Source organism: Bubalus bubalis, chromosome 5, assembly GCF_019923935.1.
Source record: "Bubalus bubalis isolate 160015118507 breed Murrah chromosome 5, NDDB_SH_1, whole genome shotgun sequence".
NCBI lineage: Eukaryota > Metazoa > Chordata > Mammalia > Artiodactyla > Bovidae > Bubalus > Bubalus bubalis.
In genome coordinates this window covers 131,508,621-131,647,313 of record NC_059161.1, presented here as the reverse complement: position 1 = coordinate 131,647,313, position 138,693 = coordinate 131,508,621, and the positions used below count along the sequence as shown (strand labels likewise).

At 58.6% G+C, this 138,693-nt stretch overlaps 2 protein-coding genes and 2 long non-coding RNA genes across 21 annotated transcripts in view; 1 reads left to right on the top strand and 3 right to left on the bottom strand.

Moving 5' to 3' along the window:
• Window positions 1-14,836, bottom strand: part of LOC102410468 (toll interacting protein) — a 15,788-nt gene extending 952 nt beyond the window's left edge. The window contains exons 1-6 of the mRNA XM_025287016.3: window positions 14,680-14,836; window positions 6,686-6,835; window positions 4,830-5,012; window positions 4,011-4,163; window positions 3,357-3,447; window positions 1-1,049 (exon numbers count right to left, since the gene is read on the bottom strand). The exon at window positions 1-1,049 is cut by the window's left edge and continues 952 nt beyond it. Of these exons, the coding sequence (XP_025142801.1) occupies window positions 838-1,049; window positions 3,357-3,447; window positions 4,011-4,163; window positions 4,830-5,012; window positions 6,686-6,835; window positions 14,680-14,712 (822 nt within the window). The 5' untranslated portion in view covers window positions 14,713-14,836 and the 3' untranslated portion in view covers window positions 1-837. The remainder of the gene's footprint in view (window positions 1,050-3,356; window positions 3,448-4,010; window positions 4,164-4,829; window positions 5,013-6,685; window positions 6,836-14,679) is intronic.
• Window positions 10,871-14,673, bottom strand: LOC123333836. The gene is made up of 2 exons (XR_006641142.1): window positions 14,310-14,673; window positions 10,871-14,277 (listed from the first exon to the last, which is right to left on the bottom strand). It is a non-coding gene; the product is annotated as an uncharacterized LOC123333836 (long non-coding RNA).
• Window positions 14,837-70,610: 55,774 nt separating the features above from the next.
• On the bottom strand, window positions 70,611-87,306 carry LOC102405358. 2 transcript variants are annotated; one of them, XR_006551468.2, is made up of 3 exons: window positions 86,998-87,306; window positions 75,290-75,419; window positions 70,611-70,764 (listed from the first exon to the last, which is right to left on the bottom strand). It is a non-coding gene; the product is annotated as an uncharacterized LOC102405358 (long non-coding RNA). The 2 variants fall into 2 exon arrangements; XR_006551469.2 differs by lacking the exon at window positions 70,611-70,764 and adding an exon at window positions 73,165-73,266.
• On the top strand, window positions 85,882-133,958 carry BRSK2 (BR serine/threonine kinase 2). Of its 17 annotated transcripts, none has more exons than XR_003109730.3 (23): window positions 85,900-86,197; window positions 114,392-114,486; window positions 114,749-114,834; window positions 117,217-117,357; window positions 118,209-118,325; window positions 118,758-118,791; window positions 118,979-119,047; window positions 119,180-119,326; window positions 119,934-119,965; window positions 120,255-120,419; window positions 120,504-120,601; window positions 120,670-120,820; window positions 122,239-122,304; window positions 123,309-123,332; window positions 124,104-124,164; window positions 124,845-125,052; window positions 125,367-125,415; window positions 128,865-128,988; window positions 129,542-129,722; window positions 129,821-129,910; window positions 130,092-130,186; window positions 132,233-132,280; window positions 133,394-133,480. XR_003109730.3 is itself a non-coding variant. In XM_025287002.3 (22 exons), exons 1-22 carry the CDS (start codon window positions 86,104-86,106, stop codon window positions 133,567-133,569), a joined length of 2,304 nt encoding a protein of 767 aa, XP_025142787.1. In that variant the 5' UTR covers window positions 85,882-86,103; the 3' UTR covers window positions 133,570-133,937. The 17 variants fall into 17 exon arrangements, 12 of the variants coding, with proteins under 12 accessions (XP_025142787.1, XP_025142788.1, XP_025142790.1 ...); XR_003109729.3 differs by having other exon boundaries at window positions 133,346-133,433; XR_003109728.3 differs by lacking the exon at window positions 133,394-133,480 and adding an exon at window positions 133,801-133,894 and having other exon boundaries at window positions 85,901-86,197.
• The last annotated feature ends 4,735 nt before the right edge of the window (window positions 133,959-138,693 follow it).

Sequence of the window (138,693 nt, the reverse complement as noted above, 5' to 3'; positions counted from 1 at the left end):
CCACGGCCAGAGGCAGCAGGGTGCCACCCACGCCGCGGGGCGCCTCTTGCCTCTCGGGAAGACCTCCCAGTGCCGGCGGTCACCACGCTGACCCAGCCTGGGGCCCAGCTTCCTACACAAGGTCGGCAGTGAGCTGAGAGTTCCTAGAGACCCTTTGACAGACAAGGACAAGGACGGGGTCTGCTCCCAACACCCCACCTCACTGAGCTCTGCGGTCAGAGCGTGTCTGGGGGCGGCGACCCCTCGGGACAACATGGCACGGAGGGCGAGGCAGCAGTAAAGACTGCGGGGCCGCGGGCTCAGGACGTGGCTGCAGACGCCAGGTTGGGCCCAGGGCTCCGCGCACAGGCTGGGCCCCGAGACGAGGTCCGCCCGGCCCCTGCGAGAGGCCCACGAAGGCCACCGCAGGGAGGAGTTTCTCGCCCTGAAGCCCTCACAAGACCCACAGCAGCTGCTGGTGGGTCCTCTGTGCCTCACGTTAGTGTGTCTACCCAGTCAGGTGGCATCACCAGAGACCACCTGTCCACCCAGAAGGGGCCCAGAACCGAGGCCCTGTGGGGGAGCTGCTCCCGGGAGGATGGCCGGCAGGAAGTGGGCGTGTGCATGGGACCCGCCGCCTCCACCCTCCGACAGGAAGCGGGAAGGGAGCCACCCCACCCGCCCCGACCACGTGGAGAACGGCTCCAAGAACCAAAACCACATGCATCCCAGACAAGGGCGAGGGTGGTGACACGGATGTCCGAGGAAGGGGCTGCGCGGGGCGTGTTCACGGGGATCTGCTGGGGACAGTGCTCGGGGAGCTGGGCGGGCGGGCAGGCGGCGAGACGGTGGGCGTGTCTAGGACTCCTCGCCCATCTGGAGCAGGGAGTTGATGGCCGCGTCCCTGCTGCCCCGCTGGGCCTCCAGCACGGAGCGGATCACCTCCCGGTCCATGTTGGGGAACATGTCCTGGATGGCCTTCAGGTCCTCCTCGCTGCAGCGGGGCTGGGCGCTCACAGCTGGGGGCAGCGCCACGGGCACCACGCCGGGGCTGCACACAGCAGGCATTCCTGCAAGCAGAGGCGGGCTCAGCGGGCAGCACTTCCACCGCGGGGCCAGGTCTCACCTGAGGTCTCCTCCACAACACGACCCCAGGGGTCTCCCCCGACCCCTGACACGACCCCAGGGGTCTCCCCACCCCAACACGACCCCAGGGGTCTCCCCCGACCCCTGACACGACCCCAGGGGTCTCCCCACCCCTGACACGACCCCAGGGGTCTCCCCACCCCTGACACGACCCCAGGGGTCTCCCCCGACCCCTGACACGACCCCAGGGGTCTCCCCCGACCCCTGACATGACCCCAGGGGTCTCCCCCGACCCCTGACACGACCCCAGGGGTCTCCCCCACCCAACACGACCCCAGGGGTCTCCCGACTCCAACATGACCCCAGGGGTCTCCCTTCTCAACATGACCCCAGAGGTCTCCCCACCCCAACATAACCCCAGACATCTCGGCCCCCGACATTACCTCTCAGATAGGCCAGACGCTCAGGAGAAACGGGGGTGAGCAGACCTCGGCCATTTACACCACGGGGGTCAATCCCTCCCACCGTGGCCACCCCCAGCTGCCACCCTCCCCACCCCAAGCACTGAGACTCCCCCGCCGCCCTCTCTGCCAGTGCTCCAGGACAGGCCTTCCCAGTTGGGCACCCAGTCCCAGTCAGACCCCGACGAGGAAGGAGACCCCACCAGGGCCAGCGTCCTAGGGACAGCAGATCCCTCGCTCCACATGGGCAACACGTGGGGCTCCGGTGTCAGCTCGCCACATCAGCCTCACCCCCTCACTCCCTTGTGGACGTTGAACCTCAAGGCATCTCAGCTGCTGAAGATTCAGACCTGGAGCCACCAGACCCCAAGTCAAAGCTCCGACCGTCTCATGAGGAAAACAGACCAGCACAAGGAAAGACGGTGCTATTGAGACCCTACGGCTAACAGAGACAGAACCCTGGTCAAACACCACTCTGAAGAGTAGAAAAGGATTTAAAACCATTTGTCTTTAGAAACTCAGAAGCACAGTCACCCAACCAGGCCCGACAGCTCACATGGTTTCCTTTCCTGTCTGAACTCAGCTCAAAGGCAGCTCAAAACCATCCAAACCAAAACCAGCAGAAGAGCCGACAAGCGCTGAGGCGAAGGGGTGCCGGCCGCAGGGGTGCCGGCCGCAGGGGTGGGACCGAGCATGTGATGGACACAGCCGCCTGTGGGGCCGGACACGCACCCAAGGCAGGAGCGGGGCCCGGCCCCTTCCTCCCGCCGCCCCCCAGCCCCCGGCCCCTTCCTCCCGCCGCCCCCCAGCCCCCAGCCCCCGGCCCCTTCCTCCCACCTCCCCCCAACCCCCAGCCCCTTCCTCCTGCTGCTCCCCAGCCCCCAGCCCCCTCCTGGCCCGGCCCCACTGAGCACCCAGCTGCCTGCGCCCGCCGCCCCTTAGTCCTGACCATCCTGAGAGGCGAGAGGTTGCCGGGTCCCACATGGGCCCTTGAGCCTCGTGAGGCCAAGGGCCCAGGCGTTCCGGAGCTGGGCAGGCACCCGCTCGCCACCCTGAACCAGCGGGGAACAGGAAGGGGACCTGAGACGGGGTGCTGACGGCTTCACCCGCCAGCTCCCACTGTCTGCAGCCCCCACCCCCCTACAGCCTGCATTTCCGGCGGGTCCAGGGCTGTAACTCCAGCCCTCACTCTCCCGTGCGCTCTGCTCGAGAGCTCAGAGGTTTCTCAGGGCACGGCCACCACCGTGCGCACGGCATCCACATGTCCCTGCCCGTCTCCTGGGCGCTGAGCCTCCCAGGCTTGCATCCCACCCTGTCCTACAGAGGTTCACAGGCAGGGGAGCTGAGTCACTTCCAACCAGAGCCAGAGTGGGAACTGACCACAGGCTGACATGAAGGCACAGAAATCCAAGAGAAAAGCCAAACCCAACCTGACTCCGCTGCACGACACGAACCGCTGGCTCATAAAGGTAAACACTGTGAGGTCGACGGCTGTGTACGGGGAACACACGCGATGGACGCAGGAGGGCTCGGGCACGCAGCCCGTCCACCCACCTGACAGGACGTGCCTCACGCTACGGTGACAGAACACTCAGAAATCAAGCTTCCCCGTCTCCATACGTTTCAACTCACCTTTGCACCGACAGAGAAAAAAAAAACTCCTATTCCCTATACGTGCAGAAGCCCACACATGACAGCAGACCACCGGTTAGGGGAGGCTCTCCAGGCACCGCGTGCAGACCAGGCCCAGCCTCTAGCCTGACACCCCACGCACCTCCCTCCTGCTCTGATGCCATCCCAGCAGACGTGCTGCGGGGAGGGCAGACGCACCTGTGATGGGCACGTAGCCCACACCCTGCTGGTACACGGTGGGCATCAGGACCACGGGCTGAGGCGGCATCATCATGGCAGCCGGCAGTGACTGAAACACACCAAAGATGGCCCAGGGTCACGGCAGAACACGCATACCCAGCCTCAACAGAAGCGCCCTGCGAGGCGACAGCACGGGCCTGGAGCCCCGCGGGTCGAGGCAGGGACGCGCCGTCCCCACCATCAGACTCCCGTTCACACCGACTCCCCACAGGCTCCTCTGCGGGCAGAGGACGACGACTTGGGTGGAAGGTGTCTGTCATCAGACCTGCGGAGCCCCGACTGAGAGAAAATCAACAAGAGGACGCTGCTCAAAAATGTAAACTGAAGTGTAAATTTCAGGTTCAAACTCCTGACATCTCGGGACAGCCTCTCTCTGGTTACAGTTAGTTAAGTACAGTAGCAGCGTCCCATCCATGTGGAAGCGTCTGCTGAACAGGCAGGATGTACCCAGGAGTCAACGTGCTAACATGGGAACCCGCAGTAAACTGGTCCAGTGCCAGGAAGGGGTGAGCAGGTTCCAGCGCGGCGGCCCCGAGGCTGGGGGTCAGCCGGCCCGGGCCCCCCTCCCCACCCCCCACGCTGGGAGCACTGGGGCAGGGGCGGCGGCCTCACCGTGTAGGACAGCACCAGGTTGATCATGCCCTCCTTGTCGTCGCCCTGCCGCCCGCTCAGGCTGTACCACTCGTCCACGACCTTGCCCTGCTTCAGTGCCTCAGGGATCGTTACGTGCGTCCAGGCGATGCGGTCATCCATGGAGAAGGCCCGCTGGGGGAGACGGGAGAAGGCACGTGACCCCAGAGCTCCCAGGGCCCTGCCCCCGCAGGGTGTGCCCAGCACAGAGCACCCGCCTCGCTCCCCTCCTGCGGGTCCACACGGACGGAGGGGGGCTCCAGTGAGCCACCGCCATCGCCTGCACCAACCCGCGGGGCCGAAGCCTGCAGACACGCGCCCCCTGGACCACGCCTCCCCCCCACCCCAGGCCCCAGAGGTGAGGCTGTGGGGCGGGAGGAAACACAAGGGAGGGGGCCGAGCCCAGAGGGCCGCAGCCTCTCCCAGCCCTGCCGCCCACCCCACCCTGAGCCGGCTTCAGGAGGGCTGGGGCACGTGGAGGGCCAGGCTGAGAAGGGCCTGGGGCGCCCGACACCCTGGGGACACTCAGGAGGCTCCTGCTGTTCACCCACAAAGAGGCCAGTGCCCACCCTGCCAAGGGCCTGACCGGGTCAGCCCTGAGCCACGTGCGGACAGCGGTGCCTGGCCTGCCTGGTCAGGTGACGCCCACAGTCTAGACACGGTGGTGACGTGTCTGAGTGTAGGTTCCAGAGACTCTGGGGGCACAAAGTGCCTGTCACACCACAGCACCCCGCGTGCACACATGCCCGACGTTCTGGAGCAGCCAGGAGCCTGCACCGCAGTGGCCCGCGTGGTGCCCACCTCGTCGAAGATCTCCAGGTAGAAGGAGTCCACACCCGGGGGCACGGTGCACTGGATGACCTTGTTCCAGCGCGGGTTCTTGGCGCCGTTGTGGGCCGTGGGCGTCTCGTACACGGCGTAGCCCAGGCGCAGGCGGCAGTAGGGGTCCATGCGGGTCATGCCGTAGTTCTTCGCCAGCTTGGCCTGAAACAAAGCCGCCGCGTGAGGCGGGGCGGCAGCCGTCCGCCTGGGGGCCTCCCCGCACCCACGGCTTCCTGGGCGCTCCGGGTGCTGACCCACTGGACACGGCCACCGCTGCGCTGTCGGCCCTCCACAACCACAGGTCCAAAGTGAAAGAAAGGCGCTGGACCAGGAAACAACATTCCAGAAACTTCCAAAAGCAAAACCTGAATGTGCCACGCCAGCAGCTGTGTGTGCAGCCTTGCACCGTGTGACGCTGTGCCCGCGGCGTGTCGGGTCACAAGTAACCAGGCATGGCTCTGAGCACATGGGGGTCTGTGCAGGCCACGTGCAGACCTGCACTGTTTTAGGTAATGGCCTTGAGCGGCCTCAGACTGTGCTGTCCATGGGGTCCCAGAGCCCGTTCCGAGGACAACCGTGCTCTGGGGCCCAGGAACGAGGCGGCAATCTGGGCTGGGCCCAGCATCTCAGGACACAACCGCTGCTGGGCAGGGCTGGGTCCCCACCACCACTCCTGGGGAGGAGGGTGGAAAGGGCAGGCCGTCCTGGGACAGAGTCTGAGCCCTGGAGAAGCAGGGGTCGGGGGCCCCCTGAGAGGCGAGGCCTGGCCAAGGCCTTCTCTGCATCCTCAGACAGCGACCGTGCTGGCTCTCTGACTGGGCAGGACTCTCTTAGCGGTGACTGACCCTGCCCAGTGCCCGGGAGCGCTGGGAATCCGCTTTGAGGGGCCTGATCCCCTGGAGCCCACGCCTCACGGTGACCACGGCTGGCACCCTGCTTCCTGCCAAGCAATGGACAGACTCCAGGAAGCGTCCTGGGGCCTGAGGGCAGGCCCACGACAGGCAGAGGGAAGGGAACTTTCCATGGTGCTGGAGAAATGCTCTTATCACAGGGGTGGACACACGTGTCAAGAGGTCACAGAAACAAATTCAAACCAGTGCATCCTGACACGTAAATCATACTCAACTGGCTGATTTCTTTTAAAAGCCCCTAGAGCCTGCTGCCTGTGCAACATCCTCTCTTCCCTCTGAAGGCTGAGGAAGCCCTGCCCATTGGGAGCCTCCTTGCACCCCTCTCGGGCCAACACCCCCCGGGGCTCTGGCGTGCCTGCCCACAATCGTGCCCCAGAGCCACCCCTCCACGCAGGACCGGCTGGCCCGCCTCGGGACACACGCCTCATGTCGCCGCGGGACCTCCCCCTCAAGTCCTCATCTCTCAGCCTCAAGCACCTCCTTTCAAGCACCCTCGACTGAATGTGTCAGACATTGAAGCGTGGCTCTCCTCCCCGCCTGCTCCTCCTGCAGTCTCCCCATTCTGGTCACTGCCCACCACCCCCGGTGCCGGCAACAGGCCGTGGGGTCACACACCCTCCTCCCACCCCCACTTGAGGGCTCTCAACTGGGCTGGATCTCCCCAGGAGGCCAGATGTGGGGCCTTCCAGCCTTGCCCACCATCTTCCTGACACAGAGCCCAAGGGAGCCCTGGACCCAGCTCAAGACGAGCTACTTACTTGCTCCACGCTGCTCGCTGCCCCCAAACCCCACCCTTGCCCCCACCCCAGGGGTGGGGACTCCAGTTCGAGCTACGCTCTCCACAGTAGCCCTGGGGCCGCCCACCGCTGCCCCCCAGCCCCAGCATCTGCGCTCGGCCCTGTGGGCTCTGGGGGCTGCACCCACCTGCACCACAGTGACGCTGAGGCGGCCCACGGTGCCCAGTGCCCCTCCGTACTGCAGCTGCTGCGCAGCCTGTGCGTCCAGCTGGATCTGCTGCTGTTGCTGCGTGGGCGTGATGCGCAGGAAGTCCTGGGGCAGCTCTCCGATGTATACCTGCAGGACCGCGGCGTCAGTGCGGGGCCACCCGCCCCAGGCCGGCCCCCTGCCTGCACCACGCAGTCCGGGGCTCCAGCCTGCAGGCCCCCTAGGGCCTGTGCTCCCGGGGGCAGGGTGCCCAGCACAAGGGGCTCCGTGGAGGCCTGAGCACGTCCCTGCCTGAAAGCAGGTCTCGCACCCTTGCCGGGGCTGCAAGCTGCTCTCAGGCCTCAGATGCGCTTGTCCGCATGTTGGCGGTCCCAGCCACAGACCAGGACCATGGCAAGCATGGCCTCTCCACCACGAGCTGTTCACTGGGTGAAGCCTGAGGCCCGGATGCCCACAGACTCGGAACAGCCTCTGTGCGGATGCCTCAGGAGAACGGCTCCCACACAGAAGCACCCTGGAGACCAAGAAGCCAACAGACTGACCAGCAGAAGCCCTGGGACCTGGCCCTGTACAGGGAAAGTGACGGGAAGGCGCCGGCTCCTGGGCACACACGCCCACTAGTGGAGAGCGTGCGGTCTGACGGCAAGACAGCGCCGACTCCAAGGAGACCACAGGAGACCAAGGAGACCAAGCTCAGGCTGGCTGGGCTCCGCAGGGCAGTTAGTATGGAGAAATGGGCCCCAGGGCAGGCGGCCCACCCCTGGGTGCTTGGGGACCTGGACCACCCGCCTCTGCTCTCTGCCGGGCGGGGGCGGTGCAGGGCTGGGGGGCACAGTGCAGCCAGAGCCCAGGACCCACGACAGGCCTGGCTGCTGGGGGGAACCAAGGCCAAAGCCCCCTTCGGTGCCTAGAGCGCAGGGCCCACAGACCCCTGTGCAGGGCCCTGAAGGACACGGCGGCTTCAGGGAACACGGGAGAGAAAACCCTGCATGTCACGGTGAGCTCTGGCAATCGCGTTTACGGACAGTGGCCGCCAGGGACCACCAGACGCTGCCAGACGCCAAGGCTCCCATGGGGCTGACCAGGCGGCTTGGGGTGGGCATCTAGACGGCACCCGCCTGCCCCACTCACAGCACCCCTGGGACAGCACGCCTGCCAGCTCTGGAGTGCCCCCACCCCTGCACCCTCAGCCTGGTGCCCTGCTGCTGCTCGCGCAGCGTTGCTGGCTCTCGCCCCAGAACCAGCACCCGTACAATGAAAAGAGGGCCCCCGGGAGTCTGATGCCAACGGCGGGACAGACGGGAACCGTGGAGGGGCAGAAAGGCCTTTCCGACGGGCACTCTCGCCACTGTCCCCCATGGCCTGTTCCCTGGGGACACCGGGATCCGCTCCATGTCCCCCAGCTCCGCTGCCTCGAAGCCCAGCGCAGGGCGGGGCCCAGGCACCCCGGAGCCCGCGTTGCCAGGAAAGGCTCAGCACCTTCCTTCGCTCCCCAAGGCGCTGTGGGGCGCGCCTCCTGGGCGGTGGCGCGGCAGAGTGGGCCCCAGCATGGGCCTCGGGAGGCAGGCCGCTCAGGACACCCTGTGGCCGCACCCCTCGGGAAGGGCTGAGGCACCCGGGACACACCAGTCCCCAGTGCCAAGACCAGAGCCTGTGTGCCCACAACGCACCCGCCCAGAGCCCTCCGGCTGCTTGCTGCCGCGTGCCCACAGCCCCGCCTCGGCCTGCCTGGCGCTTTAGCCCTGACTCCTGGTGACCATGCCCCGGGGTCGAGCACAGCCCACCCCCGCCCGCTGTCCTTCGGAGTGGCCACCTGCCCAGCCCTGAGGACCCTGCGGGGATGGTCAGGAACGGCCGCTCTGCTCCTGCACAGTCCCTGTGTCCCCTGCCGTGAGTTGACTCCCGGGGCTGTGCCCCCACTTCACCATCCTCATGCTGGCTCTGGGTCAGCACAGGTCACATGGGAGCCACTGGACAGTGGGCCAGGCTCAGGCCTGGGTGGGGGGCGGGGGGTCGTCACAGCCAAGAGCTGGTGCAGCAGCACAGGACCCAGAGACTCCCGGTCCAGGCAGCTGCCCTGCCCGCCTGCAGGCGCCGCGGGGGGCGGAGGCCTGAGTCAGCAGCAGGCCAGGGCGGGCCCTGGGGGCTCCCTGCCCGGGGGTGGTTGACAACAGTCCCACCAGCCGGACCGCAGCCTCAGTGGCCTGTGGGGAGGAGCAAGCCACACACACCCCACCCCCGGAGATCACAGGACGTGCCCGCTGAGGCCTGCGACTCCCACCATCACCACCCGGGCCACTGCAGCCATGGGGTGGGTCTCCGCGCCGCTCACCCTCCCTGCCCACCCCATCCTCCTCCTGCCTCAAGGAACGAGAAGGAAAAATCTGGAAGCCACCAGAGGGAAGGAGGGTACCACCAGCGCCTCCGAACCCGGCCGAGGAGGGGGCGGCTCCTGAAGGACTCCATGGAGCCCCCAGCCCTGTCCTCTGCCAGGCGTCACTGCAAACAGCCCCGTCCTTCCCGGAGGCCAGCTCTCCTCCCGTTCCTATCCTGCAGGCCGCCCCAACATCCTAAATGGCCCAGACTCGAACAGACCACTGAAGCCCAAGCGTCTGGCTGTCCCAGCCCTGCGGACAGTCCACGCGAGCCCCAGACGGGGACCGAGAGGAGGCATTAAGTGGGCACAAGGACGCCAGAGGGCGAGAGCAGAGATGGCACCACCGGCCACACACGCACCAGACCATGCCGCGGACAGACAGTGAGCGGCCCCGGGGCCCGGCCAGGAGCTCCTGCGCCTCTCATGCCGTTCAGGGCCTGGCACAACTGACCCGGAACGCCCCGTCCACACTGCAGTCAACTGACCCGGAGCGCCCCGTCCACACTGCACTACACCGGCCGCTGCAGGCTGTGGGGCAGCAGGGCGGGGCGGACAGGCGAGGCACTGCAAGGCCTTAGCTTCACCGCACATGTGCATCTTCACAGCCAGACACTGGGCAATCGCAGTGCCCGCGGGGCTCGGGTCACAGCAGAAGACAGGCAACCGCACAAGGTCCCACTGCTGCCCGAGGGGAGACGGCGTGGCTCGCTGAGGCGGCCTTGGGAGAAGACGCCGCCTCCGCAGGGACCTGAAGGCAGGAAGGGGCAGCACGCAGGGTCTGGGGAGGAGTGGGGCACAGGCCTGGCCAGGAGCCCAGGGGGCTGCTCCAGGGACGGCGGGGAGGTGGCCAGAGCCGGGAAAGCCAGGGAGGGCAGGAGCATGGAGGGCGGACGGGCTCCAGGAGCGCCGGGCTCTGACTCAGAGACGAGGAGGGGGCCGGGGGTGGGGGTGGGCAAGGGGCTGCATGCACAGCGGGCTCTGCCTGGGGCCTGGCCCCAGGGGTGACAGCGGGGACCAGCTGGGCAGGGGAGGCAGGTGTGGAGGTGCCCAGGCTGAGAAGGAACCGACTCTGGGTCTGCTCAGAAGGCAGAGCCACACGAGAACCTGTGGGTGTGCGCGAGTTTCCGGTGGGAGCTGCAAAGGGGTTGGGGCTGCCGCCTGAGGCAACGGGAACATCAGCGAGGGTCCCAGGGAATGAAGGAAATCCCCATGAAGATGGAGACCCCCAGCAGGGAGGGCCATCGCACCTGTGTCCACAGCTGCAGCCATTTTCAGAGGCCCCAGAACAAACCCCAGACAAGTCACCACCTGAGTCCCGTTCCCTACCTGCTCACTCCTGCGCCCCACAGAATGCAGGCAGGTTCTGCCCCAGGGCCTTCCCACTGTGACAGGCAGCGGCCCCTCCCGTGCCCCACTGCCACCGCCCCAGCTCCTGTCTGGCCGGGGCAGCAGCATCGGTGGGGGCGGGGCGAAGGATGCGAAGACTCGGGCGCCTGAGCAGAGGGGGTCTGCTGCAGAGGCCACACGGGCACCTTCACATCCGGAGAGGAGGGGACCGTGAGCTCAGAGTCCCAGATACCACACAGACCTTTCAGTAAACAGAGAAAGCAGGACGAACAATCCATCTGAACAAACACCAGCTCATTAAAATAACACCACTCCTGGGAGGAAAGCAGAGGTCACCGAGGCCACCTGCTGCCCAGGAGGGCCGTTACAGGGACGGACCTGAGAGCCCCCAGGGCCACACGGTGATGTCCCCAGGAGGACTGCAACAAGAGAGAAGGATGACGTGTTTCCAAACCAGCAGAGAACGAAAATGGAACGTACCTGGGTCAATGACTCCAACAGAAGGCAGGAGAGAAAAAGAAGAAAAGCAGGCAAATAAAAGCACAAAAGGAAGTGCTGGGAACAAACAGCGTGTGTGTAACTGTGCACATAACACTAACACGTTCCCGTCAAAGGGTGAAGACCTGACGGTCGAGTGCGCGCTGCTGACGGCAGACCCACCCGACACCCGCACTCAGAAGAGTGAGTCCGAGAACGGAAATCCACCAAGCAGACGCTCCCTGAAAGCAAGCTGGCGTCCCTCATCGCAACAAACCAAACAAGAAAGGCCAGCACAGGCCAGCAGGGCCACCACACGCAACAAGGTCTGACTCACAGGAAGACGGGGCCTTCTCAGCCCGGAAGCGCTCCTAGCTCAGCCGCAGAGAATCCAGAGCAGAGCTCTTGGGGCCTGGGGAATCAGGACACGGGCCAGCCAGGCGGAGAAGCCACCCCTCGCCCAGGACTTGGGCCAGAGGGATGGACTCCCCTGGCGAGAGCGGGCCACTTGAGCAAGAAGGGAGCTCGGGCCAGACTCCAACCAAGAGAGAGACAAAGCCACGCACCAGCCCGAAGAGAAGAACCGCTCCTTCCTTTGAATACTGCCAAGACAGAGCAAGACCTGAGCCTGCGTCTTGCTTTCCATACAGACTGTACTTAAGGACAACTAGAGCGCACTCATCTATACCAACAGGCCCCCCAAAACCAAGCGATAAAACTCAAACACAACTCTCTGCCACCCCTGGTGGGTCACAGGTTCAGCAACAGTGATCACTTTGTGCAAGGCTGACGAGGACCTGGTCATCACAGGCCAAGTGGCATCACCCGACAGCTCGCCCTCAGGCCTCACGAGGCAAACGACAGAAAGGGGCTGCGCTGACCAGCCCACATCTCCAAAAGCTGGACAAGTGGCCCTCATTGCTCCCGTCGGCCTAGAGTCTGTGGGCACACAGCATGGCATGGGGTCTGCAGCGACACGTGCCACAAACCTCCTCCGACCCCCACACAGTTGCTCCCGTGGGTGCCCAGTCATCTTTTCCACGCTCTGTAGACCAGACAGAAGCACAGGGTGCAGAAGGTAGTCAGAAGGGAAATGCCAGCACCGCTGAAAGGGGGCAGACGGCACAGGGCGGGCAGCCCTCAGTGGCCACTCAGGGAAAACTATTCTGAAGACACAAATGCCATGTCTTCTGGAGTTTAAGTCAGTCCCCAGCCCCTCGGGCGCCCTACTCGGGGACAGAGAATCTCCAAGTGGGCGGGCCACTTCTGCCTTCTCGTGCCCGGGGGCCCTGCCCATCCGTCCTTCCCCAGGCACGGGAGGAGACATCAGGCTTCAGAGTTGGCCTGGGTCCCCTGGTCAGTGACCCATCTGCCTTCCCCAGGTGCGGGAGGAGACAGTCAGGCTTCAGAGTCAGCCCGGGTCCCCTGGTCAGTGACCCTGGGCTGAGGCTGAACGCTGCCTGTCCTGTGTGGGCCAGGCTGGGACCCCCGGCAGAGGGCTGGCCCTTGGGCATGCCACCCGGCCGGGACCCAGCACAGGAAGCCCCTGCTGGAGGCCCCGGCTGGTCTCGCAGCTCTGCCACACACTGCGCCATCCGCGGGCCCCACTGCGCCAGGCACACACAGGACAGCAGGCGGAGAGGGGGCAGACAACGCCAAGTCCACGCATCTGGCAAGGGAGGAGGTCTCCGCCAGACTCTAGTAACCACACAAGGAAGGCTCCCCAGCGCCGACAGCAAAGGAAGCCTCTACAAGTGCGGTTCACCCACGGTGGGCAGGCTGGCGGGGACACGTGAACCAGAGGGGAGGTGCCAGGCAAAGGCTCCAGAAACAACAGAAAGCACACGCCAGTGAGCCCCCGCCCCCAGCACAGGCACCCCCCCACAGGACCCCCCAGCCTCCAAGCAGCGGCTCTCCCCGCCCTTTCAGGCTCTGCTTTCCACGCTCCCCCTCCCTCAAGTCTCGGTCAGACATGCTTCCTCCACAACCCTACTCACCCCACGCCCTGGCCCAGGGAGGCCACTGCTCACCACGATTCCAGGTCAGACCTCCAGGCCCAGGCCCGGCTCCCCTGTGAGCCTGGCGGCGGCATCAGAGAGCCATGCTGCACGAGACACCGAGCGCCCCTGCACCGAGGCCAGCGCGCCCAAGGGCCAGAGCCCCCAGCTGCTCTGGCCCAGACCGAACCTCACGGCATGAGCTCGGCTCCTGAGGAGCACCCCTCAAACACCTGCCAGTCCACGTGTGGGGCCCAGGACCCTGACAAGAGAATGTGCCGGTCGTCTGGGTCACTGGGACCTCAACAGCACAGGCCTCATATCTGGACACCCTCTGCGGCCTGGGCCCAGTCACAGCCCTACCTCAGCGCAGGGCCAACATCCCTCTGGACGAGAGGAGGCCCACCTTCACCACGCACTCCCCTCGCCAGGGTCCCAGCAGGCCTGCGTATGTCTGCCTGTGGATCCTGCCTGACGAAGGCCCTGAGCTCCCAGCAGGTCTGAGCCGGGACAGAACGGACACCAGCCCTGCCCCAGGGGAGCGGATGATCTGCGCCCCGAGCTTCTCTGAGGAGCCGCCGTGTAGAATGGAGGAAGCGCCGACGCTCAGCCTGCTCCAAACCACCGTGTGCAGTGAAGATGGAGACGTGGAGTCAGGGGCCAGAATCCACCCGATGGACTCCGGGACCTTTCCACACCCATGTCTGTCACGAAGTCCTGTTACGTCCCATTCAAACGCTCAGAAAGAGCACCTGTGCCCAAAAGGCTTCCAACGAGACCTGCTTTCCTCAAACTCAGAAAGATGTCATGTGGATAGATTCGTCTCCGACTGGGAGAGACACAGACAAGATCTGTGCACCCTGACGGGAGGGTGAAGAGCCCGGGGCTGCGGGGACTTCCCTGCTGAACCCACATCAAAGCATCAACCACAACCTTGTCCCAACTCAAGGCTCTGACTGTGATTTAAACAAACGTCACTGCTCATGGTCAGGCACCCCAACCCAGTCTGAATGGGGGCTGGAGGCGACTCCCCAGGAGCCCGAGCCTTGCTCTTGGACAAGGACACAGTAGCGGCGCGGGAGACAGGGCTCCAGGGCCGGGGGCGGACGAGGACTCCCAGCTCAGGACCCCTCATGCGTTACCGAAGAAACCGAGGGACACAGCGGGGCCTGGACCCTCCTTCATTCAAGCGCTGTCCGGGTGCTCGTCTACAGACGGACACTCGAGGCACAGGGTGCCGCCTCCTCCCGGGGACCCAGCGGGCGCCGACCCTCCTCCTCCCGGGGACCCGGCGGGCGCCGACCCTGCCCCGCCCCGGGGGCTCGCCGGTGGGTGCGGGACCTCCTCTTCCCGGGGAACCAACGGGCGCCGACCTCCTCCTCCCGGGGACCCAGCGGGCGCCGACCCTGCCCCGCCCCGGGGGCTCGCCGGTGGGTGCGGGACCTCCTCTTCCCGGGGAACCAACGGGCGCCGACCCTCCTCCGCCCGGGGACCCAGCGGGCGCCGACCCTCCCCCATCCCGGGGGCTCGCCGGTGGGTGCGGGACCTCCTCTTCCCGGGGAACCAACGGGCGCCGACCTCCTCCTCCCGGGGACCCACCGGGCGCCGACCACCCCCCGCCTCGGGGACCCAGTGAGGGTGAGGCCTCCTCGTCCCCAGGACCCGCACAGTGCGCGGCCTCTCCCTCCCGGGGACTCCCTTCCGCTCGCACGGAGCCCGGCGTCGGGCCCTCCCTGTGCCCGAAGGCCGCGGAGCTCGCCCCCGCCGGAGCCTACCGGCCCGCGCTGCGTGCTGACGGTGGTCGCCATGGTCCGGCCGGCCCCGCGCCTAGCCCACCGACAGCTGACAGAGACGCGAGCAGACGGCGGTCCCGCGAGGCCGCAGCCGCCTCAGTCAGCTGACGGCGGCCCCGCCCCCGCCCGGCCCCGACGCAGGCGCAGTGCGCCCCGCCGCTTCCGGCTTCTCGCGCAGGCGCGCGCGCTCCCGCCGGGCGCCTGCGCAGTTGCACGCCCCGCGCCGCGGCCCAGCGAAATGGCTCCCGAGCCGGCAGTGTGCGCATGCGCGCTGGGGCGCGGCGGGCAGTTGGGCGCGGCTGGCCGGTGCGGTTTGCGACAGGAGCCGCCGCAGGTGCGGCGGCCTCGTGCCTCGGCTGCGCCCAGCGAGTGGCCGGCGTGACCCGGTTCGGCCGCGGCCTTCCGAGTGTTCCGGCGGTGAGGCCGCGCGATGCCCCTGCTGCCCGCCGGCCCTTCGGCACGGTCTGCCCGACGCTGCTGGACGGGCAGTCTCTGGAGTCTCCACGCAGCTTTGCGCTTTTCCATCCGAGGCGGCTTCCCCGGGCCTGGTGTTCTGCTGTCGACACGGGCGGTTTCCAGGCAGCAGCAGGAGACAGCCGCTGGCCACTCCAGTCAGTCGCGTGGACTGTCCCCCCACCCCCCAGTGGCCACCCTCTCCCACCCGAGCTGGAACGCCGCTTCCCCCCTCGCGTCACAGCCTCAGCCGCCCGCCAGTCGCCTCTCCTTCCAGATGGAAAGTATTAAGAAGCTTCCAGATGGCACCCAGTCCACAGCGAGACCCCGCGTCCTTAAACCTTACCCCGAATCACCTACAAAAGCCCCAGTCCTACACGGGGTCCCCCTGTGCGTCCCCAGGGTGTGTGGTCTTACTGGTCTCCAAACCAGTACGACTCCCAGCTTGTCGAGTTGCAGGTGTTCCCGGTGGCCTGCCTTGAGGGCACTGTCACGCCCGAGGCTTGAAGCATCCTTTCCCTGGTGTGTACCTCCCAGAACCTTCAGAAGTAGCCAGCCCACTGCACGGTCTTTGCAATCCCGCATTTGCCCAAGCGACTAGATACCCACTCGCACAGCGTCCCATGCCACCGCTGGTGATAATTTTAGGAATTGGGATGTCTCTGGATGACACAGGCTCCTGGTACTCGATTTCCCTGGGCAAGAATTTTATCCACACACCCATCAAACAGACGTGCACCAAGGCCAGCATCCCATTTAGAGCCTGTTTTCTGTGGTCACTTCTGCTGGCAATTACCGTATCAGTCAGGGTCCCAGCAAGAAACAGTTGGTGTTCTCAGGAAGAACACTGGAGAGACTTCAGCAAATGTCCTGTTTACCAAGAAAGGGCAGAGCGAAGTGAAAAAGCAAAGCATGAGGGACTTTTAGTTTCATGGAGCTGCCACTACTCCTGGCCTGGAAGAGAGGGAGTGAGCAGAGGTCAGGGAAAGAGGCTTCCTCAGCAGACGGTGAAGTCACAACCAACCACAGGGCTGTGGGAGGGGCCTGGGGACAGGAGCCCCTGACCTCTGCCCTCCCATCTCTGATCTGTGCAGTGTCTGCCATCAAGCTAACCAGGAGATCCATTCTGTAGACAAAGACACAAAGAGAGAAAGGTGGAGAGGATCTGGGGAGGCCAGACAGAGACTAGTCTACACGTGTGTCTTAAATATCCTGAATAGTGGGTGGGAAGGAGAAAGTGGGAGGAATGGAGAGAGTAGCTTGGAAAAATATACACTAACATATGCAAAATAGACAGCCAGTGCGAATTTGATGTCTGACTCAAATTGAGGAACTCCAGCTGGGGATGTGTGACCACCTAGAGGGGTGGGAGGTGGGAGGGAGGCTCAAGGAGGGAGAATAGGCATACCAACACAATATTGCAATTACCCTTCAATTAAAAGTAAATATTGTCAATAATCAGGGGACACAGTTTTGTAAAACATCACTGAAAAGAGCAACAACAGAATGGATGAGACAAAACTACAACTTTTATGAGTGTTAAGGAAAAATAATAAAATTTTATTAAAACACATTAAGACCGGAATAAACTGGGAAGCTATATACCATATACATGGATAGAAAGGCTTAATGTCAGAAATATGTCAATTGTCCCCCAAATTGCCCTACGAAAGAAATTGTCATTAAAATCCCTAAAGGGTTTTGTTTCTTTTTAAAGGACTATTTAGCAAGCTGATTCTAGAATCTGTACAGAAGAACAAAGGCTGGATGTTAGCCAAAACATTCTAGGAGAAGGAAGAGAAGCCGGAGACAGGAGGAGACTGTTCCAGGAGATGTCAAATGTATTCTAAAACTATAGTAATTGTGCCTATGACATAGATATGGGGATAGACAAGTTCACCAATGGAACAAAATACAAAAACTTGATTTATGAGGGTGTGGGTCCTGCTGAGCAGTATCTTGTAGTACATGTACTAAAACAGTTGGCTCTACTTGGGGAAAAAACTTGACATTCGGCCCCTACCTTATGCTGAACAAAAAAGCAATTTCTGATGGAATTGATGCAGTGAATATTGGGTGAATTCAGTATCTATGCTATGTTTGTAAAGGATAAAATCAGAAAAGGCTGCCACTTTGCCTCTGATAGACGTGGGAAGGTTTGAACAGGATTTGGGTATCGGGAGAGAACGCACAGGATGAAAGGAGGGACACTCGGTAAGACAAACACGGAGAGGAGGTGTGCATCAGACCAGCACCACCTGGCCACCAGGGCACTGACCTCATATTCCGAGGAAGCCAGAGGGAGCTAATGGGCAGAACAAATGAGAGGTGGGCCAGAAAAGGGGGTTTCAACCTTAAAGTGGGCATGAGAACCAAAGCAGGGTATTATTAATAGTAAGTTGTCATCATGGAGCTTTACAGAGTGAAGTTGCAGGCTATAGAGCTGGGCAGAGAAGATGTCTCTGGCAGGAGAACTGAAGAGGGGGCAGAGCTGGAGGGCAGGGTCCTGCCAAGTGTATTTCTGTAGAAAGTGTCGACTGTGAAGGGAATTCTAAACACCAGCTGTTCCACCTAACTGCCTACATTTGCTCAGAAACCCAACACTTAACATCCAGGGCCAAGACGCTGTATGTCACCCGAGTGATGACATCAGCCTGTGGAATCCTCGCTGTGCCCAGTCCATCCACGTTGTCATGGCAGGTAAGCCCTCCGTGGCCTTCTGTGTCCAGGTTTCACCTCATAATGGCACCCACGGGCCCCAGTATTCATGGGGCGTCCCGATGCACCAAGAGCCCCAGATGGTGCTTTGTACACCTTTGGGTGGATTCTTGAGTAAGACTGAAGGTAAATGACACCTTTGCATGCTTCATAGGCGCCAGGTATTGATCTAAGTGCTCAGCATCTTTTATCTATTGAGTCTACAATACAGTCCCAAGGGGCACATGCATTTATTATCTGCCTGACAAAGGATAACAGGCAAGTGAAGGATGAAAATGTTTACCATTATCTAACACCAACAAATAATTAATATCCACAATATAGAAACACCTCCCATAAATGGCAAAGAGACTAGATGACAAACCTAGACAGCATATTAAAAAGCAAGAGACATCACTTTGCCAACAAAGGTCCCTATAGTCAGAGCTATGATTTTTCCAGTAGTCATGTATGGATGTGAGAGTTGGACCATAAAGAAGGCTGCTGCTGCTAAGTCGCTTCAGTCGTGTCCGACTCTGTGCGACCCCATAGATGGCAGGCTACCAGGCTGCCCCATCCCTGCAATTCTCTAGGCAAGAATACTAGAGTGGGTTGCCATTTCCTTCTCCAGTGCATGAAAGTGAAAAGTCAAAGTGCAGTCGCTCAGTTGTGTCCGACTCTTAGCGACCCCATGGACTGCAGCCTACCAGGCTCCTCCGTCCATGGGGTTTTCCAGGCAAGAGTACTGGGGTGGGGTGCCATTGGCACCAAAGAAATGATGCCTGCAAACTCTGGTGCCAGAGAAGACTCTTGAGAGTCCCTTGGACTGCAAGGAGATCCAACCAGTCCATCCTAAAGGAAATCAACCCTGAATAGTCATTAGAAGGACTGATGATGATGCCCAAGCTCCAATACTTTGGCCACCTGATGCGAAGAGCTGATTCATTCAAAAAGACCCTGATGCTGAGAAAGATTGAGGGCAGGAGGAGAAAGGTGACAGAGGACGAGATGGTTGGATGACATCCCTGACTCAATGAATGTGAGTGTGAGCAAACTCTGGGAGATAGTGAAGGACAGAGAAGCCTGGGACTCCGTAGTCCATGGGGTTGCAAAGAGCTGGACACGACTGAGCGACTGGACAACAAGATGATAAACAGACAGATGTTGTGAATTCAAAGAGGGGAAGCCCGAAGGCTCGACGGGTATGGGAAAGGGCTCTCAGGCTCGCAGCGAGTAAGAGAAATAAACCAGTAATGAGACGCCACCTTATATCCATTGGAAGAGTAGCCTTTAGTGGGAAGGGAGACCAAGTGCTGCTGAAAACTGAGCCGGGGCCTCAGGTAGGAGTCAGCCTGGCAGAGGCGCTCTGGGGCTTCACAAACTAGTCACGCCCAGGCGTGCTCACCCGAGCTTGTGTTCTGGAACCTTCTCAGGCTAGCCCACAAGGGACACACTCAAGGCTCTTTGCTATGTAGTTGTTTGTGCAGCGGAGCTGGCGGCCTAATTGCCCGTCGTCAGGGGAATCTGATGCACGCACGCTCTGGGTGCAGCACAACAGGGAGAAACGATAAGGTAGATGTCTGTAGAACAGCTCGTATGAATGTTTAAAATCCACACAAAATAATTAAGCAGCAGTTGTCAAGACACAGGACATCAGGCAACCTAGGTCAGTGGTCTGTGTGGGATGAGGACCCTAGGATGGCTCTGTTCACTGCCCGGAGAGACAACGCAGGCTGCCACACCAGGAGGGTGACCAAGGGGCAGGGCAGGGTCTCCCTGGGTTGAGGGGACTTGGCCAGGGTCCGAGGAAGTGGGGCAGGCTGGCATTTGCAGAGCGGAGATCCTGCAGAGAAGGGACTGCTGTCTTCAGAGGCTCCCATGGAGCCTTCAGCTGAGTTCAGACCAGAGCAGGCACGGGATGAACAGCCAAGGAGGAAAAGAGCATTGCCTGAAAGAACTACAGAAATCGTACCATTCACCGCGCAGGGCCAGGCACGGTTCCTGTTGCCGCAAGTCAGAGTAAGAAGTCGCATAATCGACGGAACACTGAGCAGAGTACGCGAAAGGTTCTGCCTTGAGCTTGCCAGGGACAATCTGGGTTGTTTGCAGCAGGTAAAGGGATGCATTTATCAAGAGGACATAGAAATCCTGGACGTTTATATATCTAGTTGTAGAGCTTCAGAATGCTTGAAGCAAATCCAGAGAGATCTGTGGGGACAGAGACAAACCCACAACTGCCGAAGGGGATTTCAACACCCTCTGCTCCACGTCCAGTGGGAAGGAGGGAAGCCCGGTAAAGGGATGAGTGATGAGACGGCATCCAGACAGCTGGATGCGCCAGACAGCTGGATCTGACCGACATCTCTAGAAAACTCCATCCAAGAACAGCAGAACACACATCTTTATCAATAAGTGTACACTGAACGGGGCTTCCCTGGCGGCCCCTGCAGGGTTCCACCCCTGGGTCAGGAAGATCCCTTGGATGAGGGCATGGCAGCCCACTCCAGTACTCTTGCCTGGAGGATCCCATGGACAGAGGAGCCTGGCGGGCTATAGTCCCTGGGGTCGCAGAGAGTTGGACACAACTGAGTGACTAACACTTTCACTTTCACACTAAACAGTTTCGAAGATAGACCACATTCTGGACCAGAAAACAGTCTGAAATGACTCAGATCACGCAAAGTGTATTCTCTGACCAAGACATACAAACATCTACAGTGGGTGTTGGCCCTGGTCACCAGGGCTGCCATTTCACTGAAAGGAGGAGACAGGTGGGTTCTGACCTGGGCTCTGCATCACTGGCAGCATCACCCGGTGAAAATAAAAGAACACCTACCTAAGAAACCAGTCAGTCCTGAAGGAAATCAAGCCTGAATAGCCACCAGAGGGACTGATGCTGAAGCTGAAGCTCCAATACTTTGGCCACCTGGTGGGAAAAGCCAACTCTTTGGAAAAGACCCTGATGCTGGGAAAGACTGAAGGCGGGTGGAGAAGGGGAGGACAGAGGATGAGATGGTTGGATGGCATCACCGACTCGATGGACATGAGTTTGAGCAAGCTCCGGGAGATGGTGAAGGACAGGGAGGCGTGGTGTGGTGCAGTCTATGGGGTCGCAAAGAGTCCAGCGTGTCTTAGCGACTGAACGACAGCAACAACATATGGTCCAGCTAGATGCACAATGACTGTTTTTTGTGTGTGTGCCAAGAGTGTGTCCTCAGGATCGTGAACTTGGCGAGCTCGCTGAGAAGCTGTGAGTGTCATGCCGCCACTGTTTCCTTGTTTGGGGCGGGGGTGGGGGGGTTCTGTCGTGTGGTTTTGTGGCTAAGCAAACCTGTTTTCTTGACTGATCATTAACTTGGAGGGGTCTCCTATATTGTCTCTATTTACAGTCCTCTAGTGGAATTTACCATTTAATCACCCACTTCGCCCCCTTGCTCCGGCCCTGTGGAATTCAACGCAAACTCTGCCTGGCAGCCCAGCCGAGGCTGCTCAGGGCGGGGTCTGTGGGGAGAACGACCCCGCTCTTCAGGGTCTCATCCTGCTCCCAATGTCGGGACCTCCCCAGGGTCCAGACGCACAGAGAGGGTCCCTCACCTCCTTCGTGGTCAGAGGCTCGTCTCTGTGTCCCTACTGTGTGCCAACACCTGCATCTTCTATATGGAAAAGGAGTGACCCGGGCCATGTCAGGAACAGGACACAGGGCGGCCGTCCTCGGGAAGCCCTCGGGCCCCTGGCTGCGCCTGGAGGGCCGTGTCCTGAATGGATGCTCAGGAGGCCTAGCCACCCAGCTCGCAGCATCTGCAGGCTGAGGTTTCACAAAAGAAGCCACTTGCACACACCTGCTTGTAGCCTCCGCGAGGGCATGCCTCAGGCATTAGTCACCTAAATTCAGGCCAGGGTAAGAAATTACAAACATGACCTTTAAGATGTGCACAATCCAGACTTTCTGCTGTAACCCGCGCCAAACCCAGGGAGCCTGTATGTCTCTGCAGACTTGGGGGTCTTCCTTGGCCCTGCCAACCCAGTGTGCGGGCCCCGCAGGGTGGAGCAGTGTGTGTGTGTGTGTGGGGGGCGGTGGCTGCTCACCCCCGGGTCAGTCCTGCCAGGCTGGGGAGGAAAAAGAAGCCACCAGACACTTATCCTATCCAGGCTGGAAGCTACTCCTTCATCGGCTCACCACACACTCTCTGGGTTTTTTTTTTTTTGAGCATGACGAGAATTTTAATTCAATATACACAAATATTACACATCATTGAGTTATGTTAGGAACATATCATTACAAGGGAATTTCATTTTTAAGGAAAATAAAAATAGGTTGTATTTTAAAGTTTATAAAATGTTTTTGCACTAAAATATAGAGATAAGTATGTAGGTATCACCACTGTCTTTATCCAGAGAGCAGAGCTCCTGGGGAAGGTCTTTCCTAGTCAGTGAATTAAAGGAAGGGGGAAGGAGAGATTCTGGGAGGCAAGTAGCAATCCTTCAGGACCCCAGCCCGCCCCCCACCACGTGCCCTGCCTCCGCCCACCTTACCTGCACTGGGCCACCCCAGCCCCGAGCGCCCACTGGCCCCGCCCACCAGGCCCTCTGACCCCTGCTTCCCTTCCCTCCCCCAGCTTTGCTGAGGTGTAATTCACCTATTCAGTGGCTTTCAGTGTAACTGCAAAGCGGTGCATCCATCACCACGATCAATTTTATTTTTTTTAATCTTTTGTTTTTAAAGAGCCTCAGAGCCGGCATGAGGTGCTTGAGAGCTATTGATTTCCTTTTGGCTGTGCAGCATGTGGGACCTTGGTTCCCGGATCAGGGATGGACCCCGCGCCTCCTGCACTGCAGGTGTGGAGTCTCAATCACTGGACCACCAGGGAAGTTCCCGCCACTGTCAATTTCAGAGCACACCCCTCCCCCCAGAGAAGCCCGCACCCTCAGCAGTTATCACCCCCACCCCACCACCAGCCCCTCTCATACATTTGTCTCTTCTGGATATTTCACATAAACGGAACCATGTGGTTTGTGATCTTTTGTCTTTGTCTTTCTTCACTGAGCATCATGTCCTCAAGGTTCCTCCACAGATAGCCTGTGTCAGAATCTCCTTCCTTTTTAAGGATGAATAATGTTACATTAAGGATTAATAATAGTACATAGGATGAGTCACTTTCCTCAGTGACTCAGCAGTAAAGAATCTGCCTGCAATGCCAGAGATGCAGGAGATGAGGGTTTGACCGCTGGGTCAGGAAGAGCCCCTGGAGTAGGGCATGGCAACCCACTCCAGTATTTTGTCTAGAGAATCCCATGGACAGAGGAGCCTGATGGGCTGAAGTCCATGGGGTCGCAAAGAGTCAGACGCGACTGACGTGACTAAGCGAAGCACAGTATTACATACAGAGCACCATTTGCTGTCTGTGCGTCTAGTGGCGGATACCTGGCTGGTCTCCACTCGTGGCCGTGGTGAACAAAGCTTCTGCGAGCACCGGCGTGCAGGCTCCTCTCTGAGACCGTGCTTTCATCTCGGCTTCGTTCCTCCTTTTGGCCTGACCGCAGTCCGTTGTGTGGATACAGCATCTTGCTTGTGGATCCGGCACTCGCTGGGCGTTTGGGCTGTTTCCGCTTGTTGCTGCTGGGAGTGACATCGCTGTGACCGCTGCAAGCTTTAGGTGGATGCGTTTTCATTACTCTTGGGTATTCGCATGCGTGGGTTTTTTCCCACGCCCCCAGCGGTTCTCCGACACCAGCTGGGCGTCCCACACATTTGATCCGGTTCCAGCACTGTCTTCCTGGACAGCGTCAGCCCCACAGGTAACAGGCTCAGACCCCCAGGACTGTCCCTGCCTGCACCTTAAGAAGCCAGTCACAGGTCCAGGTTGTCACCTGTGCCTCTGACCGACTGCATGTAGGTTGCAGTTCCTAAGACTTCCTTCCTCTTTGGGTTTGATTAATTTCCCAGAGTGGTGCTCAGAACTCAGAGAAACATCTTACTTACTAGATGACCAGTTTATCATAAAAGGATGTGATTTGGGTGAGGACACTCGGGGCAGGGGGTGGAGAAGCGGGGAGCTCCTGGCGGCTCCAGTCCTTATCCGTGTTCCGGAGGCTTCCTTACCTGATCGATCAGATCATTGGCCACCGATGACTGACCTGGACTGTCTGGGGGGATGGGAGACACAACCCTCTAACTCTGTGACTCTTCCCCTAGTGACCAGCATTTTGTCCAGGGCAGATACAGATCTGAAAACTCTTCTCTACAAATAACAAAAGGCTTAGCGGGGGCTTCCCTGGTGAACCAGTGGCTAAGACTCTGCTCTTCAAGGCAGCGTTCCAGGCTGGATCCCTGGTCAGAGAAGTAGATCCCACACGCCGAAACTAGGGCCCAGCACAGCCAAATAAATACTATTTTTAAAGTAAAAAAAGAGGAGTCAAGGATTAGGAATGCAGGAATATTAAAAAAAAAAAAAAAAAAAAAGACGTTAGCTCTCTGAGTGCCAGGCTTAACTTATTCCAACTGTTATTTATAGCCTAGTGGGTTTTGTAGCGTGCGTGGTTCATGAAGCAAGTGTGGAAATGGAAACTGAGGCCTCTGTCTGCGTCTGTCTGGGTGACTGTGTGTTTCTCTATCAGTGTACTCATCGATATGGCGTGTTTCTACCTCTGGACGGTATTGCCAAAATTAACTTGTAAGAGAGCTCTATATAACTGGCTTAAAGAAAACTAAGTGCTTATATAAGTTTTCAGAAATAGAATAGGAACAAACCCATATGAATTTCAAGTTCATGTGATCTGGGAAATTTTCAACATTAAATTAATATCTGATATTAAAACCAGTGTTGGTTTAATTAATACAGACATTTCTTCAGACTCATCAACAGTAAGTATAATTACTATTATTGTACCTAAGTTTACTAAAATCAAAGAATTCATGTTATGTTTGTTATAAAATTTGTCAAAAAATAGTTGATGATATTTTCATAAGTGAATTAAATGTAAATGAGAGTTGTTAGGTGAATTATTTAAGAATAATTATGTTTTATGATACTTAAAAATAGCTTCTCCAAACTTTTTGGTAACTGGAAACTTCTGAGTTTTGTTAAATGATGGAAGTTTATTAAGTATCTAGATCATTCCCAAATAAAATAAGATGCTGAAACTTTAACGACTGCATATGAAAATGAAAGTGAAGTCGCTCAGTCGTGCCCGACTCTTTGCAGCCCCGTGGACTGTCCCTGGAATCCTCCAGGCCAGAATCCTGGAGTGGGCAGCCTTTCCCTTCTCCAGGGGATCTTCCCAGCCCAAGGATCGAACCTAGGTCTCCTGCATTGCAGGCAGGTTCTTTACCAGCTGAGCCGCCAGGGAAGCCCAGTTACGGGAGAAGTACAATTACTATACGTAGACTTCCTTTTACAGAAAAACTGAAAATATTCAGGACTACTATTAGTAAATAAATGTGATACTACCCTGCATAATTATCTGTGAGAAAGTGAAATTATAAAAGTGTTCAGTCTGTCAGTCTACAGAATACTAACAGCAAAAGACAGCCCATAATTTCTTACTCCTTACTAGAAACAAAAGTTTTTAAGGGTTAAAATTCTAATTAATATATACAATTAAAACTACTAAAATTAATAAGGAAAATATCTCTAAATGGGAAATAAAACAAGGGATAAACAATATGGACCCAGGAAGTTGTAGAAGGTTTGTAAGCAAAACAAAACAAAAAAAAGGAATCTTTAGAAAGGAACTTTATGTGTGGTCAGAACTGGCTAAGATCAGAATGAATTCAATACTTCTAAGTCAGTCATTTTTAATATCATAAAAACAAACTTTCTCTGTTGAAAGGAAAAGTTTCCGTAGATTATTGGTCTGATCCTTTTTTTTTTAATGGAAGCTTTCTAAACTGTTTGTTTATTTCTGCTGGCCGCACTGGGTCCTCTCTGCCGCAGGGCTTCTCTCTGGCTGCGGTGAGTAGGGGCTGCCCCTCACTGCGGTGTGTGGGTTTCTCTTCATGGGGGCCTCTCTCGTGGCCGAGCAGTGTCTCGGGCGTGCAGGCTTCAGTACATGCGGCAGATTATTGGACTGATCTTAATGAGAAATTGTCAACAGGGATTTTCTTTATAATTTTATAATTTTTCTTTATAAACTTTATAATGTAAAGTTTTTCTTTACCTTCTTTCTAATGTACTATGTTTTCAAAAACAAAGATTTTATATTGTGTAACTAAGGATTTTTACAACATATATAACCTTTTTCTTATTTGGCTATGAAGTCTTTGTTACTTTGGTTAAATGAATAACTAAGCATTGCTTCACAGTAACCTATGATCCTATTTGACCAAGTGTTATTTAAAAAAAAATACTTCTGGTATTTTTTTTTTTTTTTTGCAAACTCAAATTCTAAATGATGTTTTTTGATTTAGAACTAACTTTGAGTTATGAGATGTTTCATGAAAGTCGATCAGTCCTGTCTGACTCTTGGCCATCCCAAGGACTGTAGTCCACCTCGCTCCTGTGTCCATGGTATTCTCCAGGCAAGAACACTGGAGTGGATGTCTTAGTTGCTTGCTGCTAAGTCGCGTCAGTCGTGTCTGACTCTGCGCGACCCCACAGACGGCAGCCCACCAGGCTCCCCCGTCCCTGGGATTCTCCAGGCAAGAACACTGGAGCGGGTTGCCATTTCCTTCTCCAGTGCATGAAAGTGAAAAGTCAAAGTGAAGTCGCTTATTCCCGACTCTTAGCAACCCCATGGACTGGAGCCTACCAGGCTCCTCCGTCCATGGGATTTGCCAGGCAAGAGTACTGGAGTGGGGTGCCATTGCCTAGTCGTGTTCAACTCTCTGCGACCCCATGGACTGCAGCTGCCAGGCCCGTCTGTCTATGGGATTCTCCAGGCAAGAGTACTGGAGTGGGTGCCATAGCCAACCTGGATCTACCCAACCCAGGGATCGAACCCAGGGTCTCCCACACCACAGATAGATTCTTTACTCTTTGAGCCACCAGGGAAACCCCAAGTTGTTTCTTAGGGCTCCCAAAATATCTCAAAGATTTGTTCTCTCTTCTAATAAAAAAGATGTTAAACTAAGAAGGCTTAACTGATATATTAAATTACATGAGAAGCATTGTCAAGCAAGAAGTAATACTAAAGCCTTCTTTATGCTGTGTCTGTATAGGTATAACATGTGGTTTCTGAAACTGAAATTTCTGGAAATCTGATACATCCTGGTGTACTGTCATCAGTCATAATTCAAGTTATTATCTTAAAACGTTGTAATGTCCCAGAAATAAACTGATTTCCTTGTCAAGCGCATTGTGCTTAGATCACAATGGTTAATCTTTAACCAGTGATTTCAAGTCTTTGGTCATTTGTACACGTGGTTTTACTCTGATCTTTACAGATACATTTCCTCTTCAGAGAAGTTCATGGAAAGGGCTCTGACGCTTCTCTAGAGGACACGGTTCTGATAAACTTCTACATCATACCATTCAATTGGGTGAGAATTTACAGGAGAAACTGATGGCTCCATAAAACTACTAACAGAAGATCAAGATCAATAGTTAATTCCCTGGGGACTTCCATTGTTGGCCAGTGGTTGGGACTTCGCCTTCCAATGCAGGGAGTGCAGGTTCAGCCTCTGGTCACAGAACTAGGATCCCACACGCCATGCGGCCAAAAACAAAAACCAAAGCATAAGACAGAAGTAATATTGTAACAAATTCAATAAAGATTTTTTAAAAAGAACTAACTCCACAGAACTGATTCAGTTCAGTTCAGTTTAGTCGCTCGGTCGTGTCCAACTCTTTGCAACCCCATGAATCGCAGCACGCCAGGCCTCCCTGTCTATCACCAACTCCCAGAGTTCACTCAAGCTCATGTCCATTGAGTCGGTGATGCCATACAGCCATCTCATCCTCTGTCGTCCCCTTCTCCTTCTGCCCCCAATCCCTCCCAGCATTAGGGTCTTTTCCAATGAGTCAACTCTTCGCATCAGGTGGCCAAAGTATTGGAGTTTCAGCTTCAGCATCAGTCCTTCCAAAGAACACCCAGGACTGATCTCCTTTAGGATGGACTGGCTGGATCTCCTTGCAGTCCAAGGGACTCTCAAGAGTCTTCTCCAACACCACAGTTCAAAAGCATCAATTCTTCGGCGCTCAGCTTTCTTCACAGTCCAACTCTCACATCCATACATGACCACTGGAAAAACCATAGCCTTGACTAGACAGACCTTTGTTGGCAAAGTAATATCTTTGCTTTTTAATATGGTATCTAGGTTGGTCATAACTTTCCTTCCAAGGAGTAAGCATCTTTTAATTTCATGGCTGCAGTCACCATCTGCAGTGATTTTGGAGCCCAAAAAATAAAGTCTGATACTGTTTCCACTGTTTCCCCATCTACTTTCCATGCAGTAATGGGACCAGACGCCATGATCTTCGTTTTCTGAATGTTGAGCTTTAAGCCAACTTTTTCCCTCTCCTCTTTCACTTTCATCAAGAGGCTCTTCAGTTCCTCTTCACTTTCTGCCATAAGGGTGGTGTCATCTGCATATCTGAGGTTATTGATATTTCTCCCGGCAATCTTGATTCCAGCTTGTGCTTCTTCCAGCCCAGCGTTTCTCATGAGGTACTCTGCATAGAAGTTAAATGAGCAGAGTGACAATATACAGCCTTGACGAACTCCTTTTCCTATTTGGAACCAGTCTGTTGTTCCATGTCCAGTTCTAACTGTTGCTTCCTGACCTGCATATAGGTTTCTCAAGAGGCAGATCAGGTGGTCTGGTATTCCCATCTCTTTCAGAATTTTCCACAGTTTATTGTGATCCACACATCTGATTACGGAACTGATTACTCAGCGATTAAAAAGAATGAAATAATGCCATAAGCAGCAACATGGATGGACCTAGAGATTGTCATACTGAGTGGAGTAAGTCAGATAGAGAAGGAGAGATGCCATCTGACGTCCGTTATGTGTGGGATCGGGAAAGAAATGCTACAGGTGAGCTTATTCACAAAACAGAGGGATTCATGGACGTAGAGACAAGCTCACGTTTCCAGCGGGCAGGATGGGAGGGAAGGAGTGGGACGGACATGTACACACGGCTGTAGTTAGAATGTATAACCAGCAAGGACCTACTGCATCACACCACAGACCCTGCTCAGTGTCACGTGGCAGCCTGGGCGGGAGGGGAGCTGGGGGAGAACGGGTGTGTGTGTGTGTGTGTGTGTGGCTGAGCCCCTTAACCGTTCACCTGAACCTACCACAGTGTTGCTAACCAGCTTTATTATACAGAATTATACGTTTTTTTAAAAAATGATCAGTAGAGAGAAGGGAGGGGCAGAGGCAGAATAAAGGTAGGGATTAAGAGGTGTAAACTGCTATGTATAAAATAAATAAGCTACCAGCTCTACAAGGCTGAACTGTACAGCTCAGAGAAATGCAGCCATTGTTTTATATTGAGTTTAAATGAAATATGATCTGTAAACATTTTGAACCACTTTATTGTTTACCTGAAACTCGTATAATACTGTAAATCAGCTATACTTCAATTTAAAACAATAAAATAAAAATTACAAATAAAAAACATCAAATTGTAAAAAAAAAAAAATTAGATGAGCCAGAATTCCAAATTCATTTCTATTCTATTTTTTTATTTGTGAGATTGAATATCTTTATGCCCTATAATGAAAAATATATGTTTTAGTTGTTATTTTTTTAAAAAAAGAACTCATTCCATGGAACTGAATGGACTAATTAGGAGGATTATCATTTTTATGACTTTTTGCTTTAAACATTACAGGTTCTTTTGTGTTTTGCTTTTCCAGATTTGAGAAAACCTTTCCTCTCAAGCTATCTATAACTTACAACAATTAGATAAAGTAAACCTTTGAAGACAAAGATTAAATAGCTCTTTTCTCCCTACCTGATCCCTCCAGAAGCTGGAAACTCTGAGTGAATATTATTTTCAGTATAGTTTCAATACAACTCTGCTCTCCTTATAACAGTACACAGCTAAAAACATCTGTTCTTTTACCAAGGCTTTGACGGGAATGTCGTATTTGAGAGGGACGTGCATAGCCTCAGACCAGAGAGCTTTAAAGAATTAGTGTTAGTTGCTCACTTGTGTCTGACTCTTTGTGACCCCACAGAGTGTAGCCTGTCAGGCTCCCCTGTCCATGGGCTTCTCCAGGCAAGAAGACTGGAGTGGGTAGTCATTCCCTTCTCCAGGGGATCTTCCTGACCCAGGGATTGAATCTGAGGCTTTTGCATTGCAGGCAGATTCTTTGCCATCTGAGCCACCAAGGAATCTCCTTAAGGAACTAAGATGAAATTTATGGAGCCAATAAGCCATTTGGGATCTTGCTTACAGGGCTCCAAGCAGCCTAAATATGTGTGTAAGGAAAGCCACTTCCCGGTAGGTACAGAAACCTCAAGATATTTGGGGGACCTGAAGAAGAGTGGAATTTAACCAGATCTGAAGGTACTGCCAGAGAAGGCAATGGCACCCCACTCCAGTACTCTTGCCTAGAAAATCCCATGGACGGAGGAGCCTGGTAGGCTGCAGTCCATGGGGTCGCTAGGAGTCAGACACGACCGAGCGACTTCATTTCCACTTTTCCTTTTCATGCATTGGAGAAGGAAATGGCAACCCACTCCAGTGTTCTTGCCTGGAGAATCCCAGGGATGGGGGAGCCTGGTGGCCTGCCGTCCCAGGGATGGGGTCGCACAGAGTCGGACACGACTCACGTGACTTAGCAGCAGCAGCAGTAGCAGGAGGTATTGCAGGTGAAATCTGATGCCAAGTTCTTACTTGGCTTTCCTGGCCTCAAGAGTCCTTTAAAAGTTCATTCTGAGATTCTTTATGAAAAGTTCCAGCAAAACCATTTAAAAGATAATAAAAATGTGGTCAATTGCTATTCTTGTTCCACTTATGTAAATAATTATGTTGAGTTAATTGAAGCCTGACTTATTTTGCAAACAAATTAATCTTAATTTGGCTATCTTTGGTGGAAATGAAGGTGATTTTAGAAAAGTTACGCTTCAGTAATATATTTTCTGGATATCAGGTTCTAGTGTTGTTAAAAGAATCTTTGAGATTTTGGTATTTACCTGTAATCTAGACTAGATCCTGAATTCTAGTTTCCGCTAATATCTGGCTATGACTCTCCAGACTAATAGTTCCAGTTTTCCTTGCATCTTTTTGACTTGGAATCATAGGGAACTAAAAACGTCCTTTTCCCAAAGTTATGTAGGCTAACATTGGACAACTTGCTATGAACGTCAGAGAAACCACCATAACAACTCACGTATAGACGATCTTTACGTTTGTTGTTGTATGAGCTACTCAGAAAGTTTACCTAAACCCTGGATGACATAATCAGAGACATTTCACACTGCAAAAGATGCTCGAAACCTGACACTGGGAAATCTTCAGCTGACTCCCTCTGGACATAATGCCTTATTGTGACTTGGAATGTGACTGCTGTACATGATGCCCTCCAGAGGAGTGATGATTGTTTGATGTCGGGATGACCGACCACTCCTGCAAAATTCCTCCTGATGAAGATCCACAGACTTCTCCTATACTGAACACTGCCTGAGACTCACTTTTCAGATGACTTCTTGCTCACATGTGGCCAAAGTCTCTCTGAAAGCAAAGCTGGCTCTCAACCGTCTCTTTCTCTCCTCTGTGGGCGGGACTCTTTGGGAATGAGGCTTCCAAGAACCAAATGAGTTGGTACCAATGCCAAATAACCAAAGAGCTGATCGTCAATGCTTTCTAAGTCTTCCTACGTGGTGCTAGTGGTAAAGAACCCACCTGCCGATGAAGGAGACATAAGAAATGTGGGTTTGATCCCTGGGTCAGGAAGATCCCCTGGAGAAGGAAATGGCAATCCACTCCAGTTTTCTTGCCTGGAGAATCCCATGATAGAGGAGCCTGGCGGGCTACAGTCCACAGGGTTGCAAAGAGCTAGACACAACTGAAGTGCCTTAGCACATTTTCTAAAGAAAAATTTAGGTCAAAAGGGGGAAATGTGAAAGAAAATCAAGCTAGAGTCAGAATTGCTGAGAGAGCTCTCTAAACTGGAGCCTGAGAACTGGGGATGCATTGAAGAAGTATGACTTATGTGCATGGCAGCCTGGGTGGAATCTGACATTGTGACCTGTTGACATCATCCAGATTATCTGCCAAAACTCCAAGATTCTTATCAGATCCCTACCCGAAAATAACTTGTGATTCCTTAAGAACAAAACTTCTCTAACTTACATCAGAGTCAATCCAGTTCTCACCAGACAACTTTTACAGTCTCATGGTTTTTGTCTTTACAAGCCCCCGATTTTCTCTTACATGTTGTTGCTGTTCAGTTGTGAAGTCATGTCCACTCTTTGTGACCCCATGAACTGCAGCACGCCAGGCTTCTCTTGTCTAGAGTTTGCTCAAACTTATGTCCATTGAGCCGGTGATGCCATCGAACTATCCCATCCTCTGTCACCCCCTCTCCTCCTGCCCTCAATCTTTCCTGGCATTAAGGTCTTTTCCAACGAGTTGGCTCTTCACGTTAGGTGGTAAAAATATTGGAACTTCAGCATCAGTCCTTCCAATAAATATTCAGAGTGATTTCCTTTAGGATTGACTGGCTTGATCACCTTGCTCTCCAAGGGACTCTCAAGAGTCTTCTCTAGCACCACAATTTGAAAGCATCAATTCTTGGGCTCTTACTTGGAACATCTCTTGAGATTACTAGTATCTGTGCCTCCCAAATTCTTAAAACCCCAAATGAAGTCTATTTTCTTATTGGCAGCCTCCTGGATTTTTTTTGTCTGACAATGGTACCCCTGTTTAACACTTTGAACAGCTGCTGCACTGATTTCCAAGATGAACACGTTGTACGCCTGCATAAGCAGCGTAAGAGGGCTCTGGCGGCTCCACGTCCTCACCAACCCTCGTCATTCTCCATTTGAAACAGTATGGCTGTCCTTGTCGTACAAGGCCCCTCACTGCAGCCTGCCACGCTCCTCTGTTCATAGGATTTCCCAGGTAAGAACACTGGAATGGGTTGCCATTTCCTTCTACAGGGGATCTTCCTGACCCAGGGATTGAGTCCAAGTCTCCTGCATTGGCAAGTGGATTCTTTTTTTGTTTTTTTTTTCAGTCTTCAAATATTTTTTATTGGAAAGCCATGCATTGCCTTCATTTATTGTATTTCAAATCACTGTACATTTACTTTTATGAAAACACTGCTTCCATTTTCTAGGACAAGAAAACTGTTTCAGGAATGTAGAGAAATATCCAACTTATATAGTGAAAAAGTGCACCATAATTACGACTGCATTGCAGTCGTTTCTGCATTTTCCGTGTTTCTTAAATAACTATCTTGTCTGATAACACACAATATAAAGAGCATTTATGAAAAACAGACACCTACATGTACGTCTGAAGTCTTTCTGAGAATATCCTGTGGGCATCAGATAACCAGTCACAGGTCCAGCTGCAGTAACGGGATACGCATACACCTACTGGCTCATAACATCAGCAAGTGGACTCGCTGCCACTGAGCCACCCACTAAACTGGGCTATTTGTGTGTTCACTGTTGAGTTGTAAGAGTTCTTTATATATTCCTCCTCTATATACTCTGCTGCTACTGCTAAGTCGCTTCAGTCGTGTCCAACTCTGTGTGACCCCATGGATGGCAGCCCACCAGGCCCCGCCGTCCCTGGGATTCTCCAGGCAAGAACACTGGAGTGGGTTGCCATTTCCTTCTCCAGTGCATGAAAGTGAAAAGTGAAAGTGAAGTCGCTCAGTCATGTCCGACTCTTAGCGACCCCATGGACTGCAGCCTACCAGGCTCCTCCATCCATGGGATTTGCCAGGCAAGAGTACTGGAGTGGGGTGCCATAGCTTTCTCCGTCTATATACTCTAGATACGAGTATATAAAGAGAAATGATTTGCAACTCTTTTCTCCAACTCAGTGGATTGTCCCTTCACTTCTTGAAGGTGTCCTTTTCGTGTTCTAATTTTTTTTTTTTTTAATTTGGCTGCAGCCTGGGTCTTAGCCACGTCAGGCAGGATCTTTAGTTGTGACACGTGGGTTTTAGTTCCCTGGTTAGGGATTGAACTCAGGCCTCCTGCACTGGGAGTGAGGAGTCTTAGCCACTGGACTGCCAGGGAAGTCTGACATTTTAATCGTGGTGAAGTCTAACTGACGTGGTTTTCCTTTCGTTTGTGCTTCTGGTGTCATACATAAGACACCATTGCCTAGTCCAGTTTTATGACGATTTACTCCCATGTTTTCTTCCAAGAGTTTTATAGTTTAAGCTCCTGTGTCAAGGTCTTTGATCCTCTTTGAGCTCATTTTTCTGTGTGCTGTGAGGTATCTGTCCTGATTCCTGATTCCTGCTTACAAGTCCCTCCCCACCACCTGTGACCTGGAAAACTCCTGTGTTTACATCAAGACCCTGCCGTGCGTTGCCTCTTGTGTTAAGGCAAGGCTCTTTGCACACGCCTGGGCAGCTTGTACTGCTCCCTGGGATGCGGGCTCACAGCCAGTCCTGCTCTGAGGCTGGTCATCTCTGAGCCAACCCTTTGGTGCACAGGAGCTGTTGCTGAAGGGGTGCTGATCAAGCAGCCAGCACCAACGGCAGCGCCTGCCAGACTTTGCAAACCCTGCCCCCACTCTGAGCGAGGGCCGCACAGATGGGCTCACACACAAATGGGGAGACGGGCTCAGGGAGCAGGAGCACGTCCCCGAGGTCACACAAGCAGTGAGTGACGCATGGACGACCAGATGAACAAGGTTGCAAAGAGATGGTTCCACCTGGAAAGACTGAACTGGAACCAAATCTCTCTCTTCAAGCCCCCGAGAGTATCTTACAGGTGTGCCCTAAGAAACACAAAGATCAGATTCCCAGTGTAGGGAACGTCAACAGATAAAACAGCTACACTGGAGAGCGACCTCTGGATCCCTATAACTAGAAGCTCTTGCAAGACACTGTTAATTTTCCAAGTGTTTAATTCAGAGATGTTTGGAGGGGAAGTTTCAAGCAACACCATGTCTGGGAACAAACTCCTTTGTAGCAAAGCCGGGTCTTGGTTTTTCACACGTGTCCTGATACACCAAGATGGAGCCAGCCTTCTGGCCAGTTTTCTCCAGGGGGCCCTCCCCTGCCTAGCTGTAGGTGAACAGGTCCAATGGCGGGGGGGCGGTCTCATGGGTGCTGGCCTCCCTCCCTCCTGCCCGCTCCCTGTGCCCCCCGGCTTTAGCCCTGCAAGACTGCTGGGGGCCAGAGCTGCGTCAAAACCTCTGCACCATCCCACCACCCCCAATCTCCCGCCCAGCTCACCCCACCACCCCCAGCCCCCACTGCACTCCCCATCCAGCCCCACCCCCAACCCCACTCCATCCCAGTTCCAGGCATCTCACCTCACCTCTCCCCACCCAAACCTAGCTCATCCCACCCCCACACTACCCCACCCCTACTCCACTCCACCCCAGCCCCAGCCCCACCTCCCTTCCCCTCTCCCTATCCACATCGGCACCCGCCCCCTCCCTGCTGCCCCATCCCATTCCTTCCCCCTTGGCCCACTCTGGACCCAGCCCAGAAACACGCCCTTCCGTGACTCCATGCCGCCCACGCGCGGAGTGCGGCAGGGCTTCTGCAGCAGCGGGTCCGCAGGTGAGGAGCGGCCGCTGATGGGCAGGAGCTCAGAAGGTGCTGTCACCGTGGCGCTCCTTAAACGTGACTGTATATAAACTTACAGTCAAATAACCTGCAGCAAAGCCAGAACCCACCACGTCCTAGCGACCTGCCTGCCCGTGGTCCTCCTCCGCACGCCACGAGGGGCGGACCCGTGTGGGGCACAGGGGTGGCCGCACCTCCTCCGGCTGGCACTGGGACCCCACGTGGAGGACTTAGCTCGGAAATTGGCAAGGGCCACCTCAGGCCTAAACTCAGTTTCTACTGGTGAAACCCGGTCAGAGGAGATTTTGTTGTTCAGTTGCTCAGTCGTGTCTGACTCTTTGTGACCTCAAGGACTGGAGCACACCAGGCTTCCCTGTCCTTCACCATCTCCTGGACTTTGCTCAAACTCATGTCCATTGAGTTGGTGATATCAGCCAGCCAGCTCATCCTCTGTCGCCCCCTTCTCCTCAGTGTCCTTAATCTTTCCCAGCATCACGGTCTTTTCCAGTGAGTCAGTTCTTCTCATCAGGTGGCCAAAGTATTGGAGCTTTAGCTTCAGCATTAGTCCTTCCAATGAATATTCAGGACGGATTTCCTTTAGGATTGAGTGGTTGGATCTCCTTGCAGGTGAAGGGATGGACTCTCAAGAGTCTTCTCCAACACCACAGTTCAAAAGCATCAGTTCTTCAGCACTCAACTTTCCTTATATCCATACATGACTACTGGGAAAACCATAGCTTTGACTAGATGGACCTTTGTTAGGAAAGGGATATCTCTGCTTTTCACTATCCTGTCTGGGTTTATCCCATCACTTCATGGGAAATAGATGGGGAAACAGTGGAAACAGTATCAGACTTTATTTTTTGGGGCTCCCAAATCACTGCAGATGGTGACTGCAGCCATGAAATTAAAAGATGCTTACTCCTTGGAAGGAAAGTTATGACCAACCTAGATAGCATATTGAAAAGCAGAGACATTACTTTGCCAACAAAGGTTCGTCCAGTCAAGGCTATGGTTTTTCCAGTGGTCATGTATGGATGTGAGAGTTGGACTGTGAAGAAAGCTGAGCACCGAAGAATTGATGCTTTTGAACTGTGGTGTTGGAGAAGACTCTTGAGAGTCCCTTGGACTTAAGGAGATCCAACCAGTCCATTCTAAAGGAGATCAGCCCTGGGTGTTCTTTGGAAGGAATGATGCTAAAGCTGAAACTCAAGTACTTTGGCCACTTCATGCAAAGAGTTGACTCATTGGAAAAGACTCTGATGCTGGGAGGGATTGGGGGCAAGAGGAGAAGGGGACGACAGAGGATGAGATGGCTGGCTGCCTCATGACTCGATGGACATGAGTCTCAGTGAACTCCAGGAGTTGGTGATGGACAGGGAGGCCTGGCGTGCTGCGGTTCATGGGGTCACAAAGAGTTGGACACGACTGAGCGACTGAACTGATCTGGGTTTATCACAGCTTTTCTTCCAGAGGCAGTAGAGTGTTTATAATGCAGATCAAACCCAAATATGTGCTGTGAGTAGTCCTCACGCTGAGTATTCTTCCAGAAGGTAAGTTCCTCCAGTAGAGGCTGGCCGCGTGGAGGCCGGCAAGGCAGGTCAGGGTTCGGCTCGGTGACCCGCTGCTCCTCTGGGCGAGCCCTGCTGGACAGCCTGTGTCCAGTGCAGGCTCCAAGTCAGGCGGTCCACTAGGACCCTCTGTCTCAGGCTCATCCAGCCAGCTCCGGGCAGGCACCCCTGCAGGCCAGGCCCAGCCCGCCAGCCCGGGGGGACAGTGGTGCCCTTATTGCTGACAGTGATGATGGTAACGCAGGCGCTGTGAGCGGGCGGCTCTGTCCCTCTCTGGTGTGGTGCGAGCGCCTCCCTGGCTCCCTGTCACCCCAGTTTTGATCCTTGTTTGTGCCCCCTGCACGGGAGCCTGTGCTGACCGAGCCCCGACTTCGGGGCCCCAGGGCCCTGACTTCTCCAGCTGTCATCCTCTGCTCTTCTCTCTTCCCGGGGAGGCTTCCTTCTGTCCCCGTCGGCAGGCTCCCCTTCCCCACAGGCGTGGTTTTTATTCCACTTCATCGTTGCTGGTTTAAAGTTCTGGGGAGCCGTTCTGAAATCCCGCGTTCTCTGCTCCCGGGGCCGCGCTGCCCCCTGGCGGCCTCCTCAGAGGCGGAGCCTGCCGGGGGCGGGGAGGCCGCGGGACAGACGGCGGGTCAGTGGGGAGAGAAGTGGGTGTGAGGAGCACCACAGAGCTGGCCCCTCGCCCCGGGCCCTGCTCTCCCCTGTCTGGTCTGGACGCCGGCCTCCATGCCCCCCACGCCAGCCCCCTTCCTCCTGCTGTCTCTCCCTCCGTCTCAGTCCCTCCCCGTCTCTGTGTCTCCGTGTCTCTGTCTCCCCATCTCTGTCTCTGTCTTGCCCCATCTCTGTTTCTCCCTCCATCTCTGTCTCCCTGTCTCTCTGTCTCTCCCTGTCTCTCTGTGTCTCCCCATCTCTGTCTCCCTGTCTCTCTGTCTCTCCCCATCTCTCTGTGTCTCCCTATCTCTGTCTCCCTGTCTCTGTCTCTCCCCATTTCTGTATCTCCCCATCTCTGTCTCTATCTCACCCATCTCTGTCTCTCCCTCCATCTCTGTCTCTCTGTCTCTCCCCTCAGGGTTCTCCCTCCTGGCTTTCCCCCTTTGCTGGACTTGGTCCTCCTGTAGCCCCCAGTCTGATGGTATCGATGTCCCCCCTCCCTGGAGCTCGCTCACCCGAGGCTGTGGGGTCCAGCCCTCCGCCACCCAGGTCCCTGTCCTGCTCTGCCCCTGCACCCCTCCCTCAACCCCTGGGCCCATCCTCACAGTGTGCCCCAGGCTGTCGCTTGTTCTCGTGGCTGAAACCATCCCAGCACTGGGGCCCCCTCGGTGGCCACTGGCTGATGACCCTCTGCAACCCTCGAGGCATCTAGGCTGGCAGCGGCCAGCCATCTGGAAGGCTAGACTCTTGCCAGCTGCTCAGCCACCAACAGGAAATTGTTTTCTCTTCCAAGCATCTATGGAAACTCATGCAACATCCCTGAACGGACAGAACCATGGGTTCTCCTCTGCTCCCGCCAGCTCATGGGTCCTGCCTCCCAGAGCAGTCCCAGGGCAGCGTCGGGCGCCCCCGGCTCCTGGTGTCCGGGGCGCAGAGCAGCAGAAGGGGCTAAGCCCTGCAGCCGTGGGCCCAACGCGATGGTGCGTGTGCACGTATGTGTGTGTAGGTGTGCATGTGTGTGGTCATGCCTATGAATGTGTGGTGTATCTGTGCACACATGTGCATACGCTTGTGCACACACATGTGCACCTGTGGGTTTTATGTGGGTGTTGCAAACTCAGCAGCTTCTCCTCTTGTTTCCAAGAAGGGCAGGGATGCTGGCTGACCGTGCCTGAAGAGGATGATGGACACCCCAGCCCAGGTGCACAGCGGAGTCCAAACACCACGACCAACAGGCGGAGTGTCTGTGCCTGTCATCACCGCACTCTGATCTCCTAGGTCGTGTTGATAAAATGTCTCCCCAGAGGGCCAACTCCTCTGAGATCAACAGGAGACTGATTCCAGGCATCAGCAGAAAAATATCTTATATAGTAACATATATATTAAGATTTAGTAGATAATCAGCAAGGACCTGCTGTGTAACACAGGGAACTTTACTCAATATCCTGCAATAACCTATACAGGGAAAGAGTTTGAAAAAGAGCAGATATAGGTGTCTGTCCTGGAGGAGGAAATGGCAACCCACTCCAGTATCCTTGCCTGGAAAATCTCATGGACAGAGGAACCTGGCGGGCGACAGTCCGTGGGGACCCAAAGACTGAGCTGAGCATGCACGTGCATGGGTATGTGTATACAAGGCCGAACGCTTGAAGCTAACACAACAGTGTAAATCAACTCTAATATAAAATAAAATTTAAAAAAGGCTTTAAAGGCAGCCACCAGGAGAATAGACATAGGATGAAGAGCTTCCAAACTACAATCAAGACAACGGAACAAAGAAAATCCAATCAATATGACGAAAAGGCTGTGGGGGAGGGGTACCGGTAAGAACCACAGCTAATAAGAAATGCAAGACAAGACGGCCAGACCAGTGCAGAGCCACCGCTGACCACAGAAAAGTGGCAAGAGCTTAGGTCCCTGCGAAGAATCGTCCAGATCTGAGGGGGTTGGAGAGGGATTAGTGGACTATTCTGTATGCCGATTATAAGAGACACAGTCAGAAGCTACATGAGAAGGACCTGTGAACACAAAGCGAGGGAGAGAGGCGAAAGCAGCCGTGCAGAGAGTGCAGCTGTGCTGTGGGACTGCGCCCAAACAGGTGTCAGTTCACGCAGAATGAGGGTCGGAAGGCTTCAACCAGGAAAAGAGGAAGATGTTATATTGACTAAAGGTACAGTCCTCCAGAAGGATGGAACAGGTCTGAGTCGTGCAGCTAAACACTCAACTTTTCAGGTGAGATCCACCCTCACGGTGAGAAACCAGACACGCTCACAGATGCCGGTGGAGTGGAAGGTGAGTCGGTCCCCAGGGATGGAGCTACCTGGTTGGAGGGCAGGCCGAGCATGTGGCCAGTTAAAGCAGAGGAGGCTTGGGCAAGGGGTGGGAGTGCCCACGAGCTCCCTTGGTGCCCAACAACAAGTGGCCCTGCTCCCCAGGACCCCTTAAAAAGACTTTTGTAAACAATCTCCTGGTTAAAGCCACCGGAAGTGACCCGTCTGAGCTGCGCAGCAGCAGGGGGCGGGCGTGGAGGGGAGGCTGCTGCAGCCGGAGAGCACGGCAGATGCGCCCAGTGGGAGGGGAGGGCTCACAGAGGGCAAAGGAAGCGGAGAAAACAGGTAACCGCCAAGCAGACACACCCAGGAAAACCACAGCTGGACGTCAGGGGCGGGGAATGAATTTTATTAAAGAAGGATAAAAAGTAACATGAGGACAGAAACCAAAGGTCCATCTAGTCAAGGCTATGGTTTTTCCAGTGGTCATGCATGGATGTGAGAGTTGGACCATAAAGAAGGCTGAGCGCCAAAGAATTGATGCTTCTGAACTGTGGTGTTGGAGAAGACTCTTGAAGGTCCCTTGAACTGCAAGGAGATCCAACCAGTCAATCCTAAAGGAAATCAACCCTGAATATTCATTGGAAGGACTGATGCTGAAGCTGAAGCTCCAATACTTTGGCCACCTGATGCGAAGAGGCAACTCATTGGAAAAGACCCTGATGGTTGGAAAGGTTGAAGGCAGGAGGAGAAGGGAGTGACAGAGGATGAGATAGTTGGATGGCATCACCAGCTCAATGGACATGAGTTTGAGCAAGCTCCAGAGAATAGTGATGGATAGGGAAGCCTGGTGTGCTGCAGTCCATGGGATCACAAAGAGTCAGACACAACTTAGCAACTGAACAGCAACAAAGAGAAAGATAAGTAAAATAAAGACCGAAATCAAAGGGACACACAAAGTTAACGGAGAACTTCACGCACAAGTTTCCACCCAGGAACCTGAAGGTCTGGGTGTGACTGAGGAACTAGGGTATGAGACGGACTCGTTCATTTATCTCCAGGTATTTGGGGGTATGTGCCCTGAGCCGGGGACAGACAGACCGATGGGGACCCCAGTCCTCGGGGCACTGACTCTAAGGAGACCAGACAGTGGCCAGGAGGACGTGAGGCGGTGAGGGAGACCCACAGAGCAGGGCGAGCTGCGGGCAGCCCCTTCTCGTGGAAGCGTGGCCGAAAGATGGACGGGGTCCGGGCCCTCGGCCGGCAGCTGCCCACCCGCGCCAGCCCGCCCGCGTTGGCTCGCTCACAGTCACGCACATACATGCACACCGGGGAGTGCACACAGACACACAAAGGACAAGACACATGAAGGAGAACCCGAGGCGGCGTCACAGGAGACTGAGGCGGCAGGCCCGCCCCTACCCGCTTCAGCGTCTGGAGCCGCACACAGCGCCACGCGCAAGGCAGACGGCGGCTGGATGCGCCAGGCCCTCCCCTCCCGGAGGTAAGCACCGGGCCATCTGCACCTTCTCAGGCATGTCTGCGTGAAAGCAGGTCGTGTTCCGAACTTGCCTACATAAAGCACCAGCAAGCAACCCAGCGAGGCATCAAGCGTAGCTGGTGCCCGTGGGAAGGAGGCCTCTTCTGGGCCTGCGGGGGCTTCCGCCCATCGGAGCAGGTCCGTCCGTACCACGCCCATCCGCGCAGCTCCGTCCCTACGTGAAGAGCTCAAAGGTGGAACTTCTCAGCGAGTCAGGGGCTCCTCCTTCACTTCATGAAACTGCAAACCTAAGCAACTGTCCTGTCTGTTTCTTAGACCTTAGCAGCATCTCGTTAAAATCTGGTGTAAAACATTGACAGCAACTCTGGGGAGAACGGACACCCTGACAGCATCGAGTCTCAAGGTCCATGAATACGGTGTCTGTCTCCATTTTCAGTGATGATCTTTAAATTCCCTCAAAATGTCATGATTCTCACCATAGTGGTCTTATACATCTTCTGTTAGATTCATAGTTATCTGATATTTTTCGATGCTTATTATAAATATCACTTTCCAAATTCTATTGTCAAGTTAGTTGCAGGCACCTAAATAATTGATTTCTGTGTACTGATGTTTTGTACTGTGGTGAAATATATACACGATAAAACTCACCACTGTAACTGTTTTCAAGGGCGCGGCTCAGGGTCACTGAGCACACCTGTGTTGTCCCGCCGCCACCGCCGTCCATCTCCAAAACTTTCTCGCCACCCCGAATAGAAACTGCATACCCTGCGTGCAGATTTTGCATCAGTCAATCAAGACTGTATCAGTTTGCTAGGGCCACCGTAACAACATCCCTCACACCGGGCAGCTTAAATAACAGACGTCATCTCCAGTCCTGGAGGCTGGTGAGGACAGGGCTGGTCCTCCTGAGGCCTCTCTCCTGGGTGTGCAGACAGCTGTCTCCTCCCTGCGTCCTCACAGGGTCATCTTCTGTGTCCTGACCTCTTCTTATAAGGACACGGGTCACCCTGGACTAGACCCACCCTAGTGACCGCATGCCCACTCAACCACTTTCTAAAGGGCCTGGCTCCAAACACAGCCACGTTCTGAAGTCTGGGAGTTCAGACTCCAACATGAGACTCTGCGGATACAGTTTAGCCCGTAGCGTTAGCTCTTTGGGGTTTTCTGTGTATCCAACTATGTCACGTGTGAGAAGGTAGTGTGATTTTTCCCTTTGATGTCTCTTTCTTGCAGCAGTGGTTGGGACCCCAGCACTGAACGCAGGCCCCAGCCTCAGAGGGACCGTCTTCTGTGACTCCCCTCCTGTGCGGGTCACTTTTTCTTTTAATGATCTTTTAGTTTTACTTTGGGTCTGCGTGGCTGCACTCAGGCTTCCTGTTGTGAGCGGGGCGTTGCTGTGCATGGGCCTCCCGTGGCAGGGGCTTCTCCTGTCGCGGCTTTCGGGCTCTGGAGCTCGGGCTTCAGCAGCTGTGGCACACGAGCTTAGTTGCCCTGAAGCTGGTGACACCTTCCTGGACCAGGGAGGGCATCCGTGTGCCCGCCTGCACAGGCGGAGTCTTGTCCTCTGTCCCTCCAGGGAAGTCCAGCTAGTTACTGTTTAAATCTAATGCAGCAGCGCTGGGTTTTCTCAAAAGCGTCCTCAGCATCTGTTGAGATGATCCCAGGGTTTCCTTCTTTAATTTGTGAGCCATGCCGATGTATCCACGGGGCCTTTGCCGGGATGCACTGTATTCTGTAAATTCCTGGGCACCTTTTCTCTCACCATCTAATATCTCTGAAGTCAGGTGCAACGTTTGCACTGAGTGTTGTCTTTTCTCGTTATTGTCACAGTATATGTGATGGATCATATAATGTAAATTACAGGCGTATGATATAATGACGGGCTTCCCAGGTGGTGCTAGTGATCAAGAATCTGCCTGCCAATGCAAGAGACACAAGAGACACTGCTTCGATCCCTGGGTAAGGAAGATTCCCTGGAGTAGGAAATGGAAACCCATGCCAGTACTCTTGCCTGGAAAATTCCATGGACAGAGGAGCCCGGTGGGCTACCACAGTCCACGGGGTTGCAAAGAGTCAGACGCCACTGAGTGCATATACACAAAACAATGATTCACAATTTTTAAGGGTTACACTCCATTTCTGACTATTATACAATATAAGCTATTTTCCCTGTGTTGTACGATATATCCTTGTATGTATCATCTACAGCTATATAACTAGGTAGGTATATAACTGTACCTAATAGTTCGCCCTCTTAACCCCCAACCCTACGCTGCCTTTTCCCCTGTCCCCCGCCACCTCCCCACTGGCGACACCTAGCTAGTTCTGTAGATCAGTGAGTGGCAGTGGACACTGTCTGATAATCACTGTCCCCCGATGGCGGCTGTGATATGGGGACACTTGGTCACCACCCCACCCCCCTGCACACAGGAAAACTCGGCCTCCCCCTGGGGGTCTGGCTGCACAATGACCAGCCCTCCGCAGCTGTCACCCAAGAAGCCCTGTAAGGACCATCTGGAGAAAGAACCTGAGTTCTCTCTTTTGTCTGAAACCCTGCCTAACACCTTCCAGTAAGGTTTTTTTTTTAATGTCAGAACTTACAGAATTGGCATCAGCTGCCTAGAAGGGAGAGACAGTGGACCACTATTTTGGAAAACACTAGGCTGAAACCCACATGGGGGAAACTTTAATACGCTCTGGAATACAATGTTGTAAAGCAAATTATATTCCAATAGAAATTAAATATAAAAATAATAATATAAAAAAACACTCTGGCAAGGGGCGCAAGTCAGTGTGAAGAAGTGGAATGACATCCCACCACCTTGGACCTAACATATAAAATGTCACTTCTTCCCAGTTAATTTTTAAATTTAGTGCAACCCCAACTGAGATACCAAGACACATTTATGTACTTAAATAGTTGGTGATATAGATCTTGTGTGCCTAGTCGCTTAGTTGTGTCCGACTCAGTAGCCTGCCAGGCTCCTCTGTCCGTGGGATTCTCCTGGCAAGAACACTGGAGTGGGTTGCCATTTCCTCCTCCAGGGGACACAGATCTTATGTAGGAAGAACCAGGAACACCCTGAAAACGGAGAAACTGAGGACCCAGTAGATGGGCTTCCCTGGTGGCTCATTTGGTAAAGAATCTGCCTGCAATGCAGGAGACACCAGTTCAACTCCTGGGTCAGGAAGATCTGCTGGAGAAGGGATAGACTACTCACTCCAGTATTCTTGGGCTTCCCTGGCGGATCAGCTGGTAAACATCCACCTGCAGTGCAGGAGACTCCAGTTCGATCCCTGGGTTGGGAAGATCCCCTGGAGAAGGCAAAGGCCACTCCAGTATTCTGGCCTGGAGAGTTCCATGGACTGTATAGTCCATGGGGTCACAGAGTCGGACACAACTGAGCGACTTTCACCTTCATTTTTTCACTTCTCAGCAGACGTGACAACACCCCGAGGTCTCTGTAACCGTTCAGGGCCCTGTGGTGCTGGTCCTGGAGTGGACATGGACCAGGGAGACAGGTGAGCCAGGTGGAAAGTTAATCTATGACAGAGGCGGGTCACAGGTCACAGGTCACGGGTAAACACAGACCCTTCAGTGATGGTGTTGGGAGAACCAGGCAGCCCTTTAGAAAGGAGACTCACGGCCGTCAGGTTGTGAGTGGCCCCTGGAGCGTCTCTGCTCTCCACTGAGCACAGGTGCCGTCTTCCAGGCCAGCGGGGACACGTGGCATCTTTCAAGGTCCTCTCTGGTTTTTCATCCTCAATGTCCACCCAAAATGTCTGTCTGTCTGGTTGGTCTACTGCTTGCCCCAACCACTACGGAGGCCTCAGGGTGGCTGGGGTTCTGGCCTTCTCTGTCAGTGGCCACAGAGTTTATTGTTTGGGGCGATGATCTGAACATGGAACTTTCCACACTAAGCTCCAGAGAAAGCCGGTCTCTGCCTTGGTCCTCCTGCCCTCTGGGGCCTGGCGGGTGGGGAGGGATGGGAGGAGCTTCTGGTTAAAGTGCCACAAACTCTTGAGAGTACCTTGGACTGCAAGGAGATCCAACCAGTCCATCCTAAAGGAAATCAGTCCTGAATATTCATTGGAAGGACGGTTGCTGAAGCTGAAATTCCAATACTTTTGCCACTTGATTTGAAGAGCTGACTCACTGGAAAAGACCCTGATGTTGGGAAAGATTGAAGGCAGGAGGAGAAGGGGATAACAGACGATGGGATGGCTGGATGGCATCACCGACTCAATGGACGTGAGTCTGAGCGAGCTCTGGGAGTTGGTGATGGACAGGGAGGCCTGGTGTGCTGCAGTCCATGGGGTCGCAGAGTCAGACATGACTGAGCGACTGAACTGAACTGATGACTGCATGTGTGAGGGGAGGACCTGCCAAGCTCCTCACTCAGTCATCCAGGCAGCGGCCCATCACTGTTTCACCCTCCAAGTCCCCGATCCCTGTTGGCTGTATTATTACGTCTACGTCGTCACGGTTGACCTGCCTGTGTTCTTTTTTGTTTAGTCACTCCACATTTAAGCTGGCTCAGGGTCGACCTCACCCACTTTACAGCAGCATCTCCTTCTGTTTTTTCACTTGCTTCTGTAGCAGGCGCTGGAGGCCCGCCTGAGGTGCTGGATATAAAGCGCTGCACACGGCAGGTCCTGCCCGGCCCTCGGGCTCTCAGAAAGCGGAGGAAGCACCGCTAGGGTCTCTGAGAGGCTCCGGTTTTTGAGGCGCTTGAAAATATTGTCTGCGGCACTGCAGGAGGGTCATATCTCACAGACATGATAATGAGTGAAAATGGACATGGAGAGAATGTGCCATCTGATTTCCTTGTCACCGAGTCCTAGAGTGGCTCAGGGGTAAAGAACCTGCCTGCGATGCAGGAGACCTGGCTTTGATATGAGGGTTGGGAAGATCCCCTGGAAAAGGAAATGGCAACCCACTCCTGGATTTTTGCCTGAAAAATCCAATGGACAGAGAAGCCTGGCAGGCTACAGTCCAAAAGGGCCTCAAAGAGTTGGCTATGACAGAGCAACTGAACACACAGTGCAGGCAACACCGATCTACTGATAGAAACCTGGTCGCTGGTGGTCTGAGATGTGGCATCAGGGATTCACTCAGTATAGTTCAGTCCCTCAGTCGTGTCTGTGACCCCGTGAGTCTGTCGCAGACTCTGTGACCCCGTGGACTGCAGCACCTCAGGCCTCCCTGTCCATCACCATCTCCCGGAGCTTGCTCAAACTCATATCCATCGAGTCGGTGATGCCATCCAACCGTCTCATCCTCTGTCATCCCCTTCCCCTCCTGCCTTCAATCTTTCCCAGCATCAGGATCTTTTCTAAGGAGTCAGTTCTTCGCATCAGGTGGCTAAATGATTGGAGCTTCAGCATCAGTCCTTCCAATGAATATTCAAGACTGATTTCCTTTAGGATTGACTGGTTGGATCTCCTTGCAGTCCAAGGGTCTTCTCTAACACCACAGTTCAAAAGCATCAATTCTTCAGTGCTCAGCTTTCTTTATGGTCCAACTTTCACATCCATACATGACTACTGGAAAAACCACAGCTTTGACTATACGGACCTTTGTCAGCAAAATGATGTTTTTGATTTTTAATGCTCTGTCTAGGTTTATCATAGCTTTTCTTCCAAGGATCAAGCATCTTTTAATTTCATGGCTGCAGTCATCATCTTCAGTGATTTTGGAGTCCAAGAAAATAAAGTCTCTCACTGTTTCCACTGTTTCCCCATCTATTTGCCATGAAATGATGGGACCGGATGCCATGATCTTAGTTTTATGAATGTTGAGTTTTTTGAATGTTGAGGGATTCACTGCAAAGGAGCAAAAAGAAACTTTCCAGGCAGCTTGAACTGCTGCAGATCTCCCCTGGGAAGGCAGCTTCGAAGGTTGTGTGCATTTCTCTTTTTACAACTCATTGAACTGGATGGTTTATTCTGTATCAGTTATACCACAGCAAAGCTTCAAATTTCATAATTTCAAAAATTTCACATTTTGAAAGCCTATGGCCATTCCTTGCACAAAAACATAGCTGGTTATAGAATTACTAAATTACACTTTCTCTGAGATCCTTATAGAGGCTGCTCCTGGCACTGCATGTTGCCATGGAAAATTCAGGAATGAACCTGGTAATCTTCCTTGTAAGTGAGTTTTGTTTTCATCCACGGTCAGGAGAATCACAGAATGCCCATGAAATTCTCATCTGGTTCCTCAGATTCCAGGAATTCTGGACTTGTTCTGATGGGGTTTGAGTAGGTCCAGTAAACAACACTTCTCCCTGTGAAGTTCTGCGCCAGCCAAGAAATAAGGGTGAGGTTTGGCTTCCCTGGTGGCTCAGCTGGTAAAGAATCTGCCCGCAATTCAGGAGACCTGGGTTCAATCCCTGGGTTGGGAAGATCCCCTGGAGAAGGGCATGGCAACACACTCCAGTATTCTTGCCTGGAGAATTCCATGGACAGGGGAGCCTGGTGGGCTACAGTTCATGGGGTCACAAAGAGTCAGATATGACTGAGCGACTCACTTTGGGGGCCTGTGTTCTGTTCATTACTGATCAAACTGCTGTTGGAGAATATGAGGGAAGTAGTCTTTTTCATCAGTTCAGTTCAGTCACTCAGTTGTGTCCAACTCTTTGCGACCCCAGGGACTGCAGCATGCCAGGCTTCCCTGTCCATCACCAACTCCCAGAGCTTACTCAAATTCCTGTTCATCCAGTCGGTGATGCCATCTAACCATCTCATCCTCTGTTGTCCCCTTCTCCTCCTGCTTTCAATCTTTCCCAGGATGAGGATATTTTTCAATGAGTCAGTTCTTCGCATCAAGTGGCCAAAGTATTGGAGTTTCAGCTTCAGCATCAGTCCCCTCAATGAATATTCAGGACTGATTTCCTTTAGGATGGACTGGTTGGATCTCCTTGAAGTCCAAGGGACTCTCAAGAGTCTTCTCCAACACTACAGTTCAAAAGCATCAGTTCTTCAACAGTCAAATTTCTTTATAGTCCAACTCTCAAATCCATAAGTGACTACTGGTAAATCCATAGCTTTGACTGGATGGGCCTTTGTAGGCAAAGTAATGTCTCTGCTTCTTAGTATGCTGTCTAGGTTGGTCATAGCTTTTCTTCCAAGGAGCAAGAGTCTTTTCATTTCATGGCTGCAGTCACCATCTGCAGTGATTTTGGAGCCCAAGAAGATAAAATCTGTCATAGTTTCCATTGCTTCCACATCTATTTGCCATGAAGTGATGGGACCAGGTATCATGATCTTAGTTTTCTGCATGTTGAGTTTTAAGCCAGGTTTTTCACTCTTCTCTTTCACTTTCATCAAGAGGCTCTAGTTCTTCTTCACTTTCAGCCATAAGGACGGTGTCATCTGCGTACCTGAGGTTATTGATATTTCTCCCAACAATCTTGATTCCAGGGTCTTTTTCATAATGACCCTCAGAAGGTACAGACTTACCCTCCAGGCCCAAGTGTCCCCGGTCCTTCCCCAAGGGTAGAGGCTGACCATGCAAAGCTCAGAGGCTAGAGCAGCAGAGAAGGTGCTTGGACAGGTTGGGTCCCAGGGAGGCATGGGGAGTCCCTGTCCTGCCCTTCCGCTTAGCTGTCCAGTAAGCAAGGCTCCCTCCTCAGTCTACAAGAAGACCCATCAAAGCAGGGGTGGCAGGGGACATGTCCCCACCTCTTGATCCTAACACAAAGCCGGTGGGGGATTAAAGAGCCCCCTCTCTGGGCTGCCCAGTGCTCTCTGGGGCCTCTGCAGGGCAGTGCGGCTGTTTCCTCCAGGAGGCTCTGACCGCTTAGAGGTACTCTGGACTCCAGTGCTGCTCTCCATCCGTGACTGGCTGAGTCGTGTTCCCTCAAAATCCCTGTGCTGCAGACCTCAACCCCGGACGTCAGGGTGTGCTGTGTTTGGAGGCGGGGTCTCTAAAGAGGTCCCTAAGGTGAATGAGCTCATTAAGACGCAGACCCAAGACCCACAGGACTGGGGTCCTTATAAGAAGGGGAGGTCAGGACACAGACACACACAGAGGGACGACCCTGTGAGGACATGGGGAGGAGACGGCCGTCTGCACGCCCAGGAGGGGGCCTCAGGAGGACCAGCCCTGCCCACACCTGGGTCTGGGGTCCGGCCTCCAGGACTGGAGACAGTGGACGTCTGCTGTGTAAGCCCCCAACCTGTGATGCTTGTACAGCAGCCTGAGCAAGCTCATACCCCACCCCAGGTGTCAGTGCATCTCTCTCCTGGTCGCCAGGCTTACTGTGTCTGGCCAGGGTGTCTGGAACAGGCTGTCAGAGGTTCTGTGATGACATCATGAAGATACTCCCAAACTTGGGCCCAGTTATGCTTCATCCATGCAGTAATAAGAGCTAACACGTCCCTATCGTCTAATGAGAATGAGTCCTTGGAAGGGCTTTCACATGAATTGACTCCGTTCTCTCGAGGGCCTCACGAGGCTGACTTGCTGTGATCTTGGTTTATGTGGGAGGAGAGGACAGCAGGTTCCTGTCCTAGACACTGTCCAAAGCCTCGAAGGCAGGGAGAGGCCGGCCTGGCCTGGTGACCCAACAATGGGGCCCAGAACCTGGACTCTTAACTCTGGGGCGATGGCTTCTCCCAGTAGCCAGCCCTCCAGAGATAACCCAAACTCCAGACAGCCATCTGCAGTGGCCCATCCGGGGGAACGTCAGGCCCCAGGTGGTGGTCTTGTCAACTCAGCTGGACCGGGGCCAGCAGCATCTTCAGGACACAGCTGGCCAGAGAGGAACTGGGGACTTGGGAGAGGAACAGAGACCAGCAGCCTCCACATTCTCTTTTAAAATGAGAGACAGAGAGGACAAGATGGTGGAGGAGTCGGTGGGCATGGAGTACTTCTCTCTCCACGGATATATCAGAAATACACCTTCAGAAACAGGGTTGCCTGCAGAACACCAGCTGAGAGTGCACAGGAGGACCTGATGAGCGGAAAAGAATATATAGACCTAGGCAAAACTTGGCAGGATGAAGGAACTAGAGGCAAAAACAGGAGTGTTAGAAGGACTGGACCTGCGCTCGGCGTGTGAGGGAACTGAAGCAGGGGTCCCATCCCCACAGCAGGGCAATTGTCTGAGTCAGAGGAGAAACTTTTAAGGCTGAGAGTGAAACAGCTGATCTGTGGCAGCCTAAATGGAATGAAAATCACAGTCCTTGCCACAGCCGTGCATACCCCAGGCAAGGGCGCAGGTCCCCTGGAAGGCGCAGCAGCTGGGAGCTGGAGTTTAGGGATTATGGAGCAATCCCAGCGTGAGGGCTGCTGTTGACTGCGGAGGGACAGATCGAGGGGATGTGAGGGAGGAGACCGCGGTGGGAAATGTGGGTGGAGGAAAGCCAGGCAGCCATGGAAGCAGGCGATACTGCCGAGCCACACCATGGCGCCATCCCCATAGCCTCTCTCCCCCGACAGGCCAGCATCGGCGGCTGAACAATAGAGAGGCTGCCCATCAAACGCCTGACGTCTGAACTACGGAGTAGAACCCCACCCAGGGTGCCCGTTTAAGTGACCTGTGCACCGATCTACAGAGTAGGACCCCAGCCAGAGGGGCCCCTCTATGTGCCTTACAAGCAGAACAACAGAGAAGGACTCCAGGCAAGGGAGCCCTCTAAGTGCCTGAATGGGTGGAGCTACGGAGAAAGACTGGCCAAAGAGGCCTTCTGATAGCCAGCTACAAAAGGCCTGGAAAAAGACTCTGATTGGGCCATAACTCCTGCGGTGGAGGCAGTCCATGTCCCTGCACACTGGGCACCACCAGGGTCCCTGCAAGCCAAACAGCTGCACCATCTCCACGCTCAACTCTCACTGGGGCTGAGCTGCCAAGGCAAAAAAGTCTTGCGTCTATGCACACAGGGTTGCTTAGGTCGTGTCCAACTCTTTGCGACCCTGTAGACTGTGGTCTGCCAGGCTTCTCTGTCAGGGGGCTCTCCAGGCAAGAACGCTGGAGTGTATTGGCCAATACTGGCTGCCATACCCTTCTAGAGCACTATTTCCTGCTGCCCTAGCCACCAACTCCCCCGAGTACCCGGTGCTGCCAGAACCCCTGCGACCCAAGCAGCTGCAGCCCCTCCACACCTGGCCCTCACAGGGGCAAACCCAAGCCCTCCAGGGCAGCCGCAGGAGCAAACCCCAGTGGACGATCCACATGCAGAGGTGGAAGTTCATTTCAGTCACTCAGTCATGTCCAGTTCCTTTCGACCCCATGGACTGCAGCACGCCAGGCCTCCTGTCCATCACCAAGTCCCAGAATTTACTCAAGCTCCTGTCCATTGAGTCAGTGATGCCATCCAACCATCTCATCCTCTGTTGCCCCCTTCTCCTCCTGCCCTCAATCTTTCCGAGCATCAGGGTCTTTTCCAATGAGTCAGTTTTTCACGTCAGGTAGCCAAAGTATTGGAGTTTCAGCTTTAGCATCAGTCTTTCCAATGAATATTCATGACTGATTTCCTTTAGAATGGACTGGTTTGATCTCCTTGCAGTCCAAGGGACTCTCAAGCATCTTCTCCAACACTACAGTTCAAAAGCATCAGTTCTTCAGTGCTCAGCTTTTTATAGTCCAACTCTCACATCCATGCATGACTACTGGAAAAACCATAGCCTTGACTAGATGGACCTTTGTTGGCAAAGTAATGTCTCTGCTTTTTAATATGCTGTCTAGGTTGGTTATAACTTTTGTTCCAAGGAGCAAGCGTCTTTTAATTTCAAGGCTGCAGTCACCATCTGCAGTGATTTTGGAGGTGGAAATTAAACCACAATTGAAACGCACGGGCAGTGTGGCTAAGGAAGAAGACCCCAAACCTTCCCACCAGCTATACAAGCTGCAGATTAAATCCACAAGATCAACAAGGCAGACTCTATGTCTATGAAATGTATAAAAAGATGTTGAGAGCTCCCACAAAATAAAACACACTAGTTCTGATAGCTGTGGACATTGGAGGCAAGAAGACACAGGCGTAGGGCCAGATTAGAGTCTGAGCTGCCCCCACAGCAGGTCCAGAGACCAGCATAGTGCTGGAGGGCGTCCTAGGGAGGTGGGGGGACTGTGAGTCCAGCGAGGGGAAGGGCTCCGACAGCAGTGACTCAGGAAAAACATTTCTGATTCTTGTGTTTTCATTTGTTTTGCAGATTCTTTTGAATTTTGTTTTGTTTTGTTTTTTTTACCTCCCCCTCCATTGTGGTTGTCCATTTTATTGGCACTATGAAATCTAATTAAGCTTTTGAGCTTTTTTTTTTCCTCAGTCACATTTTTTATTGTTGTTATAAACCTCTGCCTCTCTGTATGTTGGGCTTTTGCAGTTCTGTGGAGCTTTCTTTTCTTTTTTTTTTCTTTTCTCTTTTATTAACTTTAATTTTTTTAAACCTACTATTATTTTTTCTACATTTATTCTTTGTTTGCCTTTCCTACTGTTCTTTCCCCCCTTGCAGTTAATCTTTATTGTACATAAAGCTTCTTTATCTACCTCTATTTAACTTTGCATATCTATTCTTTCCTTTTTCTTTCCTTTCCTCTCAACAAATTTGTTAATTTTATTTTCATCGCCTTATTCCCCAGTTGGCACCTTGCTTTGGTTTGTTTTCCAGTTTGTGCTTCAGTTAGCTTTGTTCTTACCTGGTAGATATAATTTTCGGTTTCCTTTATTTGCCAGGTCAGTCTATCATACTTTATATTTGTTGGACTGTTTTGATTTGCTAATGGGTGTGTACGTAAATGTGTGTATTCACACTTTTTATTGTTGTTATAAACCTCTCCCTCTACGTTGGGCTTTTGCAGTTCCATGGAGTTTTCCTTTTTTTCCTCTCTCTCTTTTTCTTTCTTCTTCCTTTTTTCTTTTCTCTTTTTTATAATTTTAATTTTTTTAAACCTATTATTCCTCTATTCCTTTGTTTCCCTTTCCTACTGTTCTGTCCCTCTTGCAGTTAATCTTTAATATATATAAATCTTCTTCATCTACTTCTATTTAACTTTGCATATCTATTCTTTCTTTTCTTTCTTTCCTTTCCTCTCAACATATTTGCTAGTACCGTTTTCATTGCTCTATTCCCCACTTGGCATTTTGCTTTAGTTTGTTTTCCAGTTTGTGCTTTAGTGAGTTTTGTTCTTACCTGGTAAATATAATTTTTGATTTCCTTTGTTGGCCGGGTCAATCTAGTATACTTTACTTTAGTTGGACTCTTTGACTTTGCTTATGAGTGTACATGTATATGTGTATATTCCATTATTTTAATTATTATTTGCCTGATTTTATAACTACCATTTGTCTGGGATTCATCTTTGGTTTCTTATTTTTGGGTAATTGTTTCAATCTCACATAATGCCATAACAAACCACTTGTGGAATGTTGGTTCCTGACCAGAGATCAAGCCCTGAGCCTTTGGAGTGGGACCACTGACACCAAGACCCTAGACTACCAGGGAAATAACCCTAGGGAGTATCAAATGATGAGAACTCACACAAAGGAAACCACTTGAACACAAGACCCACATGACCCAACCACCAGTAGCCTGGGAAAAGGAGACCTCAAACACAAAAAGTTAAAAAAAGAGAAATTAATGAAAAGACAGAGAAATACTACACAAATGAGGCAACAAATTGGAAACATAGAAGTCAAAATAGATGAAGAGGAATTAGGTAAACTACCTGAAAAAGAATTCAGAATAATGATAGTAAAGATGGTCAAAAACCTTGAAAACAAAATGGAGAAAATGCAAGAATCAATTAGCCAAGCCCTAGAAGAATTAAAGAATAAATATACAGAAACAAAGAACACAATTACTGAAATTAAAAATACCCTGGAAGGAATCAATAGAATATCTGAAGCAGAAGAATTAATCAGTGAGCTGGAAGATAAAATGGTGAAAATAACTTCTGAAGAGAATAATAAAGTAAAAAGAATGAAAAGAATTGAGGACAGTCTCAGAGACCCCTGGGACAATATTCAACGTACCAACATTCGAATTATAGGGATCCCAGAAAAAGAAGAGAAAATAAAGGATATGAGAAAATGTCGAAGAGATTATAGTTGAAAATTTCTCCAACATGGAAAAGGAAATAGTCAATCAAGTCCAAAAGGCACAAACAGTCCCATACATGAAAAACAAAGGATAAACATGCCAGATCAGATCAGATCAGATCAGTGGCTCAGTCGTGTCTGACTCCTTGCGACCCCATGAATCGCAGCATGCCAGGCCTCCCTGTCCATCACCAACTCTGGGAGTTCACTGACACTCACGTCCATCGAGTCAGTGATGCCATCCAGCCATCTCATCCTCTGTCGTCCCCTTCTCCTCTTGCCCCCAATTCCTCTCAGCATCAGAGTCTTTTCCAATGAGTCAACTCTTTGCATGAAGTGGCCAAAGTACTGGAGTTTCAGCTTTAGCATCATTCCTTCCAAAGAAATCCCAGGGCTGATCTCCTTCAGAATGGACTGGTTGGATCTCCTTGCAGTCCAAGGGACTCTCAAGAGTCTCCTCCAACACCACAGTTCAAAAGCATCAATTCTTCGGCACTCAGCCTTCTTCACAGTCCAACTCTCACATCCATACATGACCACAGGAAAAACCATAGCCTTGACTGGACGAGCCTTTGTTGGCAAAGTAATGTCTCTGCTTTTCAATATGCTATCTAGGTTGGTCATAACTTTCCTTCCAAGCAGTAAGCGTCTTTTAATTTCATGGCTGCAGTCACCATCTGCAGTGATTTTGGAGCCCAGAAAAATAAAGTCTGACACCATTTCCACTGTTTCCCCATCTATTTCCCATGAAGTGATGGGACCGGATGCCATGATCTTCATTTTCTGAATGTTGAGCTTTAAGCCAACTTTTTCACTCTCCACTTTCACTTTCATCAAGAGGCTTTTTAGTTCCTCTTCACTTTCTGCCATAAGGGTGATGTCATCTGCATATCTGAGGTTATTGATATTTCTCCTGGCAATCTTGATTCCAGCTTGTGTTTCTTCCAGTCCAGCGTTTCTCATGATATACTCTGCATATAAGTTAAATAAGCAGGGTGACAATATACAGCCTTGACGTACTCCTTTTCCTATTTGGAACCAGTCTGTTGTTCCATGTCCAGTTCTAACTGTTGCTTCCTGACCTGCATACAAATTTCTCAAGAGGCAGATCAGGTGGTCTGGTATTCCCATCTCTTTCAGAATTTTCAACAGTTTATTGTGATCCACACAGTCAAAGGCTTTGGCATAGTCAATACAGCAGAAATAGATATTTTTCTGGAACTCTCTTGCTTTTTCCATGATCCAGTGGATGTTGGCAATTTGATCTCTGGTTCCTCTGCCTTTTCTAAAACCAGCTTGCACATCAGGAAGTTCACGGTTCACATATTGCTGAAGCCTGGCTTGAAAATTTTGAGCACTACTTTACTAGCGTGTGAGATGAGTGCAATTGTATGGTAGTTTGCACATTCTTTGGCATTGCCTTTCTTTGGGATTGGAATGAAAACTGACCTTTTCCAGTCCTGTGGCCACTGCTGAGTTTTCCAAATTTGCTGGCATATTGAGTGCAGCACTTTCACAGCATCATCTTTCAGGATTTGGAGTAGCTCAACTGGAATTCCATCACCTCCACTAGCTTTGTTCGTAGTGATGCTTTCTAAGGCCCACTTGACTTCACATTCCAGGATGTCTGGCTCTAGGTCAGTGATCACACCGTCGTGATTATCTGGGTCATGAAGATCTTTTTTGTATAGTTCTTCTGTGTTTTCTTGCCATCTCTTCTTAATATCTTCTGCTTCTGTTAGGTCCATACCATTTCTGTCCTTTATCGAGCCCATCTTTGCATGATATGTTCCTTTGGTATCTCTGATTTTCTTGAAGAGATCCCTAGTCTTTCCTATTCTGTTGTTTTCCTCTATTTCTTTGCATTGATCGCTGAAGAAGGCTTTCTTATCTCTCCTTGCTATTCTTTGGAACTCTGCATTCAGATGCTTATATCTTTCCTTTTCTCCTTTGCTTTTTGCTTCTTTTCTTTTCACAGCTATTTGTAAGGCCTCCCCAGACAGCCATTTTGCTTTTTTGCATTTCTTTACCATGGGAATGGTCTTGATCCCTGTCTCCTGTACAATGTCACGAACCTCATTCCATAGTTCATCAGGCACTCTATCTATCAGATCTAGGCCCTTAAATCTATTTCTCACTTCTACTGTATAATCATAAGGGATTTGATTTAGGTCATACCTGATTGGTCTAATGGTTTTCCCTACTTTCTTCAATTTAAGTCTGAATTTGGCAATAAGGATTTCATGGTCTGAGCCACAGTCAGCTCCTGGTCTTGTTTTTGCTGACTGTATAGAGCTTCTCCATCTTTGGCTGCAAAGAATATACTCAATCTGATTTCAGTGCTGACCATCTGGTGGTGTCCATGTATAGAGTCTTCTCTTGTGTTGTTGGAAGAGGGTGTTTGTTATGACCAGTGCATTTTCTTGGCAAAACTCTATTAGTCTTTGCCTTGCTTCATTCCGTATTCCAAGGCCAAATTTGCCTGTTACTCCAGGTGTTTCTTGACTTCCTACTTTTGCATTCCAGTCCCCTATAATGAAAAGGACATCTTTTTTGGGTATTAGTTCTAAAAGGTCTTGTAGGTCTTCATAGAACCGTTCAACTTCAGCTTCTTCAGGGTTACTGGTTGGGGCATAGACTTGGATTACTGTGATATTGAATGGTTTGCCTTGGAAACGAACAGAGATCATTCTGTCGTTTTTGAGATTGCATCCAAGTACTGCATTTAGGACTCTTTTGTTGACCATGATGGCCACTCCATTTCTTCTGAGGGATTCCTGCCCGCAGTAGTAGATATAATGGTCATCTGAGTTAAATTCACCCATTCCAGTCCATTTCAGTTCGCTGATTCCTAGAATGTTGACATTCACTCTTGCCATATCTTGTTTGACCACTTCCAATTTGCCTTGATTCATGGACCTGACATTCCAGGTTCCTATGCAATATTGCTCTTTACAGCATCGGACCTTGCTTCTATCACCAGTCACATCCACAGCTGGGTATTGTTTTTGCTTTGGCTCCATCCCTTCATTCTTTCTGGAGTTATTTCTCCACTGATCTCCAGTAGCATATTGGGCACCTACTGACCTGGGGAGTTTCTCTTTCAGTATCCTATCATTTTGCCTTTTCATACTGTTCATGGGGTTCTCAAGGCAAGAATACTGAAGTGGTTTGCCATTCCCTTCTGCAGTGGACCACATTCTGTTAGATCTCTCCACCATGCCAAGACACATACTAATCAAACTAACAAAGACTAAACACAAAGAAAAAATATTAAAAGCAGCAAGGGAAGCAACAAGTAACATACAAGGAAAGCCCCATGTTTAATCGCTGATCTTTCAGCAGAAACTCTGCAGGCCAGAAGGGAATGGCAGGATATATTTAAAGTACTGAAAGGGAAAAATCAACAACCAAGATTACTGTACCTAGCGAGGAGCTCATTCAAAATTGGTGGAGAAATAAAAAGCTTTTCAGACAAGCAAAAGTTAAGAGAATTCAGTACCACCAAACCAGCTTTACCACAAATGTTAAAGGGACTTATGTAGTCAAGAAATAGAAGAGAAGAAACAAGATCTACAAAATCAACCCCAAACAATTAAGAAAATGGTAATAGAAACGTTCAGTTCAGTTCAGTTCAGTCGCTCGGTCGTGTCCGACTCTTTGTGACCCCATGAATTGCAGCATGCCAGGCCTCCCTGTCCATCACCAATAGGAACATATATATCAATAATTACTTTAAATGTAAATGGATTAAATGCTCCAACCAAAAGACACAGACTGGTTAAATGGATACAAAAACAAGACCCATATATATGCTGTCTGCAAGAAACCCACTTCAGACCTAAAGACACATATAGACTGAAAGTGAGAGGATGGAAAAATATATTCCACACAAATGGGAAGCAAAAGAAAGATGGAGGAGCAATCTTCATATTAGACAAAATAGACCTTAAAATAAAGTGTATTATAAGAGGTAAGGAAGGACACTACATAATGATCAAGGGATCAATCCAAGAGGAAGAAGTAACAATTGTAAATATCTATGCACCCAACATGGGAGCACCTCAATACATAAAACAAACACTATCATACATAAAAGGAGAAATGGACAGTAACACAATAACAGTAGGAGACTTTAACACCCCACTCACACCAATGGACAGATCATCAAAACAGAAAATTAATCAGATCAGATCAGATCAGATCAGTTGCTCAGTCATGTCCGACTCTTGCAACCCCAGGCCTCCCTGTCCATCACCAACTCCGGGAGTTCACTGAGACTCACGTCCATTGAGTCAGTGATGCCATCCAGCCATCTCATCCTCTGTCGTCCCCTTCTCCTCCTGCCCCCAATCCCTCCCAGCATCAGAGTCTTTTCCAATGAGTCAACTCTTTGCATGAGGTGGCCTAAGTACTGGAGTTTCAGCTTCAGCATCATTCCCTCCAAAGAAATCCCAGGGCTGATCTCCTTCAGAATGGACTGGTTGGATCCCCTTGCAGTCCAAGGGACTCTCAAGAGTCTTCTCCAACACCACAGTTCAAAAGCATCAATTCTTCGGTGCTCAGCCTTCTTCACAGTCCAACTCTCACATCCATACATGACCACAGGAAAAACCATAGCCTTGACTGGACGAGCCTTTGTTGGCAAAGTAATGTCTCTGCTTTTCAATATGCTATCTAGGTTGGTCATAACTTTCCTTCCAAGGAGTAAGTGTCTTTTAATTTCATGGCTGCAGTCACCATCTGCAGTGATTTTGGAGCCCAGAAAAATAAAGTCTGACACCGTTTCTACTGTTTCCCCCTCTATTTCCCATGAAGTGATGGGACCGGATGCCATGATCTTCGTTTTCTGAATGTTGAGCTTTAAGCCAACTTTTTCACTCTCCACTTTCACTTTCATCAAGAGGCTTTTTAGTTCCTCTTCACTTTCTGCCATAAGGGTGATGTCATCTGCATATCTGAGGTTATTGATATTTCTCCTGGCAATCTTGATTCCAGCTTGTGTTTCTTCCAGTCCAGCGTTTCTCATGATGTAGTCTGCATATAAGTTAAATAAGCAGGGTGACAATATACAGCCTTGACGTACTCCTTTTCCTATTTGGAACCAGTCTGTTGTTCCATGTCCAGTTCTAACTGCTGCTTCCTGACCTGCATACAAATTTCTCAAGAGGCAGATCAGGTGGTCTGGTATTCGCATCTCTTTCAGAATTTTCAACAGTTTATTGTGATCCACACAGTCAAAGGCTTTGGCATAGTCAATACAGCAGAAATAGATATTTTCCTGGAACTCTCTTGTTTTTTCCATGATCCAGTGGATGTTGGCAATTTGATCTCTGGTTCCTCTGCCTTTTCTAAAACCAGCTTGCACATCGGGAAGTTCACAGTTCACATATTGCTGAAGCCTGGGTTGGAGAATTTTGAGCATTATTTTACTAGTGTGTGAGATGAGTTCAATTGTGTGGTAGTTTGCACATTCTTTGGCATTGCCTTTCTTTGGGATTGGAATGAAAACTGACCTTTTCCAGTCCTGTGGGCACTGCTGAGTTTTCCAAATTTGCTGGCATATTGAGTGCAGCACTTTCACAGCATCATCTTTCAGGATTGGAATAGCTCAACTGGAATTCCATCACCTCCACTAGCTTTGTTCGTAGTGATGCTTTCTAAGGCCCACTTGACTTCACATTCCAGGATGTCTGGCTCTAGAAAATTAATAAGAAAACACAAGTCTTAAATGATACATTAGATGAGATGGATCTCACTGGTATCTTCAGGACATTCCATCCAAATGCAGAAGAATATACCTTCTTCTCACGTGCACATGGAACATTCTCCAGGATTGACCATGTCTTGGGTCACAAATCAAACCTTAGTAAATTTAAGAAAATTGAAATTGTATCAAGCATCTTCTCCAACCACACTATGAGACTAGATATCAGTTGCAAGCAAAAAACTGTAAGGAACACAAACACATGGAGATTAAACAGTATGTTTCTAAATAGCCAACAGGTTACTGAGGAAATCAAAAGGGAAGTAAAAAACTTTCTAGAAACAAATGACAATGAAAACACAACAACGCAAACCTATGGGAGAAGCAAAAGCAGTTCTAAGAGGGAAGTTCATAGCAATACAATCCGACCTCAAGAAACAAGAAAAACATTGAATAGGCAACCTAACTTTACACCTAAAACAACTAGAAAAAGAAGAACAACAAAAAAATCCAAAATTAGTAGAAGGAAAGAAATCATAAAAATCTCAGCAGAAATAAATGAAAAAGAAATGAAAGAAACAATAGTGAAGATTAATAAACTAAAAACTGGTTCTTTGAGAAGATAAACAAAATTGACAACCCTTTGGCCTATAATTATTATCAGTTTAATCAAGAAAAAAGAAAGAATCAAATCAAGAGAATTAGAAATGAAAAAGGAGAGGTTACAATAGACAATGCAGAAATACAAAGGATTATAAGAGACCATTATGAACAGCTATATGGCAATAAATGGATAACCTGGAAGAAATGGAAGAGTCTTAGAGAAGCTCAATCTTCCAAGACTGAAGCAGGAAGAAATAGAAATTATGAACAACCCAGTTACAAGCACCGAAATTGAAGCTGTGATCAAAAATCTTCAAAAAAACAAAAGCCCAGGACCAGATGGCTTCACAGGAGAATTCTATCAAACATTTAGAGAAGAGCTAATGCCTATCCTTCTAAAACTCTTTCAAAAAATTTCAGAGGAAGGAACACTTCCAAATTCATTCTGATACCAAAACTAAAGACAACACAAAAAAAGAAAACCACAGGCTATCCCTGATGAACATAGATGCAAAAATTCTCAGCAAAATTTTAGCAAAGAGGATTCAGCAACACATCAAAAAGCTCACACACCATGATCAAGTTGGGTTTATCCCAGGGATGCAAAGATTCTTCAATATATGCAAATCAACCAATGTGATACACCACATAACAAATTGAAAGATAAAAACCATATGATATCTCAATAGATGCAGATAAAGCCTTTGACAAAATTCAGCACCCATTTATGATTAAAACTCTTCCAAAAAATGGGCATAGAAGGAACCTACCTCAACATAGTAAAGGCCATATATGATAAGCCTACAGCAAACATTACTCTCAATGGTGAAAAACCAAAAGCATTTCCGCTAAGATCAGGAACAAGACAAGGGCGTCCACTTTCACCACTGTCACTCAACATGGTTCTGGAAGTCCTAAATACATCAATCAGAGAAGAAAAAGAAATAAAAGGCATCCAGATCGGAAAAGAAGAAGTAAAGCAAGTGAGATCTGATTAAACTTAAAAGCTTTTGCACAGCAAAGGAAACTATAAGTGAGGTGAAAAGACCATCCTCAGAATGGAGAAAATAATAGCAAATGAAACAACTGGTTAGTTTCCAAAATATACAAGCAGCTCATACAGCTCAATACCAGAAAAACAAACAACCCAATCAAAAAGTGGGGAAAAGACCTAAGCAGACATTTCTCCAAAGAAACATACAGACGGCTAACAAGCACATGAAGAGATGCTCAACATCGCTCATTATTAGAGAAACACAAATCAAAACCACAATGAGATATCACCTCACACAGGGCAGAATGGCCCTCATCAAAAAGTCTACAAACAATAAATGCTGGAGAGGGGGTGGAGAAAAGGGAACTCTTGCACTGTTGGTGGGAATGTAAATTGATACAGCCACTATGGAAGACGGTATGGAGATTCCTTAAAAAACTAGGAATAAAACCACCCTATGACCCAGCAGTCCCACTCCTAGGCATATACCCCGAGGAAACCAAACTGAAAAATACACACGCATCCCACTGTTCATTGCAGCACTATTTACAACAGCTAGAACATGGAAGCAACCTAGATGTCCATCGACATGAATGGATAAAGAAATTGTGGTAAATACACAGAACGGAATATTACTCAGCCATAAAAATGAATGCCTTTGAGTCAGTTCTAATGAGGTGGATGGACCTAGAACCTATTATACAGAAGTAAGTCAGAAAGAGAAAGAGAAATATTGTATTCTAACACATGTATACAGAATCTAGAAAAATGGTACTGAAGAATTTACTTACAGGGCAGCAATGGAGAAACAGACAGAGAACAGACTTATGGCCATGGGCGAGGGGAGGAGAGGGTGAGATGTGCGGAAAAGTAACACGGAAACTTACATTACCATGTGTAAAACAGAGAGCAGTGGGAATTTGCCCTATGGCTCGGGAAACTCAAACAGGGTTTGACCTAGAGGTCTGTATTAACCGAGAGGGGTGAGATGGGAGGGAGGTTCAAAAGGGAGGGGGTATATGTGTACTTGTGGCTGATGCATGTTGAGGTTTGACAGAAAACAACAAAATTCTGTAAAGCAATTATCCTTCAATAAAAAAAATAAAAAGGGAAAAGAAAAAAAGGAAAGAAATCTATAGATATATTTATAAGGAAACATTGAAAGGATATAGGAGAAACTAATAAAAATAGTCACTATTAGGAGGCCATGGGGGTAACAGGATGAATGGGGGAGACAAGGACGGGAGTGAGACTTTTCAATATTAATATTTTCATAACTCACCTTTCCAAAAAAGTAAATAGAAGTGTATAAACACACACACAAAATAAGATAAAATAAGAGACATTTATTTTGGGGCTTCCCGGGTGGCTCAGCTGGTAAAGAATCTGCCTGCAATGTGGGAGACCTGGATTCGATCCCTGTGTTGGGAAGGTCCCCTGGAGAACGGAAGGGCTGTGCACCCCAGTACTGCGAGAGGAACAGAGACCAGCAGCCACCACGCTCTCTTTTAAAATAAGAGACACTTATTTTGAGGTCATGGTGATAAACACATCAGGTGAAATTCAGCATCACAGCCGTGAACAGCTGGCATCTGGCAGGTTCCTGTGGGCTCTGGTTGCCCCATGCCTGCAAGTCCTCCTCCATCTCCAGCCATGGTCAAGACACCAGCAGAGGCCCAAGGGTCCTGCACTGAGCTTTCTGGCAGTGGATCGGTGCTGGTGGGTGGGGCGTGGACACCCTGCCTCGCAGGAGATGGACGGGGTAATTTCTTGGTGCATCTGGGGGTGGTAGGACCCTCAGAAGGATAAGTAAGTAAGTCAGAGGGCTGGAGGAGGTCCTGCAGCAGGGGACGCCGTCTGAACTGTGTATCTCTGGTGAGCCGTTAGTTGGACACGCCTTTGGAACAAGCTTCCAAGTCCTCAGGCCCTCTGGACTCCTCCCCCAACCCCTCCCCTCCGGTCGCCCACCTGTCCCAGGCTGCCAGCCTCGGGGTCCCTCCTGCTCAGCAGACACACACTGGGGTGTGAGGGTTCTGTCGCCGGCACCCCTCCCCCCACCCTGGTTCTGAGCTGAATGAAAACCAAGATGGAGTCCTGGGCACATGAGGCTAGGCGGGGGTGAGGGGATGGGGAGTTCCCAAGTGGACACCGGGGCAGAGAGGCCGCTGGACTCACCCCAGTGGGGGGCACCGGAGGGCGAGCCGTGTCCTGCCACTTGGGGAGGGGAGCATCTATAATTCATGCACACAAAAGGCCAGCTGCACCGGAGCCCCTTTGAAAACCCAGCCTCCCTCGTCTGTCCACCACACAGCCCTCCGCTAGCGGTCCCGCAGGTGTCGGGGGAGGGGCGGCTCCGCGGCTGGCGGAGGAGTTTCCTGCCTCCCTGTGGGTCCCCGGGAAGGCCAGCCAAGGCCCGCGCTCCTCGGGGAGTGACCGCACTTCTGCGTGGTCCTCGTGGGGCCTTGCGACCCTGTGCTGCACAGCTCTCAGCCAGGAGGGCAGCCCCGGGAAGTCCCTGCCTCCTAGCCCCCTTCCCATTAGAATTTCAATGGGGCCTTCAATCTGATGGATGATTTGTGGCTGTCACTGGGCCCCGGAGCACAAAGGCCCAGGCCCCGAGGCCCACCTGCTCCATCTGGCCTGACTGACACTGACAGGCTTCTCCCGCCTTTGTTGTCTTTTCCCTCCTCCCTCCTCGGAGACCCTGGCCGTAGGCGCCCACCCCGCAGGCCTGTGGGGGCAGCCAGAGCCGGCAGTGACCGTGGGAACTGACCCGGCGCTGGGCTGGACAGCCATTTAGATAGAGAATCGCCTGCCTGGAGGCCCTGTGGACAGACAGCCCAGCTCTGACCCAAACATGGACTGGGGCCCCACTGGCTTCTAGAACCTTCTCATAGCCCCTTTCCCCGCCATCTCCCACTTCACCCTAGGCTGTCTCAGCTGACCCTTCCCTCCTGACACCCAGCCTCCTCCTACCCACGTGCCATCCTGGGGGCCCCCGCCCATAAGATTTTCTTCCACCCATCAGTGCCCACAGGGGTCCCCTTGGCCACACCTCTGGTGCTGGCTACCCCTGATGTCCAGCCCTGTATCCTCTTCCCTCCACCTCCGGGTACCCCTCCCCTCCCCCCCAGGAATGCACATCCCCCTCTCTTCCCAGGTTCCCCCCAAAATCCGGCCTTCTCCGGACACGTCTGGCCCCATGAAGGCAGACATTCCGTCCAGAACTTAGTCTTGGGGCAGTCCCTGGTCTGAGGGTCTGCTGGGTGCTAGGGCAGAGTGGAGAGCAGAGACAGGCGGTCCTGCCCCCTGTGGAGGGTGTGGCCGAGGAGGCAGATCTTTGGTGGAGCAGGTCCTGGCTCTCTGCCTTTGCCCTTCATGTCACCTATCTGCCAGGTGCCACCTGCTGCTGCCACACCTCCTCCCGGGTGGGCATGGTCTCCCACCCCTGGACACTCCTCCCTGCTTGTGCTCAGCCCTTGGCCCAGCACTGTGGTCTTGGGAAGGCCTCTGTCCACTCTGGCAGGACCTGGTCCAATTGGACGCACAGGGATGCTTCTAGGACCTTCACTCGTCATGAAGTGAACACTTCAAGGCGTTCCCCACTACGTTTGTGGCAGCGTGGTACAGCAGCAGTAGCCAGCTCTAAGGTAGGGCAGAGAAATTGGAAAGAATCAAAGATGAAAACACAGTTATTGATGCAAGTGGACTGTGTGGCAATAACAAACTCCAGGAAAGACAATAGGCTGCAAAGGGAAGGAAATGAAATTACGCTATTTGTCTACCGGGGTGTGTGATATTTAGCTACAATGGTGTAAATATTGACCGTTGATTCAAATTTAGAGGTACTCTCTATATTGAGCACACAGGCGGACAGGTAAGGAGTCCGACTCTGTGACCCCCTGGACTGCAGCTTGCCAGGCTCCCCTGTCCATCACCAACTCCCGGATCTTGCTCAAACTCATGTCCATCCAGTCAGTGATACACAGGCTTCTCATCTAGAATAATGGAAATTAGTGAGTAATATCTAAAACTGATCCATTAAGGACTTCCCTGGGGGCCCAGTGGTTAGGAATCTGCCTTGCAAGGCAGGGGAGGTGGGTCTTGATCTCTGGTCAGAGAACTGAGATCCCACGTGCTGTGGGGCAACTAAGCCTGAGTGCTGCAACTGCTGGGCCCCCTCTCCACAACGAGAGAAGCCTGTGCATGGCAGTGAACACCCAGCACAGCCAAAATAAATAAATAGACTAATTAGGAACTAATAGAGGAGGGCTTTCCTGGTGGCTCAGTGGTAAAGAATCCACCTGCCAGTGCAGGAGACACAGGTTTGATCCCTGATCTACGAAGATCCCGCATGCCTCAGAGCAACCAAGCCCCGGCAGCCACAGCTGCTGAAGCCTGTTCCTCGAGCCCGCGCTCTGCATCAAAAGAAGCCACTGCACAGAGAAGCCCGCACGCACCGCTACTAGAAGTAGTCCCCGCTCGTTGCCACTGGAGAGAAGATTGTGCAGCAGTGAAGACCCAGCACGGCCAAAAATGAAAAAATAAGTAATTTAAAAAAACAAGCAAAACCCCCCAAATTGTCCATCCTGGCCCCTGGCCCTTCTCACCAGGCAGGAAACCCGACTTTAGGGAAAGTGTTTTCCATCACTGCTTGGGAAACAGTTTTATTTTCTTTTTCTGGGTGACCTTTGGTGAATACAGGGAAGGCAATGGCACCCCACTCCAGCACTCTTGCCTGGAAAATCCCATGGACAGAGGAGCCTGGTGGGCTGCAGTCCATGGGGTCGCTAAGAGTCGGACACGACTGAGCAACTTCACTTTCACTTTTCACTTTCATGCATTGGAGAAGGGAATGGCAACCCACTCCAGTGTTCTTGCCTGGAGAATGCCAGGAATGGGGGAGCCTGGTGGGCTGCCGTCTATGGGGTCGCACAGAGTCGGACACGACTGAAGCGGCTTAGCAGCAGCAGCAGTTTGGTGAATAAGAATGTTCAACTAGTCCGCAGACTGTCTTTGACCCGTGATCACAATTCCAGCTGCCTGGCGGCTGACCACCGCACACATCATACCCTGCCGGCTCAGTGTGTAGCCCTGTCGAGAATTAACCCGTTTTATGGAAACCAAGTCCCGGGAGGCGTTAGGGCCAAGGGATGCAACCAACAGGTGATGCTGGGCCGGGGGCGGGGCCGGGGGCCGGTGGGGGGCGGAGCTGGGGGCGGGGCGGGGCGTGGTGGGGGCCAGAGGCGGGCATGGGCGGGGCCGAGCTGGGGGCGGGGCGGGGCGGGGCGTGGTGGGGGCCAGAGGCGGGCGTGGGCGGGGCCGGGCTGGGGCCGGGGCGGGGCGTGAACTGGGGCCGGGGCGGGGCCTGGGGCGGGGTTGGGGCGGGGCCTGGGCGGGGCTGGACACACCTTGGGGCGAGACAAGTGTCAAGACCAACCACACCTTTCTCCTGGGATCCTGCCTGTGAGGGGGAACCCTCTGGCTCTCCCCCAGGTCCCCTCTCCTGCCGTTGCTCACTTGCTTCAGGGAGCACCCTCAGCCTCTGTTCAGACAGACGCTGCACCCAGGCAGCTCCACCAGCTTCCGGTGAATGGCCACAGGCAGCCATTCCCGAGGCTGGGCGGTGGGCGCCCACGTGCTCTTGTGCACGCAGGGTGTCCCCAGGATGTGACCTGGTGGCCGCAGACACCGCATCTCAGTGCTGAGTGCCGGGTGTAGGGCTGAGGTGGGGAGGGTGTCTGACCCCACAGCCACCGACCTATCTTGGCTGGAGGGGGGCAACGGGTGGGCAGTGGAGGGGCCCCTGGGATCTGCAGAGAGGGCAGCCCGTCGAGGGGCCATATGTCACGAAGCAGGAAAAGTCGCGGCCACAGATGCTTCATCTGGAGCGGGCGGTGGAGAGAGGCCCCTCACGGGTGCCCCGGCCGCGGCTCTGACAGCGGGAGGGTGAGCAGCCAGGAGCGCCCAGCCAGCACATGGCAGCTCCTGGCCCTTCAGGGCCCTCCGTTCACCTCCCCCGCTCACGCCAGCGGTCAATTATCTGTGGACACGCCGCCTCAGCCTCAGGAGTAGGTACTGGCCATTAGGAAACATGGTTATCTGTCCTGCATTTGAGGGATTCTAATGAAAATGGAAGGTCTCAACTTCCTTTCTGCTCCCATTGATGTCTGCTGTGCACAGGTCAGACCCTCTTTGCTCTTGTAGCCATTGGCTGGGGAGCTTTGTCCAGGGAGAAGTGGCCTCGGGGCTGACACCGGGACCTGAGGCCCCAGGGGGCATCTGCAGGTCTGCCCACACGGGGCAGCTGGGCCAGCAGCCCTGGAGGGCAATGACTGCGAGGGGGAGGGTGCTGATGCAGGCCGGGTTCACGTTCAGGTTTGGGGTACACACAGGGGGTGCACCCCGCCCATACCACCCTGGGACCACTCCCTGTCCGTTCACTCATTGCTGCAAAGTCCTGAGAACCAACCCCGAGCTGGGAGTTTTTGCAAGGAGCCTGAGACAGGCCTGAGCTGAGGAGGGCTGGGGTCAGGGCCGTGGCTCGCGGCTGTGCTTGGGGTCCATGCACTGTGTCCCCTCTGGAGAGGCCCATGAGACCGTGCTCTCGGTGACGGCAGGAGCTCACAGGGCCCTCGGGGCCTGGCCAGACAGCAAGCTGCGACTGGTGCCTGCGTCCCCTCGGCCAAACCAAATCTCACGGCCGTGTCGCCCTGGGGAAGCCCCCATGGAGGGACGCCCCATGTGCGGCGGTGGCGGGAGCGAGGGCCTGGATCAGGTTCCGTCCTGCACAGGCGTGGCTTGGCTGGCAGTGCCGATGAGCACAGCCCGCCTGGGAGGCCGGGCTCTGCCACCCTCAAAAGCCTGCTCAGGTCAGGGAGCAGCGGGAGAAATGGTGGTGGGCATGACTGTGGGCCCCCGGGGCTGCCCTAACAACGTCCGAACGCGGGCTCTGAAGGCACTCACTGTTTCCTGACCGGAAGCTGGAATCCCCGTCCTGGTGTGGGCAGGGTGGTCCTCCTGAGGCCCCCCCCACCCCGGGCGTGCAGACGGCCGTCTCCTCCCCGTGTTCTCACAGGGCCGGCCCTCTGCGTGTGTCCGTGTCCTGACGGCTTCTTCTCATAAGGACCCCGGTCCTGTGGATCAGGACCCACCCCGGTGTACCTCAGTCGTCTTAATCACCTCTTTAAGGGGTTGTGTCTCCAAATACAGCCACACCGGAGGCGCTGAGGTTTGGGCTTCAAGCCGGGACCCTGGGGGACACATGCCAGGCCACAGCAGGGAGGCGGTCAGCGGCGCAACCGGACCCCTTCCTGTTCCTGAGGTGGGAACATCCCAGGACGTGGCCGAGGCCTCAGCAGGTGCAGCAGCCCTGTCCGGGCTGGGTCCCCAGCCTTGCTCAGGACAGCCCCCCGCAGCAGGGCGAGGGCCTTCTCGGGCCAGACCTGAGACACGCTGCTCACCTGGATGGTCGTTCCCTCCCGCGCCCTCTAGTCCAGCCGCTCGTCCCTTCACAGAGGTGCCAGGGCGGGGGCCGGAAGGGCCAGGGTCACTGTCAGGGGCCAGTGACGGGAGGAGGGGCCAGAGCTGCCCGGCAGGGCGCAGTGTGATGAGGGACCAGCCCATCAGGGGGCTCGGAATCGGGTCAGGCTGCACTCCTCACTGGAGGGAGGGGGTGCTGTGGGCCGGGGACTGGTACTGGAGGGGCCAGGAGACTGGGGCCCAGAGGCCCCCCGACACCCCGTGAGGGGGTGGGGCAGGTGGCCGAAGGGCACAGTCAGGAGGCTGAGACAGACCCAGAGCGGGAGGCAGTGGGGAGCAGGGGACCGGGCCATGATGGGGCTGGGTGGAGCCACAGGGCCCACGGGGCTCTGAGCACAGGGCGCGCTGCTGGGGACGTGGCTGCCCCGAGCCTCAGCGGCAGCGGGCAGCAGAAGCGGGGCTGATGACCTCAGCAGCGGGCAGCTCCCTGGGGCCTGCCCAGGAGGTCAGGCTGGAGGGGCTGGATGCTCTGGGGGCTCAGGGATGCTCAGCTGCCTGAAGGTGGCCACCACACGTGGCCAGTGCTGACCAGAGCCTGGGAGCACATGGCCGTGGGAAGGGAGGGAAGGACTTGGCCCCGGGCTGCAGCGGGGCCGCAAGGCGTTGTCCCATCGCGGGGCCTGCAGCCCCTGGGCTGGACCCCGCCTCCCTCCGCAATGGACCGAGGCCCCTCCCGGGAGGGGCAGCCCTGACCGGCTCCTGTCCCAGCTACTGTGCTCCTGGGCCCCAGCCGGGGCAGAGGCGCGGGCCCGAGAACGTGGTCTCGGGGAATCTACACAGGTCTCCAGCAGCTGCACCCAATCCTGGAAGGCTCTACCTTCCAGCGACCAAAGAGGCTTCCGAGTCCTCACCCAGCCTGTGCTCCCCCCGCGGGCTGTCACTGCAGCGGGCTGCTTCCCAGATCGCTGGTGATGGCCCCTGGAGATTCTCCCATGAGTGCCCGACGGAGTGGAGCCCACGGATGACCAAGGTCAACCACAGGTTGCCTCACATGGGACTCAGGAATCAGGTCAGGTCCAGACCAAGTGGCCGACCGTGTCAAAGGGGTCCTGAGAAAACAAGAGAAAAATCCCGTATTAAAGGCCAATTTCGTGGGAAACACTAACACTGCGGAAATGCAAATCTGCCAGCTATTTGTGTGCAAAGAATTGATGCGCAGGCTTGCCTAGCGATGAGACGTGCGCACGCCAAGAAATATGGACTCAATCCACTGAGTTATATTAACTTTAATTATTAACATTCAACATAATTATTAGATATTTTTCTTCGGCTCCCATCTGAGGGAGACACTTTGCTTGCACTTCGGAGACATCTATCTGACTGGCTTCTGGGGGTGTGAGGATGTTTGATGTACTTCTCCTAAATCTGAAAAAACAAATAATAATAAAAACCAAATTGAAAACATAAATAAATGGTCTCACTGCAAGCCAGGAGCAGACAGAACGGGAAGGCGGGCTGAGGCACTTCCCTGTCCCCTGCAGCACTTCCACGGCCGGGACCTCTCCAGGGTCTCCGGGGCCCCATGTCATTAAGCAAGTAAATACAAGGACAGTCTCACTGAAAACGCATGGAATATTAAGCTGCAGCTCGCCCGGTGTGAGCGTCATTAAGTCTGCATTTGCCGGTACCAGTCAGGTGGGGACTCTGCCTGGGCACGTTTCTTTTACATCAATTCTTGGTGGTCAGCTCCAGGGGGAACGAGGGAGGAGAAATGCGCAGGCCCCTACACACACACACACACACACACACTCTCTCTCACAGACACACACATGCGCACACACACGCACACACTCACAGACACACACACACTCACAGACACATGCGCACGTGCACACATGCACACACACACAGACACCCACGCACGCGCGCGCGCACACACACACACACAGGCACATGCACACACACTCACAGACGCGCACACATTCTCACAGACACGTGCACGCACACACATTCTCACAGACGTGCAAGCACACACAGGCGCGCGTGCACACACTCACAGATCCACACACGTGTGCGCACACGCACACACGTGCACACACACGCACACTCACACGTGTGCGCACACACTCTCACAGACACGTGTGCGCGCACACATGCACGCACGCACACACGCAGACACATGCGTGCGCACACACACACATGCAAGTGCACGCACACACTCACAGACACACACAGGCGCGCACGCACACACACTCTCACAGACACGCGCATACACACAGACATGGGTGCGCGCGCACACTCACAGACACGCACGCGTGCACACACACACGTGCACACACACACTCACAGACACACACAGGCGCACGTGCACACATGCGTGCACGCACACTCACACAATGTGCACACACGTGCGCGTGCGCACACACTCTCACAGACACGCGCATGCAAACACACACACTCACACACGCACACACTTCCGTGCCCAGCACCCATGTTCACTGTTGGTCTAACAAGCATCATTTCCAGCCTGGAGGGGGCAGTGGCACCGACCCCCACGCACTGGCTCCTGGCAGCTCCGCCAGCGAGGGAGGAGGGGCCGAGGGAGGAGGGGCCGATGGCTGGGCAGTCTCTCGAGGAATGGGATTAATGCTCCAAAAATAGGCGGCCAGCCCGGGGAGAGCCAGCTTGGAAACAAGGCCCTCCGCCCCGCTCCCTCCTCCCACGGCCAGCGTGCAGAAGAGGGCCAAGGGGCCGGGCTCCCTGAGCCATCCAGCCACACTGGCTCCCAGCAGTCACAGGCTCCCTGTTCCCCCACCAAGTCCCAGGGAAGGGAGGGGAAAGGAACAAAGCCCCACTTTGAAGATTGTGACGCCCATCTTTTGTCTAGCCTGCTTTGCACATTTTAAATTGTGGTTGAAAATAGAAAACTTACCCTCTTAGACATTTTTAAGTGTGCAGTTCAGCGGTATTAAGTATCTTCACATGGTTCCGCAACCAGCTCCAACAGCCTGTTTTTTTAATTCCCCATTTCTTATTCAAATGCTGATGGAAATACATAGCTACCCCAGAGACAGAGCAAAGCCAGGGGACCCTGGATCTTGACCCTGCAGCGAAAGATGTCTCTACACTCTGGAGGCTCCTCCACCCCATCCCACCAGCCGGTGTCCCCCCCACCAAGCTAGGGGCGTGGCTCAGAGCCTCCTGGGACCCAGGGCAGCCCATTCATCTCTGAATTACTGGAAAGTTTCTGTCCTCAGGCCAGAACCTGATCCCTGGAACCTGTGCCTCTTGGCCTTGGGGTCCCTCAGGAACAGGGATTCCCATTTTTCCTGGTCAGCCCTTGATGGTCTGAAGTACCCACAAACTGAGCGCCCCCCACTCCCTCGTCAGGTATCCAAAGAAGGGGAAGGAGCTTGTGTGCAGCAGGAGGCTGGGGGGCGGGAGCCTGGAGCAGCTTGGGCTGCAGGGGCTTGGTCCCTCCCCCTGCAGACAGAAGTATGGGGGGCGGGGCTGCATGGAAGAATTGCCTCTGAGACCCCACCAGGGCCAACCCACTCCAAGGGCCAAACACTGGGAACCTGGGTGTATCCCAGCATGGTGCAGGCAGGGAGGCGTCTGAGACTGGCCCTGGGGGTCACTGGGTCACCTGCTCCAAGCCCCCTGCCCTTGTCATCTCTCCTTCCCCACCCTGAGCTGGAGGGGTGGTGTGGAGGGGTAGAGTGGTGACCTCAGGAACTAGTGACCAGCCCATCCAGAAGAGAGTAAAATTGCCCCTTGGGGTCCCCCTAGGACAAGCTGGGGGGGGGCATAAGTTAGGGAGGCTTGCCTGCTCGCAGAAGTCTTTATTTCCTGGAGGACAGCAGATGGTAAGGCTGCCAGACACACTCGAGTGCTGGCGTCTCGTCCCTGCGGGGCTTGACCAAGGCTCTGTGGGGGCAAATGACCCACCCAGCTAACCAGCTAGAGATGCCCAGGGACCCAGACTGGCCTCCTAGGCCTGGGGAACCTTCCAGGCCCGGGGTGCTCTCTCCATCCCAACAGCTTGTGTCCCTCCCCCCACCCCCAGTCTGCTCACCTCTGCCACCCTCTCTCCCGCCCCCTTGTCAGTAATCTGACTGTTCCTGCATCTCAGGGCCCCTAGGGGCCACCCCATGCTCACAGCTCCCAGGCTTCTGTGTCCTCGGGAGGAATGGGCAGCAGTGCCCGGTGGGCACCTCTGGATCCCAGTCCCAAATGATGAGGAGGGAGACCCCAGTTGGCCCCACGTGGGCAGACAGGCCTCCTGCCCCGAGGCCGCTATCGCAGGGCACCAACGGATACGGCTCAGAGGTTAAGGCCACTGACAGCAGGAGGGCCCTAACAGAGCTCTCTACCTTGCTGGAACTGTAGAGGGATTACAAGACCTGAGGACACAGATGCTAACGATGCGTTTAGCCCACAGAACACTGTAACCACGACTGAGAGTCAAAGAATGAGCCTGGAAAAAATATCTGCAGCAAGCGTGCCAGGGAACGCTAATGTCTTCAACACTGAAAGGGCTCTTGCAAATCAGTGAGGCGAAGCCGAACACCTTGAAAGAAAAGCAGGCAAACACATGAAGAACTCATTCACAAAAGAAAAATGCAAATGGTGCCCAAAGGCAGGGGAGGAAACCTCTAGCCTCGCCACCGACCGGAACCGTCCTGAGAATGAAGAGGGCGGCTACCAGAGCATCAGAGCCTCCAGGTGTCAACATATGACCCCGTTCCGCGGGGGTGGACAGACGAAGGTGGTTCACCAGCATTCGAATAATGGGGGGTGAGCAGGAGAGCCCGGGAAATCCCCACTCCTGTTCTAGAACGGGGGCCGTGTGCGGGAGGGGCAGAGAGAAGGTGTATAAAATGCAGCACCCGGTGCCCTGACTGCCTCTGCTGGGAAATTCACTGCAGGAAAGTGATCAGAGAGGCAGGTCAAGCACACGAGTGCAGATGGGCCAGACCAGCATCCTTGTTTGTAAGTGAAGACTCAGTGTGAGCGTGGATTTTACATGTCAACTCGTTTGGACCACTGGGGGTCCAGACATTTGGTCAAACAAGAGTCTGGGTGTTTGAGTCAGTGCTGATGAGGTGGATGAACCTAGAGCCTACTATTCAGAAAGAGAAAAGCAAATATCGTGCATTAATACATATTTGTGGAGTCTAGAAAGATGGTACTGATGGACCTATTTGCTGGGCAGCGGAGGAGACGCAGACATAAAGGACAGACTTGTGGTCACAGTGAGGGAAGCAGAGGGTGGGGTGGGTCCAGCGAGCAGCGCTGAAACATGCACGGTGCGTCACCATATGGAAAAAGCATAGCCGGTGGGCATTTGCTGTGTGACGCGGGGAGCGGAAGCCCAGGGTTCTGTGACAACCTCGAGGGGTGAGTGGGAGGGAGGTTCGGGGGGAGGGGACAGACATGTATGCCTGTGGCTCATTCTTGTCGACGTATGGCAGAAACCAACACAACATTGTAATTACCACCCAATTAACAAATTTAAATATATATGTGTCTAAAGAGTCTTGGTGTGTCTGGATAAGAGGAACATCTGAATTGGTGGACTCTGTAAAGCAGATGATTCTTCCAACGGTGGGTGGGCCTCATCCAATCGGTTGAAGGCCTGAATAGGCCAGCAGGCTGAGCCTCCCCAGGTAAGAGAGAATCCCTCCTGCCCGGGACTTCAGTCTGCTCCTGCCTTCAGACTGGAACCACACTGCCTGCTCTGGGGGTCTCCAGCTCTCTCCCTGTCATTACAGGGAGAGAGACGGGAAGGAGATTAGAGAGACAGAGGATGCACAGATCTGCGGCTTCTGTCCCCTGGAGACCCTAGCTAACATTCACTGTTACGATGCCCGCACCTGCTGCAGCCCCTGGAGCTCATGCAACAAAGGGACCTGTAGGGAGGGAAGCGGCTCGTTGGCTGAGCACCAACCTTGTGCCATGCGGGGCTCTGGCTCCCAAGATTCATCCAGAAACAAAACAAGGATCCTGCCTCACAGGGCTGAGTTCCACAGTGGGAGATGGACCAAAGGTAATGTAGAATGGACCTCAGAAGATGATACCTGCCGTGGAAAAGGAAATGATGAGCAGGGGAGGGGTGAGCAGGGGACACGGATGATCGGGGGAGGGGTGAGCAGGGGAGGGGTTAGCAGGTGAGGGGTGAGCAGGGGAGAGGGGTGAGCAGGGGAGAGGGGTGATCAGGGGAGGGGTGAGCAGGGGAGGAGTGAGCAGGGGAGAGGGATATGGAGTCTTTGGAAGGAAATGTCCGTTTCTAGAGGCGAGGCCATGTTGGGCCTCAGGGAGAATTGAAGGTTATGGGCTGAATCCTGTGCCCCAGATTCCCGTGTTTAAGCCCCGGAGCCTCAGAGTGCAGCTGTCTGGAGTTGGGCCTTTAAAGAGGTGATCAAGGCAAAATGGGCTACGGGCCATGGGATCACTAGAGCTGGACATGACTTAGCAACTAAGCAACAAGGTAAAGTGAGGTCACTAGAGTGGGCCCTAATCCCCCAGGACCGGGGTCCTTACAGGAAGAGGTCGGGACACGGACACACTCAGAGGGACGACCCTGTGAGGACACGGGAGGAGACGACCCGCCGTCTGCACGCGTGGGAGAGAGGCCTCAGGAGGCCCAGCCCCGCCCAGGCCTGGGTCTGGGATTCCAGCTCCAGGGCTGGAGACAGTGAGCGTTTGCTGTTTGAGCCAGCCTGTCTATGGGACTGGCTACAGCCATCCTGGCAGGCAAGCCTCTGACACTTGATGAAGAACATGCAGGCCCTTCCAGGCTGTGAGGACAAGTGTGCCTGGCACCCAGGTACCCGGCGAGGAGCCAGGGTGAGGTGGGCCGGCTGGTGGGAGAGGAGCCCTAGGGTGGGGGGAGCCATGGAAGGGACGAGCAGAGACGGGACAGGACCTGACTTTCCAGTCTCAGCCCCTCAGAGGCCGAGGGGAGACCCAGACAGCAAAGGACTCAAATGATTATACATGTGCTCCAACCAACGTAGGGAGACAGGTGCGTTCCTGGAAAGAAACGACCAACCAAAACTCACTCCAAAAGAAATGGGAAATCCAAACATACTTGTCACAAGTAAAGAGATCGAATTAATAATTTAGATTCGCACAAGGACAAACCCTTACCCAGATGGCTTCTCTGGTGAATCTGACCAAACACTAACGAAGAATTAATTCTAATTCTTCACAAACCCTTCCAAGAAGAGGGCAGAACACTCCCGACTCATTCTACGAGGCCAGAACCACCCTGATAGAAAAGCCAGATATAGACACCACAAGAAAAGAAAGCTTCCAACCAGTATACCCTCCAAATATAGACACAAAAATCCTCAGCCAAATGTTAGCAGACTGGATCCATCGACACTGTGCTCCATGACCAGGTGGTATTGATCACAGGGATGCAAAGCTGGTTTGGTGTTTGAAAATCAATTAATGTCATACACCACATCAATTGGATTTTAGAAAGCCACACCACCTCAACAGACTTAGAAAAAGCGTTTGACCAAATGTAACACCCTTGCGTGATAAAAACATTTAACAAATTAGGAATTGAAGTGAACTTCGTCCACCTGACAAAGGGTATTTAGGAAAACCCCACAGCTCACACCATATTAACAACAGAAGACTAGCTTTCCTCCTGACATCAGGAACAAGACACGGACGTCTGCTCGCCTCCACTTGTATTCAACTCTCTCCAGGGGGGTTGGGACAGGGTAATAAGGCAAGAGAAAGAAATAAAGGCATCCGGGTCGGAAGAGAGGAGTAAAGCCGTCTCTGTATGCAGACAGCCTGAGCTGCAATATAGGAACATAAGGGATCTTCTAAAAGCTGCCAGAACTAGTGAGGTCGGCAGGTTTATAAGAGGCGGTACAAGAACCATGTGCCTCTCTATATATTAGCAAGAGCGATCTGAAAATGAAATTATGAAAACACTCACATATATAACATCATCAAGAATAAAATACTTAATACATTTATCAAAAGAAGCGCAACACTTGTATCTAAATGCTCTCCATGAGCACATGCTGCTTGGTAATTAAGACTCCCGTGAGCATCACCTTCCCCACAGATCCTGAGGACACATGGTCCCATCTGCCCTGCACCCCCTCCTCCCGCCCTGGGCCCACTGCTCCGCCTCCTCTGTCCTCGCAGGCCTGCCCAGTCCCATCTCTCCGCGTGCCTCTGGCCTGTCTTCAGAGCTGCACACCCTGCCTGGGTGGTTGCTCACACCCAGCATCACGTCTGTCCGTGGGGGTAACTTGGTAACTCAGGGCTGTGAGCGTCTCCGCAGCTCACTTGTGCCACCAGGCCTTGTCTTATCTACGCGTGTGATTCTCTGTCCAGGGGCTGCCACCCCGTCTTTAATCCCTGCGGCCATGAGCCTCAGGCCACGTGGAATGAGTGAATGATGAGTCCATCTGCACTTGGCCTCAAAAGCAAGTTCTGGTGCTGTGGAGCTGGAGCCTCTGTCCCTGGGGATGCAAGTGGGCAGGACGGTGGGCAGGCGAGAGAGACCCTCTGCTGCGGTCACGGCCAGCCAGACGCCCCGTGTGGCCCCCAGACCCCCTCCTGAGGGAGCTGCTGCAGCCTGAGCCCCACACCCTGCCCTCCTGCCGCGGCTGGTCCACTGCCCTCTGCTTCTCATGGAGCTGAGTGACCGAGCCTGCTCGTCCCAGGTCATCCTCCTGAGGGCCTGTGTGTGGGCTGTGGGCACTGTGGACCCACAGTATCCATGCTGACCCCGTGCAGTAGACGTGGGAAGGCCCCGGGGACAGCCGGACATCCTTGTCTTCTGCTCTGCGCTCAGGTCCTCAGGCAGCTCAAGCCCGCCTCCTCCACGAAGCCTTCTGCCACCCACCTGCCTGCAGCCAGGGAATGCTGAAAATGGCCAGAGGACATAGGCTCTCTCCCCACCTGGCCCTCAGCTCCCTGGGTAGATCCCATTTGTGCCAGTCGGCTTTGCTTAGGCACTTCAGTCGTGTCCAGCCCTTTGTGACCCCATGGACCATGGCCTGCCAGGCCCCTCTGTTCCTGGGATTCTCCAGGCAAGAATATTGGAGTGGGTTGCCATTTCCTTCTCCAACGATAAAGAAAGAAGTGAGTGAAGTGAAGTCGCTCAGTCGTGTCCCACTCTTTGCGACCCCATGGACTGCAGCACACCAGGCTCCCCCGTCCCTGGGATTCTCCAGACAAGAACACTGGAGTGGGTTGCCATTTCCTTCTCCAAAGCATGAAAGTGAAAAGTGAAAGTGAAGTCACTCAGTCGTGTCCAGCTTTTTGCGACCCCATGGACTGCTGCACACCAGGCTCCTCCGTCCATGGGATTTTCCAGGCAAGAGTACTGGAGTGGGGTGCCATTGCCTTCTCCATCCAGTCAGCTTTAGCCAAGTAAAATTCACATGCGGTAAAACTAACTGTGTTACGTGTATAACTCGATGAGTTTGACAAAAGCCACAGTCGCATCACCACCACAGCGGGGCCCTAGAGCATGCCCATCACTCCCAGCGTCTCCCTCTGCCAGCGACGTCCCATCCCCCGCCCCGCACCTGGAAGCCCCAGTCCACGTTCCTCAGCTGCAGTCTTGCCTCTTCTACAACGTCATACGTGACATCACTCCACGCCTCTTGAGCCCAGATTCTCGGTGTGACGTGCTTGCCGTTCATCTGCGTCACGGCGGGCATTGCCACAGTCCTGTTTAAGGTGGGGCAGGTGCCCGCCGTGGGGGACCCCGGCCTACCCACCCTGCCACTCAGTGGAGGGCATTTGGGTTGCTTCCAATTTGGGGCCATTATGAATAGAGCTGCTGTGACCTACTGTATAAATAGCTCAGGGAAACGGCTCAGCACTCTGTGGCACCTAATGGGAAGGAAATCCAAAAAAAGAGGGAATATATATCTATACACACACACACACATATATATGTGATATGTGGGCTTCCCAAGTGGCTCAGTGGTAAAGAATCTGCCGGCCAATGCAGGAGACTTGGTTTCAATCCCTGGACTGCAGGAGAAAATGCCAACCCACTCCAGTATTCTTGCCTGAGATACCCACGAATAGAGGAGCCTGGCGGGCTACAGCGCAGAGGGTCACAAGGAGTCGGGCATGGCTGGGCGCCTGAACAGCAGCAGCAGCGACGTGTGTGCACAGCTGCGTACACTGTGCAGCTGTAGCAACGGACAGCCCCGTAAAGCAATAAATGCCAGTGAGAATTACCTCAAAAACAGAAAGCAGTTTCAGATCGTCTGCAACTTGGAGATGCCCCTATTTTCAGTATGACTGTCACGTGTAACACTCTAAGCCATGATGTGCTCAAGTAGCAACGCTGCTGGTTCCACACAGACTGAAATAAAACAAATTAAAACAAAAAACAAGGCTGCCATGAACACTGGCATGCTGGTTCCAGTGGACTGAGTTTTCGCTTCCTTGGGAAAATACCTCTGAGTGGGATTGTTGGATTGTGTGGTAAGTGTGTGTTGAACTTTACAAGAGATTACCAAACTGATTTCCAAAGTGGCCAGGTGTCTGCACCCCTCAGCGACGCACACAGGAGCTGCAGTAGGAGGGGTTCGCCGTCAGCCCTGGGGGTTCAGTCGTTCCAGCAGGTCTGTAGCTGTGGCCGGACCTTTCCTGGATCACGTGCCCAATCACTTTGGCCATTCCTCCCATGTGCTTATTCGCCATCCCTTTCTCTTTTTGGTTGAAATGTCTTGCCCAGTCTTGAACTTTTTCTTTATTTGTGTAGGCTGGGCCTCTGTTGCTGCGTGGGCTTTTCTCTGGTGGGGCGAGCGGGGACGCCTCTGCGTTGCAGTGAGTGGGCTTCTTACCGCAGTGGTTTCTCTGGCTGCGGAGCGCAGGCTCCAGGCACTTGGGCGTCGTTACAGCAGTCGAGGCTTGCGGGCTGCAGGTGCTCGGGCTTCAGCAGTTGCAACCCGGGGGCTCGTTGGTGGAGGCTCACAGGCCCCACGGCGCACGGGCTTCAGCAGTTGCAGCAGGCGGGCTCAGTCGTTGCGGCACATGGGCTTATCTGCTCCATGGCACGTGGAATTTTTCCAGGCCAGGGACCAAAAGCCGTGTCCCCTCCATTGACAGTCAGCTTCTTATCCACTGTGCCACCGGGGAAGCCCTGTTGTGCTCAACGTTTAAGTCAAGCTGTCTCTTACTGAGTTGCAAGTATTCTTTGTGTACTCACAATGCGACTCTGTTACTGGGGATGTTTTGCAAATATTTTCTCCCAGTCTGTGGCTTTTCATTTTCTTTACCGTGTTTTTTGGCGCACAAATATTTTTAATTTTGATGAGGTCCAATTTATTATTTAAAAATTTGTATGGTTTGTGCCTTTCACATTTTATCTAGAAAAATCTTTGCATAAACTCAAGGACATAAACACTGTTTTCCTGTGCTTTCTTCTAGCAGTTTTACGCTAATAATTCTTACATTTATATCTGCACAGTTGCCAGTCAATATGAATAAGCATTAGTCTGGTTGATATCTGTATCAAAGACAGTGAGTGAGCTTTGAGGTTCTTTTGTAAAATTTTATTTATTTGTTTATTTTTGGCTGCCCTGGCAGCTCGTGGGCTCTAGAGCTGGGCTCAGTAGTCATAGCACATGGGCTTAGTTGCCCCAAGACATGTGGGATCTTCCCGGACCAGGGATTGAACTGGTGTCCCTCGCATTGCAGGGCAGATTCTTAACTGATGGACAACCAGGGAAGCCCCAGGTTCCTTTATTAACAGCTGCTGTCTACTTATTTCACCACCTTCTGCTGGAATGAGTCTTTTCTCTGTTAGATGGCCTCTGCACCTTTGTTGAAACCCTCTTGTCATAAATGCAGGGACTGAGTTCTAAACTCTAGTCTTGTCCTTTGATTTATCTGTCTATCTTTAAGCCAACACTGTTCTGTCTTATCTGCTATAGCTTTATAAGACTTGGAATCCGGTAGTGTAAGTCTCTTAACTTCCTTCTTATTATTGTTTGGAATTTCCTTCGTCCCTTGTATCTCTTTATAAATTTTAGAATCATCTCGTCAAAGTCTTTTTAAAAATTGGGTGGTTTTGCTGGAAATTGCATTGAACCTACAGATCAATATGGGGAAGCATCAGCACCTTAACAATACAGTCTTGGAACCCATGACCATGAGACTGAGCGGGACCCTGTGGGGGCTTCAGGCACAGACTCCCTCCGGGTCCCACACCTCTTGTACATAGGAAGGCTTCAGCCTCCTAGGCCTCCCCTGAGTTCTGAAGAGCAAATTTAATCAGAGAAGTGAGAAAATGCAGAAACAAAGGCAAGGAGTCAAGCAAGAAAAAACAATAACAGTCAAAGTCAAGGCTCCCCCTCAAGGGCTGCGGGAAATACTCTGAGACATGGCCTCAAGTTGATACGCAGGTGGAAGAAGTTAACTGCAAGCTGACCACCAGCATGGAGACGCCAGACAGTCTGGAACTGAATGGTTGATGATTGAGATTCCCGACACTTCACCAGCAGCCCATCAGAGAATTGTGCACACCCTGTGACCCTCCTCCCCACACTGTCTGTAAAATCCCTTCCCTGAAAGCTGTGGGGGAGTTTGTGCCTTTTGAGCATGAGCTGAGCTGCCCATTCTCCTTGGTTGACCTTGCAATAAAATGCACTTTTCTTCATCACAACCCGGGGTCAGAAGAGTGGCTTTGCTGCATGTTGGGTGAGTGGATCCAGGATTGGCTTGGTGACAAACGTGGCATGACTCTGCATGCATTTAGGTCTTTACAGATCTCTCAGTGATATTTTATAGTTTTTTGGGTATATGTCTCACACACATTCTGTTAAATTTACCTCTAAATAATTCATGATTTTTAAAATTCTATTTATAAATTGTATTGTTCTTACACTTTCTCTAAATAATTCATGGTTTTTTATTCTGTTTATAAGTTATATTGTTCTTACAACTTCAACTTCTAATTGTCCACTGTTAGGACACAGAGACAGGATTTTTATATTTTGGCTTTTTATCCTGTGACTTTGCCAAACTCACTTGTTATTTCTAGGAGTATCATGTACTTTAATCTACAGACAAAAAAAATGTCATCTGTGGATAAAGATTCTTTCAATTTTCCCTTTCCAGCTGTATAAAAATATTATTTTCCTTGCCTTATCACATTGGCTGGGTCCTCTAGTAAAGTGGCGATGCCTGTGTGCTAAGTCTCTTCAGTCGTGTCTGACTCTTTGCAACCCTATGGACTGTAGCCCACCAGGCTTCTCTGTCCATGGGATTCTCCAGGCAAGGATAGTGGAGTGGGTTGCCATGCCCTCCTCCGGGGGTGTTCCGGACTCAGGGATGGAACCCACATCCCGTCCGTCTGCGGCATTGGCAGGCGGGCTCTTTACCGCTAGCGCCACCTGGTGGCAGTGGATGTTTCTGCCTCATTCCCATTCGTCTTTCACCATCAAGGGTAACGTCATTGGGTTTTTCTAGATCCCCTTTATCAGTTGAAGTGAAAGTCGCTTAGTCGTGTCTGACTCTTTGTGACCCCATGGACTGTACAGTCCATGGAATTCTCCAGGCCAGAATACTGGAGTGGTAGCCTATCCCTTCTCCAGCGGATCTTCCCAACCCAGGGATCAAACTGGGGTCTCCAGCATTGCAGGCGGATTCTTCACCGGCTGAGCCATGAAGGAGCTCCTTTCAGCCCTAGTTTACTGACGTGTGTGTATGTGTTTAAATCATCAATGGGTGTTGAATTTTGCCAAATGCCTTAATTGTTTTGCATTTATGGAAATGATTGTGGTTTTCTGCTTCAGACCACTCACATTGTGAACTGTTGATCCTGAAATGTTATAGTAACTTACCTTCTCGGAATTAGCCCTGCCTGGTCACATGTGTTGTCCTTTTGTAAAAAAAAAAAAAAATTATTTATTTTTGGTTGTGCTGGGTCTTCGTTGCTGGGCTTTCTCTAGTTGTGGTTTGCAGGGTTTGCACAGCGATGGCTCCTCTTGCTGTGGGGCACAGGCTCCAGAGCACTCAGGCTCTAGTAGCTGCATCACAGGGGCTCAGTAGTCACAGCTCCCGGTCTCGAGAGCACAGGCTCGGAAGTTGTGGCACAAGGATTTAGTTGCTCCGAGGCGTGTCGGATCTTCCAGGATCAGGGATCAAACCTATGTCTCCTGCATTGGCAGGTGGATTCTTTGCCACTGAGCCACCAGAGAAGCCCTTGTATTCTTCTTTTAATACTCTGTTAAGTACTTTTGTGTGGCCTCATGAAGTGTACTGGACTTAAATTTCCTTTTCGTGTCGTGTCCTGTCTGGACTTGCTACCAGGGTTAAGATGGTCTCACAAAAGAGTTCCCTCCTCCTCTGTGTTCTGAAAGCACTCTGCAGTGACCATGTTATTTCTCCTTTAAAGGTTTGCTGAGATCCTCCAGTGAGGCCTCCCACCTGGACTTTCTCTGCATCAAGGCCAGTGCTAGGCCAGGCGGATGGAAGCCCGGCCAGGAGGGGCCATGCACAAAGATGGTTCTGTGCTGTGTTAAGTTGGAGGGTTTGTGCAGGAGGGAGGCTGCCCTGTGGCCCTGGAGCTGGCAAGGGTGATTCAGAAATGCACTAGAAGTGGACATGGAGAAATGGACATGGAGAAATAACATGAAAGCACTGCAGAGTGCTTTCAGAACACAGAGGAGGGGGGAACACGGAGAGGCAAGCAGAGGGGTCCCCCATGGAGCCTTGAAAAAGGATGATGGGTGCAGGCTGCACAGACACAGAATACTGAAAAGTGGCCAGAGACGGAAGACCCCAGGAGCACAGGGTGCAGTGTGGGTGGCGGGTGGGAATCTTGAAAGCCAGGTGCTTTAGCCCAAGAGTATCCAGATAAGAATGGTTAGCTGGCCAGGCTACTGAGGGCACGAGAAGGATGTGTCTGGTAAGTCCTGCAGGCTGGGGAAACCAGGGGACCATGGAGGCACGGCTCCAGCAGAGCAAGACAGGCAGGCCACAGGGTATGTCCCTTTCCTGGCAGCTGCCCCTCCTCCAGATGCCTGGGCATACCGCCCTCCTCCATTTGCCGATAGCCCTAGCCCGAATCCTGCCCTGATTCATCATCCTGACCTGATGACTCCTGTTGCGCCTTCAGCCCCTGGAGTCTCCCCTCCAAAGTCCCAAACTCTCCGTATATCCAGTTAAACCTGTGCCCACCGCCCAAGCCTGGAGCTGTCTGCAGCAGTCTGTTTTGTGGGGTGAGGCTCTGCACACCTTTGGAGAACCTAGCACCTGCCACCTGAAGACTCAGTCTGCAACGTTTTAAGAAACAAGCAGGAAGCAAGGGGGCGCCTTCAAGGGCGGAGGGCTGGGGTTTGGAGGGCTGCCTCCCTTTCCTGAGCGGAGAGAGGGGAAAAAAGCGTAAGCCAGCCCTCCCAGGGCGGGTGCTGGGACGATCTGCGGGTTCCCTGAGCTGACGCAGCCCTCCCCACAGGCTGGGCCGGAGCAGGGCATTACCCTGACTGGAGTGCGGGCTGGGGCTGCGGCCCCGGAGCCCGCAGAAAACCTGCCGGAGAAACGTGGCCACCCAGGACTTGGCGGCAGATCGGAGCCACAGCAGGGCACCCAGAGGCTCAGAGGGTGTGGGGCCGCGCCTGCACGGTTGGCGCTCCCTGCTCCGGGCCCTCATCTCTCTTCTCCCCCCACTCCACCCCCCGCCTCTGCGGCCCTGGCTCAGGAAGCTCGTGTGTTTTCCGCAAGAAACAGGAGGCCCCCCAGGTCAGGCTTCCCTCTGCGGGGTGGGCCAGCACAAAGGCCTGCTGTGTGGCCTTGGATGAGTTCTTGACTCCGCTGTGCTGGTCATCGTCGTGTACCCGAGAAAACGGAGTGGAGGAGCGCAGTGTCCCGGGCACTGCCTCCGGGCGCGCAAGGTCACGTCACGGCTGGGCCACGCGTCACGCAGCGCCGCAGCCCCCGCGAGGAGGGTGCGGAGGGGCTAGCAACGCCTTTGCACCCTGGTGGTCGCGCCCAGCACGGACGGCGCCGGGAGCCGGGGTCGCAGACCGTCCACCCCAGGGCCTGCCGCCTGCCCGGTCCTGGGATGCGCTTTAAAGGCGGGCCGCCGGGCATCCGCAGCTCGCCCCCTGGGCGGGGCCGCGGGCTTGGGGGCGGTGGGCGGTGGGCAGGGGGCCCGAGACTCGCAGGCCCCGCCCCCGCCCCAGCCTCGCCCCGGCCCCGCCCGGACACCGCCCCAGCCTCGCCTCCGGGAGACCAGCTCCCGGGAGCGCCGGCCTCGGCCTGACGGACGGGGCGGAGGCGGGGCCGGCAGAGGAGGCCGCTGATTGGTCGGCGCCGCTGATTGGCCGGCACAGGAGCCACTCGCTGCCCCCGCTGCGTCGGGCTGCGCTCGTGCGGGCTCGGCTCGGCTCGGCTCGGCTCGGCTGCGCGGCCGCGGACGGACGGACGGGCGTGCGCGGGGGGCGCGGGGCGCGGGGCGCGGGCCTCGGCGGCGGCTACGGCGGCAGCGGCGGAAGCCTTGTGCCCCCGCCCGCCCGGTCCTCTCGCAGAGGCGGAGGCAGCGCGCGCCGGCCGTAGCTGAGCGGGCGCAGGCGCGGGGGGCGGCGGCGCGGGGGAGGCGCGGGGTCTCGGAGCGAGCGCGGCCCGCCGGGCGCCTCCGACCCGGCCCAGCCGACGGACGGACGGACTCGCGCGGACGCGGCCCCTCCCTGCCGCCGCCCGCCCGCGCGCCCGCCCGGGGCGCCCACCTCGCCGGCGCCGGGCCCGGGAGCGATGACATCGACGGGGAAGGACGGCGGCGGGGCGCAGCACGCGCAGTATGTGGGGCCCTACCGGCTGGAGAAGACGCTGGGCAAGGGGCAGACAGGTGCGTGCGCGCCGGCCGGGGCCGGGAGGCCGGCCCGCGGCGGGGCCGGAGGGCCAGGGGCGCCGATGGGCGCCGGGGGAGCCAGGGGACCGCGAGGGCCGGGGGCGCGCAGGCCCGCCGCCCGGGAGCGCCGCGCGGGGCCCGGGGAAGGAGGCCGCCCCGAGCTGGGCGCCGCAGGCCGGGCCCGCGGCTCCGGCCCGGAGCCGCGCGAACAATAGGAGGCCGGGCGCCCAGGCCCGCCGCGGAGCCCCGCAGGCCGCGCGGTTGCGGTCGGCCGGGCGCGGCCCAAGGACACGCGGCGCGAGCGGCGGGGCCCGGGCCCGGCCAGCGCCCCTCGGCGCTGCTGCAGGTGCGCGGGCCCGGCCGCATTGTGAGCCCGAGCGGCCCGGCCCATTGTGCCGCGGGAGGAGGGGGCCGGGCGGGCGCCCATCTGCCGTCTGCCGCGGCCGCGCTAATCGGCGTGCTGCCCGAGCAGCTGCGTCCCGGGCCGCGCGCCCCCGGCCGCGACCCCAACTCCGGCGGCCGGCTCGCGGGGAGGTCGCCGCGCGCGTCCTGCGGGGACCGGCCGCTCCGGCCAAGCCGGGCCCTCCCTCACGGTGGGAGTGGGAGAGCGCCTGGGCCACTCACGGGGCTGGACAGCGCCTCTCTCTCCTCCCCGCCTCGGCTCGGAACGTCTGCGACACTGCGCTCCCCCGGGGGAGGGAGAGGGAGGCTGCTGACGGGCCCGAGCGCAGAGCCCGGCCCGGGATCCCACACAGGCAGCGGAGCAGACCCGCGGCCCGGGGGAGGAGGGGGCTCACCGGCTGCTCCTGGCCGGCGGTCTTTCTGGCAGTTGGGTTAGACCCGGCCGGCGGCCAGTTCCCCATCTGCTTTGTGAGAGGCTGCGCTCAGCCATTTTCTTCTTGCCGCTGGTTGGGCCTCTCTCGCGGCCCAGAGGTCCGATTGGCACTGCCCCCTACCCCTGTCTCCCTGGGAAGTTCCTGGGACCTCAGGAGGGTGCGGCAGGCTCGGGGTCCAGGAGGGAGCCGCTCCAGCCAGGGACGCTGCCGGCCCTCCCCAAGCCCCCCAGGGTGGCCCAGAGGCGGAGCCTGGAGGTGGCAGGAAAGTGGGCCAAGCTCGGGGCTGGGTGGGGGTGGGGTGGGGGCTGTGATGTAACTGAGGCCGAGAGAGGGTGCCTGGGCGGGGGAGGTGGGTGCTCTCCCTTTCCTCCTGGGTGGATAGCCCTGGCTGGTGCCAACTGCCGAGGCACTTGGGGCCCTGGGCTCTAGTGCAGCGGCTTTGGAAGTGGGGGCGGCGGGCCGGGTTCAAGGAGGAGGTGGCAGACAGCCCGTGTTCAACTGAGTTCAAAATACGCATGTTTCCTGGGAGAAACAACCGTCGTTGGTGAAATCCTCAATGGGGGAGGGGCGTTGGGGCAGCAGAATGCAGGAGACAGTGAAATAATCTAATTATTGTACCAATAAAATGTTGTTATAAGGAAACATCGGCTTGTAATTATACGGCAGCGTGTCTCCGTGGGTAGGGCTGGCCTCCGTACTCTTCATTGAGTGATTCTGTCGTACAGTTAATTACAGGAGGTTCCCACTGTAATTAACAGTAATGAACACAAAAGGATGTGTATGGTGTGTGAACAACAGGCCCCGCGATGTTTAGAAGCAGCTCCTCGGGCCCCTGTCTCGGAGTGGGATCCGCTCTCTGGTTGAGGCCCCTCTGGGGGTCTGTCTGTCCCCTGCTCCTCCTGGCCTGAGTGCTCAGAGCTGCCCCCCTCCCCCCCGAGACCCTGATGGCTGGAGCGCCAGCTTCCTGTTGGCCCGTCTCTCTGTCCCTTCTGTGGCAGGGTCACCTAGAGTTTAGTGGACACGGAGCCTCGTGGCCTGCGTCCACCAGGCCTGCTCACTTGGCCTGTAGGCTGCTCTTTGGCAGCAAATGCCCAGAAAGCTGTAACTTCCCAGGCCTGTCCCTTTACTCCCAAGATAACTGCCTGACCTTATCTGGGGGCTAGGCTTCCTTCCAGGAGCCCTCAGGGAACAGTGTGCTGCGGGGGAGCAGCTCCCCCTGAGCCGTGCGGTCCCCCCAGACCCGGGGTGTGGGGGGTCCAGCCCGGCCCCCCTTGTCTCATGGACACCTCCGACCTCCCCACGCATGGCCTGTCCTCTGCCAAGGTTCTGTAAAGGGAGCTGAGGTAGACGTCAGTGGCGGTGGGCTGTGTGCGGTGGCTGATCCGGCCACTCTGGCCCCGTGTCCTGGGGAGGGGCAGGGGGGGCGCGGGTCCTGTTGGGAGGCGGGCCCGCCCCTCTCCCCCGAGACACTGCCTTTGGGGAATCAGATGTGGGGTGGGGGACACTGCAGGCATGGAGGGCAGGTGTGGACAGAGCCACTCCTCCGTCTGGCTGGACATCCCTCTGGTGGCTGGCAGGGTCCAGTTTGCATTTCTGTTGTGTCTCTGTAGCCACGAGTAGTTCTGTTTTGCTCGGTTGGTGTTGGGCTCAGGGCGGGGGTCTGTCACTCCTGCAGTGTTGGGCCTCCCCGTCAGGGCTGGCGAGGTGGTCAGGACATCATCTCCACACAGCTGTCCTTAACGGCCTGGCGTTGCCTCTGTGGCGGCCTGGCGAGGGTCTTCACCCTGGCTGCACCGGGGTTTCTGGTCGGTTGGGGGACAGGGCCTTCCAGGCCCGCTGGGGCGGGTGTCGCTCTGCAGGGTGGAGTCCACTTGCTTGTCTAGGGGAGGCTTCTTCAGGTGGGGGGACGGCCGGGGAGGCACCCCCAGAGGGTCCAGCAAGGACCGAGGAGGCCAGGAGGGGCTGTGCCATCTTTACTCCCCCAGCCCCATCAGGAAGCGTGCAGCACACCCCCCAGGGCGCAGCAGACCTGGGGTGGGGGGTTCGGCACCCGTCGGCCAGGAGGACCCCAGGGAGGACAGGAGGAAGGTGGGTGCTGGGGTCCACGGGAGGAGGTGGAGTCCTCCCTTGGAAACCCCTCGTCCAGCGGGGAGGAGATGGGGGCTGAGACGGGGCTGTCTGGCAAGGAGTCCATCCAGCTAAAGAGAGAAGAGGGGATCGAGGGGCTGCCCAGCTGCCCCTGGGCAGGTTCGCAGGGTGATGGGCGCGCCGGTGGGGAGAGCCCCTGCAGGCTCTCGAGGGACTCCTGGGAGAATTAACGTGGGTGCTGGTGGCAGGCAGGCTGGAGAGGACTCCTGGGATGGGATGGGGCAGGTGAGCGAGGGAGACTCAAGTGAGCTGGGAAGAGAGACAGGTGTGAGCTGGAGGGAGACGGGTGAGCTGGGAAGGGGCAGATGTGAGCAGGAGAGACAGGTGAGCTGGAGGGAGGGTTTGCACCCTGGGATGACCCTGGCTCAGGACCAGGAGCGGGGGCAGGCAGAGGTGGAGACGGGCGGGGTGGTGTGCAGGGCTGTGTCCATTTCAGGAGGCTGAGCAGAGGGAGGCAGCAGTGCAGCCAGCCAGTGGCCACAGCCCGTCGGCCCCGGCGGTGGTCAGGGAGGGCCTGGCCCAGGAACCAGCCTGGGGTGCCATGGGGGGCTGAGGCCCGGAGGAGTGGGTGTCCCTGTGTGGGTGGACAGAGCAGGCTGGGCAGGGTGGGCCTCCACTGGCCGCACGTGGACCGCTTGTCCTGTCGGATGGCCAATGCGGTCGGCAGGCCATGTCGTCCTTTGCTGTGGGTCCGGAGCCTCCCACTTTGTGCCTCAGGCCAGATCCAGTCCATCTAACCCACTTTATAGGCAGGGAGCAGGCCAGAACCTAATTTGGTCCAGGACAGTGGCTCCCAGCGGCCGTGGGAAAGCCCGCGATGCTCACGGCACCCTGGTTAGACGTTAGCACCCTGTCCTTGAGGAGCTGTGGGCAGAGCTGGAGGGCAGTGGAGAGCCCACACCTATGCCCTTGCCTCCTTGGCGGGATGGGGGGTGGAAAGGCTTGGCGCCCCATCGGTGATGCTGGGACAGATGCCGCTCAGCCGTCTCCCAAGGCACAGACCCTCCCCCAGGAAGCCCCCTGCCTAGGCTTGGAGCCGGCCCTGGGGGGGCTGTGCTTGTGCACAGAGGGCAGCTCTGCACGGGGTCCCCGGGGTGACGGGGGGTTTGCCCTCAGAGGGCGGGCCTTTTCCTGAAGGGATGGGAGGGTCTGGGTGGACCGAGCCCAAGGACCCCGGTCCCACCATGGTCCCCTGTGGCTCTGAACACCTCTGGGTCTTCGTGCACCTGCCCCACCCCCTTGCCTCACCACTGGTGTGGTGCCAGGCTCTGCAGAGACGGGGTGGGGGCAGAGGTGCTGCCCACTGCCACTCTGGCCAGGGCTCATCTGTGTGGCGTTTCCAGGGGGCAGGGGGACCAGTGGCGGCCCCCAGCATGGTGTGGGGGGCCCGCCTCTGCCCACGTGTGCCAGGCATCGTCTCTGGAGTCGTCTTTCTAGGAGTGGCTTGTGGACAGGGCCAGGTCTGGCTCTTCTGGAAGCAGCCAGGCCAACACTGGCCACAGCCCTGAGGCAGATCCTCACTCGGGGCTCCAGGGGGAACCCCTGCAGGACAGGCAGCCGTCTGACTGTGCTCTGGGCAGGGGAGTGGAGAGTCTCAGACTCAGCCCCGGACTGCTGGACGGTGGCCAGGGCATCCCCGAGCCTCGCTGGTGACTGGCAGGCTGGGCTGTGTCGGGGGCATGTGTGCACTGGGGCCCCCGGGGCTGGCTCCCCTGCCCTGGCCCATCCCAGCTAACCTCGACCGCTGTGGGTGGGGTGGCGAGGGCTCGACCAGGAGACGCCAGGTCGTGTCTGTCCACCCCCACTTTTCTCTGGCTGCTTTTTCCCTGGTTTTCACTCCAGGCACTTGTCTGTGGGGAGGTCTCTGGGCCTGCAGGTGTCGGGGACAAGGGGCAGTCTGGTGTCTTGAGAGGCTGGGCAGCAGCCCTGGCCACGTCTCCTCTGCCTGCCCATGCGCCCTGCTCACTGCTGGCACCTTCTGTGTGCCTGGAGCGGGCAGGCCCTCCAGGGTCAGAGCCTGCACACGGACAGCTTACATGGGCCGTGCTGCCGTGTTCATGGGCCCAGGGAAGGTGTGTGGCTGCCTTGCACCAGGGGTGTCTGGGGGACCTGGTGCCACCTCGTGCTCCGATTTGGAGAGCACCTTCAAGGCCAGTGGCACCCAGAGGGTCCGGCAGTGCCTGCAGAGGTGGAGGCAAGTGGGCACCCGGAGGGTCGGGCAGTGCCCGCAGAGGTGGAGGCCAGTGGGCACCAGAGAGTCAGGCAGTGCCCGCAAAGGCGGCTGCCCTCTGGCCACCCGCTCACAGCGTCCCTTCCTGCCCAGTCCACCCGCACCGCCTGGCTGCTCAGAGTGGGGCCCCTCGGGGCCTGCGGCCGCATGGATCACGAGGCCTGCCTGTGGCCCCCGGGGCACCGCTGTGGGCCTGGCCTACCCCGCCGTGCAGCAGGCCCCCAGGACCTCGTGGACGCCTTGTTCCTTGCAGGGCAGTTCTGTGTTCACGATCTGGAGTCACAGCCGGGTACGACCCCTGGCTCTGGTGCTCGAGGGGCTCTGAGCCTCAGGCCCCCCCACGGCCTCTGTGAGGCCCCGATGGCCAGTTGCAGTGCCGGACGCGCATGGACCAGCACCGGCCAGGGCCCATCGAGGGTTTTGGGGGAGGGTGAGGGCCCCCTGCACCTCTGGTGGTCCCTGGTGTTGCCTGGACTCTGCAAGAAGTCCTTGGACGCAGAGTGGGCTGGCGCCTCCAGACAAGCCCTGCAGGAGAGCCCTCCCCAGTGACAGGCCCGGCCAGCCCCGCGGCCCCCACAGGCCGGCCGATGCGGCCAGGCCAGCCCGCGCTGGGTGGTGGGCCCAGGGTGGGCCTCTGTGAGCCCAGCACCCAGGTCCTGGCTGGGGTTGTTGGAGCTGCCCATGGCATGCCTGAGGCGCCGCCCCAGGCGGGCTGCCGGCCACCGAGTGGGGCTGCCAGGCCAGCTGCCTCGGACTCGGGACAAGGCGGAGGCTGGGCTGGGGCTGAGGCCGCGGGGACAAAGCGGGGATTGTCCTGGCTGGGCCCTGAGAGGCGGCCCCGGCCTTGTTCTGCAGCCTCTGAGGGGCCAGTGTTTCGGAGCGGGGCAGCTGGGAGCCCCCCGCGGGCCAAGGAAATGGCCCTCCTCTTCTGGGTTTTCTTCCCGACCGCTTGGCTTTCGTCCCTCAGGGCCCCGGGAGGCCGCTGGGCCTCAGTTTCTTCCCTGTGCCCTGGGCTGGATCGGGGCCCCTGAAGTCAGTGTGTGTCCAGCGCCAACGTGGCATCCTGGGACACCCCGGCCGGGGTCCTGGCCTGCATGGACAGGGGCGCTCCCCGGGGGCTGGCCTGTCCTCATCCACATGGGGCCTGGGCCCCGCCCCCGGCCAGGCCCCATGGTTCTGGGCTGTGCTCTGCGGGACAATGGAGCACCTAGGCCACGGCTGCCCCCTGGGCTTAGCCAAGCCCCGCGTCTGGCCCTCCTCACCCCAGGGCAGAGCTGGGAGACCCGCCTGGCCTGCGTGATGTGGCTGGCACTGGGGACACGTCAGGCCGTGGGCAGTTCTCGGGGGCGGCGGGAGGCTGCTCGGCCAGGAATTTGGCCTTTCTTGGGGGAGGCTTGGCCGCAGTGCCCCTGGGTGACTCCAGAGCTGCTGGCAGCCGCCGGCTCGGTGGAGGAGCTGGAGGGTGGGGGCCGAGGTGGTGCCTGGTGGTGGAGGGTGGCCACGGGAACCCAGTGGGTCTCTCCCGATGGTCCCTCCTGATGGCCAGTTTTGGTCTGGACCACAGGCCATGAGGCCAGAGTAGCCCCGGGGCAGGGCTGGGCGGGCGGGACGGCAGCCCTGAGGCTGCTGCTTCCTGCTCCCAGTTGCCCCTGAGCTGGGTCCATTGGTGCGTTGGGACCGTATGTCCAGCTTCCTTGGGCATTGACTCTGGCGCCAGCTGGAGGCTGGGGCATGGGCGGGCAGGGCCGTGGGAACCCGGGTTGGCAGAGGCTGTGAGGAGCCCTGCTCACATGGGAGCACAGGCTCTGCCGCCCCCAGCAGACTCCCCCCGACCCGTCGTCCAGGAGGGCCTGCGACGGAGCTGGGCAGCCTCGTGGGCCTGTTTCCTCCCTGCAGCGAGTGGGGCAGGCATTGGGTGGGCAGCTGCGGGGACCCGGGGATGTCCAAGACCCCTGGAGAGGACTGCGTGTGGAGCTCCCCAGCCCCTGCTCTTCAGGGTGGGCCTTGGTGTGTTTGAGGGGCTGAGTCTTACACAGCTGTTCAGGAGTCCCTTGGCCAGCCCTGTGGAGCCGGGAAGGAGCTGGACAGGGCGCCCCGTCCCGGGCCAACAGAGCATCTTGGGTCTCTTGTCCGGGGTCTCTGCGGTCAGCCTGGGTGCAGAGCCCGTGGGGTAGGGCCCCCAGCGCAGGCTGTGCCGTGGGAAAGTCACGCATCTCCAAGCCTCAGTTTCCCAGCCCGGCCCTGGGGTGAGGGGGTGGTGTGCCCCTAGGGGACGCACCTGCTTGGGACCAGGTAGGGGGCTGGCAACAGCGGTCATTCTTGGGCCGAATGCGCGGCCTGGGCTGGGGGCCGGGGGAGGCAGCGCCGGGACGGGACAGGTGGGCGTCGTGTCTGCTTCTCCCCTCGGCAGCCGTATTTCCATGCAGCGCCGGTTTTGGGGGCAGCGAGTGAGCAGAGTGTGTGGGGATTGTGGCGGAGTGGCCAGCTGTGCTGGGCTGAGGGCCCCGGGGGACACGCAGCCTGGGCTGGGGGCTGTCTTGTGCCTTCCCGTGGCACACGGCGCTCTGGGCGGCCTGTCCCCTGTGCCCCCACCCCCACTGACGTCTCGTGCCTCCTGCCACGTGGCCGGCAGACACCTTTGTTCCAGGGGCCCGCTGGGGGGGCGGGGGGCCCCAACATTCCTGGGCTGCTGTGGAAACCCCCCACATACGGGCATTTCCAGAGACAGCAGTAGAGAAAGTAGCCCCCCTGGGCCCCAAGAGCCCACCCAGCCTCGGCACCAGTCACAGGGACTGCTTGCCTCAGCCCACTCCCCAGACATTGTCGTCGAACTGCCAATGTTTCAGGGCTGGGTCTAAAAGATACTCTTTATAAAGTACCGTATGCTTAGCATCCTGAGAAGTCAGCACTGATTTCCAAAGCTGGCAGAAGCCCCGTCAGACGCTGGTTTGGTGGGTAAGGACTGCTTCCTGGAGGCCGAGTCCCTCTGGCTCCGGGCGTGGCCCCTGGAGGTCTGGCCCCCCTCATTCCCTCTCCAGCCCTGCTGTGATGGCCGTTGGCGCCGGTGGGCGGTGCACTGCGAGATGCCGGCCTGACCCTGCTTAGGGGCAGTGGGCCCACCCAGGCTGCCCTGCTTACCATGCACGTGGGTGCGGGCCCAGGGGGGCTGCTCCGTGAGGAGCTCCCAGGGTCAGCTCTGTCCTGCAGCGAGTGAGCCTGAGACAGTGGAAGATGGTGGCCAGTCACTCCCTGGTCCCGCAGCCCAAGCTGCTGCAGCCCTTGGGGGTGTAAGTGAGGAACAGGCATGGAGCGGGGGCCTCACGTGGGGGGCAGGGGGCTGAGGGAGGCCGTCCTGGAGAGCTTGGACAGCTTCGGGTGGGTGGGTGCCCTGCGTCCTTCTGTCGTGCTGGGTCCTGGCTCTGCCCGCAGGCTGCGGTGGCCCTGTCACTGGGGGGCGGACAGATGTCGTGTGAGGCTGGCCATGCATCCACAGGGCAGCCTCAGGCTTGCCCACCCCCAGCCCTTGCCTCCAGGTCCTCCTCCTGGGTCGCCTCTGCCACCACGTCTGGCCTGTGACCTCACTTGGGAGCCCCCAAGCCTGGACCCCTCGCGTTGTCTGGGTCTGGGGTTTCCTGCCTGGCGTCGGGGCTGCTCGAGGCCAGGGCACATGCTCCTGCTAAAGTGGGGCTCACGCTGGGGGCGCCTGCTTCCGCACAGAGCTGGGGGCCCTGGTGACCTGGGAGAACTGCTCTTCAGGCGCAGGATGGTCAAGGACAGCCCCAGGGCCAGCTGCCTGTGGGACCCCCACCCCCTGCACTCGCCCGTCTGTCTTCAGGGAGGGCAGTGCAGGCCCTGGGCGGTGCCGTCTCTGCCTCAGCCTCCTCCAGGCTTGCAGGGATGAGGCTGGGCGGTCACCGGGTACCTGGCGCCAGGCCCTCGCCCCGGGCGGCCTGCGGGTGGAGCTGTCCAGCGTGGTAGTGCTGAAGTCCGCAGCTTCCTGGCGCCGCAGGAGAGAGGCTGCCGTTAGCAGTTTGTCCTCCCACGTCCCCTGCAGCTGTGAGCAGGCCTGTGGACAGGCCCAGGGGTCTTCGGAGAGTTCCCACACCTGGCTTCCCGGTGTGGGACTGGTCCTGTGCTGAGGAGGGGCAGGTGGGAGCCGCCAGGCGTGCTCCTGGGGGAGACCCCGGCCCCCCTTCCCCTCTCTGGGCAGAAGGAGCTGGTGGCCAGTTCTCCTGGGGCTGCTGCTGACCGGCCAGGCGAGGGGAGGGCAGGGTCCCTGCGCGCGAGTGCTGTCCGCCTTCCAGGGCTGCAGCGCCTTCTCTGATCTCGCGTCAACTCGGTGCCTCCCTGGGAGCCCTCACCCGCCTGTCCCTGGGCTCTGAAGGCTGCAGGTGCCCCAAACCACCTGGGCTCCCCAGGGAGGGGTGGGCAGGCCGTGAGAGGCTCTGGCTCCCTCCTGGGTCCCCTTATCTCGAGGGTCTTGTGGCCCAAGAGTGCATGAGATGCAGGCGTTGCTTCAGAATTCTGGGACATCGGGGTGGCCTTGGAAGCAGTCAGGGGGGTACCATCTGTGGGCTGGGCTCTGTGCCGACCCTCTGAGTCTGGGGTCTGCCTGCCTGAGCCCCTACCTGGGGGGACAGGGATGTGGTGGGTGTAAAGGGCAGATGTTACCCTCCACTGGCTCAGCCTCGGGGGGATCTGCCAAGCTCCCTGCATGCACAGGGAGGGTCCTTGGCCTCAGAGGCTGTGCCAGCAGGCCCCTCCCCAGGCCTGGGGCCTGGACTCAGGAAGCGAGGGTCCCCAGCTCCAACCCCCACTAAACATCCTGTGCGAGGCCGGTGGGGAGGCCGGGGACGGGCGGTGTTTGGGATGGACCGAGGCCTTGGGGTGGAGAGAGTATCCCCGTGTGTGGGGTGGGGGCTGGGCTGGGCGCACGGGAAGGGTCAGACACTGGCTTATCTCTCCAGGCGAGAGCTCCTTTCAGATTGGAGGTTTGCTGGCTCTAAACCCCAATCCCGGGGGATTTGTGACTAATTATAAAGCGGCACAGATAGGCCCTCCTCCAGCAGATGCTGTGGGGCAGCTGAGGGCACCTGTGGGCGGGTGTGGGCTGTGCCACCTGGGAGGTGGCTGCCGGGCACTTCCTGGGGGCTGCAGGGACCCCTCTGCCTGATGCCCAGGGGCCCAGGGTATGTGGGCCATGTTCCTAGATGCACGGTCGGCTTCGCTGCTGGCCCTGCTGGGCATGTGGTGTCTCAGCGTCCGTGAGAGCCGGCTGCTGCCCTGGTGCCACCCACGTCCATCCGTCCCTCTGCCGGAGGGGCACTCAGACCCCTGTCCTGCAGCCCGCCTTTGGGGTCGGCTGGCTGTAGGGCCTCGGCTCAGGGGCCCTGCTTCCTGCCCCTGGCTCTGCATGCCCTCCTCTGGGCATCTGTGTGCTGCCCTGGTGTCTGCAGCAGGGGGCGTGGGGCCCCCTCCCTGTCGGGGTGATGCTGGTGATGCCCCGTCAGGATCCAGGCTGGTGGGACAGCGCAGTTGGGCCACTGGCCGCGTCAGGGCGAGGGCCAGGGTATGAGCCTGGGGCCAATCAGAGGTGACCAGGGCCCCGAGCTCGCAGGCTCACCTCCTGTCTGTCCAGGGGCTGAGGGTCCTGAGTCGTGCCCGGCAGGTGGCAGTCCCGTGGTGCCAGGTGGGGAGCAAGGGGTCGGGTAGTGACCGAGGCCTGGCTGGCAGCCCTCCTGGCGCGCTGCAGGAGGCGGTGGTCTCCGGCCGCTGAACATGTCAGGGCATCTGGGTGAAGCAGGCCAGGCTCTGCTGGGTGCAGTCCTGACCAGGACAGGACCGGACGGGCAGCCACGGTTCAGGGAGGGCGGCTCCTGGGCCCGTCCGCTCCGGCTGGGCCTGGGTCCTGGCTGTCCTCCCCCCCTGCCGAGAGCCCCCAGTGGGCCCTGGGGAGGAAAGGGCCCCGTGTGTGCCCGTCGGGCCCTGGGCAGACTCTGGGCGGGTGGGCATCAGCACACGGCACAGGTGCTGTCTTGAGGGCTCTGCGGTTCCTTGCTGGGCCTCAGGTTCCCACGTGGGTGAGTCGTGCCGAGCCCGTGGCGCCGTGGACCGGCTCCTATCCCCACGGGGCGCTTCTGCTCTGGGCTGCCAAGCGGCCCGTGGTGTGGGGTGGCCCTGAAAACAGCGTGGGTTTGTGGGGGGCTGTCAGCCCTGGGCAGGCTTGGGGTGGGTGTTGATGGAGAGGTTGGGGTGCCTGTGCCCCTCCTCTTCTCTGGCTTGGGGGCCCGGGCAGGTGGGGGCCGGCAGGGCGAGAGCCCAGGGACTCCGTGCTGGCAGGATGGCGTGTGCCTTCACCTCCTGAGGTGTTGAGTCCAGGCCCCCAGGAGCTGTGCGCAAATCCAGTGCCTTGCCTGCCCATCCTTGGGATGTGCTGGGGGCGGCACGAGGGACAGGCTCTGCTGCCCGGGGCGGGGGTCAGGGGTCAGGGGTCAGGGCAGAGGTCCAGGAGACGCTGAGCAGGTCCTGGGGCCGGCACGTCCGGCGGGGCCACTGCAGTGTCCCCGCAGGGCTGGGCTCTCGTCCTGAGGCCCCGTGCCCATTGTGCCATCGGCGGGCAGGTCCTGTTGCCCAGCCGTTCCATTTGCTCCCCAAGTGCCAGCCCCACGGGCAGGAGGTGGAGGGGTGGGCATCCCGCGGGCTCCACAGCCTGGGCAGCTCCGGGCAGGGGCCACCTGGACCCCCTGGACGCGCTGGGGGCCCGTGTGGGCGGGCGCTCCCTGCCTCTCTCCTTCCCTCCGTCCTTCAGGGGAGCTGCCTGCTGACCGCTGAGCAGCTTCTGTTCTTACCCCGTGCTGGCACTCACGCCCGCAGGCGCCCTTCCGGGGACAGGCGCGCGCTCCTGACGCCTGAGCCCGGCTGAGCAGGGCTGGGGCTCGGGCCACGGGCGTTTCTCACTCCCTGCTGGTAGCACAGGCAGTGTGTGGGTCTGTCTGTCTGTCTGTCTGAGGGGCCTGGCAGGGAGCTTGCCCAGCGCCTTGCTGTTTGTCTCATGCCCAGCACCGGCCGGCAGCCGCCTCAGCCCCTGACTCCCCCAGATTGCGTGCCCCCCACATGTGGTCTCAAGGCTCCACAGAAAGGGCGGGTGCAGAGGAGGAAACCAGGCCCCGGGCCTGCCTGCAGCCACCTCCCTGTCCCACCCGGGACCCCCCGAGCAGGGCTCGGACAGCTGATCTCCTGGGATGAGTCTAGGATGGGGCTCCCAGCCCTCCGACCCACAGGCGGGGTGGGGACAGAGGCTTCTTGGCCCTGGGGAGGGTAGGGCACAAGACCTGTTTTGAGGTTGGAGAAACCAAGTCAGCAAATAGTTTTTTTAAATGTGGATGAGGGTTTTTTAAAAGCAGAGTCCACGTTTGACACGGCAGAATGGTCCTGTGGCCCTGGCTCCGTGCCCTCGGAGGGGCAGGAGTTCCTGGCCACTGACCGGAGGGCTTGTCTGCCCTGCAGCCGTGACCCTGCCCCACCTGCTGGGCCGCGGGTGCTCGTGTGGCTTCCCAGGCCGATCCAGCGGCCCTCCTAGGCGTGCTGGGCGGGGGTGCGGCCATAAGTGAGCACGCTGAGCCTTCCTCTGCTTGAGCGCAGGCCGGCCAGCAGACGGGAGGAGCCTGCCACGCGCGAAGCTTCCCTGCATCCTATGTCGAGAGCTGGGCGCAGGCAGGGCTAGGGGCTCACCCGCAGCTCCAGCCCCACAGGGTGGGGGCCGGGGAGAGGCCCTGGGCTCCTTTCCGCCCTTGGCTTGGCTCCGAGCAGCTCTGGGCCGGCTCCAAGCTGGAGGGCCCCGCACGCCTGGCCAGTTGCGTGGGCCACACCTGCCGCCAGGGAGGCTGTGGGTGCATCCGTCTGTGTGCGCCGTGGCAGGCGGCACTCCCGTGGGTCTCCTGGGGCAGACGTCCCCAGCCGAGTCGCCGTCACCGAGGCAACCCTGTCAGCTCCCTGGGGCCTGGGGTGTTGGGGGGCCAGGTTTGCTGCTGAAGCCCGCCCAGGGCCTGCAGGCAGCCTACTTCTGCTGGGGACCCCTCCCCTCCCCTCGCGCACCAGGCCCCGGGTCACTGACCCTGCGTCACTCCTGCCCATCAGCCCCACTCTGTCTGTCCGCCGCCGGGCATCCCCGGGGCCTGGACAGCTGCCGGCCAGGGCACTGCACCCAGCGGGGCCTCCGCTGTCACCCCAGCGTCCCCACGGCAGGTGTGACCCCAGCCCCTGGCGGCCGTCTCCCTGGATGTGGGGCTCCTCACAGCTTGTCCTCAGGGCGGCTGCACCCTCTGCCGCCCACTCCCTGGTCCCCTCGGGCCAGCCACCCACCTTCTTACAGATGCCTGGCCAGCAACCCCGGCATCAGCTCCCAGTCTTAAGGCTTCTGAAACTAAGGCACCAGCTTGGGGGAAAAAAAATTTACCAGATTGAATTACTGAACAGTTGCTGAATTCAATCAGAATGTTTCATTGGGCTAATTTTACAGTGTTGAGTTGATAAAGCAGTTAATAAAAACCTCACGTGGTCATCTGCCACCGTTGGGAGCGGAGTCCACTCCCTGGCCACCTGGGAGGGTTTCCCCGCGTGAGTGGGTGCGGGGTCTGGACAGGGAGGGGGCCAGCTGGCTGTGGACTGTCGCTGGGTCACGCACAGCCCAGAGCTAACGGGTCCACAGCGTGTGCCCCCCAGACAGGGCCACAGTCCCTCTGGGGCATCCTTCCCGGTGGCCACGGCCCCCGAGGAGCCCAGCAGGGCGGGAGGAGGGGTGCCTCCAAGCGGGGGGTGCTGACCACACAGTAGGTGGATGCCCCTCAGAGACGCTGGCCGGGCGGGTGGGCTTCGGGTGGCGTGGCTGAGGAGTCCCGGGGGCCCGCTACGTGCAGGGAAGCCTCAGCCTGGACGTGGGGCTGTAATGCCCTCGGTCTGGGTGCCGGCCAGGGGACCTCAGCTGGGGAGGAGCGTCCACCCTCTGCCCCGGCTCCACGGAGTGGGACGCCGCCCTGTCGTCGCCATGGTAACCGCGTGCTGCTGAGCTGGGGGCAGTGTCTCTGGGGAGAAGGTGGCCTGCTGGCTGGGCCCTGAACCTCCTGGCCGTCCCGCGTCTCCTGTCAGCCTGGGGTGGGGGCACCTCAGCCTCCCCGGCCCTGACCCTGCATGCAGACCCCGCTGTGCCTGCCATGAGCACATCCTTCCGCAGCCCCGAATGGGTCCCCCCTGTGTGGGGGTCCTGGACACGCTCGGGTGAACAGGTGCCAGGGCAGTGGCCTTTGGAAGGACCTGGGGGGAACATGGTGACCACAGGGGTGGGGGGTGTCATGCTGCAGCCACAGGCTGTCCCTGCTCCCTCCCACCCCTGCCTCCCAGACCCACAGGGCAGCCTGGCAGACGGGGAGGGCCCCCAGCTCTGCCTACAGCCCCTCCTGGCTCCCGGCTCCTGGGCTGGGCCTGGGCCTGGGGGCTGGGGCCACACCTGGAGCGTCTCAGGCCCCAGGTCTGCGCACGGCTCTGTCTGGCTCCGGTCCAGCCACGGTTCCTGCCTAGGTGTGTCGGACGCTGGTGTTTCTCCTGGGAATTGCCGGTCTCCTCAGCTCCGAGAAGCAGCCGGCGCTGGCGGATTCGGATTCTAAAAGAGCTCGTCACATAGGAGGGCAGGGTTCACCAGGCCTCCTTCCTGCCTGAGTCACTTCTGGCTGTGTGTCTCCCAGCGACTCAGTTCATGGGAAATCCCGGGGCAGGTGCGCTGAGCACCGTGAGCAGGCTACTGGGGCGGGGGTGATGGGGCCTGGACGCCTTGGGGAGGTGGTCGGCTGGTCCCAGCACCCAGGTGGAAACACTCCAGCACTTTCTGCGAGTTGCTGACTCCTCCTCAGAGCTGCTGAGACAGGGCAGCAAGTTGGGCTCAGCAAACGCGAGAGAAGGAAAACCCTCCGCTCTGCACGGTCTCAGCCTGGGCTACTCCGGGCCGGCCACGGAGCCTCTGAGCCGGGCCCTGTGGTGAGAGCAGACGTGAGAGCCGCCCTCAGCTGTGTGCCTTCTCGTCGCCACGACGGCCGCGTGTCCTCACCAGCTACGGCCCCCGTGTGTGCTGGCCGCTCTTCTCGGGGGCCTCCCTGCTCCGTTTGAGTTGGCCTGGGGCACCTCCTGCCCAGCCCTGCCCACGGGATGCCGGGGCTCCCAGAGCCACCCCAGGGTAGGGTCGGGGGCGGGCTGGTCTCCTGGGGGTGCTCCTTGGGTGGGGCTGGCCGCAGGCCGGGGCTTCATGGGTGGGGGCACAGTAGGGGAGGTGGGTCAGGGACCAGGCAGGTCATCAGCCACCCCCAGCACAAGACAGGCCCCACCAGGCAGGCTGGCACCATGGCGGGGGCGAGGGGAGTGGGCAGAGGAGGGGGCTCTGCCTCGCCTTCTGTGCAGGAGGCAGGTGCTGCTGGGGCTGGGGCAGGGGTCCCTGAGGCCCATGGGGGCTGCAGCCAGCGGCTTACTGTGAGCCCAGGGCCCAGCTGAAGGGAGCGAGCGGTGGCGGGCGGGGGGGGCGGTCTCAGTGCCCCTGTCTGTCTGCTCCCGGCGTCGTCATGGCAACAGATGGTGGTTTGGCAGGAGAGAGGAGGGGGAGGGCTTTGTGTGAGGAGGCTGGGGATTTGGAGACCAGCTGGGATCCTGCAGGGAGGGGCCGGGGTCTCTGGCCCCCAGCGCAGCCCAGTTCCCAGGAAGGTTGTAGACACGAGCGCCCCTGCGGATGTCCCGCCCGCCCCACCTCTCCCCTCCTCTCGAGGCCAGTGCCCCCCCGGACACCCCAGGAGCCTGGGTCAGCAGGCACAGTGGGGTGGGGGGCTGCGGCTGGGCAGTGAGCCTGGCTGTGCCCCCGTCCCTGGGGTGGGAGACGGGCTGGCTGAGCGAAGCAGCGTCACCCCATGCCACCACCAATGGCAGGGGTGCCCGGCCCAGGGTGCCAGCCCAGCGTGACCGAGCCCCAGCGGGTCTTGGGGCCACGGCCCCTCTGGTCCACCGTGTCCTGCTGTGTCTGGGGAGGGGCCCGACTTTGCGGGGCGATCAGGCCCCTCAGCCCACCCTGTGCCCCCTGCCCCTGCCACACCCTCCCCAAGGCCAGGCTGGAGGTTCCTGCAGACAGCGTCCCTCCTTTAGGCCCCGTCTGATGGCTTAGTCGCTGGGCTGCCAGGGACGGGAGTCCGTTGGTTTCCTGGCTCCCCATCGCCTTTCGGCAGTGTTTCCTGTCAGCTCGTGTGCGGGTTTCCGGGGAGGCCGCCCAGCCTGTCAGGCTCCTTCCTCCCAGGGAAGCCCTCTGTCCTGCCCTGGACTGCCGTGTGTCTCTAAGGGGCCTCCTCCTTGGGGGGTTCCCAGGACCCCTCTGGGTGGGATGGTGGCTTCCTTCTGGTCTGGTGCGCCCGCCTGGCAGGTGACTTCCCAGGAGCGGCGGCCAGGGAGGTGCCCCCATGAGCGCTGGCCCTCGAGTGCTAATAGGGCCAGGAGCCCGTCTGGGTCTCCTGCCTCTTGCTTTGCATCAGAGCTCCTTGAAGCCAGGCTCCTTTCCCTCTGCTTCTTGACCCGACTGCCCGACCCTCACGGCGCCGAGTCTGTGGTCACTTGGCAGGCCTGCCCCGTCCCAGTGTGGGACGCAGGTGGACAGCCTCCTTCACTCGTGAAACCCCGCGTTTGCCCTCTCGTTCCTGCCTCCCATTCCACTTCTCCGGACCCTCTAATCCCGCCAGGCTGAGAGCTGGACTGTCCTCTGCCGGCGGACGGTCACCACAGGCGGCCTCTGCCCCCTGTGTGCTCAGGGCCTGCCTGGTGCAGCTTCGTCCTCCCCTCTTTCAGGCTGGGTGTGCCTTCTGCCCGCGCTGAGCCTCTTGCGGTCTGCATGTTCGGGGCGTTCGCCTTCACTGTGGTCGCGCACATGCTGTGGTTGGCGGCTGCCGTCTGTCCGTCTGTCTTCTCTTTGCTTCCTCTGCTTCCCGTACATTGGCGGCCGCCGACTGTCTGTCCGTCTTCTCTTTGCTTCCTCTGCTTCCCGTACATTGGCGGCTGCCGTCCGTCTGTCCGTCTTCTCTTTGCTTCCTCCTTTGCTGCCTTGTTCACTTTCAACCAGGTATTTTTAATTATTGCCCCTTCTTCCCTCTTTCAGTGTTTGGCCCCCACCCTCCCCTTTGTTATCTCTTTAGACGTGGCTCTAGACCACTTGTCCTCAACGTCCTTGCCCGGGGCCGTTGGGGAGACCCTCGAAGGGGCCCGTGAGGGCCAGACTGTTTCATTCTGCTGCGCTCTGTTCAGCTTGCACGCTCTGCATTGACCTGTCTTAGATTTCACCAGTCCTTTCTTCTCTTGTGTCCAGTCTGCTGTGTGGTCCTTTCAATGAATTCTTTTTGTGCATCTTTTCCTCTAATTAAAAAGATATTTTGTAATATTATTGCAAAGTCCTTTTCAGAAAATCCTGCCACTTGGGCCAGCTGCAGCCTGCCTCGTTGGCTGTTTTTCCTCTGGAGGGCCGGGTCACTTTTCCTGCTTCTCTGTACATGCCATTGTCTTTATTGTACACCAGGCGTCACTTATTCGGAAGACCGGTGGGTCCCCCAGGGAGGCTCACCTTCCCCATCGGGGACTTTCTCTGGGTCAGGACTGAGTGGCCGCTGCAGTGACTTTCTGTCCAGCCCTAGCCAGGCGTCTCGACGGTGTTAAGCCCCACCGTGTGGGCACCTTCTTTTGTCATTGGTTCAAATGCCTGTCCCCAGAGAAGCCCAGTGCGTACTTGTCGAGTGAATGAGTGAGTGAATGAAGCATGCGTCCGTGGCCTCACCTTTGAGAGGCCGTGCCCAGATGTGGGTCCACGTGTGAGCAGTGGACGGGCGGACAAGGGCCTTCTACTCTGGCAGGACCATCTGCTCCGGGCATTAGCTCTCTCCACTCAGCTACTCCCTTCAGGTCTCACCCTGGGCTGATCACCTCTCTCCTGGGCTGATCACCTCTCTCCACTTCACTTTTTCTTTTTGCTCTGCCTTGTTGGGCATTTCCCCATGCTTTTAGTCTTTATTTCACACTTTCTTTCTCTAGCTCTTACTGTTATATCTTAGAGCTCCTCCTTGTTTTTTCATCCTTTGTGGGGATTTCTTGTTTTATAGGTGTAGCAACGTACGAAATCCTGGTAAATCAATACAGTAAACAGTAAGACACTTAAAAGCTCTGTTTCTACCAAGCCAGTTCTGTTTCTTTCTCAGACGCCCTGGCGTGTGCCTGGCCGTTTACCACCTGTGGGAGAATCAGGAATGTCTGGTTGCCGGGCCTTCTCCTGGGGCGTCTCCTGCCCCGAGTTCGGTGCGCGGTGTCTGGTGGGGGCATGCTGAGGGCAGGGCCCGGCCTTTCGGCCTGCCAGGACGAGGGCAAGCAGGCGCCTCCTGGCCCCTGGGGTCCTGGGCTGTGTCCCTGGCCGTGTCGCACTCTCGGCCGGGGTAGGGGGGGATGCTGACCTGCGCTGCCCACACAGCTGCACCCTCGGTAAGTGCCCATTTGCTCCTGCAGCCCCGTCCCAGCTTGCGCTGGCCACCTGCAGCCTCTCCTGGGCACCCCACCCGGAGGCTGGCAGGCCTGGCCCCTGCCCGGCCCCCATCACCTGCCTTTCCTTCCAGAGGTCTCTGGTTTTGAGATCTCTCCTTTCTACCACCAGGCTCCCTCTCTTATAATCCGTGGGGTGGGGTCAGCAGGAGGCAAACACAAGGCACCCGGACCTGTCTGGCTGGCAGGACCCTGGCAGCATCTCCTGGTGCTGACCCCCAGCCGACCTCCTCCCAGGTCCCCTCAGCATCCTGCCCCCCTCCGCCCCAGAGCCCCACCCGGCTCTGCTCCTCGGTCACCTGGGCCAGCAGAGCCCTCTGGGCCGCTGCCCCCTCCCCGTCCTCTCCTGATTCATCATCGTTGTTGGTGGAGCTGCTTCTGCGCTCAGGCCTCGGTGGGGCCTGCTTGGGAAACGCCTCCGGCCACCTCCTGGCCACGGAGGGTGCTCCTATTCCTGGCTGCCTCCAAAGCCCACGCCAGCCTGTGGTGGGGGCGGGGTCTCCCAGCTGCTGAGCCAGCGGCCTGGGTGCTTGGCACCCCCTTCATGCCTGGCAGGTGCCCAGCCTCTCCTACCCCTTCTCAGCTTTGACCTGGGGAACCTGGGCTGAGTGTCTCTTGGGGAGGAGGGTCTGTGTCCCCAGGGTCACTGTGGCCCCTCCCTCAACCCTCCACTGGGCCCTGGCAACTGAGCCTTCATCCCAGGGCTCCGGTTGGTGGTGTCCCTCAGCACCTTCCTACTGGGCCCGGAGCTGAGCAGGAGCTAAGGGGGGGTTGGGTGGAGGGCAGGAAGGCCCCCCCAGTAGAGGATGGGGGCCCTGACCACAAAGCCTGAGCAGGAGATTGGGGGGGGGTGGGGGGAGGGCAGGCAAGCCCCCCCACCAGGAGAGGATGGGGGTCCTGACCGCAGCTCTGTGCCCACCGCTGGCCCAGCCCTGGAGGGCCTTCAGGTCCCAGCAGGAAGGGGGCCATGCAAGGGCAGGGCAGGATGGCCACGGAGGCGGGCAGGGCTCCTGATGGCGGGTGGGGAGCAGATCCTCGTCTCCTTCCTCCCTTGGGTCGAGGGCTGCCCCACTGAGCCTCCGGCAGCCCCCTCTGGTGTTTGGGTGCTGTGGGTGGGGGGAGCGGGCAGGGAGCCCTGCAGAGGCGGCTTCAGTGCTGTGTGAAATATTTCAGGGCTTAATTAATTTAATTTGAGAGGTTCCTTTCGGAGCGTGAACAGTCGTCTCCCAAGAGACGTGCGCCGCCCCCTCCCCCTCCCGCCTGCCTGGCGCTGGTGGGCGAAGGAAGCCGCGGAGTCTATATTGAGAGAGCCGCGCGGTGCGGCGCGCCCCCGGCTCCAGTCCTCCTTTCGCGGCATCCTTCCCAGCCCCAGAGGAGCGCGGGGCCGGGGTGAGGCTGTCGCGGGGGGCCCGGAAGCGTGGGTGCCCCCAGGGTGGATGGCGCGCGAAGCCTAGGCTCGCGATGCGGGCGTCCCCACCAGGGCGTCCCCACCAGCCCGGGGAGGAGAGGAGGCTGGGGAGCTCGGCCTCCGAAGGAGAGCCCGAGGGAACCGGGGTGCGCTCTGCGCACGAGAGCGTGGCCTGGGGGCCGCAAAGGAGGGGCAGCGGGCAGCTTTGATGTGGCGGCAGCTTCAAAGAGGCCGACCCTCCCGCGCGGGTCTGCGTCCGCCAGGCTCTGCACGCGAGCGGCGGCCTGTTTGAAGTGGGCCTCCAGGCAGGCGCCCCCAGGGCTGGGACCCGGGGCGCCTGAGGCAGTGGGGGTGCCCCCAGGTCCAGCTCTCCGCTCTCTCTGCGCTGCGCCTGGAGGAGCAGACTGAAGCCGCCAGGGAGGCGGTCCTGGACTCTGCCAGGGAGCGCAGAAGAGGGGGCGGCTGCTCAGGGCGCCCGGAGACGTCCTCCTGGGCCCGGCCTCAAGTCCAGGCCGAGGGACTCACTGGGGCCGCGGCCAGGGTCGCGGATGGAACTGGGCGCGCTGCTGGCCTCCGGAGGACAGGGCTCTGTGACCTTTCTCCATTTACTCATCAGGTTTCTGCCTACTGAAGGCGAGGCCCGAAGCCCCAGAACTTCCCCAGCCGAGCATGGGCCCCGGGTGGGCAGGTGCGAAGGGAAGTCACTTAGAGAGGGTGCTGGGCAGCGGGCTGCAGGGCTGCCGGCAGGTGGCGGCAGGTGGGCGGAACAGCGGCACGTGGGGGTGAGGCTTGGCTTCCCTGCGACCCCCCAGCTCCCCCTGCTCCAGCCCAGAGCACCGTGGGCCCTGTCCCAGCACAGGCTCCCTCAGGCTTGGAGAGAGTGAAGAGGATCCCCCACTGAGGGAGGGTCCCTCCCCCAGGACTCCCCTGGGCCCTGGAGTCCCATCCCCCACTGGCCCGTCCTGGCCCTGCCCCCGTCCCCAGGGTGGGGGCTCCTGCAGAGTGTGCTCCTGGACTCCGAGGGCCCTTCGGGCTGTGCGAGGCCCTGTGGGGGTGTGGATGGGGCCCGGCATCCAGGACTGTGCTGGTGGGGAGCATCTCCTGAGGTTGGGGCTAGTGTCGGGGGTGTCTTGAGCTGAGGTCACAGCCGGGGGTGTGGTGTGGGAGGCCGCCTGCTCGGCCCAGAGAAGAGGGGGGCGCCTTGGAGCCGACAGCTGGCTTCCAGGGCTCCCTGGGCGGGTGGGCCCCTCCCACTGCCGGCGCCGGCTCCTGTCCGTGGTGCTGAAAGGGACTTCGGTGCCCAGCTTGCTGCGTGCCCCTCCGCAGCCCCAGGGAAGGGGCAGGTAGTCGCTCCATCATCTCTGTCCTGCCCCTGTCTCTTTGCCCAGCACACCTGCGACTCCCCAAGCCTGTTCTGAGGGGGCGATGGGGAGGCCCGCCTTCAGGGCCAGCTGGCCATGGAGCAGCTTCTCCTGATCCCTCGGGCAGCGGCAGCCAGTGGGTCTTGGAGCTGCGCAGGCCTGGCCTGGTCTCATTTCCGCTTCTGAGGAAGGGAGGGGCTGTTGCAAAGGTCGGCGTTCACGTGGAGCACATGGAGGAGCCTTAGTTCTGACTAGGTTGTGGTGTAGCTGGAGCTGTGGCTGCATCCAGGCCCGGCCACTGCTCAGGGCTCCTCCGTCCATGGAGTCCTCCAGGCAAGGATACTGGAGTGGGTAGCCATTCCCTTCTCCAGGGGAACTTCCCAACCCAGGGATAGAACTCAGGTCTCCTGCATTGCAGGTGGATTCTTTACTGTCTGAGCCACCAGGGAAGCCCGTGCTTGCATAGCATCCTCTGAAACGAAGGGAAACCCTTCTGAAACATACCAGGAGGTTTGATGAGAGGAGACGGTGAATGCCGTGTGAGCTGAAGGCCCCGTGCACAGCCCTCTGGGCCGCACACGCTGCCGCAAGCCTGGTCGCTATAACAGTCTTGTTCTCAGCTCCGGGGGTCAGAAGTCTGCGGGTGGCTCTCTGGCCTGAGGGAGGGTGGCCCCAGACCCCTTCCCCCAGCTCTCAGCAGCCTGCGGCCCCTCTGGAAGCAGCCCCGCGGCCTCTGCCCCCTCATCCGCGAGGCCTTCTCCCATGTCTGTGTCCAGCCTCCGTCTGCTTTTCTTTTATGAGAAACTTGTTGTTGGATGTGAGGCCCACTTGTCCTACACGCAGGGCGATTCCTCCTGAAATCTGTGACTTAAGTGCCTCTGCAAAGGCCGGTTTCCCAAACAGGCTCACGCGTGGGGTCCAGGCATTGAGACATGGGCTGCCGTTTGACCCCTGCGCACCTGGGTTTGGGGCCCCAGGCAGATCCCTGCCCCTGGGCAGGAGCTGCTCAGCCGCCACCCAGAGCACTCGTCCTGAAGGACGAGGAGCTGATGCCCTTCCTGGAAGGGCTCCTCACCCACAGCCGGCACCCGCGGGCGAGGGGTTGGAGAAGAGCCAGGTGAGCACAAGGGGTTAACTCTCACAGTAGTAGGGTGGCCTCCTGCCCACCCTCAGGACCCCCACCCACCCAGGCAGACCCTGGAGGAGGCCATGTCAGGGGGAGAGATGGGTCAGTGTGTGTCTCTGCGGAGCATCGCCTTGAGACAGGGCAGCAGGCTCCTTCGAGCAGTGACCCCTGGGATCCCAAAGGAAGCTGAGCTCTTGTTAGCATCTGACCTTGGAGAAAGGAGGCTGTCCATTCTGCCACATCCCGCTGGCCACACAGACCAGCCCTGGTGAAGCCTGGGGAGGACCACACTGTCCGGGGGGTCCCTGGGGAGGACCACACTGCCCTGGAAGTCGCCAGGGGGTCCCTGGGGAGGACCACACTGCCCTGGGGGCCACCAGGGGTCCTTGGGGGGCTGCATTCTGCTGAGGTGAATGGACAGCAGCGTACCGAGGTGGCAGGTGCAGTCATGCGTGCCCCTCGAGTTGGGCCTGTGCCTCCTGCCTCATCGCTCCTGCCTGGTGGGGCCTGGGGAGCTGGGGGAGGGGCTGCTCCTTGGGCGCAGTTTCTTGGGGAGCCCCTCAGGTCCGCCCTGGTCCTGTGCCCCCACTTTGACTGCCCCCTGGGACATTTGGTGGTGCAGGCTCCTCTCCAGGCCTTGGGCTCATGGAGAACCGGGGCCCCTTCCTGAGTTCTGCTTCCACAACCACCCATCCTCTCTATCAAGAGGGCACATGTGAGCCCCAGTGAGGGTGGGCTGGGGTCTCTGGGCTGGTTCTTGGAGGGGGGCATGGGGGTGTGGCCAGGGCAGAGCTGGGAAGCTGCAGGAGCAGCTGAGATCCCCACTGCAGCAGGACCTCCTCAGAGAGGCCACTGGGCTGGCCTTGGGTGCAGGGCCAGGGGAGCTCTGGTCCCGGGGATGGTCACGGGCAACCCGCAGGCTCTCAGCAGTACGCCAGAGGAGTCCCCTTCCAAAGCGGGGACTCAGCCCTGTCCTGCCCCTTCTCAGTTACGGTAACAAGCCGTGCCTGCCCCCACTGCCCTCCAAGCTCCCCCGTGCCAGCGTGGGAAGCCAGGCTGGGATGCAGGGCCGGCTCAAGGTGGCCAGCTGTGCTGACTCATTTCCCCACGAGCCAGTGTGGAGCGGCGTCCCCTGCCCTCTTCCAGGGAGAGCCCTGTGGGAGGGGCGGTGGGCTGTCTGCTCTGTCCACCCCGGGGAAGCAGCGTCCCCCACACCCCCACGAGAGGTGTGCAGAGGAGGCGGAAACTGGGTCGCTATCAGCTGTGCTTGTGGCCCCGGGGAGCTGGCCACATGGTCCAGTGGGCAGTGACGGCCATGGGGAGGGCCGGCCACCTGCCCCAGCGTCAGCGACCTTTAGGTGGTCCCGTGAGCATCAGCGGCAGGACGCTGGTGTCTCCTGAGGCACCAAGAGCGGCTCTGGGGTGTCCAGGCTGCCCTTCCCTCCTCCTGGCTCCGCGGAAGGCTGCGGGGAGGGGCCCTCGGGTGCCTGGCGTCCCGCTCAGCCTGGTCACCCGGCCGGTGTGGGCACACTGACGGGGGCCCCGCAGAAGCGGGTGTGTCCCGTCCCCCAGAGACCTGGGCTTGTCAGACCAAGCTGGGCGTCTGGACACCGCGGACAGCTGCCGGAGCGGCCCCCGCAGCGACGTGGGTTCCAGTCCACCTCTGCCCCTGCCCCCGCCCCTGCCTCCGTGCTCCCTGGTACAGTGACTTAGATCAGCAGTGCCCACTCGGGGCTGGGGCCCTCCCCCTCCCCCAGAGCCTCTGGGAGACAAGCTGACTCCCACCCTTTCATGAGCCTTCACCCTCTTTTGGGGGGTGTGTGGCGGAAGCCACAGGAGGGGTCTCCGGGGTGGAGTGGAGGTGGACGGCCAGAGGGCCTCAGGTGGCCCTGAGCTCAGGATGGAGGGAGGAATTGCCTGGGGAGCTGAGCTGTGCTGCCCGCCCACAGGGGCTGCAGGCCGAGGGCAGCCCACTTTGGCTGGGCACCTCGAGAGCTTGGCAAGGGCAGCCTGGTGCCTGCCTGGCCAGGCCTGTAGAGGCTCATTGCTCAGGGAAGGGGGGAAAACGGTGCTGGAGGCTGGGGCGCAGTCTGGGGAGTGTCTCCTGCCATGTCTGTAGGGAGGGGGTCCCCAGCAGTCCTGCTGCCTCCCCCCTCCCCCGGCTTCAACTGCCCTGCGGGGCCACAGGGCTGGGCCCGGTGCGCAGAGGTCCCCTCCCCCTCAGGTGCGGCAGCACCGCCTGTCCAGACCTCTGTCCAGCCCCAGGCAGTCTCTGGGCAGTGGGGTCTGGGCCCACCCCGGGACTCCCCGTGGCACGGTGGCCCCTGTGCTCTGTCCTGTTCTCCAAGCTGGCAGTCCCCGCGTTGCTGAGCCCTCCAACAGGGTCTTTTCCAAAGGACCATGACCAAAAAGAAAAGGGGGGTCAAGGATGACCAGAGGGCCCGGGTGAGGCATCTGCTCGGGACCACCCCACGTGGCCTCCGACCCCTCAGGCCCTCTAGCCCCCTCCCTGCAGATCTGAGGCCCCAGGGCTGCAGCCTGAGCCGTGCGCCTCCCCCTCGGCTCCCCCCGCTCCCAGGTCCCCAAGGCTCTGCCATCCTTCCTCCAGCAGCTGGGGGCAGGAGCCAGGCCTGTGCCTGCCTCTAGGCCCGCGGGCCCAATGGCTGAGGGGAGGGCAGAGCTACTCGGGAGGCTGGGCTGTCAGGGTGGGGGAGAGTCCTGCGGTCAGCACCTGGGCCTAGGTGCGGGGGTCTGCACTCAGCCAGCGGCCCCTGGGTCCCTGGACTCCCCAGGCTGCGCTCAGGAAGCCTGCCCCCCTGTGCCCATGCACATGTACACGGGTGCCTGCTGGGGTGCAGCAGGGACCCCATGGCTGGGCCCAGGGTTCTCAGGTTGGCTCTGAGGAGCCCTCCCTGCAGCCCTGGGCACCCGCCGCCTGAGCAGGACTGCCAGTTTCTCCAGCAATTATCTGTGACACTGTACACTTTTCTTCTCTTGCCTGTGCCCGAATTTGCTGTAAAGACAATAATTAGAGATAAAGTCACAATTGGAAAATGAGCCTGAGCAGTTGGAGGGCTGGTAATTAGGGCGGTCCTGGGCTTCCCTCACAGGCCCTCCCAAGGGTGCACCCTGCTCCCTGCCTCCAGGGAAGTGGTGAGGCTGCTTGAAACCCAAACCTCCCACCCAGAGAGCCCTGGGGCTGCAGGAGACCGGCACACCCAGGGGGGCCCGGAAGCTCCACCTGACACAGGCACCTCTATGCTGGGCTTTGCAGGGTGTGTAGGAATCCGTGCACAGTGGACTTCTGTGGACAGAGGCAACAAGTGGGAGAAATGAAGGCAGGGAGGAAGCCACCAGAGTTCTAGGACACGGCCCAGGGCAGCCCGCTGTGCCCAGGCCCAGAGCAGCTCCCCGCCTGCCTGGGGCGTGTCCCGGGCGCCTTGTCCACAGGGTTCTCGGTCGTCCTGGCCTCTCTGTGTGCCGGTGTCTCGTAGCCCCGTGCGCCGTCAGCAGATTGCCTGCCGTGATTATCGGGGAGCGGGGGTGGCCACCTCAGGCCCCACTTCTGGGGCCGCCTATGTCACCCTCCAGGTCACTATTGAGGTGAAGCTCATGCTCCTTCATTCCCCACGTGTCTCTGAGTCCTGCCTCCTGAGGACGCGTGTATAGGGGTATGTGTGTGCACTGGTGTGCCAAGCCCCTGTGCAGGCTGTGAGGCTCGGCGGCAGGGCCGCCGGCGACTCCCCAGGAACCCTCGCCTGTTCTGTTTGCAGTTTGTCCCATGTCTGCCCTGGGCCTCAGAGGGGCTCATGTCCCTGGGAGCAGCCGGGCCACCGTGGCTGTGGCTCCTTGAGGCCTGTCCACCTTGTCTGGGCGAGGGGTATGTGCCAGGCCTGGGTGCCGTCCTGGAGGTGTGGAGGCCCTGGGTGGGCCTCAGCTCTGAATCGCAGACACCGCTGCTGCCCCTGGTCCCTGGGGCCCGCTCGCTCTGCTGTCTCCTGACCTGAATCACAGGCTCAGATCAAAGGCAGCTGGTGAGAGCCCCAGGAGCCGCAGCCCTTCGCCGGCAGGAGCTGGGGCTCAGCGGGCCCCCCTGCGGGGCCTCTGTCCTCCCCTGAGCTGAGGAAGGGCAGGCTCAGGGCTCAGGGCTTCCACCAGGCCAGGTCCCCCGCCCTCGTCCAGCCCACCTGCCTCTGGGGAGCACGGATCACCTCCCAGCCACCTGCGAGCTTGCTGCCCATGGGCGAGGCTGCGGGGCAGGGGCGGTGGGGAGGGGGCAGTGGGCAAGGAGGAGGACGCGAGCTGCTGGCAAGGTGTGAAGGTTCATGAAACGACACCAACAGTCAGATAAAGAGACGCATGCCCCTTAGGGGAAGCTGCATGTGGCAAGATTTGTTTCTCAAGCAAAGGGCTTTGCAGTTTTCTGAGAGCCGCCCCGCAGCAGCATCCAAAGGGGCAAGTGCACACCCAGCTGGTCCGAGCCGCGAGCCGCGTCGAGGTCACAGAGCAGCACAGCGTGAATGAGATGGGCGTCCGCCCAGGCCAAGCACGGCTGCAGTGCTGCGGAGCCCGGCGTCTCCCCCGGGGCTGCCGCTGGGCTCCCGCGTGCTGGAGGCGGCTCCAGCTGTGGCGGCCACCTCCGTGCCCATCGGGGAAAGTCCAGGCGGGGCCCAGGCTGGGGCCACCTCCGTGCCCATCAGGGGATGTCCAGGCGGGGCCCAGGCTGGGGCCACCTCCGTGCCCATCGGGGAAAGTCCAGGCGGGGCCCAGGCTGGGGCCACCTCCGTGCCCATCGGGGGATGTCCAGGCGGGGCCCAGGCTGGGGCGGGGAGAGCAGAGGGTGTCTGGGTCTGAGGCCACAGGAGGCCAGGAACCAGGCTGGGGAGGGAGAGAGGCTGCCAGGGGCTCTGTCAGCGAATCTCCGCGGGGTTGGGAGGGGGGCAGGTGCCCAGCTGTGCCCACGTGGCCAGGAGGCAGCGGGCAGGACCGAGGGTCCCCGCAGCCACAGCAGAGGTGTGGTGATGGCATCCTGCCCAGCAGGGGCCCTGCACCAGTGTCCCAGGGTGAGCAGGTGCCCGAGGCCCCTCTGTCCAGAGGTCCTCAGGCCAGAAGGAGGGTGATGGGTAGTGGTGCAGGGTTGGTGAGGCCCAGCATGGGGTGGGGGGCAGGTGTCACCCTGGCTCCCCACTGAGGGGCTGGGCTTCCGCTGAGGTCTGGGGGGCGACTCCAGGTGTCACTAGCGAGGGAGTGAGGGCCATGCTGAGGCCAGGCTGGAGGAGGCCGAGACCGCCGTGTGACGTGGGGCAGGGACCATGCTGGGGCAGCCTCTGGCCAGTGCCTGAGGAGTAGGGGCAGAGAGTTCCTGGGGTCTGGCTCAGGACTCGCCAGGCAGGGCAGGAGCCCAGGGACCCAGTGGCTGAGTGAGGGGCCCCAAGGGCAGGGTGCGAGCCGTGGCCCGGCTGGACGGGGTCTGAGGCCTGCTGTCCCCCCAGGCCTGGTGAAGCTGGGGATCCACTGTGTCACGTGCCAGAAGGTGGCCGTCAAGATCGTCAACCGGGAGAAGCTCAGCGAGTCTGTACTGATGAAGGTGAGGAGGGCGGGTGGGAGCCCTGCCGCTGGTGACCGTGTGGGTCTGGGGCACGAAGTTCTAGATGCTCCAAGATACCCGGGTGGGGAGCTGGGAGCTCAGGAAAGGGGACCCGGGGGTGGGCTGGCAGGGACGGGGCGCAACTAGGGGCGGGGGGGCGGTGTGGCCAGGGACAGAGCATAGCTGGGGGGCAGGAACAGGGCAGAGCCAGGGGGCAGGGAGACCCCCCGGGGGAGTCCCCAGTGACAGCGGCCCCCCGCAGGTGGAGCGGGAGATCGCGATCCTGAAGCTGATCGAGCACCCCCACGTCCTCAAACTGCACGACGTCTATGAAAACAAAAAATATTTGTAGGTATTGCTGGGTGCGGAGAGCGGGGCGGGGCCTCCTGGGGGCAGTGCTCCGGGGGCGGGCAGGGCTCCGGGGGCGGGGCCTCCGGGGGGCAGGGCTCCGGGAGCGGGGCCTCTGGGGGAGGGCGGGGCCTCCGGGGGGCAGGGCTCCGGGGGCGGGGCCTCCGGGGGAGGGCGGGGCCTCCGGGGCGGGGCCTCCGGGGGCGGGGCCGGGGGCAGGAGCCACTCAGGCCCTTTCTCCTGCCCCGTGACCCTCGCGCAGCCCCAGCAGCCCCTATGTGCTCCTCACGGACGTGGGGACCCCAGGCTGGCTGGCTGCACTGTCTCCACGGCCTGCTGTCCGGCTGCCTGAGCGTGGCTGACCTTCCGTCACCACCGAGGCCGGCGGACATCTTTCTGCGTGGGCAGTCCGCTCACGTGCCCCCTCCCGCGCGTGACCTCAGCGACAGCACCCAGGGTGGACCCGAAGGGGGCGTCGGCTCTGCTGCTGCCGCGGGCGTGGCTGGAGGCAGGGCCCACGTCCTTCTTGGGACAGCGGCTGAGCGAGGGGCTGCGGGCAGGAGGTCCATCTGGCACCGCTCCCGCAGGCCCGCTGCTCCAGGGGCTCCTTGGGGCCTCCAGCCCAGCCCTGACTGCGCCCTGATGCACGCAGGCCGGCCAGCCTGAGTGGCTCTGTCCTGGGCAGCTCTTGGGGAGCAGGGGGCCCAGCGCCCCACCAGCAGCCTCCTCCAAGTGTTTAGTGGCAGACGGTGTGACAAGCCGCCCCCATGGAGCCCCGGGAAAAACAGGGTCCTCGCATTAGAGGCCTGGGGGCTGAGGGAGGCAGGGGTGGTCCTGGGCCCCCGACACTGATGAGCTGGAGCTGCCATCAGGACTACGATGAGGGGCACGACCCATGGGTCTCCCCTCCTGTCCACATCAGTCCCGTTGGCCTGACTGGGTTCCCACCTGCTTGTGTCTCGATGCCGGCCCGTGAGCCTGGGGTGCGGGTGGGTGCTGGGCAGGTCTTGGGCAGGTCTTGCCCACGTCTGCACACAGGAGACAGTCACTTGTCCTGTTCTGATACTTATGGGGCTGATGGGCAGAGAGTGGGGCTCCTAGGGGCCCCCCCAGGATGGGCTAGAAGCAGGGAGGGGCTGGGGATGGCAGGCTAGGTGGAGGACACAATCAAGACAGGCTGGGTGATGGGACAGGATGCTGGGAGGACACAGGCCGGCCTGGCTGCTGCTGGGCCCAGCGCCCTCCCAAGGTGCCAGGGAGGGCCGGGAGCCTGGACGTGGGAGCTCAGGCAGGGCCTCTTCTGCCCCTGAGCTGGGGTGCCGCCTGAACCCCCTCTCAGGAACAGGGTGGGCCCCGGGAACCGCCTCTTTCCCCGCTGACACCCCAGCGTATCCCCGCCCTGTGTCCCAGCCCCTTCCTTCCCCAACTCCTCGCCACAGACAGGTTGCCCCCCCACCGGCCCTTCCATTTCTGTAAGACCAGCTCCAGGTCCACAACCCCGTCCCTGCCAGCCCTGGTCCCACCGCACGGCCCTTGTCACCCTCTCCCGTCCCCAAGCCCCCTCAGACCAGCAGAACCACCCCTGTCCAGCTCCCACCGGGGATTCCTCAGGGTCTGTGCTCAGCCTGAGTCCCAGCTCCCCTGAGGACCGCCGCCCACCCCACCCCAGAAACCAGCCCCTCAGGCTCCACCCCAGGGAGGCTCAGCTCGGACACAGCCCCCTTCTCGGTTCAGAGGGCCATGGGATTCCCCCCCTCTACACCATCCAGCTGTGTTGAGCCAAGTTGGGAGCAGTCACTACCTGCTATCTGGACACGCCCAGGCCTCTCCCCCGCCTAGGCCCCTCCCCCGCCCAGGCCCCTCTTCCCACCTAGGTCCCTCCCCCAGGCCCCTCCCCCCCCCGCCCAGGCCCCACCCCTTTCCATCTAGGCCCCTCCCCTGCCCGGGCTCTTCCTCCCGCCCAGGCCCCTCCTCCCACCTAGGCCCCTCCCCTGCCCAGGCCCCTCCCCCATCTAGGCCCCCTCCTCCCGCCCAGGCCCCTCCCCCACCCGGGCCCTCCCCCCGACCCTGCCTCACATCTTCCCAGACCAACTGTGCCCTGCCCCAACCCATCCCTTTTGAGGTCCGCCCTGCTGGCCCCCGGCTCCCTCAGGGTCTGAGCATCTGACATGTCCTCGCTCATCCAGGAGCCCAGGAAGGGCCTGGAAGGACCAAACCTCAGGCTCAGGAGAGGGTCAGCTACCTCAGTGCCCCCTGGTCTTGAGGCTCAGTGTGGGTCTGTTGCCTGGGCCTGCCAGGAGGGGAGTGGCGGGCGCCCACCTGCTGAGGAGCAGCGGTGCCCTGGCTGGGTGCGCCCACCCAACGCCTGCCTGCCCCCTGCAGATACCTGGTGCTAGAACATGTGTCTGGTGGAGAGCTCTTTGACTACCTGGTCAAGAAGGGGAGGCTGACCCCCAAAGAGGCCCGGAAGTTCTTCCGCCAGATCATCTCTGCGCTGGACTTCTGCCACAGCCACTCCATATGGTGTGTCCCCGCCCACCAGGTGCCCCGCCCCACCACGTGCCCCCTACCCCTCCAGGCACCCCAGTTCAGTTCAGTCGCTCAGTCGTGTCTGACTCTTTGTGACCCCATAGATTACAGCACGCCAGGCCTCCCTGTCCATCACCAACCCCCAGAGCTTACTCAGACTCATATCCATTGAGTCAGTGATGCCATCCAACCATCTCATCCTCTGTCACCCCCTTCTCCTCCTGCCTTCAATCTTTCCCAGCATCAGGGTCTTTTCCAATGAGTCAACTCTGCATCAGGTGGCCAAAGTATTGGAGCTTCAGCTTCATGTATCTTTCCAATGAATTTTCAGGACTGATTTCCTTTAGGATGGACTGGTTGGATCTCTGTGCAGGCACCCAGGCACCCCATTCCCCACCAAGCAGCCCCCATCCCTGCACGTGTGCCTCCCCCAGCTCTTGCATCCCCCCGCCCCCCCACTGAATCAGGCAGCATATCCCTACTGACCCCCTCGGGGCATCAGAAAGCTTTCTGCCAGGTGCCCACCCAAATGTCCTTGGTGCTTTCAGAGGCCCGGGGGCCAGGGTATCCTTGGTCTGGGGGCCCCAGGTTGGTGCTGGCCCAGAGCAGGTGTGAGGTGTGGTGGGGGAAGCAGGAAAGGGGAGAGATTCCAAGGAGTAAAGCAGAGCGTGCCCAACGCTGGCAGTCCTGTCCGCCCATCCTGCCACCCTGCAGCCATCGGCCCGAGGGAGACTTCCGATTGGCCGCTGGTGACATCAGCGGGCTGCGCTGCCATTGGCCTCCTGCTGTGAGGCGGGGTTTTAGGGGGGCCGCTGCGGTCAGCCTCAATCCTGCCTTCCTTCCAGCCACAGGGATCTGAAACCAGAAAACCTTCTGCTGGACGAGAAGAATAACATCCGGATCGCAGACTTCGGCATGGCGTCGCTGCAGGTTGGCGACAGCCTGCTGGAGACCAGCTGCGGGTGAGCTGAGCCCCGAGCCGGCCTCCAGTCCTACACGGGCCAGGACGGTGGCCGCAGCCTGGCCCCATGGCTGCCCCGGCAGGCGGCCCAGCGGCCTGGGCTGGAGGCAGGGGCCCGGCGCCCCCGTGGGGCTGCCGGGGCAGGGATAAGGCGTGCCCCGTGGCCCTGCCTCTGCCCGCCGGCTCCTTGGGTCCCTGGCTCCTGGGAGCATGCAGAGGCTATGAGGTTGTGGGAGAACTGGCACCAAAGCCCTGGAACCCCCCAGTAGGACATCCATGCCAGGCAGAGTCTGGAGGCATGGAGTGGGGGTCACCCCGCCCTCGGTCTTCACCTGCTGCCGTTCTGGGGGGCAGCCCAGAAGTCCAGGTGGTGGGATGGCCAGGGCACGGTGCGTCCTGAGCCTCCTGCCCTGACTTTGGCTTTTGCCTTCAGGTCGCCCCACTATGCCTGTCCGGAGGTGATCCGGGTAAGTAGCCACCCCATCCCAGCCCCTGTCCAGACAAGGGGCCTCCCTGCCCCGGTGATTGCAGACCCCCAGGTCGGGGCCTGGCTGCCTGTCTGAGGCGCCGCCCCCGGGGCCATAGCCTCCCGGACCCTGTGTCCCCGCAAGAATTCGGGCCCTGCGCCCCCACCAACCCCAGGACTGTCCGCAGGGGGAGAAATACGACGGCCGCAAGGCAGACGTGTGGAGCTGCGGCGTGATTCTGTTCGCGCTGCTGGTGGTGAGCTCCCCGCGCCCCGTCGGTCCACCCCACGCCCCCTGGCCCCCGCCCCCCCAGCCCCGCCTCTCTGCCCCCACACCCCCGACACCCTGCCTCGTGGGTCCGCCCGCCCTGACCCCGCACCGCCGGCAGGGGGCGCTGCCATTCGACGACGACAACCTGCGGCAGCTGCTGGAGAAGGTGAAGCGCGGCGTCTTCCACATGCCGCACTTCATCCCGCCCGACTGCCAGAGCCTGCTGCGCGGCATGATCGAGGTGGACGCGGCGCGGCGCCTCACGGTGCGTGCGCCCGGGCAGGGCCCCGTGCGCGGTCCTTCCGGGCCCGCTCCGGGGCGGGGGCGGGCGGGGAGGGTCTGGAGGGGACCAGGGTTTGGGGGGCCCCCCCCGCTCTGAAAGAGGTCCAGCGCGCCCCCGTCGGGGCGGAGCGCCTCCTGCTCTCCCTTCGCCCAGCTCCCCCCTCCCCGCTCTGCCCGCGCCCCGCTGCCCGCTGCTCCCCTCCCTCCGCCCCGCCCTGAGCCCCGGGGGCTCCTGCTGCCCACCCCGCAGCGCCTTACCCCTGCTTGCAGCCCCGCTTCCCCTATCTCCCCGCCGTCTCCGGGGAGGCCTGTCCTCTCCCCCGTGGGTAGGTAGGCTCAGGGCACTAGCCAGGCGTCTGGGATGGCCCCCTTCCGTGAGCCCGTGAGCCTCCGCCGTCCCCGCGCTCCCTCCCGCCCCTGGCTCCACACCTGTCTCCTCCCTCCGCACCACCACCCGCCGCTCCTTCCCCGCCGTCGGTCTCACTCCTCGCTCAGCCTCCAGCCCCGCCCCTCCGCTCCCGCTCCTCTGGCCTCCTAACGCGGCCTCCGCTCCTTCCTCGTACTAACTCCCTGTTTCTCTTTCCTTGTAGCTAGAGCACATTCAGAAACACATATGGTATATGTAAGTAGCTTTTCCTGCCCTCATCGCCTGCTTTGCCTGCCTCTGTGGCCCGAAGGGCCCGCTAGGGACGGCGGGGGGAGGGCCCGGCCCAGCGCAGGCCTACCTCCAGCCTCGGGCCCCCGGGCCAGCTCTCGGGGACCCTGGCCAGCTCGTGCTGGGCACAGGCAGGACGCAGGAGATGTGCAGGGGCCGGGCGCAGGGAGAGCAGCAGGACTCAGGCCCAGGGCCGGGGAGCGGGCGAGGAGCTTCGGGTGCTGCCGGAGGGAGTGACCGGGCCCTGTCCCCGCAGAGGAGGCAAGAACGAGCCGGAGCCGGAGCAGCCTGTCCCTCGCAAGGTGCAGATCCGCTCCCTGCCCAGCCTGGAGGACATCGACCCCGACGTGCTGGACAGCATGCACTCGCTCGGCTGCTTTCGGGACCGCAACAAGCTGCTGCAGGACCTGCTGTCCGAGGAGTGCGTCCGGGGGCCTGCCCGGGGGCGGGGGCGCCGGCCTGCAGGGACCCCATCCAGCCTCCCGGCGCCTCTCACCCTCTGCAGGGAGAATCAGGAGAAGATGATCTACTTCCTCCTCCTGGACCGGAAGGAGAGGTACCCGAGCCACGAGGATGAGGACCTGCCGCCCAGGAACGAGATAGGTACGGGGTCCCGGGGCCGCCCGCGCCGCCCCTGCGGACTGCCGGCCCTGACCCCGCTCTGCACGCAGACCCGCCCCGGAAGCGTGTGGACTCCCCGATGCTCAACCGGCACGGCAAGCGGCGGCCCGAGCGGAAGTCCATGGAGGTGTTGAGCGTCACGGACGGCGGCTCCCCCGTGCCTGCACGGCGGGCCCTGGAGATGGCCCAGCACGGCCAGAGGTGCGTGCCTCCTGCCGCCCTGGCTAGGCGCTGCTGGGCCGGGCCTGGCTCCTCTCTGCACCCCGCCCTGGGGCTGGCCTGAGGCTGCTGCGCGGCACTGCACTGAGCTGTGCCTGGGGAGGTGTCGGGGTAGGGGGCCTGCATGGGCTGCACTGGCTGGCTGAGCTGAGCTGGACTGGGCTGGCTGAGCTGGAATAAGGTGATCTGGGCTGAACTCTGCGCCCGAGCACACTGGGCTGGGTTGGGCTGAGAGGGGCAGGGCTTTGCTTGGTTGGCCTGGGTCAGGCTGGGTTGGGTGAGGCCATCCTGGACAGAGCTGGGCTGGAGTGGATTAGACTGGGCAGGGCCGGGCAGGGCTGGGCGGAGGTCAGCTGTGTTCAGAGCCGCAGCCCAGGAGGCTTAACCCCGATTGATGCTGAGCCCGTGTTTGGGTCAGCTGTGGCCAGGCGGGGGTCAGGGATGTGGAATCTTGGGGTGGGGAGTCTGGGCCCCCTGAGGAGGGGTGGGCATCGGGGCCCTGCAGAGCCTCTGCTGTTCCCGGGATGCTGGGCGAGACCAAGCCTCCCTGCCAGGCAGGGCCTTCAGCCCTCGGGGGGGCCCTGGGGCAGGGGCTTCGCGGGGGGTGTCACCGCTGGAGCCCCGGCCACACTGGTCAGCTGGGTGCTCGGCGCTGGGGCCAGCCGGGCCTCTGAGGAACTGCAGGCTGCGGGCCACCGTCAGGATTAAACGGGCCACCGACCCACCAGCCACGGCCCCCACCACCGGCGGTCCCAGCCCCCACCCTCTGGGGTCCCAGCCTCTGGGGCCCTGTCCAGGTCTGCCGGCCACCGTGGTCCACTGCCCGCGGCCTCCTGCCCCAGGGTGGGGGGCGGGGAGGAGCAGGAGGGAGGTCCTGCTTGTCGGGGCACCTCTCCTGGAGGCGCCGTCCTTCCTGAGCCTTGCCCTGGCTTCCGGCTCCACAGCTGCGGGCAGGCTGGGGGCTCGCCAGCCTCCCCCTGCCCTGTACACCCCACCTTCGGCCGTCCTGGCTTCCACTCTGCCTTTCAGGCCCGCGTGCCTCAGGGGCGGCGGGGGGCTGGGGCAGGGTCAGGGGTCAGCCATCCCAGGGGTCACTCCCTGGAAAGCTGACCCTCCTCGCCCCCCGCACTTTCTGCTCCATCTCAGAGGCTGCTCCCCCCTGGCTTGGGCCCTTGTTGAGGTGACAGGCCGCACCCCTGGGGCGGCGCCAGGTGTCCCCCAAGGCCGCCCTGCCCATCAGGCCGCCGGCTGTGCTGCGCCCGCCTGGCCGGCCCTCCTCCTGTGCGCCTGGCCTCAGCCGGCGGGCTGTGCCCAGCTCGGAGGTGTGGAGTGCCGGCCTCCTGGGCCGCCTGGCGGGGCCGTGGCAGTAACTCTGTTTTCTCACTTTGTTCCCGCTGTAGTAAAGCAATGTTCAGTAAAAGCCTGGATATCGCTGAAGCCCACCCCCAATTCAGCAAAGAAGACAGGTATACACCCTGCCCCCCTCATCCCCCGCCCCAGCCCCACAGACAGCGGCGGGCCTGGGGGCAGGGCTGGGCTTCGGGTGGCCACCCGCCTCTGGCGAGGGAGCCTTCCCGTGAGCCGGGGGGAGGGCTGGTCAGCTGAGGCTGACGCCCAGGAGGAGGAACGTGGCCCCCTAGGAGGGCCAGGAGACCCGGGCTCTGCCCACCCCGGGCCCTGGGCTGCCCTCGGCTATGGTCAGCGGGCCTCTGGGCCTGTTCGGCTCCCCTTCCCCACTCCACACTGGCCTGTGTCCGGGGGCCGCCCGGCTGTCCACACGGACCAGAGTGGAGGTGGTCGCCCCGGGCGCTGCAAGCTCCCCAGGAAGGAGCAGGGGCCGTGCGGGTCCCAGGAGGCCCTGCACGCCCTCCAGCCCTCCAGGCCCCTGGCGCCCCGCCTGCAGGGCCCGCTGCCCGGCAGCGCCCATGGCGGGGCCTCGCTTGGCCCCAGGCCCCCCGGCTCCCCCTCCGTGCCCCCTCCCACCCCGGCTGCTCTGCACTGGCGTGTCCTTCCCGCAGCTCAGCTTCCAGGCTTAGACAGCAGGGCGTGGATGCGGCCCCGTCTTTCTGCCGCTGCTTCTCTGCTTCCTTCATGCCGAGCGGCAAGCTCGCAGCTGCTGCCCCTGCCGGCCGTGGTGCAGGGTGGGCCCCCGCTGGGACCGCCAGCCCGCACTCCGTTCTCACGTCTGAGGGCTTCGGGCCCTGTCCAGCGGACATGGGCGGACTGGGCTGGGGCTGCCAAGGGCAAGGTGCCGGCTCCGTGGCTGCGTCGGGTCGGAGGGTCGTCGCCGTGGGGCTCCAGCCCATGGGTGCCGGGGGCCTGGCCAGCGGGGCCCGGCTCTTCCCTGAGGCCCAGGGGCTGGCTGCGGTGTGGGCGGTGTGGCCGGGTGGGCGGTGTGGCCGCCCTTCACTCTGTTCTGTCCTCTTCTCTCCTGTGGCTGTCTCGACCCCTCCGGTTTCCTTCCTCTAAGGATGGCCGGTGCCGGCGCCCAGGGGTGAGCGGGCGTCTCCTTTCCCTTGAGGCCACGTGGGTGGTGGAGCAAGGCCCCGCAGGCCCGGCCCTAACCCGAGAGGTGTCCGGTTCCTGCCCCGAGGGGGCAGCGGCCGCAGTGGTCTCTGCCGGGCGTGCTGGCCAGTGACCTCTCTGTGGTCGTGCCCAGGCCAAGTCTGCAGGCCACACGGGGCTGGGGTGGACAGAGTCCATGTCCCTGCTGACGGCCGTCACAGGCGCCGTGCGAATGAGGAGGGGGCGGTGGGTGGCTCTGGGCCACACGGGTGGGCTGTGGACATGGAGGGGCTGGGCTGGTGCCCAGGCGCCAGGGGGTGAGGCGCTCGGCAGAGTGCAGGACTCTGGGTCTGCGACAGCTCAGCCCGGAGGTTCAGCTGGGCTCGGGTCAGTGGGTGTGTGGAGAGGGGGCCCTGGGAGCCTCGCCTCCCACATCCCTCTGCTCATCAGGCTCGAGAGCTGTGCTGAGGGCCCCTCTCTGCCCTTTGGGCCTGGGGCTTTGGGCCTCGGATGTGGGGCAGCTTTTGCGTGGGGGGAAGAGGAGCCCCCAGGCCGCTGGCTGCACCATGGGGCTCCCATGACCCCCAGGGGCCCGGGCCCTCCTGGGCCTGGTGCGAGGCGGGGGACACAGCAGGCCCGCCCTGGGCACTGCCAGGCCTGCGCTGGGCCGGGGCCACCACGGGGCTCTCTGCGGGCCCACCTGAGGGGAGAGGCGCCGGGAGCGCCCCGTCTGAGCCGCCCTGCGCGCCTGTGTTCCCAGGTCCAGGTCCATCAGTGGTGCCTCCTCGGGCCTGTCCACCAGCCCGCTCAGCAGCCCCCGGGTGAGTGACCCCGCCCACCAGGGCGCCCCCCAGGGCGGGGGGCGGTCGGGCGGACCCCCATCCTGCCTGCTGCTCTGGGGGCTCCGGCTGCTCTGCTAACGGCACGTTTTCTGTTTTGTTTTCTCGTTTGTCGGTTTCTTTTGTGGCGAATGCTCCCCCACCCGCCTGCCCCCTCCTGCCTGGGGTCCTCCTGGCGCTGTGTGTACTTGCCGGGGGCGGGGCCTGCGGGGGCGGGGCCTGCGGGGGGCGGGGCATGCGCTGGGCTCTGGGGGGCCCCCTGCTCTCCCCTGTGGCTCCTGCCTGCCCTGTAGCCTATTAGAAAGTTTGTCCTGCCTCCCCCGCCCCCCGAGCTCCCCTTTGTGGCCTGCCCCTCGGCCACCTCTGCGGAGCCTGAAGCTTGCCGGAGCGCCTCCCGGCCCGGACACCTCCTCCCTCCACAGGCCGCCCCGCGGCCCAACCCCAAGACCCAGACCTTGCCGAGCAAGGCCAAGCTGACCGACAAGCCGCTGCAGGGCACCAAGTCCAACCCACTCCCGGCTGGCACCCAGGCCCAGCCCCTTGTCCCAGGGGGCCTCAGCACCCAGCCGGCCCTGCCCCCGGGCCCACCCGCCCTGCGGTCGCCTGCCCGGCTCCCACCCCCCAGGACTGAACCGAACACCAAATCTGTCCCCACCATACAGGTGACCCCTCACCCCTCTCCGAGGGGCAGTCCCCTCCCTACCCCCAAGGGGACACCTGTGCACACGCCCAAGGAGAGCCCGGCCGGCACGCCCAACCCCACGCCGCCGTCCAGCCCCAGTGTGGGAGGGGTGCCCTGGAGGACGCGGCTCAACTCCATCAAGAACAGCTTTCTGGGGTCGCCCCGCTTCCACCGCCGGAAACTGCAAGGTGAGAGTGGCCAGACACAGCAGGGGGCCGGTGGGGGGAGCTTAGGAGGGAGGGTGGGGGCGGGGGGGGGTGCTTGGGAGAGTGGGGGGGTGGAGGCCCTGTCCATCCTGGCCAGCAGGGCACACCAGCCGCACCGTGTCAACGGGCAGGGCATGGGGGGCGTGGCCACCTCCCCGAGACAGCAGGGCCCTTTGGAGGCCAGAGAAGGCAAAGCCTGGTTTCAGCACCAGGAGACCGGACAGCTCCCTGTGCCCGCGGCCTTGCTGGGGGCGGGGCAGGGCGGTCACCGCGCTCTCTCCCTGTCCCGTGTGCAGTTCCGACGCCCGAGGAGATGTCCAACCTGACCCCGGAGTCGTCCCCAGAGTAAGTGGCCCTGCTCAAGCTCGAGTGTGCGCTGCCGGCTCCTTCCCGCTGCCTGGATGTGGAGTGTGTGGGCATCCGGGATGGACCCTGGGTGTCAGGCCAGGGTCACTAGGGTGCTGGGGCCGCCTGCGTCTCCACCTTGAGTGCCAGGGCAGGTGCGGGGCCAGGGCGGTGACACGGCCTTGCCCAGGTCTGCTCCGAAGCCGCAACTCAGGGGGCGGGGAGTGCGGGTGGCAGGGACGGCACAGCCGTGCTTCAGAGTGACCATCCGCTCCTGCTGCGAGCCACGGGCTCCACACGGGGAGGCTGGGGGGCCCCGAGCCCCTGGGGGCCAGCTGTGAGGTGCCTATAGGAAGGGCCTCCGCCCATGGTCCCACGAGAGGCGGAAGCGCGGCCCTGAGGCGACAGGGAGGCAGTGCTGCGCTGGACGTCTGGAGACAAGTCCCTGTGTCTGGGGCCCAGACCCCCAAGAGGCCCCAGCCTGCTCTCCCTTCACTGTGTCAGCGAGGCCTGTGGGGTGGCCACGGGCAGGGTCGCCGCGACCTCACTGCAGGAGAAGGTCTGTCACCACCGCATCGAGGCCCACGTGGGCCTGTGGACAGCGCTGGGGTGGAGCCGGAGGGCCACCAGCCCCAGATGCAGGGCCTCGGGGCCTCTGGGACCCCCCGTTGGTGTCCCTTTGGTCAGGATTTCCTGCCGTCATCAGAAGCTCTGGCAACCACGTTTGTAACTTGTTAGGTTTTCTAGAAAAGCTTAAAAAAAAGCCTACCCAGAGCAGCGGACAGCACCGTGCAGGCAGCCCACAGCCTCGCGCCCACTCTCAAGTCCTGGAGGCCTGGTCCCCCCACAAGGGCCCTGGCTGGCACCCGCCCCCCACCCAGTGGGTGTGGCTGACGGGGGAGCAGACGGGTGGCCCTGGGGTCAGGGGCGTCCCCGGCATCCGCTCCTCATGAGGTTGCGGTCTCCGGCCCGGAGACGTCGCCTCCACGTGGTCGCAGCCTCGGTCCGTCGTGTGTGCGCAGCGTTCACACCCGGCCTGCACGATGGCCCAGGCTCTCAGCTCCAGGGGCGGGAACCAGGCCGGCACCTCATCTCAGGCCATGAGCTCTGTCTCTTCCGGGAGGCCCAGCCTTTGCTCTCAGCGCCTTCCCCCAGCGGGTGAGGCTGAGTCCGCGTCAGCACGTGTAAGAGCTGCTATCAGACAACACGCCTTCACCAACAGGCCCAGCCGGGCCCGGACTGAACCGCACAGGCCTTCCCAGCCCCTCAGGCTGCTGTCAGACCCGACGCTGAGTGCACAGCTGAGCGCTCCCGTTACTCAGTCTTGTCATTGAGGGAGACGGGGCGCTGGCCCCCACCGCGAGCTCCAGAGCCACCTCCTGGCCCTTGTCTGAACTTGAGGCCCGCGGAACTCTGGACGCGCCGACGGCTGCAGAGCCAGCAGGGTGTGCGAAAGGAGGCGAAGGTGGCCGGCGACTGCCGGGGGCCGGGAAGGGCAGGTCTCTGCCTCGGAGGCCACACCCAGAGGCCGGCTCCAGCCCCACGAGTGGACATGGCCTCTGTGGGCAGGCTGCCTGCCGCCACAGCATTGCCACGGGCCCCAGAGCCAGCTCCGGAAACGGGCAAGAGAAAGGGGAGACGCACAGGAGGACGCCCTGTGAGCTGAAGACCCACTCACGCTGCCAGCGCCACCCGAGCAGTACTGGCCTGGACGGGGCCCCTGCTTGTGGAGCCCTGGCCGTGTCCGCGGCTGAGCTCCTGGCGTCGGGCAGGCGCTCCCGCCAGCGCTCGTCCACCCGCCAGCCTCGGGGTCAGGCCCCGCTCCACAGCATTGGTCAGTGATGGTCATCTCAAGGCCCATCCAGGGCTCCGTCCACCTCCAGGCTCAGCTGGTCACCAGCAGGATTCAGGCTCCTGGCTGCACAGGCCTCCCCATCCCGTCCGTCTGTCCTGCTGTGTCTAACCATGTCAGTTTGTCCACACGAGGTGGAGGCCCCTGGCCAGGGGGAGGCCGGCCTTTCAGAGCCTGATCTTGGGGGAGAGGCCCGCTGCCCTCCTGCTCAGAAGCGAGTCCCGGCCTTGTCCACCGTGGGAGAGGCCCTCATGGGCTGAATGTGGGAGGCAGGACGTGTGTGCTGAGGGGGCGGCCCAGCCCAGAGGGGGGCCTCGGACACGGCAGAGGGACAGAGGACGATGGGCAGGGCGGGCCGGGTGCCCCCGAGGTGCAGGCTCTCATGCGAGAGGGTGCTGCCGCCCTGGGTCCCTGGGGTGGCCCCTGCCCCGCCCCACGCAGCAGCTTGGCCCCCGGGGGTCTGAGCGAGCTCCGTGTTCCAGGAGTGATCTGGGCGGGGCGGCAGGCACCAGCCCCCGGGCACAGAGGGAGGGCAGGTGGCATCTGGGCCCCAGCCCCCGTCTCTGCCCCCGTCCCTGTCCCCCACCCCGGGCAGACATGCACAGGGTCCCCCGCCTGCCCCACCCACACAGCCCCCGATGGGCACCTCTCCCTGGGAGCTGCAGGGAGGCCGCTCCACAAGTCACCCCCAAATAGCGGCGTAACGCAAGGCTGGGGTCAGGGTGTGCTCAAGGGCAGGGCGCCCCCCACTCTCCCCTCCTCCCCTCCTGACGGGGTCTCAGCAGGTGCTGCCCACACCCAGGAGGGAGGGGGTGGCTGCAGGACCACCTTGAGGGCTGCAGGCCTCGGGGTGGGGCTGGTCAGGGTCAGGATGGAGGGACGGTTAGGGCGGGGAGTCAGTCAGGATAGTGGAGTCCAGATGGGGTCACAGTCATGGCTGGGATGGGGGTCAGGATGGGGGGGGGTCAGAGCTGTGGGGTCACGGTCACCATGATGGGGGTCAAGGCACGGGCTGTGGGATGAGGGTCAGGATGGGATCAGAGGTCAGATCAGGATGGTGGGGGTCAGGACTGTGGGGTCATGGTCACCATGATGGTGTCAAGGCAGGGGTTATGGGGTGAGGGTCACGATAATGGAGTCAGAGATCAGGATGGTGGGGGTCAGGACTGTGGGGTCACAGTCACGGCTGGGGTAGGGGTCAGGGTCAGGATGGGGTCAGGGCTGTGGGGTCACAGTCACTGTGATGGGGTCGAGGCAGGAGCTGTGGGGTGTGGGTCAGGATAATGGGGTCAGAGGTCAAGGTCAGGATGGGGGAGTCAGGGCTGTGGGGTCACGGTCACCGTGATGAGATCAAAGCAGGAGCTGTGGGCTGAGAGTCAGGATGATGGGGTCAGAGGTCAGAGGATGGTGGGGTTCAGGGCTGTGGGGTGAGGGTCAGGATGGTGGGGGTCAGGGCTGTGGGCTGAGGGTCAGGATGGTGGGGCCAGGGAAGGGGTCCAGTTATGACAGCGAGCTGCCTGCAGCCCGGGGAGCGGACAGGCCAGCACTCAGCTTGGCTGGCCTGCCCTGAGCTGACCAGCCGTCTGCCCGCACTCAGGCTCGCCAAGAAGTCCTGGTTCGGGAACTTCATCAGCCTGGAGAAGGAGGAGCAGATTTTCGTGGTCATCAAGGACAAGCCGCTGAGCTCCATCAAAGCCGACATCGTCCACGCCTTCCTGTCGGTGAGCCTCTCGTCACGAAGTCCCTGACCCCAGGACCCCGGCCTGGGCAGGGCCAGGGGGGCGGGAGACGGGTGTCTCCTGGGGAGGGCCCAGGCCAGGTGTGGGGGTGCCTCCAGGGACCCCTCACTGAGGTGGGGTGATGCACAGCCACTCTGAGGAGGGGCCTGCGGCCTCGTCGTGGGGCAGGGGGCTCTGCAGGTCTGGGGGATTCGCCTGGGGCCTCGAGACTGTCCCCAGGAGCCTGGCACCCTGTCCTGTGTGCCCGCTGCCTGCCTCCTGCAGCCCCGCGCCCCTCCGTGCAGAGGCTGCTCAGCCCGACCAGAGCCACAGGCCCGCATCCAGCAGAGCCGGGCCTCGACCCTGGGGGGCGTGTCCCCTACACGCGGCCCAAGCTCTGGCCCGGCCTCTCCCCTCCCACTGCTTGAGCCCTGCTTTCTGCCCCATGTTGGGGTCCACCTGCCTGAGGCAGAAAGTCCCCGCTGCTGGGGCCTGGGGGCCGGGGGGCGGGCGGCTCCATGAGGGGAGGCCGCACTCACGCTGCCTGCGCCCACAGATCCCCAGCCTCAGCCACAGCGTCATCTCCCAGACGAGCTTCCGGGCCGAGTACAAGGCGACGGGGGGCCCGGCTGTGTTTCAGAAGCCGGTCAAGTTCCAGGTGGACATCACGTACACGGAGGGCGGGGCCGCGCAGAAGGAGAATGGCATCTACTCGGTCACATTCACGCTCCTGTCCGGTGAGCAGCTGGGGAGGCCCGGGGCCGCCCCCTGGGCGCGGGGCTGCAGTGTGGGGGTCCCCGCTGGCCCTGCCCCTCACCCGCCCTGTCTCCCCCAGGCCCGAGCCGCCGCTTCAAGAGGGTCGTGGAGACCATTCAGGCCCAGCTGCTGAGCACACACGAGCAGCCCTCTGCCCAGCACTTGTCAGGTGAGGGAGGGGCCCGGCTTGGTGGCCCGAGGGCTGGGGACGGGGTGCGGCCCCTCTGCGAGCCGCCTGGCCCGCAGCCACGTGCCCCCAGGGAGCAGGGCGCTCCCGCACAGCGGCGTCTCTGCACACCAGGGAGGTAGGGCCGCACGCCACACTGAAAGGCGCCTCTTGTCCACTGTAGAACCCCCCCCGCCAGCTCCAGGACTAAGCTGGGGTGCTGGGCTTAAGGGCCAGAAGGTGGCCACCAGCTACGAGAGTAGCCTCTGACGCTGGCAGGTAAGGTGTCCGGCCCCACCGCCGGGGCAGGGAGGGGGCTGTGGGCAGGTCCTCTGCGAGAGCCAGGCCGGCCCGAGGAGGGCGCCCTGCGCCCACCCATACATCCAGTGGCTGCCTCCCGGCCCTGGACAGGCCATGCAGGCCCAGCACCCAGCTGAGCAGCTGGACACGGGGCAGCCCGGCCCCTGGCCAGCGAGAGCGGGCTCCTCTGGAGTGACCGGGGTCCTGCCGGGGCCCTGCGCCCTTGGGGTCCCCCAGAGAGCATCCTCCAGGGTGGGGGGTGGTACCCACTCTGGTACCCACTCTGGCTGATGTGAGGGGCTGTCTGCCACCCACCCTCCCCTAGACGGGCAGGACATGGGGGCCTGAGGTCCAGGCGAAGCAGGGGTCTCCCAGTGGGCCTAGACGGGGGCACACAGGGGCTGGCGTTGCCCAGGCCTGCAGTGCTGGAGGCCCGGGAGCCTGCGGGTCAGCACGGCTGGGCCCTGGCGGGGAGGGCCTGTGGCTGCGCGGGTGCGGGTGAGCCCTGGGGCTCGTGCATGATCGGTGAGCAGCGTGTCAGGGAGGGCATGCGGCGCGGGTTTGCGGCGGGAGATGCCAGCTGACCGTGAGGCCCGTGTGGGGCCTGGGGAGCGCAGGGTCCAGCCCAGAGCCCCCCTCTCAGGGCCCCTGTGGCCAACCGTCTGTGCTTGTGTGTGGGGTCCTAGAGGCCGAGCGGCCCCCGTCCATCCCGCCCCGCCATGCTCATTCCATCGTCTGTGTTCCACCTTTGCCTCCTTGTCACGTGTGCCCCTCTGGTGGGGGGGCTGGGGCTGGAGGGCTCTAACCCACGGAGGGGGCCCATTCCCCCGGCCCTGGGAGCTGGCTGGCCTGGGGGCTGTGCCTTTAATGCCCCTACCTCAGAGGAGGCAGCACTCCCAGGGGGAGGCCGAAGCTGAGGCAGGACAGCTTGTCCGGGGAAGCGAGCAGGGGCCTGGCGAACTGCCTGGAGGACAGGGACACGGGCTCTCTGTGTTCCTGGCCAGGCAGAGTCCCGCCCTAGGGGGTCCCCTCCCGTCAGCCAGTGTCCCCCGCACTAGGCCCTGGCCCAGGAGCAAACCTGGTGGACCGACCCTTTTGGCAGGGCCCCACCCCCGCGCCAGCTCTGGGTCTGAACCACCTCCCTGGAGACTGCTGGGTGCCAGCTCTGGGCCAAGCCCGTCTGCCCAACCTTCCTTCAGGGAGCCCTGGACCTGGGGAGCCCAGGCTGGGACCCCAGCCCCTCCCCCAGGGCCCTTACCTGGTCCCTCCCTCTCATACTGGACTCGCTCATCCAGAGAGCTCATTCCTAAAGCCACTGGATGTGGGGAGGGGGCAGAAGCTGGGGTCCCTCTGGGGCACCAGGCTGAGACCTGGTAGCCACTCCAGCAGGGCCCCATTGCAGCCCAGGGAGAGGCCCTTAGAGGGCCTGGCTGCCTTCCCCACCCCCAGCCCACCTGGCCTGGCCCAGCAGAAGGTGGAGAGAGTCGGGAACGGGGTGCCTCCCTGAGTCTGGGGCTAAGGGGAACCTTGTAGCCACTGGGTCAAAGAGTGTGAGTGGTAGGCTGAGGACCCAAAGGTGGCCTGCACAGACCCTAGCCAGAGGCCTGGACCTCTCAGCTTCTAAGCGAGTGCCCTGGACCCAGAGTCAGAGGGGAGGGAGGGCCAGGCATGACCCCTCAGTGCCCAGGAGAGGGGTCCAACTCTCTGCTGCCCTCTGCCGAGCCCTGTGCAGCTCCGGCGGGAGCCTCCTCGCTGAGCCCCGGATTCCGCGTTCCGGCGCCTCTCTGAGCACCGGCCCTCTTAGCCCGCCTGCGTTGGCTCCACCCCTTGGCCACAGCCCCGCCCGCCCTTGGCCCCGCCCTTGGCCCCGCCCCCTCCCAGGGCCCCGCCCCCTCCCAGGGCCCCGCCCCCTCCCAGGGCCCCGCCCCCTCCCAGGGCCCGGCCTGAGGCTGCCCCCCCAGCTCGAGGTCTGAGCTGGAAGTTGTGTTCACACGTCTCCCCTCCTTTCTCCGTTCTGTGCTCCAGACACCACTAACTGTATGGAAATGATGACGGGGAGGCTTTCCAAATGTGGTAAGAACCCCTCACGCGCACCTGGGCCCCCCAGCCTGTCACCCCATTGCTCACCCCTGCACCCCCTGCAGCCTGCTCCTGGCGGGTGCTGCCCCCACCCCCGGCTGTCCTGGGGTCCCTGTGTACCTGAGGGGCCTGGACACGCACACGTGGCCGCGCTTGCCCCCAAGGCGCCCGGCTGTGCCCAGCCCCTCCCCCCTGCCACCAGCCGCCTCCCTCACTCAGCTCCCAGAGCGGTTGCAGGCCCGGCCCAAGATCAGGGCAGGCCAGGGAGGGACTCCAAGACTCAGAGCAGGAAGGGGCGCCTCGGCCCCAAGGCCAGCAAGGCTCCCAGCTGCGGGCTCCGGCCCCAGGTCAGGGCGCCCCCAGGCCCTGGGCTGCAGGCTCAGGTCAGGCCCTCTGCCACCGGACGGGGCGGGACAGGGCTCCTGCTGTTCCGTCTTTGGAGCAGAGATGGGGGTCCTGCCTGTTCTTGCCCAGGTGGGGGCCTGGCTTAGGAGGAGGGCCTGAGGTGCCCCAGGGCCAGGACCACAGGGCCCCCAGGGGGCTGGGCCCCCACGGCTGCCCCTTCCTTTTCCCTCGGAACGGTCTCTCCGGGACCAGGGCTCCCACTCTGGCTGCCTGCCCCAGCCCTCACCACACCCAAGCTCCATGCCTGTCCACCGATCCATCCGTCTGTCTGTCTGCTGCTGACCTTTGTGTCCACGCTGTGCCACCCGGGTTGGCCAGGGGCGGGGCTCCAGGCCTCCCAGGAGGAGTGTGACGGGCACACTGGCTCCGGCCTCCAGTCCCCGAGTCCCGCCCAGCCCCGGCCTTCCCGCCGCTGAGGACTCAGGGTGACGGGAGGCCTGGCGGAGGAGGAGGGTCCCCGCCGGCCTGGGCCCCAGCCCGCCGCCCGGAGGCCTCGAGCCCCCGGCCGCCAGCCCCGCTTGCTGCCGCGGCCCCGCGCCCGCGCAGACGCCCTAGTGGGCCCCTGGCTCATTCGTCTATTGTTCTCTCTCTTCCCTCCCTCCCTCCTTTTCTCTCTTTTCTTTTTTTCTTTTGTCTTCTGTTCTGTGCACCCAGGCAGCCCATTGAGTAACTTCTTTGACGTAATTAAACAACTTTTTTCAGACGAGAAGAACGGGCAGGCGGCCCAGGCCCCCAGCACGCCCGCCAAGCGGAGTGCCCACGGCCCACTTGGGGACTCCGCGGCCGCTGGCCCCGGCCCTGGAGGGGACGCCGAGTACCCAGCGGGCAAGGACACGGCCAGGATGGGGCTGCCCGCCGCCCGCCGGGAGCAGCCTTAGACAGACACATAGCCCCCTCCCCTCGTGCGGCCCGCTGCCCGCCCGCCCGCCCGGGGTGGACCCAGGGCCACGCCCGTCTGTCCGTCTAGACTGTCGTGAAGCCGGGGAGGAAAGGAAAGGGGGCCCCGGGGTTCGCAGCCCAGGCTGGGCCGACCGGGCCCGCTCTCTCTTTCTCTTGCTCTCTCTCTCTGCCTGTCTCTGACAACGCCACTGTCTCCACTCTGATACCAGGAATTATCCCGAAAAGTTAACATGTCACCTCCACGAGGCCGCCCTCCGTGCTCTCCGCCGGACTCCGGCTGACCGAAGGCAGCTGCCGCAGACCCGCCCTCTCCTCCTGCCGCCCGCCCGCCCGCCTGCCCGCGCGGCAGCTCTGCCCAGTTTCAGCTCCGCATGGCCATGGGGAGGAGGACCCAGGCCCCCAACTGGACGCACGCCGACCAGCGCCCTCGGCAGGTCCAGCTGGCCTCCGGGGCGGGCCCGAGGGGGCGAAGCAGTCGTCTGGCCCTGCCGCCTCGGCCTCTCCCCGGCGCGCCCCCCCACCCTGCCGCTCCTTGTCCATGCACCTCAGCGCCGCCCACCTGACCTGCCGCGTCCCACCCCCAGCTCCCTGGGGGCCGCAGGTGGAAAGAGACCCAGGGCCCAGCGTGCCCACTGCCCCGAGGCTGGCCGAGATCAGTATTATTTATTTGCTGTTTTAACTTATTGAGTTTCTTCTCTGTTCAGGGAAGGGGCAGCAGCAGCGCCGTTCTGCCGTCTGTCCGTCCGTCTGTCTGTCTGTGTGTGTGTGTATGTGTGTGTGTGTGTGTGTGTGTGTGTGTGTGTCTTGGGCAGGGTGGGGTCTGGGCCGAGGTGCCCCGTGGACAGAGCCGTCGGGGTGCTGGGGGCAGCCGGCTGGTGCAGTGCCGGCAAGCTACTGTAAACTTTAAAGAATTCCTGCAAGATATTTTTATAAACTTTTTTTCTTGGTTGTTTTTGGAGAAGGGTGTTGGGGGCGGGGGCGGGCCGCGGGGCAGGGCTAGACTTGGAGTTCGGTTCTTTCTATACACACACATATAAATATATTTAGAGAATGGCGTGGTTCGCTCTGTCCCAGGTTCGGTCCGAGGAGACGTGACTCCATCCTGGGGGGCCCGGGCCAGGGCCCATCTTGGTTTTGTGTCCGAGTGTGGGACCTGGGGAAGGCCCGAGTTGGCCCCCTACACATAACACGCAAGACAGCAGGGGCATTGCAGGCTTTTTTTTTTTACTAAAATGACAAAAAGTTAAAAAAAAAAAAAAAAACCAACCAAGGACAAAGAGAAAGGCAGCGAGTCCCTGCGTCCGGAGGGCCGCGGCGGCAGGCGGGGTTGCATGCCCTGGCCGCCACACGTCCACCTCGCATCCACCTGCCTGCTCGCCCGTCGTGGACACATTTTAATGCTTCTGTTCCATTGACCCCGCCCCGGCTGGGGCCTCAGTACATAACAAAAAACGAAACACCTATAACAGCAAAAGCCACGCGGTCCCCGTGGGAGGGGCCTCTCCAGAGACGAGGACCGGGAAGCAATACTCTCCTTAGCCTTCCTCTTTTGTACTCGGACACACAGACGTCACGGAAACGGACGCGCCCACCCCGTGTACCCCCATCAAATAACTGTGAGCAACTTAGTTCCGAACAATAAATTCCTTCCGTAAAGTCACCCACGCCAGTCTCCGTGCGGGCGGGTGGGACGTGGGACGGCCTGGGACCGAGCCAGCAGGCGTGACGGCGCGACGTCTGCCCGGCGGCGGGGGCGGGGCCGGGTGGGGCGCGGACGCCGGTAGGGCACGCTGCTGGGGTCGGGCACCGGGCGAGCCCACTACGGCTCTGCTGCCTCCCCGAGACCAGCACCCTGAGACCGCACCCGGGCCCTTCCAGGACCATGACCTTCCTTTCCAGCCCTCTCTTGTGCGGGAAGAGGCAGAGGGGCGTGTGGCCCAGGCCTGGAGTGACGGGCCGAGGCAGGTGGGCAGCCCTGGGGACAGCAGGCTGGCAGGGCAGCGAGGTTCCCGCCAGGGGTGGAGGCATCACGACCCCCAGGCGGGCAGCCGCCCCTCCCCGCCCCCGCCCCGTTGCTGCAATGCCAAGGACAGGCCCAGCCTCCCGAGGGCCGTGGGCCACCCAGGCCCATGTCTCAAGGGCAGCACCCGGGAGTCACCATGCGGCCGTGAGGAGGGACGCAGAGCAGCCCCTGGCCGTGGCCCCCAGCGGGGAGCACGAAGCCCGCGGAGCCGCCTCCCCGCGTGTGGAGGGGACTGTGCACCCAGCCGTCCGCACCAGCACAGTGCGACCGGCCTGGGGGCTGGGCGGCCGTCTCGCCCGTGGTGGGGACGGCGCCATCCCTGGCCCACAGCCGCCGACCGGCTGTTCCGAGGTGCTGCCGTCTGGCCCTGGGGCGGGCAGATCCGGCCTAGGGTTCCCGCGCTCCCCTCTCGGCCCTCGTGCTGGAGGCGCCGGGCTTCCCGGGCGTAGCTCTGAGCCTGGGGGCTCCGCTGCAGCGGCCCCAGACTCATGAGAGTCTGCGGCCGGGGGGCGACGCTGGAAACCGCCGCATCGCTGAGGGGGTCGGTGCCCAGAAGGTGCTCTGGGCCCAGGTTCTGCTGTGGTCCCTGCACTGCGTGGTGTCCCGTTCACTTCAGCTTAAGAACCAGGTGGAGGGAGGAGGGTTGCTTGCTACATCCTGGCAAGGCGCGTGGCTGTCTGGCTCTTGGCCTGCCGCCAGAGAGGTTCTCTTGACCCCACAGTTCTGCGTGTCTTCTCTGAGACCAGCTGACTCGCCACAGGCCGCCTCAGCTCTCCCTTGGCCCTCTTAGAGCCTGCGCTCTGACGAGTCGGCCTCCATGGGCTCGACTGGCATCCCCCGAAGAGGACACCGCAGTCAACACCAGCGACCCGCAGCCTCCCGTGGGAGCCCACCAGCGCACTCCCTCAGGGGGCACGCCCTCTCCCGCAGTCCCGCTTCTACACCAAGCTCTCTCTCGGTTGTAAATAAAAGAAACCAAAGCAAGCTAAGCCAAAAGCTGCTGCTGCTACTATTTACTCCTATAACTACATCAGAGTGTGCTGACAGACGCCTTCGGAGCACCTTACACTGAGCACTATGTCTGTGAAGTAGAGACTTCAATGCGCCCTTGCAGAAAACAAAAAGGATCACAGGATGACGCTGCAGGCCTGGTGACCCACCGGCCGCTGCTGCCCCCCAGGGTAACCCTGGGCCGGGGCGCTGCGCGCTGCTGGGGGCAGAGCCGGTGGGCGGGGCACCCAGCCGTGGGTGCAGCTGCCGCCCAGCCCGCCCTCTGCCCTGCCCGGAGCCCACCCTGGCCTGTCCAGGCGATCAGCGGACAGTGGCGCCCGCGCGGAGAGAGGCGCGTCCCGGCGCTGAAAGGCCCCGCTCCCACCGGCCGGCCTCCGGGGGCGCTGCGGAGCAGAGAGCTCGCCGCAGGAGGGGCCTGGCCCGCCCCCCGCCCCCCGCGGATCCGCGCCCACTCCTGCTTCACCCTCGCCCACCAGGTCCAGTCCACACCTCCTCCCTCCAGGGCCCGCCCCCGCTCCCACCCCCACCCCCCAGCAGCCCGGTCTCCCGGTGTGGCTTGGCAAGGGTGGAGGTGGCAGGGCGCAGAGATGGTGGCCAGGGCGGGGAGGAGAGAGAAGCGGCGTGAACGTCAAAGCCGGGGTGTCTGCGTAGGCGGGGGCTGCGGAGACAGTCCCCTAGCAAGGCGGGGAGCCAAGTGCCGGCTCCAGGGCGCAGGTGGGGCTGCAGAGTCTATGCTGCAGTCAGGCCTGTCCGCAGGGTCGGGCCCTGGGTGCAGTGCCTTCGTGGACCCTCTCAGCCCTTGATGACCCAGTAAGAGTTCCATGGCCTGTCTTACACACGCTGCTGGTATAATGTGTTATCAAAAACCTAGGGGCTTAAACCATACAAGTACTGCATTTCGGACTCTCTTGTTGGCCATGATTGCTACTCCATTTCTTCTAAGGGATTCCTGGCCACAGTAGTACATATAATGGTCATCTGAGTTAAATTCACCCATTCCAGTCCATTTTAATTCACTGATTCCTAGAATGTCGATGTTCACTCTTGCCATCTCCTGTTTGGCCACTTCCAATTTGCCTTGATTCATGGTCCTGACATTCCAGGTTCCTATGCAATATTGCTCTTTACAGCATCGGACCTTGCTTCTATCACCAGTCACATCCACAACTGGGTATTGTTTTTGTTTTGGCTCCATCCCTTCATTCTTTCTGGAGTTATTTCTCCACTGATCTCCAGTAGCATATTGGGCCCCTACTGACCCGGGGAGTTCCTCTTTCAGTATCCTATCATTTTGCCTTTTCATACTGTTCATGGGGTTCTCAAGGCAAGAATACTGAAATGGTTTGCCATTCCCTTCTCCAGTGGACCACATTCCACTGAGTCTGAAATGCAGTACTTGAATGCAATCTCAAAAATGACAAAATGATCTCTGTTTGTTTCCAAGGCAAACCATTCAACATCACAGTAATCCAATCCTATGCCCCAACCAGTAACACTGAAGAAGCTGAAAGGTTCTATGAAGACCTACAAGACCTTTTAGAACTAACACCCAAAAAAGATGTCCTTTTCATTATAGGGGACTGGAATGCAAAAGTAGGAAGTCAAGAAACACCTGGAATAACAGGCACATTTGGCCTTGGAGTACGGAATGAAGTAGGGCAAAGGCTAATAGAGTTTTGCCAAGAGAGCTCACTGGTCATAGCAAACACCCTCTTCCAACAACACAAGAGAAACCTCTACACATGGACATCACCAGATGGTCAACACCGAAATCAGATTGATTATATTATTTGCAGCCAAAGATGGAGAAGCTCTATACAGTCAGCAAAAACAAGACCGGGAGCTGACTATGGCTCAGATCATGAACTCCTTATTGCCAAATTCAGACTGAAATGGAAGAAAGTAGGGAAAACCACTAGACCATTCAGGTAAGACCTAAATCAAATCCCTTGATTATACAGTGGAAGTGAGAAATAGATTTAAGGGACTAGATATGATAGATAGAGTGCCTGATGAACTATGGACGGAGGTTCGTGACATTGTACAGGAGACAGGGATCAAGACCATC

What these genes read in the sequence shown, in the direction of transcription:
- BRSK2 (XM_025287002.3), top strand. Translation starts at nt 86,104, where the DNA reads ATGACATCGACGGGGAAGGACGGCGGCGGGGCGCAGCACGCGCAGTAT. An exon ending in TTCTGTTCGCGCTGCTGGTG is followed by an intron (nt 119,048 to 119,179) that starts GTGAGCTCCCCG and finishes CACCGCCGGCAG; the next exon opens with GGGGCGCTGCCATTCGACGA. An exon ending in GCCGCCCAGGAACGAGATAG is followed by an intron (nt 120,602 to 120,669) that starts GTACGGGGTCCC and finishes CTCTGCACGCAG; the next exon opens with ACCCGCCCCGGAAGCGTGTG.